This window comes from Sciurus vulgaris, assembly GCF_902686455.1.
Source record: "Sciurus vulgaris genome assembly, chromosome: 13".
In the NCBI taxonomy this organism is placed as follows: Eukaryota; Metazoa; Chordata; class Mammalia; order Rodentia; family Sciuridae; genus Sciurus; species Sciurus vulgaris.
Window position 1 is genome coordinate 47602693 of NC_136474.1, and position 121896 is coordinate 47724588.

The 121896-nt window shown below is 36.3% G+C and overlaps 2 protein-coding genes and 1 pseudogene across 6 annotated transcripts; 2 read left to right on the forward strand and 1 right to left on the reverse strand.

Annotated features, from left to right (window-relative positions):
- The first annotated feature begins 20552 nt into the window (after nt 1-20552).
- Nucleotides 20553-21055, forward strand: LOC306642536 (cytochrome c oxidase subunit 6A1, mitochondrial-like; annotated as a pseudogene). The gene has a single exon. The product of its transcript is annotated as a cytochrome c oxidase subunit 6A1, mitochondrial-like (transcript).
- A 7016-nt stretch (nt 21056-28071) lies between these two features.
- On the forward strand, nt 28072-74712 carry THOC1 (THO complex subunit 1). Of its 2 annotated transcripts, none has more exons than XM_079108341.1 (21): nt 28072-28265; nt 30364-30437; nt 30532-30592; nt 31796-31862; nt 35790-35908; nt 36497-36545; nt 37097-37192; nt 38757-38839; nt 40122-40195; nt 45109-45217; nt 46760-46891; nt 60888-60988; nt 62308-62374; nt 62573-62623; nt 62722-62792; nt 63236-63352; nt 63950-64015; nt 69840-69923; nt 72802-72949; nt 73732-73807; nt 74276-74712. In XM_079108341.1, the coding sequence occupies exons 1-21, from the start codon at nt 28212-28214 to the stop codon at nt 74569-74571; spliced, it is 1995 nt and encodes a 664-aa protein (XP_078964467.1). In that variant the 5' UTR covers nt 28072-28211; the 3' UTR covers nt 74572-74712. The 2 variants fall into 2 exon arrangements, with proteins under 2 accessions (XP_078964467.1, XP_078964468.1); XM_079108342.1 differs by having other exon boundaries at nt 63257-63352.
- Nucleotides 74713-76643: 1931 nt separating this feature from the next.
- On the reverse strand, nt 76644-121405 carry USP14 (ubiquitin specific peptidase 14). 3 transcript variants are annotated; one of them, XM_079108344.1, is made up of 16 exons: nt 121203-121405; nt 115167-115312; nt 114315-114347; nt 99727-99831; nt 98079-98182; nt 95395-95453; nt 91764-91894; nt 90586-90666; nt 90114-90199; nt 88992-89106; nt 86952-87017; nt 86719-86811; nt 85261-85389; nt 80209-80269; nt 79745-79852; nt 76644-77547 (listed from the first exon to the last, which is right to left on the reverse strand). In XM_079108344.1, exons 1-16 carry the CDS (start codon nt 121216-121218, stop codon nt 77396-77398), a joined length of 1485 nt encoding a protein of 494 aa, XP_078964470.1. In that variant the 5' UTR covers nt 121219-121405; the 3' UTR covers nt 76644-77395. The 3 variants fall into 3 exon arrangements, with proteins under 3 accessions (XP_078964470.1, XP_078964472.1, XP_078964471.1); XM_079108346.1 differs by lacking the exon at nt 121203-121405 and adding an exon at nt 118778-118880; XM_079108345.1 differs by lacking the exon at nt 114315-114347.
- Nucleotides 121406-121896: the final 491 nt, after the last annotated feature.

A 121896-nucleotide genomic window follows, 5' to 3' on the forward strand; every position in this document is an offset into this window, starting at 1 on the left:
AGTTGAAGATCTGGTATTGCAATACCCCCTGCTTCACTCTGCCTGCTAAGGATTGCTTTAGCTATTCTGGGTTTCTTATTCTTCCAGATGAATTTCATGATTGCTTGCTCTATTTCTGTAAGGTACTTCATTGGGATTTTAATTGGAATTGCATTGAATCTGTATAGCGCTTTTGGTAGCATGGTCATTTTGACAATATTAATTCTGCCTATCCAAGAACATGGGAGATCTTTCCATCTTCTAAGGTCTTCCTCAATTTCTTTCTTCAGTGTTTTGTAGTTTTCATTGTAGAGATCTTTTACCTCTTTGTTTAGATTGAGGCCCAAGTATTTTATTTTTTTTGAGGATATTGCAAATGGAGTTGTTTTCCTCATTTCCCTTTCAGATGTTTCATCGCTTGTGTATAAAAATGCTTTAGATTTATGCGTGTTGATTTTATAGCCTGCTATTTTGCTGAATTCATTGATGAGGTCTAGAAGTTTTCTGGAGGAGTTTTTCGGATACTCTAAATATAGAATCATGTCATCAGCAAATAGTGACAGCTTAAGTTCCTCTTTTCCTATTCGTATCCCTTTAATTTCTTTGGTCTGCCTAATTGCTCTGGCTAGAGTTTCGAGGACAATGTTGAACAGCAGTGGTGAAAGAGGACATCCCTGTCTTGTTCCCGTTTTTAAAGGGAATGGTTCAGTTTTTCTCCATTAAGAATGATGTTGGCCATGGGCTTAGCATAAATAGCCTTTACAATGTTCAGGTATGTTCCTACCATCCCTATTTTTTCTAGTGTTTTCAGCATGAAAGGGTGTTGTATTTTGTTGAACACTTTTTCTGCCTCAATTGAAATAACCATATGATTCTTATCCTTAAGTCTATTGACATGATGGATTACGTTTATTGATTTACAGATGTTAAACCATCCTTGCATTCCAGGGATGAACCCCACTTGATTGTGGTGCACGATTTTCTTAATGTTTTTGGATACGGATTGCCAATATTTTGTTAAGGATCTTTGCATCTATATTCATCAAGGATATTGGTCTAAGATTTTCTTTCCTTGATGTGTCTTTTCCTGGTTTGGGTATGAGGGTGATATTAGCTTCATAGAATGAGTTTGGTAGGGTACCCTCCTTTTCTATTTCCTGGAATACTTTGAGAAGTATTGGAATGAGTTCTTCTTTGAAGGTCTTGTAGAACTCAGCTGAGAATCCATCTGGTCCTGGGATTTTCTTGGATGGTAGGTTTTTAATGGCTTCTACTATTTCATTGCTTGATATTGATCTGTTTAAATTGTGTATGTCCTCCTGGTTCAGTTTGGGAGGAGCATATGTCTCTAGAAATTTGTCAGTGTCTTTGGTACTTTCTATTTTGTTGGAAAACAGATTTTCAAAGTAGCTTCTCATTATGTTATGTATCTCAGTGGTGTCTGTCGTGATATTTCCTTTTTCATCACGAATTTTAGTAATTTGAGTTTTTTCTCTCCTCTTTGTTAGTGTACTAAGGGTTTATCTATTTTGTTTACTTTTTCAAAGAATTAACTTTTTGTTTTGTCAATTTTTGAATTGTTTCTTTTGTTTCAATTTCATTGATTTCAGCTCTGATTTTAATTATTTCCTGTCTTCTAGTACTTTTGCTGTTTTTCTCTTCTTCTTTTTCTAGGGCTTTGAGCTGTAATGTTAGGTCATTTAGTTGTTGACTTTTCATTCTTTTCTGGAATGTGCTCCATGCAATGAATTTTCCTCTTAGTACCACTTTCATAGTGTCCCAGAGATTTTGATATGTTGTATCATCATTCTCATTGACCTCTAAGAATTTTTGTATCTCCTCCCTGATGTTTTCTGTTATCCATGTTTCATTCAATAGCATATTATTTAGTCTCCAGGTGTTGGAGTAATTTCTGTTTTTTATTTTGTCATTGATTTCTACTCTCAGTCCATTATGATCTGATAGAACACAAGGCAGTATCTCTATTTTTTTTTTTTTTCATTTCCTAAGGGCTGCTTTTGGACATGACATATGGTCTATTTTCAAGAAGGTTCCATGTGCTGCTGAGAAGAAAGTGAATCTGCTCGTTAATGGATGGAATATTCTATATATGTCTTTTAAGTCTAGGTTATTGATTGTGTTATTGAGTTCTATGGTTTCTTTGGTTGGTTTTCGTTTGGAAGATCTATCTAGTGGTGACAGCGGTGCATTAAAGTCACCCAGAATTATTGTGTTGTGATCTAGTTGATTCCTGAAATTGAGAAGGATTTGCTTGATGTACAGGGATGCACCGTTGTTTGGGGCATCAATATTTACTATCGTTATGTCTTCCTGATTTATGGTTCCCTTAAGCAGTATGAAATGTCCTTCTTTATCCCTTCTGACTAACTTTGGCTTGAAGTCCACTTTATCTGATATAAGGATGGAAACCTCCGCTTTTTTACTGAGTCCATGTGCATGGTAGGTTTGTTCCCATCCTTTCACCTTTCGTCTGTGGATGTCTTTTTCTGAGATGAGTCTCTTGCAGGCAGCATATTGTTGAGTCTTTCTTTTTAATCCATTCTGCCAGTCTATGTCTTTTGATCGATGAGATTAGGCCATTAACGTTCAGGGTTATTATTGAGATATGATTTGTATTCCCAGGCATTTGGGCTTATTTTTGGTTTTTATTTTGGCTTGGTTTCTCCTTTGAGTGGTTTTTCTCTAAGATAGTTCCTCCCTTTGCTGACCTGCATTGTTGTTTTTCATTTCCTTCTCATGGAATATTTTGTTGAGACCATTCTGTAGTGCAGGCTTTCTATTTGTAAATTCTTTTAACTTTTGTTTATCATGGAAGAATTTTATTTCATCTTCAAGCCTGAAGGTTAGTTTTGCTGGATATAGAATTCTTGGTTGGCAACCATGTTCTTTCAGAGCTTGAAATACGTTGTTCCAGGCCCTTCTAGCTTTTAGAGTCTGGGTTGAGTAGTCTGCTGCTATCCATATTGGTTTCCTCCTATATGTAATCTGATGCTTTTCTCTCGCGGCCTTCAAAATCCTGTCTTTATTTTGAATGTTAGGCATTTTCATTATAATGTGCCTTGGTGTGGACCTGTTGTGATTTTGTGCATTTGGTGTTCTGTAAGCCTCTTGTATTTGATTTTCCATTTCATTCTTCAGGTTTTGGAAATTTTCTGATATTATTTCATTGAATAGGTTGTTCATTCCTTTGGTTTGTATCTCTGTGCCTTCCTCAATCCCATTAATTCTTAAATTTGGTCTTTTCATGATGTCCCATAGTTCTTGGAGATTCTGTTCATGATTTCTTACCATCTTCTCTGGGCAACTTTATTCTCAAGATTAAATATTTTGTCTTCATTGTCTGAGGTTCTGTCTTCCAAGTGGTCTAGTCTTTTGATGATGCTTTCATTGAGTTTTTTATTTGGTTTATTGTTTCCCTCATTTCAAGGATTTCTGTTTGGTTGGGTTTTTTTTTGTTGTTGTTGTTGTTGTTGTTTTGAGAATCTCTATCTCTTTGTTGAAATGATCTTTTGCTTCCTGCAGTTGCTCTTTCAGCTTATTGGTATTATCATTCATTGCCTGCATTTGCTCTCTTATCTCATCCTTTGCTTCGCGAATCATCTTAATCATGTATAATCTGAAGTCCTTTTCTGACATTTCTTCTAACATACTGTCATTGGATTCTATTACTATTGAATCTAGGTTTGTTTGGATCATTTTCTTCCCTTATTTTTTCATGTTGTTCATGTATCTTCCCCTCTAGCAGTACAGATCTGGGGTATTACAGATTTTCCCCTATAGGCTTATAGTGGCTCTATAGGTTTCCTAAACCTTTTCTTTAAGGTGAGCTCAATATTAGCAGTGCCCAATTCAGACACTATGCAATGCTAGACCAAATAGACCCTATGAGGACAATAACAATATTGTCATAATAAACAGAATGAGTTCAAATATTATCTTCAGTAAAACAAACAGATTTGCAATAAGGTCTGCAGTTTCTAATGGAGGACAAAGAGGATGCAGAGGGATGTAGAATGTAGCTGTTAATGGTATACAAAAAGAATATACAGAGGTTCTAGATAATAGAAAGTGTGAGAGTGTAATTAAAAGAAATCGAATGTTAGCATGCAAAAAAAGGGAGAAAGAGACTGAGGCAACAGGTAAACAAAAGGAAAAGAGAGCAAGAGAAGTAAAGAAATAAAAACTTAAAATTTTTTCAATAAGGAGCAAAAAGAAAATCTATAGTATAACAGTCATATAGTAATGAAACCTCCCAGTCTTCAGTAGCCTGATGCATGAGAGGTACCTGACAATGAGCTTCAAGCCTCCAGCAGGTGTCTCAGGATGGGATTTGCCCCACCTAAAGATCAGAGCTACGGCTTCCAGGATTATCCAAGATGGCCATTCTGGCTTTCAAATGTGTTGGCAAATGGGGAGCTGCAGCTCAGTGTGTGGACGTGGTCAGCTGGAGGTCCTGGAGGTGGGCTGCAGTTGGTCAGGCAGGGTCCTGAAGGTTGGGTGTGTTTGAGGTGGTTGCGGGATCCTGGAGGCTGGGTACAATCAGTCAGTCTGGGGTCCTGGTGATGGGGCACAGTCAGTTGGTCTGGGGGTCCTGGCTGCAGGGAGCAGTCAGTCAATGTGAGGGCCCCAGAGGCAGGGAGTGATCAGTCAGGCTGAGGGATCCTGGAGATGGGGCTCAGTCATTCTGGCCATGGGTCCTATGTGGCCTGGCTTTCGTCTCAAAATGCAGCAGCCACGTGTAATCAAACCTGCAGGTACTGTAACAGTGAACTTCCAGGCAACAGCAGGCAGCTGGTGCTCCACTGGCGGTTCGCGATCAGCTTGCTGACTGTTGTCAGAAGATCGGAAGGTGAACCTCGTGGGTTGGGTTACGGATAGGTTTAAGGCATGTGATGGACAGGTGAGAGGCCGGCAAATGGAGGATGATAGGCGCCTAACAGTGAGCAATCTGCACTCAAAAAAGGCATATAGTCAATATGCTGGCAGACTGCAGGTGATCACAGCAGACAAATGGGGTAAACAGCAGGGGATCGATATGCAGCAAAAACTGCCTCACCAAGAAACAGATATCCTCTGCTTGAAATCAGAGTTATGGAGCGACAAGGAATGCAGCCTCCCTCTAGTCCGCCATCTTGGATCTCCCTTAGTGTTGTTTTTAAACTTAGCTTAGTTTCTCCTTTGACTGTCCTTTCCTTTAGTGAGGTTTCTCCCTTTGCTGGTTTTTTTTTTTTTTTTTTTTTTCATTTCCTCCTCATGAAATATTTTGTTGAGAATGTTCTGTAGTGCAAGCTTTCTTTTTGTGAATTCTTTTAACTTTTTTTTAATCATGGAAGGTTTTTATTTCATTCTTTAAATCTGAAGTTTAATTTTGCTGGATATAATACTTGGCATTCATTTTCTTTCAGTTTGATATATGAAATTCCAGGACGTCCTGGTGCTAAGGGCCTGGGTTGTGAAATCAGCTGAAATCCAAATTGATTTCCCCCTATATGTAATTTGATTTTTTCTCTTGCAGTCTTCAAAATTCTATCTTTATTCTGCATGTTAGTCATTCTCATTATAATGTACCTTGGTGTGGGTCTGCTGTAATTTTGTACCTTTGGGGTTCTGTAAACCCCTTGTAGTTGATTTTCCATTTCATTCTTTGGATTTGGGAAGTTTTCTGCTATTGTGTCATTGAAAAGATTGTGTATTCCTTCAGTTTGTAGCTCCATGCCTTTGTTTATTCAGATAAATCTTATATTTGTTCTTTTCCTGTTATCCCATATTTCTTGGAAGTTCTGTTCACTGTTTACCATCTTTTCTATGTAATCAACTTTATTTTCAAGAGTATTTATTTTGTCTGCATTGTCTGAGGGTCTGTCTTCCAAGTGGTCTAGTCTGGCTGGTGATCTTTTCATTGAATTTTTAATTTGGTTTATTGTTTCCTTCATTTCAAGGATTTCTGTTTGATTCCTTTTTATAATCTCTGCCTCTTTATTGAAGTGATCTTTCACTTCCTGTATTTTCTCTCCCATGCCATACTTTATTTTGAAGATCAGTCTAACTATGTATTTTCTAAACTCCTCTGACATTTCTTCTAGTATGTAGTCTATGGATTCTGTTGTTGGAACATCTTGGTTTGTTTGAGGAGCTTTGTTCCCTTGTGTATTCATGTTGTTTGTGTGTCTTCTCATCTAGAGGTATGGAGCTGAGGCAATACAGAGTCTACCCTATAGTCTTATAGTGTCCTGGAGGCTCCCAGTAACTCACCTTTAAGGGGGAGACCAATATTAACAGCACCCAATGCAAACAATATACCACCTTAAACCAAATGGCTTCGATTAAGGCATTTGTAGTTTTGTCACATTAAACAGAAATGAAGTGACCACTTATTGTCTATAATATAAACAGTAAGTTTGCTAAAAGGGTTTCCCATTTCAAATGATGGACTATGAGGGAACAGAAGTGGTGTAAGATGTGATGATTATTAGGGAGAAGGAAAGGAGATAGAGGCAAAAATTTATAGTAAGAGTGAGGGAGGAATTAATAGAGGTTCTCTATTAGTATGAAAGAAGTGAGTAAGAGAATCCAGGGAGACAAAAATATATACAGATTTTTTTAAAAAAGTAAAATTGTAAGAATACACAAAAAAACCATCATATACTATTCATCAGTTTACATCCCACTCATAATAAATTGATGCATGAAAAATACTTGAATTCAAAGATGGTAGAGGTCTGAGAAAGAGGGTAAAAAAAAAAAAGGAAAGTCTCCATGGAAAACTGAATGATTGCTTCTGTTGGCTTTCAAAAATTTTCTTAGCTTCAACCTCCACAGGTAGGCAGGGTTGTCTGAAGTTTAATGTTAGCTCCAGTCCAGTAGGTGCTGGACTAGTTGGGTGGGCTAGCAGATAGCAAGATGCCCTCGCACCCTCTTATAGTCTTCCCACCTTTTGTACCTGGGTTCTTCTGTCCCCGCACACCTCAGGACTCACTAAGCTGGGGAGAGCCCTGTTTTCTCCAGTTTCTCCAACCTGTACTCCCCTGAGGGAAAGGCCCCTAGTCTCCAACTATCCACAGGCTTGTCAGAACTAGACAGTCTACCCAAACCCAGCTGCAATCTGATGGAGCTGGGTATCAGCTTCCCCAGGCCCTGTCTTGCTGCAGTCCCAAGATCTCAATGCCCTTTCAACTTGCAGAGAGACCACCAGGCACACGCTCACATAAAGGAGGGACCCAGCAAAGAGGCAGTCAGATGGCAGCCACTACTACATGGAGCAGAAAGATCTCAGGTGCAAGCAGACCTGCAGGTACATCAGTATGCCTCCTGTATATTGACTCGAGATGACAGCAGTGGCAACAGCAAACCTTCAGGCCCTAGCACTCCAAAATGGTGGCAACCAAGTGTAACCAAACCTGTGGATACTGTGACAATGGGCTTCCAGGCAACAGTGGGCAGCAGATAATTTGATGGCAGTCTGCTGGCAGTCTGCAGTCTAATGGCAGACGGGCGTGTGGATGTTGGGTGGTGGGCGATGGGTAGGTGAAAGACCAGCGATGGGCAGGCAAGAGGCAGGCAAATGGGAAAATGGCAGATGATAGACTGTGGTCAGCAAGTGATTTGCACTCAAAAGGCAGGTGATATACTGGCAGAGGGCAGGTGATCACAGTGGACGAATGAGGGGTAAACTGCAGAGGATCAGCGGGCAGTAATGACTGCCTTGCAGACAAACAGTATTTCCTCTGCTTGCATTCTGAGTCATGAAGCAACAAGGAATGCCACTTCCCTGTAGCCTACCATCTTGGATCCCCAATTCCTTTATTTTTAAAAATCTTTTTTCCAAACTCTACACGAAGAATACAAATAACCCAATCAACAAATGTGCTAAGGAAATGAACAGACACTTCACAGAAGAAGATCTACAAGCAATCAACAAACATATGAAAAAAATGTTCACCATCTTTAGTAATAAGGGAAATGCAAATCAAAACTACACTAAGATTCCATCTCACCCCAATTAGAATGGCGATTATCAAGAACACAAGCAACAATAGGTGTTGGAGAGGATGTGGGGAAAAAGGTACACTCATACATTGATGGTGGGGCTGCAAATTAGTGCAACCACTCTGGAAAGCAGTGTGGAGATTCCTTAGAAAACTTGGAACGGACCCACCATTTGACCCAGCTATCCCACTCCTTGGCCTATACCCAAAGGACTTAAAATCAGCATACTACAGAGATACAGCCACATCAATGTTCATAGCTGCTCAATTCACAATAGCCAGACTGTGGAACCAACCTAGATGTCCTTAAATTGATGAATGGATAAAGAAACTGTGGCATATATATACAATGGAATATTACTCAGCTATAAAGAATAATAAAATTATGGCATTTGCAGGTAAATGGATGAAATTGGAGAACATCATGCTAAGTGAGATAAGCCAATCTCAAAAATCCAAAAGACAAATGATCTCACTTATAAGCGGATGATGACACATAATGGGAGGTAGGAGGGGTGCAAGAATGGAGGAACGAGGGACTCTATAAAGGGAAAAGAGGAGTGGGAGGGGTGGGGGGGAAGGAAAAAATAACAGAATGATTCAAACATCATTACCCTTTGTAAATGTATGATTATGCAAATGGTATGCTGTTACTCCATGTACAAACAGAAACAACATGTATCCCATTTGTTTACAATAAAAATAAAAAAATCTTTTTTCCTTGTGTGTGTGTGTGTGTGTGTGTGTGTGTGTGTTTGCTGTGCTAATTGGTTCATGTACATATATATATGTACATATATATATGTACATATATGTTTCTTTTTTCCTCATTTTTACCATTTTTTAAATGTACTTATTTCCTTAGCCTTGTCTTTTGAGGGTTAAGGGTTTTGTTCTTTGTTTTATTTTTGTTTGCTTCTCTTTTTTTCTCTTTTCTTCTCCTGCTAACAGTCAATTTCTCTTGTTCTCCCCCCTCTTTCCCCCGCATCTCTTGGCCACCAGAAGATGGTAGTTTTCTCCTCTTCCAGTTTCCCTGCTGTGATGTTCTGCCATACAAGAGGCCCAAAGGATGGGATCCAAAACCCATGCACTGAAATCATGAGCCACATGTTTCTTCCTTCTAACTTGTTTTCCACAGGTTTTTGTCACAGCAACACAAAGCTGATTAACATGGAGAATCGGTACCAAGAAATGGGATCATTGCCATGACTATAACTGACCGTGTGGTTCCAAAGCCTTTGGAGCCTCTTTGCAGGAAAAATTTGTCAACAGTTGGAGAAGAAGAGTACAAAAAACAGACAATTTTGTAAATGGAGCTTAATAGTGACTCTAATGATGGCTCATGGAAAGAATGCTGATAGGGATGCAAGAGTAAAGACTGTTGATGAGATTTCCACTGAAAACTCAGCAATTGGAATTAAGGTGATCCCTGTTGTGTTCTGGCACAGAATTCATCTATGTTTTGTCCACACACTTAAGCACTGTTTTGGATCTTCAATGTCCCCCCAAAGCCCATGTGTTGAAGGCTTTGTCCCCAAAGCCGTAGTGCTTAGAGATGGGGCCTTTGTCAGGTGACTGGATCAAAAGGGCTCTTATCTCATAAATGCATTATCAGGATTCATAATGGATTCACAGGTGGGGGAACATTAGGAGGTTGGGCCTAGTTGAGGGATATAAGTCACTGGGGAATGGCCTTGGGTGGGACTATTGCAATTTTATCCCAGCCTCCCTTTCTCACCTCCTCTTACTCTCTGCTTCCTGGTCACCATGGGGTAAGCAGCTTTGTTCCACTATATGCCACCTGCCAGCTTGTTCTAACTGGCCAGAGATGCAAACCAGTAGGCACAGTAAATAGAGACAATATGCAGATCCCATGACCCAGTACAGTAACCAGAGACATTAGTAAATATCATGATCCGGAACAGGAACCAGAGACATTAGCCAGATACCATGACCAGATACACTAACCAAAGACAATAACCAGATTCTGTGACCAGTATAGTAAGCAGAAACAATACCCAGATACCATGATCAGATTCAGTAGCCAGAGACAATACCTTGATATGATTGACCAGTATAGTATCAGAGACAATACCAGATACCATGACCAAGTACAATAACCAGAGATAATAGGCAGATACTGTGACCTGGTAGTTACCAGATACCATGAGACCCAGTACAATAACCTGACAATAGCCAGATATCATCACAAAGTTCCCAAAGAGAATAGCCAGATACCATCATGTGGTTCATTAGCCAGAGACATAAGCCAGATTCCATGACCAGGTATAGTAATCAGGGATATTTTCCAGACACCGTGACCAGGTACGTTCAACATAAACAGAGCCAGATACCAAGACCAGGTACCATAAACAGTGAGTGTTTATTATGTGTGTTCAGGGGTTCTTCACTGAGTGAGGGGCCACTTTTCTCTTTTCCTTCCAAATTATGGCCTGAAAACACTGATTGGTCTTAAATCCAATGAAACTTTGTTAGCGTTCTGTTCTGTGCAAGGTATCTGCCCAGGACTCCCACAGACACCAAGATAAATCTAGTGCAGTGATACCAGTCAGGATCTGCTCTGAGCCCATATGGTACCCCAAACAAAACACAGGAGACCAGTCCTACCTTTCTTGGTCACCTGACTCTGCCCTGGGTTACAGGAGGAGTGCTCAAGTCATTAGGACACAAAGAAGGGACTAGGATATCGAAAGCCAGGAACAAAATGCTACAGAGCACAGCCAGGCTCATCAGTCCCAGCTCCTCTCAAAGCTTTAGGGAGGCAGTCATACTGGGCGCTCTGAGAAAGGCAGGGGCATGCAGCATGGAGGAGGGTGTGTGTTCCAGATAGAAGAACCATATGGAGTCACAGCCCTGGCCAGGAGCCAAGCTGGAATGACTGGACCCATTTGAAAGGGCAACCAACACTATTTCAATGAGTTCAAGGTACCATGGGAAGGTGGCAAAAACCTTCTGCACAGGTAGGGGGACCAACTGGAGGTGAGCTATCCCTTCACTAAGTGGGAGGACCTGGTGCCCCAGCTCAGGCAGTGGACATTTGTGGCTATGCTTCTTGCCTGCCCTCTCTGCTCGCCTTAGGCCAATGTCACCTCTTTTCCCTTTGAGGCCTCTCCCCAACCAGCCTTTCCCCATGCATGTGGTTTGAGGGGTCCTCAAGCCTCTATGATACCAGGATCGCAGTGGGAGTAGGTAGACTAGATCCAGTCCATGAGTGCATTTCAATCCCTTTGCTTCTGCATCTGGTAGGAAGATGACATGGTACCAAGTCCAGCTAATCCAGACCACAACTTGTAACCAGATTATGACAATGAGACCCTCTCTTCTGCCTGGAGGGCTACCAGGAATACCACATGCCATAACCACTTTGTGCAGGACACTATCAGGGAACAGGAGAGTAAAGAGGATTTCTCATGGCATCGTATGATCCACTGATCAAATCCAGACCCAATGCTACCAGAGTTAAGTGGGGGTAGAACAGTATTTTTAGAATCCTCCCATCCATGACAATATTTCCTCAGAGGTGGCTGTTGACTGCAGAACGTGATCTGATCAGTGCCCTTTGCTCAAAGGAATGAGTCCTGCAGTCCTGGATATATTCATCTTTGGGCTCTGCTGTACATGGAACTCCTTGGCCTGTGTTCTCTCCCAGGAATGCAGTCCTGTGTCCTAGAGACTTCTCTAGCACAAGGTCATTGAGTATCATGTTTTGCTGAGCTTGAGCACCACTACTGTGATGCAGACTGGACCATCTTTAGGCAGGTTTGGGACTCTTCATAATTTCTCTTTCTTTTCCCCCTTTGGGATGAAGCTATTGAATATTTGCCTCATCCTCTTTCTCATTGACCTTTTGAAAGAGACTGTCCTTTTGGTGATAAAAAGTGGATCATCTGATTTGCAAGGATCTCTGCCAAGACTCCAGCCATGGAATCTCAAAGATGATGAGTCCAAGAGTTAAAATCTCCAGGCTGCTCACTCTTAGGGGGGGTCCCACACCTTTGAAGGTCATCTCTAGGAGCCTGCCAGGTCTTCCCACTGAAAAGTGGAGAAAAATCCCCATACGATCCTTGCAGAGGAAGGGAAATACCGCTTTTAAAAAAAATTATTTATTTATTTTTTAATTCTTTACAGACTGCATTTTGATTCATTGTACACAAATGGGGTACATCATTTCATTTCCATGGTTGTACACGATGTAGATTCATACCATTCGTGTAATCATACATGTACACAGGGTAATGATGTCTGTCTCATTCCACCATTTTTCATACCCCCTCCCTCTCATTTCCTTCTACATAATCTAAAGTTCCCCCATTCTTCTCTCATTCCCCACACCCCCACCTCCACTATATATAATTCTCCACTTATCAGGGAAAACATTTGGCCTTTGGTTTTTTGGGATTGGCCTATTTCACTTAACATGATATTCTCCAATTCCATCCATTTATCTGCAAATGCCATAATATTATTCTTCTTTATGGCTGAATAACATTCCATTGTGTATATATACCACAGTTTCTTTATCCATTCATCTGTTGAAGGGCATCTAGGAATGGACCCACCTTTTGACCCAGCTATCCCACTCCTCAGTTTATACCCAAAGGACTTAAAATCAGCATACTACAGTAACAGCCACATCAATGTTTATAGCAGCTCAGTTCACAATAGCTTGATTGTAGAACCAACCTAGATGCCCTTCAACAGATGAATGGAAATACCACATTTAAATCATCCAAGAGCATTCTTTCCTTCCTGTAGGAGAATCTGTTTTACCAGACTCTACCTGACTAGGTTTAATCAGACACCAACCTGGAAGAAGGAAATGCCTGGCTCCAGCCTACTTAATCCTTCCTGTCCTACTTAAGGGAGAGAGAAATGCAGAAGCCCTTTTAACAAATATGTTGACACACAGTCACTAAAAGCCCTACATGTCATCACTGCAGTGTGCCCTACCTCCCTCATCCGACTCCTCTGTGCCTCAGTCCCTTCACCAGTAAGTCCTGTCTGGCTATCCTGAGTACTGACAGGCATGGAGGGCTTGAAGAGACAGTGTCAGAACCAGACTTAGATATGGTAGGGATGGGCAAACCAGGAATTTAAAACCACTCTGATATATATAATAAAGATACTAAAGGAAAAGTAGTAAATGTGCAAGATGGATAATAGAGGTATTGATGTGGATATTCAAAGAGAAATAGAAGACATTAAAAACACTAACAGAAATGAAGAATGCCTTGGATGGGATTGCTTAGACCAGACATGAGCAGAGGAAGGAACAGGAAGCTTGAGGATATATCAAGAAAAACTTCTAAAGATGAGAAATCAAAGAGAAAAAAAATACCAGGCAAGGTGGTACATGCCTATAATCCCAGCTACTCAGGAGACAGAGGCAGGATCACAAGTCATGCTGGCAACTAAGCCAGTCACTATCTCAAAATAAAAATAAATAAAAAGGCCTGGAGATGTAGCTCAGTGGTAGAGCACACCTGGGTTGAATCCCAGTATCACAACCAATAACAACCATAAAAGAAACTTCCCTGAGATAGTAATCCACACCTAATGGGCTAAAATAAAAAACAGTGACAGCACTGAATCCTGGTGGCAAGTCAGAGAAACTACATCATTTACATACGCTGATGGGAATGTAAAACGGTAGGGCACTTGGGAAAGCAGCAGCCCTTTCTTAGAAAACTAAACATGAAGCCTCAAGAGCCCAGCAGTGGCATCCTTGGGCATTCATCCCAGAGAAATAAAAATGCAAATTCACCTAAAAACCTGTGTACAAACCAAGGTGTGGTGTCATATGCCTGTGGGCCTGGTTCTTAGGAGGCTGGGGTGGGAGGATCACTTGAGCCCAGGAGTTTGAGACCAACCTGGACAACTCAGTGGGAAACAAAATACACCTGTACACAAATGTGTATAGCAGTTTTCTTCGAAAGCACCCCAAAACTGGAAATGACCCCAGAATGCTTTAATGTGCGAGTAGTCGACATTAATTGGTTCCTCCAGACCATAGAATACTATTGATCAACAAGAAGGAAGACACTACTGATGCATGCAACATCTTGTGTAGAGAACTGTGCTGGGTAAAAAGAGCCAATTCCAAAACCCAGGTAGACTATATAGTTCCAATAATAGAACATGCTTGAAAGGACAAAAGGCTGTAAGGGGCTGGTGGGCGGAAGGCAAGAACAGTCTGGCCCTGAAGTGACAGCATGACATGCATCTTTATAATGAAACTGTGCAGTATGCTGAATGTGATGGCGGGCACATGCATCTACACATGTGATGAAACTGTACAGTACACACACACCCCAGAACACAGAATGTGGAGAAATCTGAATAAGTCCACTGGACTATTCCGAGGTCAACTTCCTGGGTGTAATTACACTGTTGTTATACAAGATGTTACTACTAGGAGAAACTAGGTGTAAGGTACACACCATCTGGTTTATTTCTTACAAATGCATGTGAGTTTACATTCATCTCAAAACAAACAGTTTTTAAGATGAACACTTTCACTATTAAATGTTGGGAAACACCTATACTTTGAGTCCAACCACAGATTTTCAGGCATAAAACTATGAGTCTCTTCCACGTTGTCTGTTTCCAAAATCTTTAGTAAGAATGAATTTGTTTTACCAATGACATTAAAATGTAGGTTAGAAGAGAGACTCTAATAGGAACACATATACACAACAAAACTGGAATTTCACATCATTGTAAAAAAATTTTTTTTTTTTTTTTTTTTTTTTTTTTGCGGTGCTGGGGATTGAACCCAGGGCCTTATGCTTGCAAGGCAAGCACTCTACCGACTGAGCTATCTCCCCAGCCCAAAAATAATTTTTTAAAAATCAATTTCACTAATATGTATTAGCAGTGAATAATCAGAAATTAACATTTTAAAATTATACCATCTACAACATTAAAAAATTATAAATATTATGGGTAAGTAGGACAAGCCATCAAAATACTTTATGGATAATGTAATGAACTATAGAAAAACTTTTGACACAATTACTTAAGGTCCATGTACTAAAACCCACATATACAAAATTTTGCACAGGGAAATGAAGACCTAGATAAATGGAGAGCTATACATGAGCATGGATGAGGTTATTAATCTCAATCCTTGTTCACACTGACATGAGTTTACTATAATCCCTATCATCATACCAGAAGTTTTCTTGTAGACACTGAAAAGCTGATTGTAAAGTCCTGCTGATTAAGAACAGGAGTCAAAATCACTTTAGAAAAGAACAAATGTGGACCACTATCACTCTCTGGTTTCAGCCTTATAACAAAACTCAGCAAATGGAGTGGGGGTTGTAGCTCAGTGGTAGAGCACTTGCCTAGCATGTGTGAGGCCCTGAGTTTGAATCTTGGCACCACATATAAATAAATAAAGGTTCATCCACAACTAAAAAAAAAAACTTTAAAAACCCTCAACAAACAATATAATATTTGTGTAAAGAATCAAATGGAACAAAAAAAAAGAAGTCAGAAATAGATACATAAAAGGACAACTGATTTTGACATAGATGTCAAGCCAATTCAATGGGGAAAGGAATTGTGTTTCCAACAAATGTCACCAGGAGAATAAGAAGAAAATGTGCCTCCCCAAAAATTATCCACAAATTTTTTTTGTTTGGGTTTGCTTTTGTTTGTTTGCTTGTTTTTTCTTTCTTTGTGGTATTGGCAATGAAATCTAGGGCCTCAGGTATACTAGGCAAGTACTATTCCACTTGGCTGCATTCCCAACACCATTATTCTCAAACTATACCTCACAACATATGCCGAATTACCATGGAGTTTATCATAGATTTACATGTACAAGTTAGATCTATAAATCTCCACCAAAGAAAATATACATGAACATCAATGTGACCTTGAGCGACTGATTTTTCATGCACAATTCAAAAAAACATGGACTATAAAAGAAAAAAAAACCTGTACTTAATCAATCTCAAAAATTGCATTTAAAAGACAATTAAGGAAAGGGAAAGCCAGGCGAAGAGTTTTTGTGAAATATGTATCAGATACAATACTTGTACCCAGAATATGAAAGGATTTCTTGCAGATCAGTAAGAAGATGACAGTTATGGATGGGACCTGGAATGTCCCTTAAAGGCTAATGTATTGATTAAAGGCTTGGTCCCCAATGCAGCAGTGTTCAGAGGTGGGGTCTTTTGGAAAGTCACTGGATCATGAGGGCTCTGATCTCATCAGTGGATTAATCCATTGGCAGACTCATAATTTGAGGGCATTACTGAGAGGTAGTGGAAACTGTAGTAGGTGGGGCCTAGTTGGGGGAAGTAAGTCACTGGGTGTGTATGCACTGGAAGGGTATATCTTGCCCCTGGCCCCTTCCTTGCTCTGTTTCCCAGCTGCCATGAGCTGAACAGCTTCTCTCTGCCACATCCTTCTGCCTTGCAATGGAGCCAAAAAACATTGACTGAATCCTCTGGAACCAAGAGCAAAAATAAATCTTTCCTCTTTATGGAAACTTCATCAGGTATTTTGTCACAATAACAAGGAGTTTACACAACAAACCAATTTTTAAAAATAGGTTAAAAAAATAAAATACATTTCCAAACCCACAGATGGCAAATAAACACATGAAAAGATGTCAACAGCATTTATCATTAGGTAAATGCAAATTCCATCTACAATGAGATGCTAAGAAAAGTATAACAGGACCTTAGAGAAGCTGCCTTGGCTAAAAGCAGTGTCTCTTCACTTAGGCCTGCAGATGCCCAGTGGCCAATTAAAAGTAGGAGAAAGCTTGGCATCCTTGTCTCTAGTGCCAATTCAACAATGAGGACAAGGTTTTAAAGAAAAAAAAAGAGAGGTTTTGTTACTTTGCTAGCAAAGGAGAATATACTATGGACTCCTACCCCAGAGGCTGTGATTCTAACTGCCAGGGGCAACAGTGGGTATTTAAGGAGGGCATACAAAGACTATATTCCAGTTGTGCCCTGGAAAGACTCAGATTTTTGTAGCCTTGAGAGATGGCTGTATTTTTAGATCCACAGGTGCCAAACTCAAAGTCTGAATTCCTTCATTCCTTGGTCAACGAACTGAAGGAGAGGGATGGAAGAAGGCCAACCTTGCTCACCTCATGGCTGTGGGGTTGTGGGGAGTGAAATGAGGAAGAGGAAGGGGTAAAAAAAAAAAACAAGTATATTTTAAAATAAGTTGCAATGGTACAGCATCAAGGGTCATATTCAAAGCATGGAATGGACTCGTTACAATGATGAGATGGACTCTCCCCAAGCAGGAACATTGTCTCATGGCAATTGAAGTGCTTCTTTCCAGGGACAGTTCAATCGCTGAATCAATTGATTCAATCAATCCATCTTCCAGGATCTCCAGGTAGACACTTTGGAGTCAAATGGAGATTGCTCCCTCAAGTGATGAGTACCTCTCTGGAGCCACCTAGCAGAACCAGAACTGAGATCAATAAGACCACCTTTGACCAAAACTGCTTGATTTTACACACCTCTCATTCCAATTCCAATTCCTCCTCTACACTTACAGTTCTGGGCAGTGCCCCAAAGACAGAGATACCCACACAAGTGCAGGGGAGGCAAGTGCAAGCCTCCGCCTGACTCAGGTCTTCTGGGACTCCTAGGGTCGTGTGCGGCAAGAGCCTGGTTGTCAGGGCGACTTCATGGAGCACTAGCTGTGCTAAATCCTGCATTTTGAGCCAGAATTGCTCAGGAGAACAGGTCCACATTCCAGGCAAAGGTATGTGTCTGTGTGAGTGTGCATGCACACAGAAAAGACTCAGACAGAGTGGTCTTTTCACCTGATGTGTGAAATGCAGGGGATGGCACCCCAGAAGATTGGGGCACGCTGCTGCATTTACTAGGCAAATCGCCTGTAGCACATATGGAGTTCAACTGCCTCAGTGTCCCACTACAGGGGATCATGAACCCACTTACCAGGCCTCAGCATGAAGAGCCAAGGCTGGGGGCCCCATGTGTGAGGATCCCTCCCTAGGTCTGCGAGCAAGGAGAATATGGGGAGCTGATGCCCAGGTCTGAGCTGGCTCAACATTTTGGGGTATTACAAGTAGGGGACATATTCCACCTACAGGGGGTGGAGGCTGGCAGGAGGACAGTTCCCAGGAAGACACAACCTGGCACCTGATGGGGCCAGTAAGCAGTAAATATTGTCCTACAGACCCTGCATGGGTGTCTGAGTTCCCTCACCCTTATGACAGGTGGCTTCTGTGTCCACTTTCATTGCGCAAGAGATCTTATCCTGTAGCAGGCAAGCCCAGGGAGGTCAAGGGCCAATGGGAGCCAGAGAGGGAGAAGGTGAGGCTTTGGCCCAATACTTCTTCCAGAACTAGCTCATTGATTGCACTTCAGGATGACAACCTATGAAAGCCCCCCAGTGACAGGTTGCTCTCTCCATCCTTCCGGCTCACTGTACAGTGCCCACCATGCAGCTCCAGGTGCACTCTGTGGCTTCCAGATGCTGAGGTGTCTCTGGACTTCACACCCTGGGAGGGAGCCCTTATGCCCACCCCTGTATCCACAGGACGGATCAGCACCTCTGTCATATGGTACCCTAGTTGTCTACTCTAACCAAGCACATGTCCTCCCAGACTAGCTGGTAGCCTAAGCCCACTGAACTAAAAATGAATGGTCTAAGTCACCTCCAGTGCATAGTTCCAGGGGGCTGCCAGTTTGCTTCCTCAGATGCTCTCCCAGGAGCCGTAGCAACATATTCTGCCCTAATCCATTAATTTATCAATCAATCATTTGATGTATGGGTATGGGCTCTGACCCTCTGGACCCCCTTTCCTCTAGTGAGAAGACTAAATTGGGTTTTCTGATTTGACTCCTCTTTGTGGCAGGAGGCCAGGTGTGTGCTGGGACAGGGAGGAGGAGGCAACCAATGGACTGGGCCCCTGTAGGCTGGTCTCCCATGTGAACCGCCTAAAGACCCTGAGGGGATCCTCCCTCCTAGAATCCTACTCAGAGCCCACCCTGAACCTTCAACAAGGCTGACTCCCTCTGTTCGCTGGACCTGCAGGTCTCTGGGAGGTGACCACCCATTCATCATCGTGCACACAACTTTCTCCTTCATTTCCACCAGGATAATCCCCTTGGCACAAATGCTGCTTTCTCTGTACCAAAATAAGGAAGAGGGACTTGAGAACCCAAAACCATTGCAAATATTTTTTTCTTCATTATTTTGCTTCCTGTTCTTTTTACCACAAAATGTTTAACAACAAATAGTGTGATTTCTATCTTAAGTATAATTTGGTTTAGGTCATCATGTAAACTTTATTTCCCTGAAATATTATATATATATATATTATATACATATATATGTAGTATGCCAATCATTAAGTTTTTATTTTCAATTTTTTTCAAATTTTATTAACAGTTTTATAGGCAAAATCTCAAAAAGCATAATATGCTTCACAAACAATAAGAAACACCATTTTAAATATTAGATTTCTTAAAAGAGGTGAATAGGTCTTAAATACCACAAGCTCATAATTACATCACAATAAACTTTTACTTTCTGTCCCATACTGAACAGTTAAGGAAAAACCCTTAGGCAAGTTAAAGTTAGCAGAGTGATTTAAGGAAGGAAAAGGGAGGAAAAAGAGAAAAAAGAAAGAACAAGTTACTTGGAGACCCCCAGGCTTTGAACAGCTTCAAAGACTCGAGCTCCCAACGGGGCAGGGCAGCATTTACAAACAAGAGCAAGTGGAGGGTGAAGACAGCTTCCCAGGTTACAGAGCCTGATTCCTAGGACTCTGCAATTGACAGGCTCAGCTGCTATCACTGGCTGAGACTCAGCTGTTACTACAGTATCCTCCTTTACCAGGCTATCAGTTAGTTTAAGAACTAACCTAGTTTGCAGTTTGTAACCCAACTACTCAGGTATGGCAGAATCCTTGGGCCAAGTCTTATTTAATGTAACATGACAAATATAATTTTAATGAATAACACATATGATCTACACAAATTATTTTAGAAGTTAATATAATTTAACATTTTGGAATCAATGCAAAATGAAATGGAAGTTGGCAATAACTGAAATAATAACATTGGTTTGAATATAATGAGCAAAATAAACACATTCGTTAAGTAAAAGTGTTGTGAAAAGCGTGAATAAGGAACTTCACAATGATAAGCAATTCTTGGACCTATATTTTAGGAAGGACCTCAGTATACATAATGATATAGAGAAAATTGAAGTCGAAGGCTGGGGATTGTAGCTCAAGGGGTGGAACATTTGCCTAGTGTGCTCAAGGCCCTGGGCTCAATTCCCAGCACCATAAGGGGAAAAAAAGGATTTTAGTTGAACATTTACAAAACTCGATATCTGTATATGACATACTTTAGAATTTAAGATATTTTAGTGTGATACTCATTTTTTTTAAAAAACCCTCATTTCAACTGGGTGAGATGGCACATACACACATATATAATCTTTCAATACAAGCTACTCTTGAGGGTAAGGCAAGAGGATCAAAAGTTCAGGACCAGCCTACACAACTTAGTGAGATCCTGTCTCAAAAAACATTCACCCAATGGGATCCAAGTCAAAATGGTGTTGGCTGCAGGGTCTGCGTTCTGTCTTTCTAGGCTGCTAGGTCGGTCCCACCCCCAGGTGGGGCGGCCCATGTCGAGTGGCGCCCATGGCGAGGAGGGCTCGGCTCACATGTGGAGAGCCCTCACTTCGTCGCCCTCCCCGGGGTGGGAGTGAGCATGCTGAATGCTTTCCTCAAGTTGCACCACGGAGAGCACAAGACCCAAGTTCATCGCCTATCCCCATCTCCACATCAGAACCAAGCCCTTTCCCTGGGGAGATGGTGACCATACTCTGTTCCATAACCCTTATGTGCACCCACTTCCAACTGGCTATGAAGATGAATAGAGAATCTGGACCATTACCCAGGCATCAGAGACCACAGCACTGGTTTGGACTATTACTCTGCAAGAAGACCAGAAAAGTGTAGGGGACCTTTTTTTAACTCACCTTACTTGTATCAAACGATGACCATTGTACTGATCTTCCATCTCTTTGTGGTAGGAGATGGCTTAAATAAATAACTTAAACTTAAAAAAAAAATTCACACAAGGTATAGTTATAGGCTGGGGTTGTAGCTCAGTGGTAGAGTGCTTGCCCAGCATGGATGAGGAGAGGCACTGTGTTCCATCCTTAGCACCACATAAAAATAAATAAAGGTATAAAAAATATTGTTATATGCCATATAAAATTAAATAGCTCAGTATGAAAGTAGTCAAGGAGAAAAAGAATTATGAACACCCATAATGGAATTAATTTCTCCAATTATTGACCCCTTAGATGATCTTGCACTTATTTGATCTTAAAATTCTTCATATACTTACTTAAGAGATCAAAGCTATGAGAATCCTAATAGTCACAGGCCACTTGATTTGATACTTATGTTCAAATAATTTTTTTGGTACCAGGGATGGAATCCAGGGTGCTTAACCACTGAGTCACATCCCTAGCCTTTTTCTATATTTTATTTAGAGACAGGGTCTCTCTGAGTTGCCTCAGGCCTCACTAAGTTACTAAGGCTGGCTTTGAACTCAGGATCCTCCTGCTTCAGCCTCTCAAGCCATTGAGATTACAGGTGTGTGCCATAGGACCTGGCTTTTTCAAATAACTTTTATCAAGTTACGGGTCAGCTAAATTCAGGCAAATATACCTCAGGAAAAAAGGTTTTGTATGGATGGCAAACTGGCATGTTTATTTTTCAATAATACAACTGCTTACCCTTTAAATCTATGTTCCAAAGGATACCATTGTCTTCTGAAGATAAGCTCTTCTACTCATACTTCATGTATTACATAACACTGAGCTTTAGACATTTATTCTTTCTAGTTGATGAATTAGCTGACACGTTGGTTTATGTTGTTGATCATTTTGCGTATAATCACAACTTAATCCTAGGAATATTTATCTTCCAACAAAATAGTATTCCTAAAAACTGCAACAAATAATTGTTCTTTTCTACCTTTTGATAGATAACTATTCAAAAGTAGCTTGTGCCGATTCACCATAGAACTATAGAAGTATTTTAAAAGTAATGTGAATAAATCTTTCTGCTTTAATTAATACCTAATAAATACCTTTATAGTTTTTTTTTTTTTTTCAGGGCCGAGAACTGAACTCAGGGACTTGCACATGCTAGGCAAGCGCTCTGCCACTGAGCTAAATGTCCAACCCCCCTAATAAATATCTGATGGAGTTATAAGACAAACTATTAACTATTGATGCAATCCATTAATGAATTGATAGTTGAAAACAGTTTGGGCTCTAATTAATCTTTCTAGGTTTTAAAAAACTATTAAAATCAAGTTGACTTAAGAAAATGGTGATGTAAACTGGAGGAAACAGTCCTGGTGAGAGGTATTCCCCAACCCCTGCACCATGTCCTCTCACTAAGGTTGGCAAATAGACCCTAACTGTGCTTACAAGCTTGTGAGCACTAGCTTAGTGAACACCCTGACTCAGCAGTTATTTTTCTTTGGGACTGTCTATTTCCTATAATAATTATCTAGATCTGATGTTAGCATGAAATATTTGTCATACAATAATCATATCTTTATTTTCCCCAGTACTGGGGATTGAATCTGGTTTGGATGTGAGGTGTCCCCCAAAAGCTCACATGTGAGACAATGCAAGAAAGTAATGATTGGGTTGGAAAAGCCTTAATCCAATCATTGAATTAATCCCCTGATGGGGATTAACTGAGTGGTAACTAAAGGCAGGTTGAGTGTGGCTAGAGGAGGTAGGTCACTCTGGCAAACGGAGTCTCTGCTTCCCTCCACCACATTCTCCCACCATGATGTTCTGCCTCACCTTGAGCCCCTAGGAAAGGAGCTGGCCTTCTATCAACTAAGACCTCTGAAACCATGAGTCCTCAAGTAAACTTTTCCTCTTCTAATAGGGTTCTTGTCAATCTTGAGTGAAATAGCTGACTAAAACAGTCTCAGACATACTAGGCAAGTGCTCCATCTGACCTACATCCCCAGCCCCTTTTAAATCTTGAGACAGGGTCTCCCTAAGTTGCACAGGCTGACCTTGAACTTGTGATATTTCTGCCTCAGTCTCTTGAGTGCTTGAGATTCTAGGTGTGTCTCACTATGCCTGGAATGATGATTCATATTTAGTATGTGCAGTAAAGGACAGGCAGGTTTCTGACCACACTGTACCTTATTAAGCATGCAGTTGAATGTGATTCATATTCATCATAAAACTACCAGCAGCATAGTAACACTACACATTTTGGGGATACTTGTGAAGTAGTATCAGTTTCAACTTTGTTTTTCACACTGTTATTCTGTCCTTCAATTTGTCTGCAGTATAACAACTGCCTTAAGGCTAGGCACAATGACCTAAGAACCAGTTAAAAACATTTCAAAACCTTTAAGATATTAATATTGGAAAACAAAACAATTCTTTGGGGCATGGGAGTGTTTTAGAACAATCAAAATGATAAAACATACTGCTATCCAAATGTAAATGTTAGGTGGATCAGTGTTTCCATCTAGTAATATCAGATAGTGAATTATTTCATGATACATCTCTACCTTTCAATCCTACCTCTTTGTCAAATGTCCTCTGCTTGAAAACAATAATGGGATGATTACTGTCACAATTCATAACCAGGTCCACTTTTTAGAATTACTAAAAAGTTACATTTACTTTTCTCCAGTGTCAGCTGGACTAGAGTAGATTATTTTAAGAAGTCACTATACATACCTCTGTCTTAACTTAGCAGAAAATAAACTCAGTTACATTCAAACTTTTTAAGTTTTCAAACTGATATTTATTTTAAATGCAAGTTCATATAGCATTGTTTCTTTTTATGAGACAGGGTCTCTCTACCATCTTAAACTTTAACTCAATGGTCAGTCTTTCATTGTGACATAATGAAATTCAAAGTGGGGCTTCATTTCAGGGGCTCATCCACTGAGCAGAGAGGAGAGTGCAGGTTCCACCAGTCAGCAAGTGCACTCACACAGCTCATAATGCTCACTCAGCATGAGCTGATGGAGAAAAGTTTGCTGAATATTAAAACTCAATAAAATGGTCTAACAGATTATGGTGTGACTTCCAAAGCAGAGAATGATCATCTGTTCTTGACATTTATTTCTTCATTTTGACCCTACTTGCTTCTGAGGCAGCCTTGAAAAGACAGCCAAAGGAAGGAAGTATATGAAAAGCTCCTTGCTCCCTTTATCACATTTAAACAAAGGCAGGAAATGAATTAATAAGATGATAAGCAACTGAGTGAACTGACAATGGAGTGACAGACGAGGGGAATTTACTCATGTTCCCAAATGTTGATATAAATGGGAACAGGGCTCACACAGAAAAGAATGGAAGGTCTCCTCACAGGACATGCTTCAGAAAGATCCCTCACTGCCCTACCAACATACTAGAGTGTCCATTCTGCCTGGAAGTCACTGCCCATTTCAGCTTGGAGAGAAGAAGAGGATTTGGGGGAGGGAGAGAGGGTGGGGAGCAAGAGGGAAGCAAATGGTGGATGGGCTGGGGCAAACCTTCACATCATCCTCTCCTTCCCTCCATGTGGCCTCCCCACACTTCGCTCTCAGAGACAAAAGCTTCACTGACCAAGGTGGAAGAGCTAGGGGTTCACAGGCAGCTCAAGGGAGACTTTTGGTGGCGGCGGCAGCATTTGGCAACCCCACAGGAACAGAGTCTGGGAGCCTCCCAGACACAGAAGCCCAGATTCTCTGCCCTGCATGTCCTCAGCAGCCACAAATAGGGAAGGATCTAGACTCAATATCGTTTGATGATGGACTCAGTTCAGGTCAGCAGAATCCTGCGAGTGCTGGATCTCTGTCCATGGTGCTGAAGGTCAGTCTTGGCTGGAGATAAATGTGTGAATACCAATAAGAGAGAAAGGCATTAATTCATTCATGAGGGCTCTGCTGCCATGACCCAAACGTCTCCCATCAAGTCTTCTTCTAACACTGCTGTAATGGCAAATTTCAACATGTGTTTCAGAGAGGACAAACCATATTGAATCCATAGCAATACAGTACCTGTCAACGATTTGATAATACCGCATAATCCAATATTGTACCTGAGCCCAACAGTAAGCTCTCAAGAAATTTGTGTTGAGGGCTAGGAATGCAGTTCAGCAAGAGTGTTTGTGTAGCATGAGTAAGACCCTGATTCCAATCCCAGCACTGCAAAAACTAAATAAACAAAAAGGAATTTGTGTTGAATAAAGAGTAAAATATCAATATAAAGTGGTGGAAAATGGCCTCTATCCCATAATGAATATAGCATAGCCATAGTTTTCATGTAAATTCCTCTTTTCCTCCACAAAATTTGAGTTCCCAAATATATACAGTGCCGTCCCTCTTCTACTTTTTATTCTTGGTTCCATTCCTTTCCCAGTGCAGGAACTCACTCACTCCCCACCCTTTTTTTTGCCAAATTTTGCCTATAAATATTTCAATCCACTTAAACTACACGAGAGAAAGGGAGTGATGACTAGGACCTAGAACCTGAACTAGCCAAATCTGTAATCCAGCATCATAATGTGGTTGACGGGTGAGCCTGGAGCAGGTTTCCTTTTACCTAGGCAACAGGAAGGATAGGGTCTAAGAGTAAAGCAGACTTAGCTGCCCCCTTGGTCCTTTTTTCCCTAGATCTTACCCTCCCAGTGGTAAATAAAACTCAAGAGTGCCCAAGGGAAAAGACGCGGAATGAAGAATACCTAAAACTGTTCTAAACCACACACCTAGAGATTCCAGTGGAAGGTCATTTCCTAACCGGCAGTCTCTAGTACACATTATCTTATCTCAAAAGCCAGCATATAAGGAAGAGGTGCTCAATAATTCTAAGTGAAAATGTTACCTGTCATTGGATGTTGGTTCTTTTTGAAAATGTTTATTACATATCTTTTAAAAACTTTTTGTTTTATTATCTTCTAAAAATGCCTATGATGATGTTGTTGTTGTTACCCATTTGTAAGAAAATAATTTATAAGCCTCTGACCAGGTCTATGGCTTGATAAAGATTCAAGAGTTAAGATTTAGGGGGCTGGGGTTGTAGCTAAGTGGTAGAGCACTTGCCTAGGACATGTGAGGCACTGGGTTCCATCCTCTGCATCACATAAAAATAAATAAATGAAATAAAGATATTGGGTCCAGTTACTTCTAAAAAATATATTTCATAAAAAAATTGAGAAAAATATAAGCTTTGGGATTTGGTCTAGACTCATTCCACTCTCAGCTTGCTCTGTGCATGTGACCTAGGGTAAACAAAGCTATTTCCTTGTTAACATATATGTACAAAATTATTGTAAGGAGTAGAAATAACACAAGAAAAAGTGCCTGGCTCATAAAAGGTACACACAAAAAATTGGTCATTACTTAAGACAGTATAACAGTATAATGAGCACAAAATTTGGCATCAAAACCTCTGGCTAGTCTCAATTTTTTTTGACAATTTCTATTAAGAACCTTCTCTAAGTTTGCTTATTTTTGTGTCAAATGGTCATAACTGCTATATTATCTAGCTTAAAATATTAGAGGATTTAATGAAGTACAGCATATTAAGTGCACTGTGAATTATAAAAATGTCTCACAATTTAAATGCTAATGTACTTTACTGTAATTTTTCATGGACATCTTTTAAAAATTCTTTCCTTATTGCAGATAATCTTATCTTGAGGGTTCAAGATCATAATTGTCTGTTATTATCTTTTCCATTTTTAATTACCTAACCAAAGACCACTGCTTTTTTTAAAAATAGCTTTTGAGTTGTTTATCATGGAAGATATACATAAAATTAAGCATTTTGGCCAAATTTAAGTGTCCAATTTAGTAGCATTAGTTATGTAACTATCATCATCCCTCTCTAGAATTTTTAAATTAACCCTGAAAATCTATACCCCTTAAACACTCCCTATTACCTGATGATTGCTACTTTTTCCTGTTTCATCTCTATGTTTTGTTGCCTCACTCATTGTGGCAGCAAAAAAAAAAAAGAAAAAAGAAAAAAAAGAGCTCATTTCTTCTCCTAACATTATATTAATGAACTATATTTCCAAAGTAAATCATCCTAATTTGGTCTCAATTTTTAAGTTTCATTTACATTTAAATTACATTACATGAGTTACAATTAAACCTCAATGATTCTTTTGACTCTAAAAAAGGCTGCAATCATCCAAGCAGTCATCATTATTCACAATACACTTAGGGACAAGACTCTGCAAAGTCATCTTTTCCTTAGCTCTCTGTATTCTTACTGGGTATCAGTGTAGAGAACAAGGTATGGTGTACACCTAGCTTTCTTCTTTAGGGAAAAGTAAGAGCAAAAAATCCTTCGCGTTTCAGTCAGCGGTTTATCCATCGTGTAACCCCGACTGTGGATTACTGCTGTTCAGCTTCTCATTGGCCAAGCCTTTCCCGGGGAATAAGTGGCAAGGGAGGAAATTGCAAAGGGATACGATTTTGCAAGGGATCCTTCTACTGGGGATGTGGTACAGCAGAGCCGATTTTCTAATCAGCTACGGGGGCTGTATTCTCTTTTTACTAGAGAACTACATGCAAATTTAATTGATTTCAGGTAAAAAATATTAATAAACACTACTTATATTGCTCTACAATCCACGCTTCCATTCGCTATTTCATCCTCTTCAACCGCCCGGTGAAGAGTGTCCGTTTTCATTTCAGAAAAGAGGAAAGAGTTCACCACGAGCTACAGGGTCCACTGAGTCAAAATCCGCGGCGTGTCATCACGCCGAACTTCAAAGACAGCGGTCCGGCAGTCCCGACCACAACCTCCCTAGCCCGGAGTTCCCCAGATAACCCACCTGCCTTGGGCTCTCAGGCAGCGTTACCTTCCTGCGCGCCATCTGAGCCACAAACAGCCGCCCTTCACCCGCTTTCAACAAACCAGGAAAACCACAAAGACTCTGGTCCCAAGTCCCCTCACCCTATGGGGTTACCCGAGAACTCGGGGTAAGCACTGTGCGGCTGATTTTTACCCCCACCTGAACTCAGGCAGCCCGGAAACGCACAAGAGCCGGCTGGCGGGAACCTCCGCTCAAAGGCCACTCTAGCCACGCTCTGAGCGGGCAATCTCGTTGCTCCCGGTTTGACGTCATCACCCGGCGCCGCAGAGCGGCGGCGGGCACGCGCAACCGAGAAGATGTCTCCGACGCCGCCGCTCTTCAGTTTGCCCGAAGCGCGGATGCGGTTTACGGTGAGCTGGCGGGGGGAGGGTGCAGTCCTGACCCGACACTGTTCTTTCCTTTCCTCTCCCTGAAATTTCTCGAATTTTGCCCTGGGGTAAAGCGAGACAGTGGGGTGTAAGCCGCGGCGTCCACTCCCGGCCCCGCCGGGGGCTGGGAGATAGGAAAAGGCGCACTACCTTCCTCTTTCGTGGGTCCAGTGCTGTCCGCCTCTGCTTATTTGGCCGCCGGTCCGTGACCCTGTTTCTGGACGCCCTAATGCCGGGTGCGGAGAGTTAACTTGCACGGTCAAGTCCGGTTTCTCTGTTCGCTTAGCCTGGCAGGTGTCTCCAGAAAGGGAGCTGCTGAAGGCGGAGGGCGGGAGTGGTTTATACCCAGTGACAGGGTTCCCGCTCCGCCTCCTAAACGACCAGGTGTTCCAGCAGCCTGTTCACCGCCCTTTGACCCTTAGTATCTCACCTTAAGAGACGGAAAAGAAGCTAAGCGGGAAAAGGCAAACATCACCTTTGGGAAACGTTACCAGCTGCTCTTTTATTCTTGCCCGGTGAAAAAAGGTAGTTTGAGCATTTCGGAAACATTTTGCGGAGCACTTTCATGTTACTTTATCCAACTGTTAGAGTAACACTAAAATGGGCTATTTTATTATCCCTGTTACATGATATAGAAGCTGAGATACCCCCAGAAGTTAAGTGACTTCTCTGATTTTATGACTTCAAATCCACTGTTCTTTTTATGTTGCCCACAACAGAAATATATGTATTAAGAACATTGTTCCAGGTCATTTGGCCATATTCGTCTCTATGGTTTACACCAACATTTCAAGGCATGATTCAATTACTCAGATATTTAACTGTGTTTTGGTTATTGTAGTGATCCCAGGTTGAAAATTATGTGAAAGAAAAAAATAACCATTGTAGTCAATAGTTTTCCCCCATGCCGTTGTGTTTTGTTTTTATGAATTATGCCCTGTTGGTGTCAACAAAATCGTTTAACTTCAGTCACGTTAACCCTGAAAAGGACCATTGAATTGAATACAGTTCAGTGCTTTTCAAGCTTCATTGGGTAATATCACCTGAAGATGTTGATCGTCATTAAGTCTGGAGTGGGGGCCAAAGCATCTGCATTTCTAACAAGCTGATGATGATAGTAAGGGAAACAACCCTTTTGTGTTACTGTTGAGGAAAAGGGAGCACTGGAAGGTAATGGGATATGCCTAAAATTACTCAGCTGGTTAGTGTAAGAGCCAGGAGAGAACATTTAAAGTAGAAATCCACCTCCCTCTGAGGTAATTCAATGACTTCCCAAATACATGTGAATTTACACAGAATGAATGACTTTGCAATATTTTTGTCTTTAACCAGTGGCTTACTGTGTATGTGAGATTGAGCCGAGTGGAGTACCTGGAGGAGGTAGGACTTTAGATGGATCTGGAAGAATGGATAGAATTTGGATGAGCAGGTGGGAAGAACAGCATGAATGTGTAAATACACTAGATGAGTTTGACAGGAAATGATGAAAAAGTGACCAGACTTTAGTGGAAGTTATGTTTTGGAAAGTAGTGGGATATAAGGTTAGATCGACTGAATAGGCTAGTATTATCAAGGATCTTGAGGGAGTTAATGAAATTTCAAAACCAAAACATGTAAATAAGGAACCACATGGAATTTAAAAAACCAAAAAGGCAGCATATGCTTATGAGTGTGATGTTTAAAAAGAGAGTAAAAAGGAACCCAGTGAGGTGGTGGACACTATAGTCCCTTACTTGGGAAGCTGATGCTGGAGGATTGCTTGAGCCCATAGGTTCTAGCCAACCTGGGCAACATAGCCAGATCCTACATCCAAAAAAAAAAAAAGTAGAAAGAAAAACAAAAGGAGGAGAAGAAGGACGGAAAACTCAGAAAGAAAAAGTCTAGTTGGAAGCTTTTACTAGATTTAAAGTCATGAGGACCCTGTATCATGAAGTGACATTTGAAATAAGGACTACTGAGAAAATGACTGGTAGGCAGTTTTCCCACATACAAACATGTCTTAGAAAAGCATAGCGTTGATGAATAATATATTTTTAATAATAAGAATCTTTCCAATTATTTGCCATTTTTATTTTTCTAGAAATCTACCAGAGAGGCCTTGAACAACAAAAATATCAAGCCATTATTATGTACCTTCAGCCAGTTACCTGGCAGGTAAGGCATTATTGTCCATGAAGAAGATCTACCTAAATATTTATACTTACCCTGCATTGTTTAAAACACCAGATGTCTTTTTTGTTTTTAATAGTGAAAATGAAAAAAAATGTACACTTGACCAAGCTTTCAGAGGTGTTCTAGAAGAAGAAATTGTAAGTATGCTTTTATTTTATTAATTGTTAAAATTTTACTGGCAAATAAAAAAAAAAAAAAAAAAAAACATGCTGTTAGAAAATTGCTTTTATTCTTAGAATGGATATTTGTACATGACTTTTTTCCCGTAGTGTGGGCTTACTGCCTTGTGAAAACTGACTTGATAGAATAAGGGTTATGTCATAATGAAGGATTTTGATACTGCTGGTGCAATTTCAGGGTTTGGTGATGAAAAAGTTGACATGCTGTCTTGGTGAGCTAGAACTAGAGTGGCTGGAGGTGGAATTGTCTCATTGCTGTATGATTAGTGGCATGTCCTGTTGTGACATGAAAGGTCTTGTCTAAGGATATTCAGCTTAGGAACTAGAATTTCATGTCCTCATTTTTCAATGGCATCCTCGTCATCAGTAAGTATACTTACATAACTAAGGCCTCTCCCTCAATAAACTAATTTAACCTAACCATGGAGAATCTGAATTTATTTGCTGTTAGTGGGGCTTCTAAATGAAATAAAAATTTTCAATAGTGTATTCTTGATCAAGCAAAGGTTGGAACCCAAAGATCTCGATTCTCTTTTAGTGTTCCAATATACTATCCCTTTTTCTCAGACAATTCTGGATCAAACGGATTCTTTCCTGTTCTTCAGACTGACTCACTTTTCCATTGTGAGACATTAGGAAAGTTACTTCCCTTTTGGAGCTTCAGTTTCATTTGTAAAAGGGAAAATACTATTCTTTCAGTGTTGTGTAAAACAATACAATGAACAGTCAGTAAATGCAGGCTATTATGATTTTATAGTACCTAAGTACTACATACTATCAAACCCTTCCTCAGACATATGTTGCACAAGTATTAATATTCCCCCAGCCCTGCTTTTGCCCTATGCCATTGAGTTCTAACCTTAGCACTTGTGTGCTAGGTTAGCTTATGGTCTTAGTCATGCTAATGTCACCATTTTCCTAAGACCATTGGTTTTGAGCGAGTTCCCTGCTTATTACTTACTTGACATTCTGCTAGAATTATTAATTCTATATATGACTTCATATTTCAAATTTTAATCTTAGAAAATATTACCTTCTATGTAGAATATTTTTGTTCTACGTTTGTGATAATGAGTTTAATGTCAGAGGGCATGTTTTTATTGTAATCAAATTAGTCTGAACTCTTGTCCCTAAATTAAATCATTTCTCCTCTTTTGGTAGATAAATCATTCATCCTGTGAAAACGTTTTAGCTATTATTTCTCTTGCTATTGGGGGAGTAACTGAAGGTAAGTATAGTTTTGTTTTGTTTTTCAAAGTTATATTGGATATGACATGTTTTTTTTGAAAACTTTCCCCCATACCTCTGTGTCTGATTTTGTTCATTTGTCAAATATTGCCTAACACCCACCATGGCCAAGATTTTGTCCCAATCAAATTAATCCACACTTGTTTTTCATCCCTTCAGTGCACATTTTGGCACTTTCTTTATTCTCCATTTGTTTCATTCATTCAGTAAATATTTATTGAGCATCTACTATGTGCCTGGTAGTAATTTAGGACTTGGAGACTCAGTGATTCACCACATATTCCCCACCTATGTGGAACTAGTGAGTAATGGAGGAAACGTGTGAATATCTTACTGTGATGTAAGTACTGTGGTTATTGGGAATGAAGTGTGGTTGGAGGAAATAAAGTAAAAGTGATTTAAATTTCAGATTATTTTTCCTTTTTTTTTTTTTTTTTTTTTTTTTTGTGGTGCTACTGGGGATTGAACCCAGTGCCTTATGCTTGCCCTACCTCTGAATTACACCTCAGTCCTTTTTATTTTATCTTGAGACAAGGTCTTTCTAAGTTTCCCAGGCTGTCCTCAAACTTGGAATTCTCCTGCCTCAGTCTCCTGAGTAGCTGGGATTTTAGGCATGCACCACGAAGCCCAGCTAAATTGTACAATCTAAAGGAATCAGGAAAGGTTTTAGAAAGGAAACTAACATGAGAGCAGAAATATGAGACAGTGAGTTAATCAGAAACAGAAAAGGGCCAGGTTCAACATGGGTAGAGAACTGTGTGGAGCAGGAGGGGTGAGAGGATAGTGAGAATGATAAGGAAAAAAGCAGGAGTGGCAAATTAAGGTCATTCATAAAGGACTTTATATGCCATACTGAAGAGCAGCTGGAGAAGAATAATTGGATTGAGAGAGACTGCTGACAGAAGAGTATTAAAATGGGCCAGGGAATAGTATAGGATAGTTTCAAGAAATCTTAAATAAGTTAGGCCTGGTGGCACATACCTGTAAACCTAGCAGCTCAGGAGGCTGAGGCAGGAGGATGGCAAGTTCAAAGCCAACCTCAGCAACTCAGAAAGACCTTATCTCTAAATAAAATATAAAAAAGGGTTGGGGATGCCAATCTGTAGTTAAACACCCCTGGCTTCAATCTCTGGTACACCCAAAAAAAGAAACCTTAAATAAACAAAGTACATAGTAAGCACACAGGGCCTAACACATAAAAGGTGCTAATAATTATTAACATAATAGTTAAATATATTCAGAGAGAAATGAAAACTATTAGTATTCTTTAACCAGTTTGGCTAAAATATTCATTTGATATATTCAGATAATACATGTGAAAACTAGGTTTGAACCTAGAAAGCATTATATATATATATATATATATATATATATATATATATATATATACCATGTAGTATTTTAATTCCTATTTTTACAAAAACTGGAACATGCAAGGTAAAAGTGGCCTTCCAGTGTTGGAGCAAGCTATTTTGTGAACTTCAAGTTTGTAAGTTTTGACTTTACCTGTCAGACTTTTATACAAGCTGCATAAAATTCATTCATTCATTAGGCATACTTAAGTGAGTTCCACAGTGCAGTGTTCCTTGCCTATTTTTTGTCAAAACAGTTTATAGTGTGTGCTTATTCATTAACTTATAGCATTGCCCTTATGAAACTGGTGTTGCTTTTACACTTGAAGTTGTAAAAGGTACTTAGAAACTTAATTGGGAAAGGTGAGGATTTATGAATTTAAACTATGAAGTCTTAAATGCATTTTTATTTTATTTGAGCAGGACATTTTCTTCTTGAAAGAGGATTATTTATGTGACCTATTTTAAGATTGTCTATAAATAAATTTAATTCAATTCAGTGGATATTTTTTGAGCTTCTTCAGTATCAGACACTTGCTAGTTCAAACTTACAAAATGCCTACCTTTTAAAAGCTAGGTCTATTGCAAAGGTTATTAGGATATGCTATGGGAGATTTATGTACAGTGTGCTTCAGAAGCATAGATGAGGTGGTCTGCTTAAAGATATCAGGGAGTCTTTTAGATGCTTTGAAAGGTAGAGTCAAAATTTGCTATGTAATAAAGAGAAGGAAGACTGTTTAGGCAAAAAAAATTGTAAGCAAAATCATGGTAATGTGAACATTTGGAAATGAGAGACGAGTATGTGTGGATGTGTGGCCAGTGTTAAGATAATGAGAGAAATTGGTGTGGAAACTGGCATACAGGCTATTAAAGTTCTCAGAGATCATATAACCCAGTGGTTCCTGTTCTTGCCAGCTCATCAGAATCACTATGAGCCATTCTCTATTTTTAAATGAAATTCCCAGGCCCTTGTTTAGTTCTGTTGACTCATATTTTTTGACAATAGAATACAGGTAATTTTCCTAAATTCTATAATTATTGCATGTGTTACAGACTACACTGTAACAAAAGGAAGAGAATATGCCTCTTGGATCTACAGGCAGTAGAGTATCACAGAATCTAAGTTTCATGAAGGACTTTAATGTCATCTTATCTCTGGCCCAGCCTGCCTGCCTGCTATAACTTTCCTGATAGGTGGTTTCCCAGGCTCTCCTAGACCATGCCCATTGATGGTGTCCTGTTAGACAGTTCTTATTATTTCAACCCTTGTGATGAGTTGAAATATGCTGCCTTAGCCACCCACTGTTTCTAGGCAGTATTCTCACATTGCATTCTTGATGCCTTACCAGTGCAGAGTAGAGCTGGAAATACTACTTCCTTTTTCTGGATATATTCTATCAATGCAGTATTTGGGGATTACTGTGCCCCTTTGACTTTTTTTTCCCCCTTATACCATAGGTAAGTGTACATTTTTAAAACACAGCATTAGTACCATTACCTTTAAAATAGAAAAAAAGAATGAGTAGGGATAGAAAAGTATTTTTAGCTAGTCTAAATTATCTTTAAGAAAAGTCTTTAGGTTTGGGGATATAGCTCAGTTGGGAGAGTGCTTGCCTCACATGCACAAGGCCCTGGATTCAATCCCCAGCACCACAAAAAAAAGAAAAAAGAAAAAAAAGAAAAGTCTTTATTATATTGCTCTTTAGTAATAGTGTCTTTAGAGACAAACTAACTTTATTTTAATCATTCTTTTCCCTGAAACAATACTGTTATTTTAAATGTTAAATCATAGTTGAAATCAAATCAAACTTTTTCGTCTTTTTTTGAAGATAATCTTTTTAAATCAAAGATAATTTGGTAACGTTAGAAAACATTCAGAAATGAGATAAAGGGGAAATCCTAGTCCTAATTCTTCTACTTTTAAAAATTACCATTCATTTTGGTATGTGGTTATAGTTTTTCTGGCTTTTAAAGACATTTATTGTTATGATACACATACAATTTTGAATCCTACCTTTTTCACTTAACATTATATCAAGCATTTTTCCAAGTTATCGTAGTCATCATAACCCTTGTTTTTAATTGCATATATTCTCTCAAATAGCTTAGTGGTGAAGAGAACAGACTGTGGAGCCAGACTGCCTGGGTTCGTATCCCAGCTCTACCATTTATTGGCTCTGTGATCCTGCGCAAGTTATTTGACTTTTTTGTGTCTTGATTTTCCCATTCAATAAAATGAAGATAATGTGATTTATCTCATAGGGTTATAAAAATTAAATGTATATTTAAAGCTCTTAGTGTGCCTGACATATAGTAAATGCTCTAGATGTTATTGAAAAAAAAAAAAATCACCTTTTTAAATTGAGTGTACATATCAAAAAATTACTTCAGTATGTCTATTTTGGACTTTAGGTTGCTTCTGTTTCTTGTCCCTATAAGACTTTGATGTGAGTTACAAAGTGTACCTTTTAGGATATACATCAGAATTATTTTTTCTTGGTTATTTTACTTGAAAGTTTTTTAAACTTTTAAATTCGTTTGTGCTCCGCTTGAAGGTATTTGTACTGCATCTACACCTTTTGTATTGCTGGGAGATGTTTTGGATTGTCTTCCTTTGGATCAATGTGACACAATATTCACTTTTGTGGAAAAAAATGTTGCTACATGGAAATCAGTAAGTGCCTTAGTTTCTTTTCCTCTTAACATTATCTCTGAATAGATCCCACGTTCTGAGAACAGTTGTGTTTTTTTGCTTGTTTTTTTTTTTTTAATACTGTTTTTGAATGTTGATAGACCTTTATTTTATTTTTATGTGGTACTGAGAATCGAACCCAGTGCCTCACACATGCTAGGCAAGTACTCTACCCACTGAACCACAATTCCAGCCCCTTTTGCTTATATTTCTAATATTGCTGATTGCCCCAAAGTTTGTCCCTATGAAAGAATTATATACTGTGCTCTCTTGGGAAAGCCAAGTAAGAACCATGTGGAGAAAAATTTGAGTGCAAAACTTGATTGAGTAGTAAAAATTAACTTGAAGATACATACTTTCAGATGGTTATAGCAGATACTCAGAGTTGTGTTATCTTACATATCTGAAAATATTTTTATTTCTTTGAAAATGCTATTAGCTTGACAAAAGTGAAAGAACAGCAGATTCTTAGCGCATTAGTGTTCTTTAATATTTCACTTCCTGTGACTTATTATTGAAAGGGGTGTGACAGCTTCTGAAGAATAATAATAATTTCTGTGTTAATTCCAGAGTACATTTTATTCTGCTGGGAAGAATTATTTATTGCGGATGTGCAATGGTAAGTAATTCAGTGAAAAAATTATTATTTTTTAAAATGGAAGTGGTTGAATTACATACCAGTGATAACATCAGTTTCTTTTGTTGTTGCTATGTTGCTATTTTTTAATTGGTTCATTATAATTATATATAATAGTGTGAATTTTTGCATATTCATACATTCATATGTTTGCATTATAATTATACATAACAGTGGAACATGTTACATATTCATAATTTGGTCAGTTTTGTTCCCCAGTTGTCCTTCATTGATAACATTTTAAAGATAGACATTAGTATCTTCATTTTTAGGAAGCAATCTGATTTATTAAAACTGATCATTAATTTTAAGCTCTCTTCTGCGTGCAAACTATGAAAGTAAGAAAAATGTTGTAAAATTGTATTATCCATGCTATATTTGTTTTGTTGCTGATAGTAGTTTTTGTGACAATGATTTCTTCCCCCATTTTGAAAACCATTTCTTTAGGAAAACACTCATAACAAACTCATTAAGAAAGTTAGATATTGTTGTAAGACACGTTCTGTGTAACATTCATTTCTCTGTATTATTAGATCTTCTAAGAAGACTATCTAAATCTCAGAATACAGTCTTTTGTGGACGAATTCAACTGTTTTTGGCCAGGCTTTTCCCTCTATCTGAAAAATCAGGTAAGTTTTTATACAGTAAATAACTTCTTTGCAGGAAATTTTCTACTTTTTACTGGATTGAATTCTACAATAATAATAAAAATGGTTTAAAATATTGAAAAATAGTATAGAAATTTGTTACTGTATTTTCTTTTACTTGTACATAGTTATACCAGTCCTAAATATGTAAGTTATCCTGAAACAAAATCATTGATTCTTCAAGTTCAAAGCTTATTAATGTGCAGATGAATCACACTGAAATATGTAGATATGTATGATTGTGGGTTTTTTTTTTTTTGGTACTAGGGAACCTTAGGGTGCTTTACCAGTGAACTACATCTCCCGTCCTTTTCTTTTCTTAGAGATAGGGTCTATCTAGCTGAGTTACTGAAGCTGGCTTCAAACTAGCGATCCTCCTGTCTTAGCCTCCGGAGTTGCTGGACTTACAGGCGTGTGCCACTGCTCCTCGCTCTCCTTTATTCTTGTGAAATGGTTCTGGTTGATATCAGATTCTAGGTTAGCACTAGATGTAAGATTTCATCTCATGGGAAATAATCTTTATCTTATCCCCTGTCTTCCATTGTTCTATAGACAAATCAGATATCTAACTTTTTTGCAGTAATCTAGATTTTTTTCTCTGTTCTTTTTTTTTTTTTTTTTTTTTTTTTTTTTTTTTTTTTTTTTTTTTTAGAGTGGAAAATGCAGCTTTATTAAAGAAAAGTAAAAGCAGACTTCTCCCGGGTGGAAGAAAGGGTCTCTGTTCTTAAATTTTTCTTTTTCTGTGGTTTTCTTCAGTTTTACTCTGATGTATCTATGTCGTCTTTATCCTGCTTGGGATTTGTGGGCATCTTAAATCTGTAGATTAGTGTCTTTTATCCTGTTTATAAAAATTTTAGCCAATGTTGCTTCAGATGTTGTGTATGCCTCTTTCCCTGTGTTCTTTTTTGGATTTCCAATTAAATATCCATTATACTGCCTCACCAAATTCCCTGTGAACCCTAAAGAAATCTCTAAGACGTGAATTTTAGATAGCCAGCTTTGGCAACCCATGCCTATGGTCCCAGACTGAGGTGGGAGGATCACTTGGGCTCAGAAGTTCAGGACTAGCCTGGGTGCCATAGTAAGACACTGTCTTAAAAAAAAAAAACAAGAAAGAGAAAAGAATTTTAGAAAGTATGTATGTGAAATCAGGTGTGGTTTTTATTTCTGACTTGATCTTTTGTTTATACTTTTAGTATTTTATATGTTTGGGGATTTTGGTTTTAGTTTTTTTTTTTTTTTTTTTTGGTACCAGGGATTGAACTCGGTGGCACTCGACTACTGAGTCACATCCCAGCCCTATTTTGTATTTTATTGAGAGACAGGGTCTCACTGATTCACTTAGCACCTCGCTTTTGCCGAGGCTGACTTTGAAGTCATGATCCTCCTGCCTCAGCCTCTTAAGCCCCTGGGATTACAGGCATGCACCACTGCTCCTGGCTGTACTGCCCAGTTACTTCTCAGAATTTAACATGAGTTATATTCTAACACAAGTTTAGTTGTCAATGGATTTACTTTGAAAAATCTTTAAAATTTTTTTTAATAGGTCTTAACTTGCAGAGTCAGTTTAATCTGGAAAATGTCACTGTTTTCAATACCAACGAGCAAGAAAGCACTCTGGGTCAAAAGGTGAGACCGATATAAAACCTCAGAGAACATCTCTGTAAGTTTGTTTTTCAAATAATTCATATGACTGAGCCTTTAAGTCATCAAAAATTTGAAAACTTTTATTTCTAATTTGTAGAAGTAATACGTATTTGTGTAAAAAAAATTCAAACTATTTAAAATAGAAAGTATAGCTAATTATAATTTAAGGTAGGTTATGGAATATCTATTTTTCTATTGGAGTGGTTTTGTACAGTAGCTATACTTAATAGTAGTAATCTAAAGTTGATTATAGAGTATCTAAGCTATACTTTCTGTTTCAAACATAATTTGAATTTTTTTACACCAAATACATATTATTTCTGAAGCCATTCTTAATATTCTCCGTCTAACCTTTTAGGACTTTTTGTATGTATATACAAATTTATGGGGTTTTTTTCCCCAAATTAGATTATATAGTATATACTGCTCTTAAATTCATTTTCTTTTTTTGATGTGTTTAAGCATGAGTACATTTAAATGGTTCATGATAAGTCTTTAAATGAATATATCATTATCCCACATTGTTAGACATTTAGATAATCTCAAATATTATAAAAAACTATTAACAGCATTACAGTGAATAGTATTGTATATATTATTGCTAAATTATGCAGGTGTCTCATTTAAGTAAAATTGCTAGGTCAAAATATATATACATTTCAAATTTTTATAGCTATTGCCCAGTTACTTCTCAAAAGGATTGGGCCAATTTTATACTGCCATCAGTGGCAGATAGAGAATGCCTTCCTGTTTTCCCAACCACACAACACTGGGAATTTTCAATTTTTCAAAATCTTTGCTTACTTGCTATAAATATCTGAAAAAAAGTCTTCATTTATTTGATTAATATTACATTTGAATAATTTTACTGTATGTTGATAGGAATTTATTTTTCTTCTAAGATTGCTTCTTCACAAAACTTGTCCATTTCACTGTAGAATTGTTTTTATCAATTTATGTATTTCCAAAACATTTAGCCATGAACCATTTGATTCCAGAATCTGTTGACCTGTGTTGAGAAGAAAACTGATTTAAATCTTTTCACTATGTCTTCATGCCTATGTTATGTCATTATCATGGTGCTCTTTAGATTTTGGATTCCTGTCACATAGAATTCCTATTTTCTTGGAGATTATGTGTCCAAATGTTACTGTAACCAGAATTCTCTAGTACTGATTGTCAATATGTACGTGACCTATTATTCTAGCATTACCTTCTGCCTGATAACTACTTGATGACAGGCTGTCCATTTTTTAAAATTTAGCACACTGAGGATAGAGAAGAAGGGATGGATGTAGAAGAAGGTGAAATGGGAGATGATGAAGCTCCAACAACATGGTGAGTTTTTAAGCACATTTCTCGATTTGCAAAAGATAATCCCTTAATGATTTACCAAGTACTAGAGTGAGGATATAAATGCTTATAGATTTATTTTATATGTAATGTTCATATAGATGGCTTAAATCCTAAATCAGTAATGGGCTGTGTTGATGGACCTTGGAATTGTGTGCAGGTAGTACGTCATTTACATAGCCTACTTCATGCATATTTGCAGCATTTGAAAAGTCAACCGAGGGCAACCTTTGGAGCTTCTCTTCTTCCATTAAACTTGAAGACCTGGTACCTGGGGGTATTGCACTGACATTTAATGAAATGGAAGAAACAATGACCTCTTCTCTTCCGTCTCTTATTACTATGTCTTTTCTCTTCCTCTACATCCTTGAGCCTTCCTTCCAAATAATTTCTTCACTGTGCTAGTTAGAAGCAGCGAGGAAGAGAAAAAGGAAGCTATGAAGAAAAGCTTACTTTCACTCTTCCAGGTATCTGAGGCAATGAAAGTTATCAGTAGTTGTAAAGAATTGGAAGAATTTGCATTATCATCACCCAGATGATGAAGAGGGAATTGCTGTATCTGCACAGGAAGATGTAGTCCTGCCATGCCAGATTTCAAATTCATACAAACCCCCATCAGCAGCATCTAGAAGTAGTATAGTTCCAGGCTTGACTACAATACTTCCCATCTTCCTTGAGCAAGTTACTTCACCTCCCGACAGCCTAATTTCAGTATCTTTAAAATATAGTAATGCCACCTACTCACTATAGTTGTTGAGAGTATTAAATAAGCTTATGATCAGAAAAGGCCTGCTAAGGCACTTGGTTGTTGTAATTACTGTAGTTGCTGACATTACATAGAGTGGAAAGTATAAAGCACTCTGAACCATGTCTATTTGGTGTCTTGTAGCTAGCTATTAACTACAGTTATTAACTATACAGTTATAGTTTTTCTTGTTGATGTTGTTTTGTGAGGCACAGGGATTGAACCCAGGGATGCTCTACTACTGAGCTTCATCCCCAGCCCTTTTCTGAGCAAGGGTCTTGCTAAGTTGCCAAGGCTGACTTCAAACTTACAGTCCTTCTGCCTCAGTCTCTAGATTATTGGGATTCACATGTGCACCACCACACCCAGCAGTTATAGTAGTTTTTTAGAAACCTGCTTGTTCATGTGCATTATGGATAGGGTGGCCAGGGTGGTCAACTGTAAGATAATGGGTCACCTGAAGGGTAAACAGGGCCCCAAGACAAAGCTAATTGGATGCTGCCTAGACCTATGGAGACAATTCAACTCTAATGTTAAGGTCATAAATTAGTCCCACTGCAAAAGAATCCCTTATAAGAGTATCCAGCACTTAGCTTCCCATCTGTCTATTGCAATCACTATTTTTTGAATGGAGCAACAAGTGTATGGGAAATTACTTAGGGGGTATATCAATATATGGTATTAAACACTATGATTTACAAAGCAGAACATGAGGTCCATTTCATATTTGACTCAAATAGACATCAATAAAAATTTTTGTATTAAAATTCCAACATGTAAAGTCCTATAAAATAGATGAACAGTTTTGTTTTGTTTTAAACCAAGTTTTATATTTTGGTAAAATAGCTATGCCTTTTTTGCCCTTTCTTTTTCTTTCCTTTTTTTTTTCCCCTCTTTCTGAGGCAGGGGTCTCCCTGTGTTGCCCAGGCTACTCCTAGGCTCCTGATCCTCCTGCCTCAGCTTCCTCAGCAGTTGAAACTACAGTTGCACTTGACTGTGCCCAGCTCTAGACATGCAATTTTAGGTAGTAACTGCTGCTTCTAATTTGTTACTGTTTGCTCATGTAATAGCTACATATTCTTGGTGTGGATAAGAAAATCCGAAAGTTTTTGTGGAATGGTAAAGGTGAAACATAAATTGCAGTGGGTTGAGGAATGAATGAAAAGTGATGTAGTAGCAGCATAGAGTCTAGACAACTTTTTAAAGAAATTTATTTATCCATGAAAGAGAAAGGAAAAGCATCTAACAGGAATATAGCCATGAAGCAGGGGGTGGTTAACAAAATATACTAGCATCTCAGTTATGAAAATTTCCTAATATATTTACATATATTAGGAATATATACTAATATATATTAGTATATTTGTGTGCTAATATGCTGACATATTAATACTACCTTAAAATTGATTCTGGGCTGGAGTTACAGATTGGTAGGAGAACACTTGTCTAGCATGCGTAAGGGTCTGAGTTGGATCACCAGCACCACAAAAAATGAAATAGATTCTGTGGGACTTCAAACACATATCAGGCCAATTAAAGACAATGGGAGAAATCAGAAGTCTTTACAGGCAGATTAACAGCTTGAAATAAGGTTGTTATTGATATCAAGCATTAAATTAGATGTGAACTTCTGGCAATTTGAATGACAAAAATGGTTATGTGAGTCTCTCTGTAAGAGGTTGCCTGCCATTTTTCTTGAAACAAATTTTCCTGATATTTCAAGATGTATTTTTATATTCAGTCTTAATCTCTGAGTAACCTCTGTGTATATATACAGAGATATAATCTTTAAAAGCAGTTTCATTTCAAAAATATTCATGTATGCAAATATTGCTTCTTGGTATTTCTTGGATACAAGTAATTTGTATAATGCTTTTTTCATTTTCCGATTTCCTTTCGTGTTTTGGAAATTGTTTTTCTGTGTCTCTTGTATCCATAGAAAACCTGGAGGTATAATCTTATTCTTGTAAATCAGTTAAGTGCGTGAACTTTGTGATCAGTTTTCTTGCAGACCAGGGCTTTTTTTTTTTATATTGTAGATGGGAAAAATACCTTTATTTGATTTATTTATCTTTATAGTGGTGGTGGTCAGGATCAAACCCAGGGCCTCATACATGCCAGGCCAGTGCTCTAGCACTGAGCCACAACCTCAGCCTCTTGTTCAGTTACTTCTGGGTTCACGGCTTTGTTACATGTAGTCGAAGTTGTCAGAGATGTGAATGCACTTTATCAAATGTGCTTCTATATGTTTTACTAAAATATTTTTTATTCTATCTGGAGTTTCTTATATATCTTTTCAAACTTTTGTAGAAAACTAATTTTAGACTTGTAGTTTTATACGTTTCTATTCTAACCCCCTTATTTATATAGAAAAAAACGAAAGCACTTTTTAGACTTTCAAACATTAACCCTTACCCCACCCCTCAAAAATGTGTTAATAAGTATGTGGTAAAAATTATGCTACCCTTTCTTTTTTTTTTTTTTTTTTTGATATTGGGTTTGAACCCAGGGATGTTCAACCACTAAGCTACATCTCTGGTGTTTGTTTATAATTCATTTAGAGACAGAGTCTCAGTGAGTTACTTTAGGGCCTTGCTAAGTTGCTGGGGCTGGCTTTAAACTCACAATCATTCTGCCTGAACCGCCGGGATTATAGGTATGTGCCATTGTGCCTGGCATCTGATATATTTTAGCATAATCCTTTAAAAGCTTTATAATACTTCCCCTCATATGCCTCAGCATCCAAAAACATAATATTAAATGTATCCTTTCCAAAGATGAAAAATAGTGGATGAATTTACTTCCTTTTACTGGTCAGGATCGAGAAGGCAGTTCTTAACATAATGATTCTCTTGTAGATGACTATTGTAGATGACTAAACCAACTTTGTTCCCATATAAAATTATAATCTTACTTATATTATAGTACATAGCTGTACATACAGATAATTAATTTTTGGAATTAATTAATTTTGGAATTGTTGGAAATTTTTGTGACTATTTGAGAATATGAAATAGATGATAATTCCTCAACCATTATAGATGATTATTACCTCAAATCATTTTTTATATGACTAATACTAAAAAAATTTCATTGATTATTTTGAATGATGCAGAGGATTTACTAAAAACAATTTCTTGGGTTAAAAAGTCTGAAAATTTTGCTTCAACATTAGAAATTAAAATATTAATCAGTTATAAATTTTAAATTAAAAGAATTTCTTTCACCACCAAAGATTTGTAACAGCCATATGAGAAGTTGACTTAGTAATGTCATAAAGTCACTAGAAAAGGGCTTATTTTTATTTTACTATCTTGATTTGTATCTTATGTGTTTGACTCATACTAGGACTTATTAATTTAGTGTCCTAAGATATAATGCCTGTAGTGTTAACATAGGTTCAAAGTAATTAACAATTGGTTTAAACAATGTAGAAATTCATTTCTTTTCCATGTCTAAATCCAGGCAGTCCAGGGCTTGGAGGCTAGTACTTAAGTTGTCTAGAGACCCAAGTTTCTTTTAATTTCTTATTCTACCATACTTTGGTGTTTGCCCCTTTTCATATAGTACAGTCTCGTTTGAGTCAGAAGGAAGGAGAAAAGGCAAATGATCAAATGTGGTTCAAAAGTTGCCCATGTGACTCCTACTCCCAACTGATTTTACATGGCCACACGTAGCAGCAAGAGAGGTCAAAAAACATATTCTTCTGAATACCCATGTGTTCAGCCAAAATTCAGAGGCTCCACCAGTATAAATAAAAAGGGTTTATTGGGGTCTCTGAGTCTTCTCAAATTGTAAGTATATATAAATCAGGTATGGTGATGCATGCCTGTATTCCTGTCTACTCATGAAGCTCAAGCAAGAGTGCTGCAAGATCAAGGACAACCTCAGCAACTTAATGAGACCCTCCCTCAGTATACAAAATAAAAAGAACTGCAGATGTAGTTCAGTGGTAGAGCTCCCTGGGTTCAGTTCCCAATAACCGTCCCCCCACAAAAGTCTATAAAATTATTTGTGAATGTGCACTTTTCTGAGGAAAGAGGTCATGGCTTTCATGAGTTTCTGCATAGAGTTTGTGATCCAAGGAGAGTTAAAAACATTTACCTATTTGTAAAATAATTTTAATGATTTAATGTAATGTTTATTTTATTAGCTCCATTCCAATTGATTACAACCTGTATAGAAAATTCTGGTCACTTCAGGATTACTTTAGGAACCCAGTGCAGTGCTATGAGAAGATTTCATGGAAAACTTTTCTGAAGGTGAGTTGCTAGTCATAGACTATCAAAAACCCATTATTTTATAGCTAATGGCAGAGCTAAATCTTATTCTTGTTTGGCATACTTTTGATTAGAGAATTCTGCCTGATACTTTTATGCCTATTTTATAATGTACAGAAGCTAAATTGTAAATTAACATTTAAATTGCTGATTTTGTGGAGTTTTAAAAGTGACTTGAAAATATAAAAGTTGGTAATGAAAACTTTGAGAATTTATTGTATAGTGATTATTGTCAACATAAATAACAAATTGTTGATTTCTTTTTCAGAATACATTTAGTGTTTGCACAAAATTATTTTAGCTATCCTATTTTAAAAAGAGTCTTTAAACTATGACCTGGGGCCAAATCAGCCTACAGCCATAGAAACAAAGGTTTATTGGAATGCAGCCATGACCATTCATTTATCTCTGGTGGTTTTTGTGCTGTACGGTCAAAGTTGAGTAGCTGCACCTAACAGTATAATGGGCCACATAGCCTGACGTAAATACTGTTCAGTCCTTTACAGAAAAAGTTTATCAAACTTGTTTGAGAATAATTATCTATATTTCTTCATCCTTTTTTTCTTTGTCTTTGTCTTTTTTTTTTTTTTTTTTAAGCTAAAGATTTGTTGTCCTTTTTGGTTCTAATCACAATCCGAGATAAGTGGGTAACTCATACAAGTAGCACGGTGTGTGTTGTTATTTTTAATAGTTTTTTAAAAATAGTTTTCATTTTTTATGCAATTTAGAGGGGACAATACCATCCAAATTCAGATTGTTTGTTAGCAAGAAATTGTTAAGGAATTTTCTTCTAGCTAGACAGATTGTTACCTCATTTTTGTTTGGTCACAGTCTTAGCACAGGAAATGCTTGAAAGTTTCCATAGCTGGTTAAACAATTAATTTTACTGGTAAATTTCTGTATACAGTCAACCCTTAATATCAGTAGGTTCACATCTGTGAATTCAACCAATGATAGATTGAAATACTTTGGGGAAAAAAATAGCACTTGTAATGAACACCACATACAGACTTCTTTTTTTTTTTTTCCTTATCATCATTACCTGAACAATATAGTATAATGAGTGTTTTCATCACATTTACATTGTATTAGGCATTATAAGAAGTGTAGACATGATTTAAAGTATACAGGAAGTATGCATAGGTTATGTGCAAATAGTTCACCATTTTAAGTAGCTGGAACATCCTGAGATTCTGGAAATAGGGCAGGAGTGAGGTCCTGGAATCAGTCCCCCATGAGTGGATACCAAGAGACTCCTATATTCTCAAAGCATCTTTTCCCTCAAACTGTAAGAAATCGTATTTCTTCCAGAAGAGAAGTTTCTTTGCTACTTTGACAACACAGTGAAATCTCATAAAGAGTTTTTATCACCATTTTGCTCTTGTAATTTTTCTTGGAGATTGTGCCTAACATTATACATATATGGTTTACAGGAAATAAATTTAAGTATTCGCTACGGAAAAGCACTAAACAAATTTTTGATAACAATGACCAAAAAAACTAACTGATATTTTTACTTTTCAGTATTCTGAAGAAGTTTTAGCTGTTTTTAAGAGTTATAAATTAGATGATACTCAGGCCTCCCGGAAAAAGATGGAAGAATTGAAAACAGGAGGAGAGCATGTGTATTTTGCAAAATTTTTAACAAGTGAAAAGGTATAAATCTTTTCTTTTTCACTGTGAATAATTATAAGTGTTCTTTTTTCTTTCTTTCCTCCCCACCTCCTTCTAGCTGTTAGTCTTTTTAAGTTCCATAGGGATGTTTCTCACTTTACTTTCAGTTAAAGCTGACAAATGTTAGTTTTAAAGTCTCATTTCTGCCTTGAACATGTAGGACTAATTGATTTCAAAGATAAAAGAGGTTCTCCATTAAGTTCGTTTTGTAGACTTATTTTAGAATAAATGAAGCTTAAATACTTTTAAGTGTATGCATTTTAAACCTTAAATTAGAATTTAATATGCATTTATAAAAATAGTATTTTATAATTAGTTTGTCATTTAGGTACAAATAAGGGGTCTTAAAGTTTCCTGCTAATCTGTTTATATTTCTTAATGAGTAATTTCGTTCAAATACCATGCTAAGGAATTGTATATCTTTTTCTAGTCAAAATGGCACAATGAGTTTATGTTTCAACTCGCTCCCTTTGCTCCAAACACATAACAATGACAGGTAAAATCTAAAAAGAGAATGCCGAAAGACAAAGCAGGGCTTCCAGAAACAAGATAAAAGTCTTCATGGACCATAGCTCAAGTAACGAGTGAAACCGAACACTTAGCCTGTTGGACTGTATCCAGAGCAGATGGTGGCACCAGGAGTTTCACTACAAACAGAGATCAGATTTGCTCCATGTGGGAACAGGAACCAGAGCAAGATTCACTCCTGGAAGCTGGGGGCTGGGGTAGAATTTTATCTACTTTTGAAAAGAAATTAAGAAAAAATATTAGCAATCTTCTGCCAAGGCCTATGGTCTTATAAGAAGTTATGGTCCTAAAGATAACAAAGACACAACTTTGTGTCCATCTGTTTGCCTGGTGACTGGATATATGAAACCTCCTGAAATTCCATGACATAACTGCTCCAAAAAGTCATCATTAAAACTATTTCCAGATTTCGTCCCTGGAGCGTTAGTAGAAGCAAATGCAAAGCCACTAGACAGGAGAGGGTGCACACAGAGGGGAAAGAAGGGAAAATAAGTGAACAGAAAAAAACTGCTCATTTAAAACTGATTGATTAAAATTTCAAAATGTGTAAAGAATCCAGTGAAAGATCACCAGCAAAATCACCTGTTGGGATATGCATATATTTATTCCAAATGAAATATACAACCTGACCAAGACTTAATAAATGTTTTGGATACTCAGATACAACTGATTTTCTTGCTCATTTGAAAAGAACAAGAAATTGGGAAACAGAAGCAGGCAGAAATACAGTGGGACAATTGAAGATGACACCTAATTGGGAGCCCCGGAAATGAAAAATGTAATCAAAGCACAACACACAGAATTTAACTAGAAACTGGACATAGATGAAGAGCGAACTAGTGAATTGAAAATACTGATGTTCTTATCCAGAGTATAGCACAGTGAGACAGGTTTCGTTTTTTTAAGTGAAAGAGCAGTTAAAAACCTTGGAACAGAGTGAGAAATTCCCCATAAGTTTTCCAAAGAACAAAATGGAGGGAATGGCATAGAAACTGTATTGAAAAGAATTGAAGGAAGTCCCAAGTCCCCAGATTAAGAGCGTGCTACAGTTAATCCAGCAGAAGAAAGAAAGATAAATCCATACTCCTGTACACCATGTTGTAACTGAGAGGAAATATTTTATAAAAACTGCCACCAAAAGAAAAAAAGATTTACTGGGAAGGAACAGTTATTTGATGGTAGCAGATTTCTAAGTTTTATCAACCACCAATATTAGAAGACAGTGGAGACATATTTAAGTGCTGAGAAAAAACAAAAAATAGCTATGATTCTAGAATTTTATACCCACCTAAATGCACTTAACACTGAATGAGAGAAAGACATTTTTATTCAAAGACTGGGAAAACTTACCACCCAGAGATCCTCGTTTTTAAAGTACTACTAAAAGATGCCCTTTGGGAAGAAGGAAATTGAACACATAAGAAATAAGCGGGGGGGCTGAGGAGATAGCTCAGTCAGTAGAGTGCTTGCTTTGCAAGCACAAGGCCCTGGGTTCAATCCCCAGCACCACAAAAATAATAATAATAATAATAATAAGTGGGATACAGAAAAGAATGGTGAGCACAAAAATTGAAAAATGTGACAGTAAATTTACTCTTAAAACTTTTAGTATAAAAACATAATGTGATTTTTAAAATTAATGTGGAACTTAATAATATAGGAAGGGAAAGCAGAAATGTTTAGTGATTAAAATCCTTGTAATCTTCAGGAGGAGGAAAGGAATGCTGAATAACTTTAGACTTTGAACATTTGTTAAAAGGGTAACCACCCAAAGAAAAACAACCAGTAGTTCTCAAACAGCAGAGAGATTAAAAATAGGGCACTGAGGAGTATAGATTTATCTTATAAATTCACAGATGGTCCTAAGGGAGGACAAAAGGAGCAGAAGCTAGTATAGAAGTAAGTCCAACTTATATCAATAAGAAATTTAAACTGATTTATTTACCTAATAGAACAGATGATAAGGTTGAATTTTAAACTCCAGCTCTGAAAAAAATAAAATTTTGCAAGTCATAAATACACACACAAGCTGGGCTTGGTGGTGCTCGCCTGTAATCCCAGCGGCTAGGGAGACTGAGGCAGGAGGATCATGAGTTCAAAGCCAGCCTCAGCAATAGCAAGGCGCTAATCAACTCATGAGACCCTGTCTCTAAATAAAATACAGAATAGGGCTGGGGATGTGTGTGGCTCAGTGGCAGAGTGCCCGTAAGTTCAATCCCTGGTAACCGCCCCCTGCCAAAATAAAAAATAAATTTTAAAAAAATACACAGCCTGGTGCAATGGTGCAAGCCTATAATCCCAGCAGCTCAGGAGGCTGAGGCAAGAGGATCATGAGTTTGAAGCCAGCCTCATCCATTTAGTGAAGCCCTAAGCAACTTAGACCTTGTCTCAAAAGAAAAATTATAAAAAAGGACTGGGGATGTGGCTTTAGTGGTTAAGTGCCCTTGGTTTATTCCCTGGTACAAACACACAAACTCCAGCTTCATTTATTAATTTAATGAAACAAATCTATAAATTCTTTGGTTAAATTAAGAACTCAGAACTTATTTTACCTTCTATAGAAGAGGAAAAGAAAACCCCAGCTCTTCTCCTTGCTTAACAAAGAACCTTCTCAAAGAAACTTACCTTTCAGAAAGCTGAGGTATCGGGCTGGGGATACAGTTCAGCACAGTAGAGTACTCGCCTAGAATGTGTGAGATTCTGGGTTCAGTCTCCACTGAAAGAAATGGGGGTGGGGTGCTAAGGCATCAGAGGATTACCTGTAGCATTAAATAATATCAGAGCAAAAAAATTATAAAACAGCCAAGAATTAATGTACATAAGAGTTACAAGTTACATTTCTTAGGACATGCAGTTGTTACAGATAACATTTCTAAGAACATTTTAATAGTAGAAAACAGCAGAGTTAAACATTTTCAGAGACATCTCCATATTCGATTGATGCTTTTGTCATTCTGTGAGACCTGACTTTCAAATAGTTGTCCTTTTCAAAAACTTTGTAAGGCAGACTGTCACCAGCAATTAAGAAAGCATGACCTTTCAAGGTTCAGCACTAGAGTTCCATTAGTTAATACCATGAGGTAGGGAAAAAAGTAACTTTGAGAAACTTTAAACTTAAAATATGAAGGGAAAGAAAAGTGCAGAGACTTGTACTAAAGAGACTATGAGGCATATAGTTTGGTTGTAGTTTGGCATTGCAAGATTAGATCTTTCATTGCTTTCATAGAACTTATGACCCCATCTCATAGGGATGTTACTACTCAAAAGCATTGTTTTGTTTACATGGGTGCAGTCAAGCTTTTCATGGGAGAGTTAGGAGATGATTCATGGCAAGGATGATACATTTTTGGTTGGAAACAGGCCAGTAATTCATCTGCATCAATTGGTGGGACTTCTCACAGCTATGATGAAAATGATTTGGCTTGATTTCTCTAATACAGTGTTATCTAGCACATCACTGTTGTGCTTCGGGTGGTCACTAGGGAAGTAACAGAAACCTTATTGCCTTACTCTTAGTATGTCTTGAGGAGAGAAACCAAATCTGCTGTTTATTTTAGATTTCATCTAATTGTCATATGATATGTAGGCAATCTGTCCACCATTTTAATTGAATTAGTCTAAATTCTAGGGTTAGTTTATTTTTCATCCTAATTAAATTTCACTAATTAAATTAATTATTTTTCATTCAAATTAAATGTTTTACTATCTTTGCTGAATCCAAATGAAGGACTTCACAAACTTTACCCTTTGAAATCTTCTAAAAAATTTTTGCTAATAATTGTGTCAGTTTTAGCATCTGGGAATATTTCTTCCCACCCTGAAAAGGTATATAGAATTACTAAAACCTCTTCCTATGATTGACAGTTTTTTATTTAAGTAAAATAGACCCTAAGTGGTCCTTGAGGCAAACCACATAAGCTATCCTCTTTAATTGTGACACTTTGACTCTGAGGGCCTGACAAAACAGCTTCTTAAATATCATTAAATTTGTTAGAAATTTTAGAGCATAATCATCATTCTTAATTATTTTTAGAATCTCTCATACAAGCAAGATATAAGAGTAAATTAGCAGCAGCCATCTGGGAAAGACTGAACACAAGGTCCAAAAGATCCCTTGCCATATAGCCTCTGAGTTTGGAGCCTAATTTGGGAAAAAGATAAGAAAGAAAGCCCAAAAGTCTTGGCAGAGGAGACTGGTTGTTTGATAAATTAAAGATAACAGCAAAGGTAGAATAAAAAATAGTCCAAACTTGACATATTTCTTATTAGTTACAGTAATAGAAACTTACAGTAGCCATGTCAGTGTTATTAAAAATTTTAGCTCCTCTAGAAATAAGAACTCATCATTTTTTCAACAGTTACATAGTAATGATTTACACAAAAGGAGAATGAAGTTGATGTATTCATAAAAGTTAAAAGATCCCTGACAAGCTGGATCGTGGGCATGGTGGCACATGCCTATAATTGCCTCAGCTTAGGAGGCTGAGGCAGGAGGATTGCAAGTTCAAGGCCAGCCTCAGCAACGTCAGAAAATCCTGTTGATACATAGGGCTGGTGGTATAACTCAGTGGTAAAGCCCCGGTTGGTATTAAACCTTAGTACTTTAAAAAAAAAAAAAAAAAAAAGGTCTTTGGTAAGAAAATGTTCTGTGCATAGTATAACTGCTTATGCTGAGTTCTGGACACAGTGTACTGAGGGCAAAAAATACATTTAATGAGCTTTGAGAAGGGGCTACATAGCCCAGAAACAAAAAATTTTTTTCTGAGATAATCCAGCTCTCTCCTCTATTATACACAGGTGTTTATTAATTTTAAATATGCTTTGATGTCTGTTTTAATAGATGAAATAATGTTTAATAGCAGTTAAAGCTACAAATTCTTTTTTAAAAGAATTCTGTCAAGTACATATAATATGGATACATTAACAGATTTCCTCACCTTAATTCGGCTATTATGAAGAACAATTGTGTTTATATATGGTCAGAGACATTTAGATTAAAAATTCATATTCATCATAGCTATTAAGTGGTTTTTGTATTTCTATATCTGAATTTTAATTTCTTTAGGATTGCAGATTATTTTTGTGGGGGTAGGAGGTACTGGGGATTGAACCCAGGGATGTTTTACCACTGAGCTACTTCCCTAGTCTTTTTTTTTTTTTTTTTTTTTTCCTTGAGACTGGATCTCACTAAGTTGCTGAGGCTGACCTCAAACTTAATATCCTCCTGCCTTCGCCTCCCAAGTAGCTGGGATTTATAGGCATGTAAATTTTTGTTGTTTATTTTACTGAGAAATATTATAGTCCTAAATCTCCTTTAAAGTATTAGTACAGAAGGTTTCTTAAAACCTTTGTGACTTTGTTTCCTTTTATTAAAGAAAAAGGAGACATGATAGCTTCTACCCTCAGTGGACTTCTTTTTCTCTTCATCAGAGACAACAGTTGAATAAGATGTGAGGAATGTACCCATTACCAGTTGAAAATCATTTTATAGTCTAGTCCTCTACACTCTAATTTAGTATCCAATTCATTTTTGAAAGTTAAAAGTTTTAATTATAACTCTCCTCTGTTTTTTTGGTTTTGTTTGGTTTTGGTACTGGAATTGACCCCAGAGGGGTTTAACCACTGAGCTACATCCCTTTTTATTTTTAACTTTGGGATCGGGCCTTGCTAAGTTGCTGAGACAGGTCTCTAACTTGCAATCCTCCTGCTTCAGCCTCCCCAAACACCTGGATTACGGACATGCACCACTGTGCCTCACATAGTTCTCTTTTGTAAACATGACTGTCTAACCTGTTTTTTTCCTTCTGATCTGAAAAGATAATGGGCACATTCAAAGCATTTGGAGTTTGTGGTTGATTTCTTGTCTGAGGCGATTTTTAACCTCTCTATCCAGGATTACAGAAGTACTTAGTGATGCTTTTAAGCAGTTTAAAAAGGAAATTCAGTACATTTGAGTTTTATACCTTTCTGGAAATTTCTCATACATAACACATGTTGTCATTTACCTAGATGCTCATGCACCAGATTGCCATATTTGTCTTCCAGTAGGTATTTTCCTTTTTAGTGAGTTTTATATCTTAGAAACTCATCTCTTCCTAGTTCATTTTGCAGTACATAGCTAAGCTAATTTCACTGGTTTGCACTAAAAAGCAAGAGAAACATACTTAAGAACCTTAAAATTTATGTGGAAAATAACATGCACCCTGTGATAATTTGCATCCACAAAGAATATAGACCTAAAAAGTTATTCAAAAATTGAAATGTCAGTTTAGAAAGAGACATGCCAAGCTGAAAAAAAAGCTACATAAATACCAAAGAAGATTTTATAGCAAAAAGCATAAATAAATTAAAAAGCTACATAATAAAGGATTGCATGACCAAGAAGATACAGTGAATTTATTACACTTTAAAAATATGTCCTGAAAGCATATTAAGCAAAAAGTTGTAAAAGTATGTGAAGTTGACATTCACAATTTTAGTATCCATCACAAACTGATGGGTCAGGGATACTAAAAATTAGTTATGTATATGGAAGACTTGAACAATAAAAGTAATAAGCTTGATGTGGAAACCAATACAAAGCATGTATCTATTGAATTTTCACCAAATTTGACTATGGACTAGGTCATAAAGGAAGTCTTAGCAAATTTTAAAGATTACATATCACACAGAACACATTCTCTGGCCACAGTATAACTTAAATTAGAACTTAGAGTTATAAAAAAAAGTTTAAAAAGAGGCAAATATGGAAACAAAACTGCATTCCCTAGGAGTTAACTCATAATATAAATTCCAAATGTTATAAATGTTTATCAAAATTATAAGTACAGAAAAGTATTATATATTAGATATGAGGATTATAAATAAAGAGACATGTAAAAGGGAAATTATTTCAGGAAGGACTAACAAATCAAGTATTCAACTCAAGCTAGAGAACAGACAATAAACCTCAAGAAAATAGAACTATAAATAATAAGAGCATATAAATTAATGATAGAACAAAGAAACTATAAACATCACAAAAATCAAATAGAAAACAAATGAATACTCATTAAAGAGTAATTGTAAAAATGACAGTTTGGGCGGTGTTTTGTTTCGTTTTATTTTATTTTGTTTTTGGTACCTAGGAATGAACCCAGGAGCACTTAACCACTGAGCCACATCCCCATCCCTTTGTATTTTATGTAGAGATAGAATCTTGCTGAGTTGCTTAGGGCCTCACTAAGTTGTGGAGGCTGACTTTGAACTCACAATCCTCCTGCCTCAGTCTCCTGAGCCACTAGGATTATAGGTGTGTGCCACCATGCCTGGCTAAAATGGCACCTTTTGAATGATAGCAGGCCTAGAAGTTTTTAGGCACATATTATCAGCACATCAAAGAATAAATAATTCTTATTATAAATTAAAGTTCCATAAATTTGAAAAAGAAGACAAATGACATGGTTTATTTTATGATTTTAACTTTTAAACCAAGTCCCAATAAGGAAAATGTACATGTCAACACATTTTTTATAGAAATGAAAAAGAAATGTTTTTAAAACTCAAGTGAAATAGCTGGGGTTTTGTGTTTTGTTTAAATAGAGGCAACTGCAAAAGGTTTATCCTTGGAATATAAATTTTGGTTTAGCATTAGAAAGATTACTGTGATACCAAATTAATAAAAGATTAAAGATTTTAAAGAACCATATGATCATCTTAGTTAAAAGCCAAGAAAATTGAATAAAATCTAACATGACACCACTCAGAAGTGGAAAGGATAAAATTCTCCTAAGTTGATAATGAAATTGATTAAAAACCTGTGGCAAATTCATACATAATGATGAACATTTTTTAAATGTTTCCATTAAATTCAAGAACGAGATGGATATTTACTAATTGTATTTCTGTTCAGCACTTTATACTGGAGGACCTAACCATTTTAATAAGAAAAATCAAGAAAGAAAGAAAAGTTGTAAGGATTGGAAAGAAAAATCAAACTGTCCCTATGTGAAGACGATGTAGTTGTCTACAGAGAAATTCAAGAGAACCAACAACCTGTAATAACTAATGGGATTTCGTCAAGGTTACCAGAGAAACATCAGTAATATTCCTATAAGCCAGTAATCAGTTACAACAACGTTACTCAAAAGAGCAGTGAAAACAAATACCTAAAAGTTATCTTCATAGAGGAAGTAAGAAAGATGGAGAGATACTACTACATTTGTATATAGAAGTGCCACTTCTCCCTAATTTATCCGTAAATTCAGTGTATTTTGGATCAGTACCCAGATGTTTTTCCAAGGGAATTCAGAAAGTTGAGTTTTCATGGAAAAGCAAAGTCCAAGAGTTAGAAAAAGTTGAATAAGATGGGAACACCTGCTCTGTCATATTAAGGCCCATAAAGCAATAGTTAATTTAAGACAATAAGGTAGTTATTCAGAGATAATTAAGAAGATATAAAGAAGAAAACAGAAAACTAGAGCAGTAGAAAGCCCAAATTATAGAAAAACTTGTTACACAAAAAAGATTGCATTATAAATGAATGAAGAAAGGATGAATAATGTTGCTTGGCAACTCCTTATGCATAAGGAAAAATTCAGTCCATGACTCAGTTCGTGCACAAAGACCCATTCCAGGTTAATTGATGACTGAATGAGAAAAATAAAACTCAAATATTAGAAAATATGAAACGTGTAAGTTGAGAGTAGGGAAATATTTCTTGAGGACAAATTATAAGGGAGAAGATTGATTTAATATTGAGGAGTATAAAATGCCATACAGAGAGCAGAGAGCCAGACTAAGGGGAGAAATTTGCCACTTAAATAACTGAAAAAGATTAGTATTCAAAATAGTCCATTAACAAACAGAAGACAACCAAATGGAAAACTGGAAAGGTATGAATAAGCAATTTATAGGTGTAAAAATTTGAATAACTAATAAGCTTATGAGATGCTAAACTTCTCCAGTATAAAATAAGATAACCATTTCAAACTTACCAAATTGGGAAAAATAAAAACAGCCTAACAATCAGTGCTGTTGGCAGAGTTATGGGAAAATGAGATCTTTCATACACAGTTGGTTGAAGTATAAATTTAGTCAGACGCTTGCATAACAATTTTATAACTAGTCATGTTAAAATTTTGTTCCTAGTTATGGCCACTGGAGAATCACACACATATACAAATAAAACTCACTACCATTATAGGTAAATGATATGTTTGTAACTGAAAGTTTGGAAGCAACCTAAATGTTCATAAGCAGGAGACTGGGTGATAAATTTATACATTTCAGTGCTATCAAGCACAGAATGGATGAACTAGAACCTTGGTTGGCAAATATGACATATTGGTAAATAAGTCATTGGAACATGACTTTGCTCATCATTTACATATTGTGCTTTTGCACTGTGAGATGAGTAGTTGTAACAGAGACCATATAGTCCACAAAGCCTAAAACATTTACTACTTGAACTTTTTAAAAATATTTTTAAGTTGTAGATGTACACAATATCTTTATTTACTTATTTTTATGTAGTGGTGAGGATTGAACCCAATGCCTCGCACGATCTTTAACAGAAAAAAAAATGCTAATCCCTGAACCTAGAGCTAAATTGATGCGATTAAATTTCATGAACCTAGTATTGTGGAAATAGCAAATTGTAGAATCACGGATGTAGTATAGAATTTGAAAACATGCAAAATACATTTATATATTATTTATAGATGCAAACATCTGTATACATAGTGTTAAATATACGTAAGAATCCAAACCACCAAAAAATGATGGTAGTGGTTACTGTAGTAGAGGTAGGGAGAGAAATATTAAGCAGGGAGGTTATAGAGTTTCAACAGTTTCTATAATCTCTTAAACTAATGAGCAATGAGTAAAATGTTAAGATTCGATATCTAACTGGGTAGTGGTACAAAACTATTGAATTACTTAACTATATCTTTTATTGAACATTTGAAATATTTGAAACATTTACAACATTTTATAATTTAAAAATAGTGAATTCAGATGATGCATTAATAACAGTAAGATTTTATTAAGAAAATGCTCTAAATATTTTTCTAGCACAGATTTTTGAAGTAATTTGTGTTAAATTGATAGAAATGGGAGACTTCATACTTTGCCTTAATTTAACTAGGAATTTGTTTACATGTAAAATTGACAAACTGTTAGAATGACCAAAACTAATAGTATGAGCCTTTTTAGGCTTAGGATAATATCAGAAAGGCCGAGACCTGAGCTAAGACATGCAATAAAAGCTAAAGATAGTAAAAGGCCCTTTGTTCAAGAAACAGACATTTACAAAGAAATATTTGATCTATGACATGATGTGAATGGTGTAATTTAAAAGAAAATCAAAGAAAATAGAACTTTCAAAATATGTGTTTTAAACAAAAATAAGAGTTGGGTTGACTATGGTCAGTTTTAGTCTCAGCTCTTTCACCTACTCACTAACCTGCATAAGTTCTTTTTATCTTCTCTAGGTCTGGTTTCTTTTAAGTATAATGTGAAGCAATTAGCATGAATAATCACCACCCTTCTGACCTGATTTAGTGTCTTTTTGGCTACTTTTTAAAACTATTTTTTAGTTGTAGATGGACACAATGCTTTTATTTTATTTATTTATTTTTATGTGGTGCTGAGGAGCGAACTCAGTGCCTCACACATGCTAGGTGGGCGCATTCCCACTGAGCCACAATGCCAGCCCCCTCTTTGACTTTTTTTAATCCATTGTTTCCATAAAGAAAAAGTATCTTCCAACATAAAAGATAAATGTGGTAAGGGGACTTCAAGACAAAGATAGATGAACAGTAAAACTTTGGTTCGTCTCAAGCCAACGAGTTCGCATCTTCCCTCCCAACTGTTGAACTGCTTAGGTTCTTCAAAAGGGCCAGTCTCTTCCTTGGCTTGGCATCTTTTTCTTCCTTCCTCTTGTTTCTTTCTTCCCACATACACTCCAGCTTTAGGTTTGCTGCCACTGTTTGTTGTTAAGATTCTGTCTCCTCCAGGAAGCCTTCCTAGGATGCCTGTCACTGAATTAGCACTGGAGGAGAACAGGCTTTGTGAGCAGAATTGATGTTTTATTTTGTTCATGAAATCTGATCAAGTGTCAGTTGAACATTCAAGTAGAGATGTAGCTTGTTGAGTATACAAATCTGGAAGGGGATCTAGGTTGAGAGTATAGATTTGGGAATTACCAGATTTTAAGTGGTAATTAAAGCTATAGAGTACGTGAGATCAGCCAGGGAGGAGAGTGTAGGTTAGAAAGAGAAGAAAGAAAGCATTAAACCAAAGCCTAAAGAAAACCAGCATTTAATGGAGAAGGAAGGGAGGAGAGTAGAGAAGACGACGACGACTGAACAGTAGCCAGTGAGAGTAGAGAAAAAATAGAAAATCATGAACTCATGAAAGCCAAGCATATTGAGTAGAATGAGGACTGTAAGTGAAATAAATCATTGGTGATCTCGAGTGATAGGATTAAAAGAGTTGCCTTGCAAAACAGGAGAGAGAATAGCCTTATAGAATAAAGACTCATGAGGAGAGATAAGATTTTTAAGTTGGAGACAACAGAGCAGCAGCACCATCTGCACAGTGCACCATGTGATGTCTTCTCTTCTCTTAGGCTCCTCCCCTTAGGGTTAATATAGGGAAGGTGACCCACAATTGGTTTATCCAGGTTTGCCGTGTGCTCAATAGATGTCACTAAAGAACTGTGAGAATCCCAGCGGCTCAGGAGGCTGAGGCGGGAGGATTAGGAGTTCAAAGCCAGCCTCGGCAAAAGCGAGTCACTAAGCAACTCAGTGAGATCCTGTCTCTAAATAAAATACAAAATAGGGCTGGGATGTGGCTTAATGGTCGAGTGCCCCTGAGTTCAATCCCCAGTATCCCACCCCCCACAAAAAAAAAAATAAACTGTGGGACAGGAGTGTTGAAGAAGTTGGCAGGAAATGGTGAAGAAAGAAATCAAGGCATTTCAGTGCACTAACACCTCATAGCCAAATCTGGCCATTGATTGTTTTCCTTTCTTTCTTTTTATATATATTTAAATGTTTACATTTTTTGGCCTAGAAAGCATAAAAATAGTTACTATTTAGCCCTTTAGGAAAAGTTATCTACACTAAAACAGGGTTATAATAAAAATGGACTGGGTGGCTGGCATTGTGGCTCAGTGGTAGAACACTTGCCTAACACATGTGAGGCACTGGGTTCAATCCTCAGCACCACATAAAAATAAATAAAGGTAGTTTTTTAAAAAAAGGATGAGACTTAGAGATAGAGACTAGCTCAATGGACTTAAGGTCTCAATAAGGTCCAGATATTAGATATATTGTGAACAACTGAGTATTAGACATAGGAAGGATAGGAGGGTGTAATGAGATGGGATTCTGAGATCAAGATTTTAGAGCTGGGGCAGCTGTGAGTGATCACCAAGTCTAACTTGTGACCACACAGTGAATAGCCAAAGCAGAGGGGATGTGGCCTATCAGTGAACTTGAGGGTTGAGGTCCAGGAACTGAGAACCAGTCTTGAAAGAGTAAGGTCACCCAGGATTTGAAAGAAAGGAAAGGTGATGGCATGCCATTCACATTTGCCTATTTGGGATAGGAGAGTCAATATAAGCAGCAGAAACAAATTCAGTTCCTAAAAGTGAGGGAAAGCTGATTAGAAGGCCAATTGTACATTGTTGGTAAGACATGGGGTTACTGAGTAAAGTGGCTAGTATGCGGTGGGCTGTGTTCATAGATGGTTATTCACTTACAAGGCTTCCCATTGTTGTTGTGGTCCATAAAGGCAGAATTGACACAAGTTTGTAGATAGTCTTCAGCTTTCCCTCAGTGCTGTATGAACATAATCAGAACAACTTTCCTTACCACTGGAGATAATTTTTGCAGTAGAACCAGCTAGATGGCAGGGTTATTGAAGAAGAGTTTCCTCATTAATGACCTCCAAGTCCTTTCTGGTCCACATTCTGCGATAATGCAAGTATGAAGTAATTTTGTCTAAAAATCTAAAGTCCATTTAATTCGCAGATGATTCTCACCTCTGATTCCTTGTTTATGATTGAGCACTGCCTGTGATACAGGCACTTGGTAGGGCTGCAAAAATGAGTGGTATCCCTTGATGTTATGCTGTTTACCCATATGGACCTCTCCTTTAGCCATTATTATGTGTGCAGCCACTCCTTTACTTTTTTATATTTCTCCCATATTTTATCCTGATGTCTGGGCCACCAATAGAATATTGTTAATTCACTAGCATGAGTCTCAGCATGAATAAAACCTTGACTGCTGTGTCTTGGGCTTATGCAGTAACACATCACACAAACTGAGTTCACAAGAAATATTTTTAATTAAATTGGAATCTTCCATTTCTGTAGTCACAAAGCCTATACTTTTAGGAAAAACTTGATTTTAATGTGTTGTTTTGTGTGTGTGTGTGTGTGTGCTTGTTTTTTGAGTAGTTGATGGATTTACAACTGAGTGACAGTAACTTTCGACGACACATCCTGTTGCAGTATCTCATTTTATTCCAGTATCTCAAGGGACAGGTCAAATTCAAAAGGTAAGTTAATAAGGGTAGTAAAGGATTTATAAAATAGCAGCATAGAAAAGAAGTTGCTTAGAGTACTTTTCATATGTGTTGTCCCCTATGCATAAGAGCTATATCCCTTAAACATGTCTATTGTAGCTGATGTACAACCAGTTGGGAGCTTTTATATGTAGAATATTTTGAAGAATAGGTATTAAATATATCTGCTGTTTTTGTGAATCTCTTCTGCTGAGCTCCCTGACTTCCCAGGAGGCTTTAGAGGCTGGAGGTCTCTACTCTAGACTTCCATGTCCCAAGCTAATTTGTAATCTAAGCCCTAATACCTCTCTCACAAGATATGGAGCTGCCTAGGGCATTAGATCTGAAAGAAACAAAGAATCTTGAAGCAAAGAGGAGTTCCAGTTTCTTTGGGGTTTCACAAAATATCAGGATCTCTTCTGTCTAAATTCCTTCAGGGCAGACATTTGTTCTTGTTCTGTCTGTAACTGAAGTGGAACCCACTGTTGACACTATTCGTTAAGTACATAAAGCGGTATGTTATTCATTGCATAAAGGACATGACTTACCACTTGCTGGCCTTAATTCAGCTCTTTGAGAATTGTAATGTTAAGCTCACACATGATAAACACTCAAAAATATTTCTTACCCTTTTATTTTGGAGGTTTGGTAGAGTAGTAGAAAGATCAAGGATTTGGGGTCAGGTCTAGGTTTTAATTTAAGCCTCATGGCCTTGTGCAAATCACTGAGCCACTGTGATCTCTGTTCAATAGATACAAGTGATAGTTCTGAGGATTCATTCAGCGAATAATGTATGGATAGTGCTCAGATCCTGGCACACAGCACTCAATCTATTTCTTGGATGGCTATAGTACCTAGTACATAGTAAGAGCTCAGTTAATGGCAGTTGTTAACAATTTGCGTTTGCCTAAAGTCTTTACCTGGGTTTTATGTCTCTTATTCATCTTATTTTGACTGAATGGCATGCCTACATGAATATCCATCATGTGTAGGATTACATTGTATCGCCTCAGGTTTTCATCTCACATTAAACTTATGAAACATTTATTACTTTGTAATCAGATCTGTTAATTGAATGTTTTATTCTCCCTTGTATACCTTCATGCCTTCAATTCTAGCACTCTTATCCTGAAGAGGAAGTGTAAGAAGGTTCTCATTTGTGACTGTTCTTATCTTGATAATTTTTGACATTATTTACAGTATGATTAAATTATAAGTTACCTGCAATGTGTTGTTTTGAGACCATAAACAGACTAAAATTGGATGTATACATTGCTATAACTCAAGTATGCTTTTATTGTTTTGTTCCCTAGTTCAAATTATGTTTTAACTGATGAGCAATCACTCTGGATTGAAGATACTACAAAATCAGTCTATCAAGTAAGTCCAACACGCAAAAAACTCATGATTGAAAAAAATGGAAATTTAGAATTTTCTTTGTTTCAGCCCCAAATAGGAAAATAAGGATAAAGTTAAGCTCAGGTACAAGACCACAAACACTTCTTGGTTCTCTGCCTACAAACCACTTCTCTGATGCAGAAAGTTATTGAAAGCTTAGTATATTCTTTCTAATCACAGCTACTATCTGAAAACCCCCCCGATGGAGAAAGATTTTCAAAGATGGTAGAGGTATGTGTTTTATATTTATGTAGGTTTTTTTTTTTTTGGTACCAAATACGATTTCAAATGATCCTATTACACAAATATAATTTCCTCATTTTTCCCAGCATATTTTAAACACTGAAGAAAATTGGAACTCATGGAAAAATGAAGGCTGCCCAAGTTTTGTGAAAGAAAGGTAAATAAATATATATACTCATCCCAAGTATTAGGAGGAAAGCATTTGCTAGAATTGTTGTATATCATGTATGGGTAGGTGTATATGTATTTTATTTAAAAATTTAAGTTCAACTCTACAGGAATATAACCTTTTTTGCTTTATTAAGTTCTCAGAACAAATTGATCTGTATTAAGTATGAAAATGTGCTGCATATAGCTCCTTATAATTTGTCCTGTTATGTGACATTTTTGTCTTACGTCTGATGAGTGTGTGTTCTATCATAATACAAATTTTTATTTTGTTTTATTTCATTTTGTGGGGGCAGGGTTGGGGACCTTGAAATTGAATACAGAGCCTTGTGCATGCTAGGCACTCTACTCCTGAGGCAAACCCCCAATCCTAAATTTTCTTTTACAATGAAGACTTCCATTTGTACTATCCATTTGTAATTCCAAAAATAGTATATGTTTTCTTCATCACAGAACATCAGATACCAAGCCTATGAGAGTGGTACGGAAGAGAACAGCCCCAGAGGACTTCCTAGGGAAAGGACCCAATAAGAAAATTCTGATGGGAAAGTAGGTTAATTTGTTTGCACATATAGAGTATTCTTGGTTATTTTTATATTTTGAAAATATTACTATAAGAACTCTCCAATTTGTCACATCCAAATATAACATGAATTTGTGTTTGGTACATATGTAGATGACTAAAGCAAACCAGACCCTGTCATTCTGTAGAATAGCCATTATGTGTGGGTTCACATACTAGCTAAGCCTTCATTTTGTCTCCAACTTCTAATCCTTGGGTCTAGGCCAGCCATTCCTTCCGTGTCACAGAAAATAGAACTATTTAGATTAATATATCTCATTTCTAGTTGTTGCAAAGAATTCTAATCCTTGAGTTCTGTTACCTTCTAGTTAACTATACATTGCTGTCATTGTGCTTAAATATTTTCAGAAAAAAACCACAAATGATTATATGATCATCATTAAATATGTTAAGTACATATTTAAAATTTACTAAATACCAAAATTTCTGAAGGAGAAAAATGAGAAAATTCATGCTGTCACCACCTGGAATATCCACTGCTTACACTGCGTTGTTTTTCTGCTTAGTTTTAAGGCATATGAGGATGGCATCCATTTAAAAAAAATTGTGTGTTTGTGTTGTAGTGAGGAGTTAACAAGGCTTTGGAATCTCTGTCCTGATAATATGGAAGCCTGTAAGTCAGAGACAAGGTAAGTTAAACATTTTTAAAGTGTTACACTTTTTTGAAATGTGTAGAATGGAGGCTTTTCTCAACTATGATCAGAGATCAGAAGAAATTGAAGTTTGTTGTGTGGTTGACTTTTGGAACAGAATATGGCTTCCTGCTATAAAACACCTGGAAATGCTGATAAAATAATTTTAAGGATCGCAGAAAATAAAAATTCACAGAAGACATTGGAGAGTAACTAAGCCTATAAACTGATGTGGTTGCATCGAGCTGGGGAGCAGTGCAATGATTTCCAGTTTTAGAAATCAGGGAACTTGGATTGTCACAAAGGACTGAGAAGGTGAGGCCTTAGGCCTACACAAATCTGTAAGCAAGTCTTCTGGAGTAAAGCTAAGAAGTATATGCCATCAGGAAAAGAAGAGTGGAGTAAGGGGAAAAGCATGCTCATTGGCACAGGAAACTGAAGCTCGTCTGTTTCTACTGGGGTGTGTATGAAAAGGAAAGGTATTCTCTGAGAAATAAAAATGACAGGCCTGCTCTCGTATAGTCTTAAAGTTTACACAATAGCAAAAAGGAATCCCTCAGTTTAGACACTGAGCTAAATAAACTATCTGGAGATCATAACATTCAGAAATACCAGTCCACATGAGATTCCCATGGATAGAAGTCTAAAGATAAGTTCACCATTCAAATTTATAAACATTCAAGGAAGCAATTCACCATGAGTAAGAATAGACACATAGAAAAAGCAACATGAATTAGCCACTTCCAATTTTTAAAAAAATAAAAACAGATAAAAACTGTAAAATAAGTATATTCCAGATAATTAAGGACAAGTAAGTAGGAAGTTAAAACAAAAGAAAGGAGCATGACACTATGAAAAAAGACCAGGCAAATTTGAAAAAGCAAGGAGTATGTATGAAGTAAGAAAATACTAGTTTAGAACAACTGACCTAGTAGGTCTATTAATCCAGATAATGACTGAGAATAGGCATGAATTCTTAGTTCAAGATGAATAGGATTAAGAAGGATAAACTGAATGAATCTCTCAGTGCATGAAAATAAGTTCATCAGAGAAAAAAAAAATTAGAAAACCTATAAAAGAGCAAAATTAATATCTGGCTTCAAGAACACAAGATAATCAAAAGACAGTGGGATGAGAGCTTTAGAGTGTTGTGACAAAGTATTGGCCCAGAATTCTATAACAAGCTAAACAATTGTATTAAGTTGAGTAATTGAGAACTAGTTATTTTCAGAATATTATCATTGTTCCTGCTAAAACAAAAAAACTATCAAAGAACCAGCATATGGTGCACATCTGTAATCATAGCAGCTTGGGAGGCTGAGCAGAATGATCTCAAGTTCAAAGCCAACCTCAGCAACTTAGTGAGACACTGTCTCAAAAAAAAAAAAAGAAAAGAAAAAGAAAAGAAAAGGGCTGAGCATGTGACTCAGTGGTTAAGTGCCCCTGGGTTCAATTCCTGATTCCAAGAAAAAAAAAAGCTATCATAAGGAAATTAAACCAACAAAGGAGGAAGAAGTCAGAAAAAGGATTACTGTGCAAAGTCAATGATACCCCATGAAGAAATCTTTTAAAGAATTCACTGTATAAAATAGTAATAATTAATAACTTGGGATTAAGAAGGATTGGGCATGTAGCTCAGTGGGAGAGTGCCTCTGGGTTCAGTCCTCAGTACCACAAACACACAAAAAAGGTGGAATTAAAGTACTTGATAAAGGTGATATGTAAGATAGTAAGGAGGAATCGGAATTACAGAATGTTATAAATGAAGATAAGAGATAATAACTAGACTAAGTTGGCATCTTATTAAGTATATAAAAGAAAATATATAATTTCTAAACAAAATTGAGAGGCAGAAAGATAAATATTGTAATAGTACAAAAGTAACAGCACAAAACAATATAGTTTAAGTAAATTCAAATTAACAAAAGTAAAACTTTCTAAATCCATCTATATAAGAAAAACCTTAAGGATATGGAAAGGTTGAAATTAAAAGAATAAAAGGTATAAGAGGCAAAGTTAGATTAATATCAGAAGAGTATTAAAGGCTGAAAGCATTATTTAAAATACAGCCATTATACAAAAATAAAAGGAAAAAATAACAAATATACAGACATTCTGAAAGTGGTCTCAAAAATTTGACAGAATTTAGAATGAGAAATTGACTAGTCTATTCTCTAATAGAGGAATTTTGACATGCAGTAAATAATAAGTCTGATAGATAAAACAGTATAATACATTGAGGATTTAAGAAGATAATTAACAGGTATGGTCTTACAGAAACCAGAGATTAAAATCAAACATGAATAATAAAAGATTACAAAAATTCCTAGAATTTTTTTTAAACACACTTCCAAATAACCCCTGAATCAAAGGAGCCATGTGCAGCGGCTCACAGCTTTTTCCCAGCTGCTCAGGAGGCTGATGCAGGAAAATGACTTGAGGCCAGCCTGGGCAATATAGTGAGACCCTGTCTCCAAGGGAAGGTAAGTGGGAGCGGGACAGTTATAATGAAAATTAGAAAACAACTAAATGATAATGAAAATACTCTATGTTCAGACATTGGGATCTAACAATGAAACATAAGAGGAAATTTAGAGCCTTAAATCATGGGGTTTTTTGTTTTTGTTTTTTGGTCCAGGGATCAAATCCAGGACTGCTTAACCACTGAGCCACACGCCCAGCCCTTTTTATATTATATCTAGAGACAGGGTCTTGCTAAGTCACTTAGGGCTTCACTAAGCTGCTGAGGCTGGCTTTGAACTAGTGATCCTCCTGCGCTGCTGGGATTACAGTCATGCACCACCACACCTGGCATGTTCATGGTTTTAAAAATAATAATCTGAAAATGAACTGAGTTAAGCAAGAATCCAGCACTGGGAGTCACTTAGTAGAACAGAGTAAATTCAAATTAGAATGTAAAATGATTAGTAAGATAGCAAATAGATCAACAAAACCAAAAGATATTTTTAAGGCTGGGGAAATAAACTTCCAGCAAGATTGATGAATGTAATTAGATTCCTGCCAAATCTACAAGAATAAGTCAACCCATTAGAAGAAGTAAAGGAATAGATAGCATCAGAAGTAGCAACCTTAATAAACCTCTGAAAGGATTTCCAACTTACTAGTAACTGGAGTTACTAGTATACTTCAAAAGCACAACAAGCAATTTCATAGCCAAGAGATTCAGTGACTTTAAATACCAAAATTTTCTAAAAATTGTAGATAAAAAAAAATTTACCATTTTTGCCAGTGGGAATCTAAAATGGTAACCACCACTTGGAAAGCCAACTAGCAGTATCTGAAAGTTAAAGTGCACACCCTAAGACTTAGCTGTTCCAGTGCTAGGTATATTGGTAACTGTCTTCAACTTCACATTGAGAATCATTGGTTACTTGTGAAGTTAATTTAGTGATTTCCACCATTTTTTTAATGAAAGAGAAAACATACTTTTGTGAAACACTAACTTTATTCTTATATGATACACATCCTGTGTATACATGTGTATTGGGTGATGACATTAAATGAATTTCCTACTGTGGATTGCAGTGGAAATTTGAAAGCCTTGGTGCCTGAAGAAAACTAGTTTATCCACATGCAGAGACATGTACAAGAATGTTTGCACAGAATTGTTGAGAAAGTGAGAAAACAAGTTAAAACCCACCAGTAGGACAAGGGTAGCTTATGGCGTCTTCATAAAGTGGAATATTGTGTATCTAGCATCATAAAATTGATGAGTGAGAACTATCTTGACTCAGGCATACTTTAGAAAAATTAAGGTGTTTAAGAACACAAGCAGGGTTCCATCATTTGAAAGTTTAAGAAGACTCAAAATATATGAGTTATTTCATTTTATTTTAAAGCACAAGAATGATTACAACAAATTCTGAATACTGGATACCTCTGGGGTGAGAGAACAAGATTATGGAGGAAGTACAGGAAACCTCAACTGTATTTGTAATATTTAAAAAATCTGAAGCAAATATTTATGGCAAAAGTCTGGGTTATAGATACAGACATGTTTGTTACACTAGTCTTGACTGTTCTTTCTCAACAAGACTGCTAAAGCCCAAGAAGTAAAATCAGCAGTCAATAAATGGGATAGTATCAAACTAAAAACCTTCACAGTAAAGGAAACAGTTAAAAGCCTCAAGAGAGAGCATACAGAATGAGAGAAAATCTCTGCCACCTGCACCTCAGATAGAGCATTAATCTCCAGGATATATAAAGAACTCGAAAACTTAGACCAAAAAAACAAATAAACCAATCAATAAATGGGCATAGAAACTGAACTGGCACTTCACTGCAGAAGAAATATGAATGATCAACAAATATATGAAAAAATGTTCAACATTTCTAGCAATTAAAGAAAAGCAAATTAAAACTACACTGAGTTTCCATCTCCAGTTAAAATGGCAGTTATCAAAAATACAAGTAACAGCAAATGTTGGTGAGGATGTGGGGTAAAGGTTCATTCATATCTTGCTGGTAGGACTGCAAATTGGTGCAACCACTTTGGAAAGCAGTATGGAGATTCCTGAGAAAACCTAGAGTGGAACCACCATTTGACCCAGCTATCCCACTCCTCAGTATATACCCAAAGGACTTAAAATCATCATGCTACAGTGATGCAGCCTCATCAATGTTTATAGCAGCTCAATTCACAATAGCTGAACTATGGAACCAATCTAGATGCCCTTCAACAGATGAATGGATAAAGAAATTGTGGTATATACACACAGTGAAATATTACTCAGCCATAAAAAACAGTGACTTTATGACTTTTGCTGGTAAATAGATGGAACTGGAGACTCTCATGCTAAGTGAAATGCTAAGTGGTTTGCCCCAAACCAAAGGCCAAATGTTTTCTCTGATATGTGGATGCTAACACACAACAAGGAGGAGAGGGAGCAAAAATAGAAGTTCATTGGATTAATTAGACAAAGGGAAATGAAGGGAAGGTGGGGGAAGATGGGACTAGCAAAGACAGAATGATTGGTCATAACTTTCCTGTGTTCATATATGAATACATGACTAGAGAGACTCCTCATCATGTACAAGAAGAATGGGTTCCTAACTAGAATAAGTTATATTCCATGTATGTATGATATGTCAAAATACACTACAGTCATGTATATCTATAAAGAACAAAATTTTTAAAGAGTAAGGGTAAACCCCCAAGAAACTTTATAGAACTGTGATGTTTGTTGATTAGGAAGCATGTTATTGTCATGAAATACCAGCCATAAGGTTTGATTCTTGAGCTTTCTTTAAAGAGCCCTATTTTTAGTTTTAATCAAAGATGTAGAACATTTGCTGTGATCTTAGGTTTCTTTGCTTGACTCTACCAGAATTTTATTTCTAAAAACAAACTCAAGAAAGACAATTAAAAATCATCATGCCACAATAGTAACTTAAAATAAGAGCTCACACTCTTGAGATCCAGTTTTGGTTCAATCCTGGTTTAAAGAAAAAATTATCAGTGAATGAGGACATGATGGGAAAATGTGGTATTTACTACAAAAATTTAAATGCTAACCCCTGTCCACCCTCAGAATAGCACCATATTAATGTTAGTGTATAATATAATCTATATTTTATCATTTATAATGTGTAGTAATATAAAACATTGTATAGTTATCAGATTCTCTTTTTTGTCCCCTTTGAGAGTTTAATTTTGAGTCTTTTTTGCCTCCTTAAAAATCTGAGTCCCTAAGTTTAAGTTCCTAACTATAACATAAGGGCACTGTTAGAATCTTTTATTGCCACCATTTTATGAGTATTATTAATGCATGGTCCTCATTCATTACTTTGTAATTCCCAGGGAATATATGCCAACTTTGGAGGAGTTCTTTGAAGAAGCCATTGAACAAGCAGACCCTGAAAATATGGTTGAAAATGAATATAAGTAAGTAATGATTTTCATCAGCTAATTTTAATTTCCTACAGTATTTTTCTTTTTTTTTAGGAATTATATGTATACTAGGGAGCCTTATTAATCTATAGAGTAGTACTATTCCTCTTAGGTGAATTTATGTGCCAATTTCACAGTACTACACATCCTTATTTTAAGGATTATTCTATGTATGGGTGGGGGCGTCCTGGGCATTGAACCCAGAACCTCACACATACTAAGCAAATGCTCTACCACTGAGCTATCCTCCAGCCAAGGATTATTCCTGTTGACTATCAAACATGATTTGGAATTACCTTTGTTTCAAAATGTAAGAAATCTACCCCCCCCCCATCCCACATGCCCCTCCAGCTGTCACCTCTGTTCTCTGTTCCAGCACCTGATATTATTCTTGCCTTCGCGGCCTGACCTTCTGTTCTCTGGTCAGCCCACTCCAACAGGGCTGTCTTCCCAGTCACACCACTAAAGTAGCTCGCATCAAGGTCACCTCTCTCAGCAGCATTTGCCATTTGACCTGTCCGTGTATGGATGTTCCTTTCTTGGGGTATCCAGGAAACTACTCTCCTACTTCTGTCTCACTGCCCCTCCACCTCAGTCTCCATTGCTGGCTCTTCCATTGCTTAACTCAGATTTTGGAATAACTTCAGGTCCACGGTCTCGGGATTGTAGAGTTGTGATTTAAAGGCCAGGGTCCTCTTGTCGAGGCCCTTGTTCCCATGCCCTGCATCCCTGACTTGCTTGAGCAACTAGGGTACATTTAATAGCCTTTATCCTCCTTTCCTCATCAGTTAAGTAGTACTCATTTCACAGGTTTATTCTGAGAATTAGGTATTTCACTTTGAACTGTGTACTTGGTACTCAAAATGGCACTCACAATTCATAATTGTTGTGACCTTGTGATGATTGTTGTTACTGTGACTACTTAACCGGTCGTGCATCAGTGATCTTTCAAATAAATTCACAACTCCAGTCTCATGCTTAAGATCTTAAACACTGAGCACCTATTCCATACTCCTTCCTGGCCTTTAGGCCTCCTCGGTCTGCCTCAGATCTGCCTCTCTAGCTATATCTTTGTTCTTTTTTTTCCCCTCAGCTTTTAACCACACCAGCCCTGTCTCTTTGCCTCTGAGTATTTTCCCTTTGGACTTTGCATATACCATCCTGCCCTCGTGAACCTCTTTTCCTCAGTGCCTGCTCGCAGATGCGCTCCTCCCCAAGAGTCCACTGTCGGCATTCCCATGTTTAGTTTACAGCATGTAACCACTCTCAAATTCTCATTCTCATGGGGTTTTTTTTCATCCTTACCACTATCTAAAATTGTCCCACACCTTGTGTGTTTATGAATAATGGTGCTTGCCAACCCATTCCTCATTACTGTGTGCCAGGTACTAAGTACCTGCCTCACATGGTTTTTCAGTTAAGTAAACTAAGGCTCTGAGGTAAAATTTTTTTATTGAGAAGTTCTCAGCTAGTAAATGGCAGAGCTAAGGAAGTCATTCTGGTGTCCGGTTCCTGCTCTTCTCTGCAGTGTTATTCCACCCAGGTGCTCAGGATACACATGGTGAATGACCTGCCTCCACAACTCACGAGTGCCTGGCTCAATAAGAATTTGTTGATTAAAAGAATATCTATTTACATAGGATGAAGTAGATAGTGGTAGTTCTCTAGAATTGGTTTAAGAACTTGAATGGCTATAGATCTGTGGGAAATGAAACTTTTGTGTATAATTGACAGGGAATTTTGAAAGTGCTTAAAAGAATCAAATGGCTAAAACAGGTGTGTCAGAAAGGAAGGCAAAGCTTCATGGTTGGTGTTAACTTGGGAAGAGTGCACCATCTAGGGATAGTTTTGCAGGTCTTCAGTGGTACAAGAACATCCCAAAGGGAATTTAGGTTCATTTATAAAATATGACCAAATAAACGAGATTGCTAATCTGTGAAGTTAGGAGATGGGGGAGGGAAGACTTCCAAAAACTCAAATGGAATAAACTTGTGCTTTCGAGTTTTCTGCAGCTTTGCCTTTTTCTGGAGTATTTACTTTAGAATTTCTTAGAGGTTTCTGGTTACCTCATTGTGAACCATTTACTGCTACATACCATTGGGAAGTGGTTCATGATTCTTATCCAGTAGCTAACATAGTAAGCAATGACATATTTCTCTTTTTTAGAATTGAGCTATTTTTATTCATTGAGGTGGGCAATATGTGAATTGGAAGTTTAGTTGTTACATAAATAGAAAACCAAATCCAGCTTGAGTATCCTTTATCCAAATGTTTGAGACCTTCTAGAAGTGCTTCAGGTTTCAGAGTTTTTCAGAATTGGAGTAGGCCATACCAGTCGAACATTGAGGCACTTGAAAAAGTTTCAGATTTGTGGGCATTTCATATTTTTGGATGAGGGATGCTCAACCTGTACTAAATTAACAATCAAAACTCAGTGTTGATTTTAGAAAGTATTCTAAACTTGCATCTGTAGGTGACTTTGCAAGTATGGATAGCACCTCAATTGAACATCGGTACCTATTATAAATTTACTTTTTTTCCAAATAACTTAGGGATAATTCCCATCCTACCTATAACCTCGCCAGGACTGGGGACCCAATATGTCACTCATAGACTTGTTAAAAATTAAGTAAAATATATGTAAACTTTGAAAATGTGTTTGCTGCACATGAGCCTGCCTCTCCAGATGGTTAGTTTCTGTTACTTTTATGTGGACTGCATACTGAAAGGTCTTTTAGATACAGGACTACAATGAAAAGAATGGTACTTTGAGCATTTACTTAATAGTTCTGCCACATGAAATTTTACTCTCAAGTAGAAGGGAATACAGAAATAGAACTATAAATTATAGGAATGACATCTCTTTTTATAGAGCTGTGAACAATTCAAATTATGGTTGGAGAGCCCTGAGACTATTAGCACGGAGAAGCCCTCACTTTTTCCAGCCAACCAACCAGCAGTTTAAAAGCTTGCCAGAATATCTTGAAAACATGGTAATAAAGCTAGCCAAGGAATTACCAGTAAGTAACATAGATTATTTTCTTTTCATACCTTAGTTGACATTATCTTCCTTTAAAACTACCTGAATTTATTATGTGATTTAAAAAGTGATCCACAAACCACTGTTTAATTTAGAATGAAATAAAAATGTATTTGAGTATACATGTTTACTGGAAATACATAAACTGATAAAGTAACTAATTTACTGTGTAGCATGTAAAGCAAGTTTGCAGTACTTTGAGCAAACTACTATTCACCTGTAAACTCAGAAATGAACTTTTCCTGTTTACCAGTGTATTCTCTTTTATTCAAGACAGGGTCTAAGGAGTGGCAGTAGGGAACTTAGAACTTAGCCTATTTTTCTAATCTGTTCTATCTTCTGTATAATTTTCTAATGGATTATTGTAATAAATGTGGTTATAATGATACTGTGTGCCTAAAATCTAATAAAATTACTCAAAGACAATTGTTGTTTCACCGTCGTCCCTTAGACCACACTTACTAAACCTCAGGTATTTGCAAATCAGCTTACCATGCTTTGTACCACCTCCCTTCTGCCCACGTTGAAAAAAGGGTCCGGGGATCCCTTTCCAACTGTCAGATTTTCGCCCAAGTTCACTCCTCCTGCAGGGGAGGAATGTCCCACTAAGCTTCTTACCCGACATTCACATTTAATGCTCTCAGGAGTGAGGCTTTGAAGCCCAGTACTCAGATTCTCACAACCACTCTTACCCAGAGCATCTGCAGCTGTCTTACTTCAGAAGTTGGCATTCTTTTAAATGTTCTTCTTTCTCATTTTTAGCCACCTTCTGAAGAAATAAAAACAGGTGAGGATGAAGATGAGGAAGATAATGATGCTTTACTGAAGGAAAATGAAAGTAAGAATTGAATTTTCTTGGCTATTTTACAAAATTGGAAAAGATTGGGGTTCTTGGTTGAGAGGTACGTTATTTGATTTGATCTACTTCTCAACTTCTACCAAGTTAGCTCTGCTTCTGACTTTAGTAAGGAATTTAAAACATCATTTAATTTTATGCAATAAAATTTGGAGGCAATATTTTTAAGACAAAATACCATACCTCTATTAAGAACTGAAGGAAAGCAGTTCATTTCAGAGATCATCATCATCATTACAATAGAGGAAACAGTTTTAGATTTAATTATTGATCAAATGATCATGATTGTAATGGATATTCAACCCATGGGAAATATAAAAAATTATTTCAAAATAAAGCTTACTAAACATAGTAACTCAGTGGCCCCTAAGCTTTCCAGTTCTTTTGTATACTTAGGATTGCACATGTCATTGTACTTTGTACATAGTTTATATTTTCTATGTTTTCTAGGTCCTGATGTTCGGCGAGATAAACCCGTAACAGGGGAACAAATAGAAGTATTTGCCAACAAGTTGGGTGAACAATGGAAGATTCTGGCTCCCTACTTGGAAATGAAAGACTCGGAAATTAGGCAGATTGAGTGTGATAGTGAAGACATGAAGATGAGAGCTAAGCAGCTCCTAGTTGCCTGGCAAGATCAAGAGGGAATACATGCAACACCTGATAATCTGATTAATGCACTGAACAAGTCTGGATTAAGTGACCTTGCAGAAAGTCTAACTAATGACAATGAGACAAATAGTTAGCTTCTTTCTTTTTTTTTTTTTTTTTTTTATTAAAACTGTGATAAGATTTTGTTACCAAGCAGCATTTGATAAGAGGTCCACTGGTTTTGGTAAACAATAAACATTTTTATAACAGTTGTACAGTTGGCTGGTGCTCCGATATCAATAGCACACACATTGGCTCAGGGTTTGAAGGAGGGGAAGGATGGGAGGATGGAAGGGTGGGCTGAGAAAATGGCCAAAATGCAAGATCACAAACTATATTTTGTTAAGGTAAATATAATGAAAATTAGTTTCCTGCATGCTGCTAGAAGTTATTATAAAATTTAGTTATTCTGAAATCCCAGGATGACAATTTCAAAAACCTCCTATTTTCATTTATTCATATTTTGGAGCAGAGGATCAGCAAACAGTGGTCTACTCACCAGGTGTTACAATTGCAATTTAACTGGTGTCCAGCCATGCTCACTTCTTGTGCCTATGGCACCTGTCACACTACAACAGCACAGTAGTTGCAACAGACAGCTTCTGGCCTGCAAAGCCTACAGTATTTACTTTCTGGTCTATTAGAGAAAATGCTAGCAAGTCCCAACTTTAAAAGAAATGAAGTCTAAAACCTTACTTTTTTAGCTTTCATTTGACCTCTATATTATCTGAAGGATTATTGTGAAGTTCAAATGAGATGTATGTGAAAGCACTATGTAGTAGTGGCTAAAGATGGCACTATTTTTACTAATCCCACATAAGCATCTCAAAGGCTCTAAAATCAGGTCGTCATTGTTGATCCTAAAGAAGGGCTACTGAGAGCAAATTACTGGACATTCTATTGCTTGAGCCTCCATTAGTCAAGCAGTGACCTAGCACAGCTCCAATGTGGAAATGGCCTCAGTGTTAGTGGCATAGCAAGTAAGGCACATTCAGGAAACAAGATTTTTTTTTAAACACTCCCTCTCAAAGACCTTCTATGCAAGGCAGAATTCTAAAATAGCCTTACTAGTTAAAACATAGTACTTTAAGAATACTTTTGGAATAATGCTTTTTTAGATCAAATAAAATGCAACCAAGCTTTTTATAGTGACAAGGACATATTAGTTTTTGAAATTCTAATACAGTCTATACAAGGCAAATCTACCTCGCCAGGTCTAATAGCTTCAGCATCCATCCAGCAGGTCAGAAATTTTAATTGCTAAATTTTTTTCTTTCCAAAACTGTTCTGACCAAATGAGACAGTGAATAAAAAAGACACAGGCATCATACAAACACAAATCATTACAATTAGGATCCGCACCCTTCTTGTTCTTTACCACCCCTCCCCCAGCCAAAGTAAAAAGTATTGATTGCCAATAATCAAAAGAGTTTAGGTGAGGAAACTATTTACAAATGAGTATCCCTGAAATGCTTATTTTGTCCCCTAGTATTAGGTTACATCACATTGCTCAGATTTAAGAGAAAAATGGCCATTATTCTCTAGGAACCTTAATGGTTACCAATGTTCTGCCCTGCAGAGCATCAAAACAACATAGGAAAAATGAGATGTCATGATAATCCCCAAATTTCATTATAAATTTCTGACTCAAAATCAGACAATTACGTTCATATTTTATCATTTCCTTAAGATTCCTGAAACTAATTAGACTTAAAATTTAAGAAACTGATCATCTTCCAACACCCCCGTACTCTTGGTGTTTCCTACCATTGACTTTAAGTTTTGAGATGGACATTAAGACTTTGGGAATTAACGAGAGTTAAAAAACAAACGAGCCAACGAATGAATCTGGTGACATCATTGCATTTGGCATCCAAAAAAATCCATTACTTTTACAACTTTGTATTGGTTTTTAAAGGGAATATGGGCAAAGTCTTATTTGGTTTTGGTAGTTCTGGGAACTGAACCCAGGGCTGTACACATGCTAGATAAGTGTTCTACCACTGAACTACATCCTCAGCCCAAGAAAAGCATTTTAAATGATGCTTAAACAGCACAAGAATATTAACCATTTTCAGAAATTGTATAATATTAACCATTTGAATCTTTAGCCAAACTCCAACACTCAAAGACAAAAGACTTGAGGTCAAAAGCTGTTAATCCCTCCTTTTTTTTTTTTTTTTTTTTTTTTTTTTTTATTAAATATCCTTATTTTCTAAAAATAAGCAACCAGAGCTTGTCAACATTTTTTTAAGGTTGATTACTACAAAACCATTGCAAAGTTAAATGTACAAACCAGAGTACATCAGAGAGAGACACAATAATAAAGGTATAATCAAATGTACTATTATTGATCACAATTTATTTTAAAGTTATGAAAAGCCAGCAACAGTCAGGCTGGACAAATACTTGATTGCACCCATGTTTCCATGGGACGTGGACAGCAGCACTGTTACACAATGAGAGCAACACTTCCTTTTCCACCTTCCTGGGAAAATGTTTGTTAGATAAGGCAAAGGATGGGCAGCTACTGAATGGCAATATGAACCATGCAAGAACAACAAAGAATAGTAACAGGTGTGCGATAAACTGCTCAATCTTGGGCTGAGAAGGCAAGAAAAATCGCAGAAGGTAATGGGTGAAAGGCATTTCAACTAATTATTTTTTAATCAATGCAAGAAATAACTTTTAAATAATGTCTTCCAGCCACCTTTATACAGGGCAGCACAATCCAAAGGTAATTTTCTTTTCTGTAATTTTAGGTTGATGCACAAGTTGTCTCTTTCCGCCCTCTCTTGTTCCACATGAGGGGGAAACAGATAAAACCACCTAAATGTCTTCCTCTAAAGCTCTGGATTATAGAAATGATGAACAAAAAACATTTATTTCACACCTAGGCATAAATAGCTAAATTGGAGATTACTGTTCACTTTCCTCTTCCATTATTTCAACTCTGCGAGGCCCGTAAAGTAAAACATAAGCAATATGCCAGTCTCCACCACCAGAAAGCCGCAAGATATCTTCTGGTGTTACGATGCTGACTTTATCATCATCAAACTTAATCCATTCATCTGAATAACAAGAAAAAAAAAAAAAATCATAGCCAATTCTTTTCAGCATTCCACTGCAAAAACAATACTAATTTCATGCACGCACAGTACTCCCACCCGCCCACCAACACCTCTCCAAGTGCCCAAGGACCACACAGGGATTCCATGACATCAAAACTATGTTAATATTACCACTAAAGCATTATTTCCCTTTTTCACCCTCATTCTCTCAAGTGTACTTTGGAGTCTCCAGACACCACATGACGTGTGATAGTGCAACAGACTGAATGTAGAAACAGATGAGAATCCAGCTGTCTTCCATTAAGCCAGATAAGGAACAGACAAAAAAATGTAAATAACATTTCTAATTCTTTTGTTTTGAAAAATGTCATTTTTACCATGTTATTTCTATTTACATAAAATGAAAATTTTATGTAATAAAATTTTTACATAAAGTTTATTACTTTAAATGCCTCAGCTTTAATTGCTAATGTTAAAAATACTAGGAGGTATAAACCTCATAAAAGTCCAGAGAGCAAGTCTGTGCAGCTACAGGTGTGCCGGGCACTACAGCCCCAGTTCCTGGACCCCAACCAGCATTGGCGCTGACATCTTGCCTCGGCCAGGCCCCAAAGGCAACAAGAAAGTGACTGCCCGGAAGGTCCCACCAGAGGGGAATTTACCTGACGCTGCTGGCAAAAACTCAGGCCCCAAGATGATTTGCAGGGGCTTCAAGTGTTCCAAGAACTGCCTGTGCACCCTCAATCTGCTCTACACAAGTCAGTTTCTGGAGGTTGGTTGGAACAATACAGCAAGTGCTCAAAATGGCAGAGAAATTTAAACTGCTGTGGGTTCCAAAGTTTTAACCCAAATGACACCTGTCTGGCTAGCTGTGTTCAAAGCAGCCACCAGTGTTCACTGTGTGCTCCACTTATAGGAGAATATGCTAGAGAAGTTTTAAGATTTGTGGGTGGCATTGGCCTGTTTTACAGAGATCCTGGGGGTTTGGCTGACCTATAGATAGAGGAACCAGAAAGATTCTTCAGCTAATCCTAGTACATTCCTTTGATAAGGAAACAAGGAAAATCTTTCATATTCTGATTCTATTCTCTAAATTTAAGTTAAGCTAGTTTGCCCATTTAACAAAAGAAACAGTATCTGGAAAATTACATTATCAACAGTGGAATTATGTACTTCTATTCTTATGATTCTGTAGATTTTTTTTTTTTTTTCCATTGCTGAGCAAAGACTGAAATCTGTGGTCTCCTCTGGCCCTCAGTGATACCTATAATCCGCACTCAATGTCTGGCACTGTCCACTGTGGCCTTCCCTAGCATTTTTACCTGCAGAAAACATTGTATGGCATTACTGGGTTGATCATATTGTGAAACTAAATATACATCTCACTGGAATAATTGTATGTAGCACTGTGCTGTGTAGACAGTTCCTATTGGAAGAAGTTGAACTTCATTAAAGCCAGAGAGTAAGAGATACTACTATGTTCAGTTCAATAAGGGAAATCTAAATTCCCAATATTTTTTTGTCTTTTTAGGAAAGATGTGTTGTGGTGAAGAGTGTTAGTATAAAAGTGATAACTGAGTTCTAGTAGTCTTTTATGATGACACCAATGTATTCCAGAACTAGTATGTCTTTAGGGAACTGTGCTTTTAGTTTTTGACTTTTACATGTAAGTGCAAATGAGAAGTGGTCTCATGAAATGTTTAATGCAGATTGTTTACCTTAAGCTTTCAAAAATGGAATGAGTTTGAATAATTCAGAACATAAATCTATATAATCTTGATATTCTTTTTTAATAATTCTGAAGTCCAAAAGACTGCATTTTAAAACAAGTTACTATTGATGCATTGGCCCATGTAGCAAGATGATATCTGATTATCTTAAAAACTGTTAAAATAACTTTTTCATGAACTCTCTCAGTATTGTAACATCAACTTGTCAAATTGAAGCATATAAGCGTGATATTTCCCATAATTTGAACTTGAAATGGTATTGTAGTCCTGTATATTATGTTAAAAATTTAAAGATGAAGACCTTAAAAAAAAAAAAAAAAAAGGTCCAGGGCCTCTATAGTTACAAATGTAAAGAAGTTCTGAGACTGCCCCCCCAAAAAAACACTCAAAAAAGAACCCCACAGTGTTATAAAACTTATAATAAACAAAGCAGTATTTAACAGTTGAAGAAACAACAGCCTCTTTACCTTGTTTCCTTTTCACCCATGACACATAATGACCTGAAGAACTAGACCTTCCCTGGTGCGTTAGCACTGCTTGTAAGTCATAGTATCCACAATTATTGGAGCCAATATCTAAAAAGAGATGAATCCAGTATTATCAAGCAATGAACAGACATGTGCTTTCTCAAACAAGGTTATAATCAATAATAACTCAAGTTCAGATTAGAGAAGTATTAGAAACCAATAAATATACTGTCCAGAGTTGAGACTTCATAAGTGATGTTTTAAAAAGTATATACACCCGCAAGTATACACTAAAAAAATGATTTTACTGTCATACGAAGGCAAATTATTCTTTAAGAAACTTGACTTTAAAAAAAGCAGTATCTGAACAAACAGATATGTAACAAGACAAATAAAACCTTAACACACACACACACACACACACACACACACACACACACCCCTAAAAGGAAAATTTCACTTACCATCAGCAAATGAAAAGGGTTCATACTTAACTTCTTTATGAGGACTACTCTTCTTATCACCCTGGGGATGGAAAATGTTTCAGATGAAATCATGATATTGGAAAGCTTATACTCTTGTTCATTATTAAATTACATACATATTTACTGTCTAACAATGCAAAACACTTAAGACAAAATGATGGTCTACCTTACAAATTACATATATAACTAACTACAGTTCATATACAGCTGTTAAAACCAGGTCTTATTATTAACAATATATAATCTTGTTAAAATACAATAACAGACTCCCTGAATTTCTGACCAATGGTTAGCCACTAATGCTAGAACATTCCAGTGAATACAGCAGTGAAGTTAAACATTGTTCTAGGGCAGAAAAGGAAAACTCAATTCTGTAATTTCCCCAAAACAGTATCAAACTATATGGAAGGGGAGGTGGGAGAGAAGTACCTGAAGAAAAAAAACAAGCAAAATCAAATTACTGCAACTTTTAGAAGTCTACTAAACCATGGCCACCTTCCACTTTAGGTCAAATGAACTTAAATATTTACTGATCAAAGAGTTACTGACATTAAGAGATTATGACATTAAGACATTATGATTCCTACATAAACAAGCTGCTTTAGTAGGAACTCACTGCCTCAACTCATTTTAGTGTATGATATGAAAGAAATTAAACCATCTTTCCAGGCCTAGGTGACAAAGTTCTTGAACACTATAATGGTAATGAAGACAGTTCCAGCAATTTAAAGACAGCTAGGGTATCTGGAACTCAAGGGATCCCACAACCAAAAATGGCAATTATGTCAATCAATCCTTTTTCATAGCAAATACCAACCAAGAATAATCTCTAAAGAAGCTATACAAAGAATACATTCAAAACCACTGTACATAAAATGTAATTCTAAAATTAAGTAACCCAAAATAAAAAAGAAAAAGAGCAAAAAACACAAAACAGATTTAAATCCTAACATCAACAGAGGCAATAATTGCATGAAATGTAAATGGCCTAACTATACCCATAGAATTTAACAGAATCTAAATCACCTGGGTTCTCTTAACACAGTGGAAAAACTAGAATCAACAAGACATAATAGGAAAATGACTGAGACATTTCTAAATAATCTATGATCAAAGACTAAGACTTGAGATAATTTTTTTAAACACAAGAAATATAATTTAAATGAAAATACAATATCTTGAAATTTGTGGGACACAGTGAAACACTCTTAAAAGAGGTTTATAGTACAAAGTGGGTGTATTATATAAGATGCAAAGTCTAAAATTAATAATCTAGGCTACCATCTAAAAACTGTAAAAAAAGAAGAAAAAAAAAAAAACCAAAGTAAGGTGAAAAGAAACGAGCTGGAAAAAAAAATCGGATTAAAAACAGAAAAATCAGCAAAACAGCCAGCTTTTTCAAAGATCAATGAAATTAGCAATGCTCAATTGGGCGAAAAAATTACACAAACTGCTAATATTAGGAATGAAACAGGTGAGATCACTGCACTTCCTGCAGAAATGAAAAGCACGTTAAGAAACTAGGGCCAGGTGTGGTGGTGCAAACCTGTAATCCCAGCTCCTTGGGAGACCAAGGCAGGATGATCAAGTTCAAAACCAGCCTGGGCAACTTAGTGAGACCCTCCCTGTCACAAAATGAAAAATAAGAGGGCTAGAATGTAGCTCAGTGGTAGAGTTCCTCGGGGTTCAACTCCCAATATCAACAACAACAACAACAACAACAAAAAAAAAAAAAAAAAAAAAAAACCAGGAAAAACTTTATAGACAGATTTAATAAGCTGAATGAATGAAACTGATCAATTCTGCAAAAATAAAAACTACCAAAACAAACCAATATACATCACTTGCCTAACCCCACAACTTTATAAAGGAAATTACATCTGTAATTTATAAACCCCTGAAAAAAGAAATATCCAGACTTTAACAATTATACCAAATTAACACAAATTCTACACACCTCTTTCAAAAACTAAGTGGAAGGGGAAAACTAGATAAGTAAGTCAGCAAAGTTGAGGCTAAAAGCTCAATATACAACAATTGTTTATATTTCTATATACCAGCTAGGCACATTTGACAAAGAAATCAAGAAAGTAAGCCAAGCACAAGTGGTATACGTTATTATCTCAGCTACTCAGGAGACTGAGACAAGAGCCCAGGAATTTAAGACCTGCCTAGGCAACATAGATGAAGGAAGGACAGAGGAGGAGTGGCTACTTACAAAGCATCAAAAAGAACACAATATTTGGGGATAAATTTAACCAAAGATATGTAAGACTTGTACAGTGAAAATTAAACAACAATTTTGAAAAAAATTAAGACCTATTATATAGAAAAAACATATCAAATACTATATTGAGATGGCAATATTCTTAAATTCACAGAATATGATCCCTACCTGAATTCCAACTGCCTTTTTTCTTTTTAAAGAAACGAAAAATAAGTGACTATAGATTCACTTAAAAATAAAAGGGACTCAAAATAGCTAAAACAGCCAGGCACAGAGGAACATACCGGTAATCTCAGTGACTAAGGAGGATCTGGCAGGAGGATCACAAGTTCAAAACGAGCCTCAGCAAAAGCAAGGCCCTAAGCAACTTAGTGAGACCCTGTCTCCAAATAAAATACAAAAAGGTCTGCGGATATGGCTGAGTGGTTAAGTGCCCCTGCTTCAATCCCTGGTACCAAAAAAAAAAAAAAAAAAACCTCAAACAATTTTCAAAAAGATCAAATTTTGAAGGTTCACACTTCACTTATTAGAAAACTCCAGTAGTTAGGCTGGAGATATAACTCAGTGGCAAAGCACTTGCCTGAGGCCCTGGGTTCATGAAGGGAGGAAGGAAGGGAGGGAGGAAGGAAGGGAGGGAGGGAGGAAAGAAGGGAGATAGAAGGAAGAGAAGAAATGAGAGGAAGGAGAACTACAGTAGTCAAGACACTGGTGCTGGCGTTAAGGACAGACATATAGAACAATGAAATAAAACTGAGAGTCCAGAAATAAACTCAGACATCTATGTTCAACCAATTCTCTACAAAGGTGCTAAGATCATTCAATGGAGAAAGACTAATAAAAAGGTGCTGAGATGATGAGACATGCAGAAGAATGAATCTGAACATCACACCATATCACAGTCAACCCAGAATGGACCAAATACCGAATGGAAGAAATAAAATTAAAAGACACCTTAGCAAATAAACACATGAAGATATATTCAATATCACCAGCCACTAGGGAAATGCAAAGAAAACACAAGATATAACCACAAAGCCATCCATTGGCTAGAATAAAAACAGTGACACCACCAAACAATGCATCTGAATATGGAAAAATTGGATCAGTCTCATTGTTAATGGGAATATAAGTGGGATAGCCACTACAGAGACAGTTTCTTGAAAAACTACATGTGTAACTACCATGCAATCCAGCAACTGCACTCCTGGACTTTCCTTCCAGGGAAAGAAAACCTATGTTCACACTAAAATCTATAATGAACATTTGTTAACAGCTTTCTTCATAATAGGCAAAAACTGGAAACCCTGACATCCTTCAATAGGTAAATAGTTAAGCAAACTATGCTTTTACCACATCAAGAAATATTACTTGGCAGAAAAAAAAGTACTAATACACACAACAACTTGTTTTGATCTCCAGAGAACTGTACTGAGAAAAATCAATCCCAAAGATTACATTTAAAAATGGAGAAGTTTTGACTTCATTCATACCACCTTGTTTTGTTTTTGTTTTTGTGGACGTGGGATTGAACCCAAGGGCACTTTACCACTGAGCTATGTCCTCAGTTTTGTTTTTTTGTTTTTTGAGACAGGATCTCACTAAGTTTTTCAGGCTGGCCTCAAAAATTTACAATCCTCCTGCCTCAGCCTACCAAGTTACTGGGATTATAGGACTGCACCGATATACACCACAATGCCTGCCTACACTACTTTCTTAAAATGACAAAATTACAGAAGTAGAGGTTAGTGGTTGCTAGGAATTAAGGAGGGAGGAAGACAGAGGGAAAGTAAGTCTGTGACTACAGAGAACAATTATGAGAGATCTCTGTGGCAACAAAAACTACACATCACTGACAATAACCTGGCTGTGATACTGTATTACAGATGTGCCAAGATGTTACCACTGGGGCAAAGTGGGTAAAAATGCCTCGAGATTCTCTGTTATTTCGTCTTTCTTCTAACTGAATGGGATTCTACATTATATATAATGTCTCAAATTTTTAAAAAATGCTTTCAACACACACATAACAAATAGTAAACTACAGAATTTAAAACTTGAAATACTTCTAGTTACCAGAAAATTTTTAATTCTGAAGAACATCCCCAGCACCAAAAAAAAAACAAAAAAATTATGAAGAACAAAATTCAACATTCAGCCATAGCTTAACTCAACCTAAAATAATATAACTGATAAAATACAAAGCTGTTACCACTGTGATTTTAGCATTTCCAGGCATACCAGTAGCATCTACTTAAAAATGACTTTGTTGTGTACCTCTAATTTCATCTAAAATTTTTTTTAAAAAAAGATATTTCTTCATCTTACAAGGAAAATAATTACACAGAAAATTCTAAGATTTTATGTGAAGTGCCATGAGATAAATAGGAAAGAAGCTGCACATTATAAGGGAAAAGAAATATTAAGCTTATTCTACCCCCAAAGGACTGGTTTACCAGAGGTAGGGTTCCCATTTTTTATATTTTTTGTTAATTTTACACTTAAAACTTCAAAGGCTTGCGATGGGCTTTGCGGCGCCATGGTAGAGCACTGGCCTTGAATGTGTGAGGCACTGGGTTCGATTCTGAGCATCGAATATAAATAATTAAACAAAGGTCCATCAATAACTAATAAAAATACATTTTAAAAAAAACTTCAAAGGCTTACACCAGTACATGTAGGATGTACACATCTCAACTGAAAAGCAGGCTCATCCATTTTTACTATAGGTTAATAGAACAAATAACTGCTGAGCAAGGATTTAAGATTAAAATAGTAACATTAGAAAGTCAGCAATAAGAACCTACTGTATTTGGCTGTTGATTCACTTTTTTATCTTCTAGATCCTTGAATTTTGATCGAAAAGAGATCATTTTCTCCTGAAGTTCTGGTGTACACAGTTCATATACATCCAACATAAGAGGAAATTTAACATCCTACATACCAACCCAAAAAAAAAAAAAAAAAAAAGTTAAAAGACATAGATTGTTCTTTTAAGTATCTATCATGTTTTTAAAGTCATGTTTTCATAATTTAAATAAAACTGCAAATGAAATCTGTGAAAATTATACAGAACACTCTGCAATTGGATAAGACCTCTTAGAACTTCTCAAGAATCACCTGCTTCTAACTTTAAGGTAAGAACTTTCCAAATGTTTTACCATGAAATATGCCTGTTCACAAAACTGACCACAGAAGAGGTACTAAAATTTATTATGACAGAAGCAGCAATTCACGATTAATTACTGGACTTGTTGCTGTGAAAATAATGGATCCCCAACACTGGAGTTAAATCACAACTTTTTTTTTTTTTTTTTTTGAAAAACAATTTTACCTAGAAACAATACTAATCGAGTTTAACAACTTACATTAAAATGTACTGAGGTAAACACTAGTAGATACTTAACCTGTATTTGACCTCTTATAACACTAAGACTATTAAGAAGCTGTGCTATGAATTTCAGCTCAAAAGGATAGAACTGTCTACCTCTCAGAAGGATCAGAAATTCTGTGGACTTGTAGTACAGCCACAGTTCAGCAGTTTAATCATAGCGCTGGCTCCTAAGGCATGGGATTATCATTTAAATATTCTTTCAGCACTAGTGATTTAGCTCTCTTTTTACCTGGAGGAAAGAAACCACCTAGAACATAATGCAGTGTGCTTTACTGTCTCCTTTATTATTCCCATCTCAAACCTGAACTGGTATCTCTGAAGAGAAAGATCTGGCCTAAGGCAGTGTTTCTGGGGAGCAGAGGAGAGCCATCAGAATTATCTGTGAATATTCTGACAAATACAATACCCCAAGCCTCACCCAAAACTTAATTAGATGTCTGGGGCTAGAGGGAGAAGCCAGACATTTGTATAATTAAAAATAAAAAGGATAGGAGCTGGACACCATGGCGCATGACTGTAATCCCAGCAGTTTGGGAGGCTGAGGCAGGAGGATTACAAATTCAAAGTCAGCCTCAGCAAACTTAGTGATATCCTGTCTCAAAATAAAAAGAAAAAGGGCTAGGGATGTGGCTCAACTGGTGAGAGCCCCTGGGTTCAATCCCTGGGACCAAAAAAAAAAATAAAAAGGACAACAAATAATTCCAATATACATTCTTGTGTTTAGAACCACATGACTAATGTTGATGACTTCCCTAACTATTAAAAAAAAAAAAAGCTTAACTATTCCTAAAGGAATAAATACACCTATTATAAGTTAGAGGTTACCTTCAAAGAATTTTGTTTTATAACAAAACTAAAGTTCACTACTAACCTTAAGAACTTTGGCATTCACAGATTCCTTCTCTTTATAAAAAAATCGAACCATCTGAATAGTTAAGTAAGCAGGTAGTCGGCTGATCTTAGACTAAGGAGAAAAAATAGAAAGAAATCCTTTATACCTGAATACAAGTTTTTAATTCTTTGGTGGTAGAAACAAAGATTGGGTAAAACTGAAAACCTTTCAAAGAAATGAAATTCAATTTCACAAGGAAATGTACAACTTACAGATTTGATATACAAAGCATTTCTTTGCAATGTCGGAGACTGTTTGGTGATTTCTTCCTGAAGTCGCTATAAACAAAAAAAAGTTTTAAAATGATTTCTATCTGCAACACAGAATCACATTTCAAATTCTTTTTTTAAAAATAGCAGTTAATAGAGAACATACAGCACATCAATGGATTTATACCATTAGAAAAAACAATTTGATAGAAGATTTTTAGATATTAGTCAGTTTTTGTAAGGCATCAAGTAATTTATACAGTTCAGAACTCCTGAGTATAAATGTTTGAAGTTTTGAACTTATGACCCAAATATTACTCAGGTTCAAAACAGTTATATTCTATTTTATATAACAAAGCCTTTTATCATTCCTCTATTTATGGAATATCAAAAAACTCAGAAAAAATAAGACAATGTAGGAAACACTTGTTCTTTATGCTTTATGTACAAAAACCTTCCAACATCAATCATGTATTTTTAAATCTGAGAAGCCATAACACAGAAAACCTCTGTTCATCTAAAGGACATGAGGAAGCCTTTAGCCACTATGCATATCTCAACCAGCACTTCTGCAACTATGTAACTGTAGGCAAGATACTAAAGGTGATATCAGAATCTACATTACAGAGCTGCTGTTAGAAGTACACAAGTTAGTGTACATGAAAAACCTGGGAAACTTTTTGCCTTACTGTATATTCAATAAAGATCAGCTATTACTTCCAATGTTATATATTAAAAACTTAGGAATAATTCATAATAAAATTTAGTACTACTAAACAAAAAAGAAATCTGAATTAAAATAACTTATACTTAAGCTTGTTACATTTATTCATGATTTTTTAAAGTCTGATTTTTAAAAATTACTAATCACTTTAAAAAAGAAATCACTGTAGAACAGTTTTGTTTTGGTTTTGTTTTGTTTTTAACATTTAATCAAGCTTATTTGGCAACAAAGAAGAAAAACAGAGCAAAATTATAAACCACTTTGTACAGTTCATTGTTATTTTGTGGCCTTTATTATTTAAGTAAAAAAAAATTACTCAAGAAAAAACAAAACAAATAATGACAGAAACCTTAAAAACTATAAAGAAAATAAATACACCTCAGGAATACATGTTTTTCAAGAAAGTATAGCTGGCATGATGATATCCATCAGTCATGCTAACCTATTATCACCAACCAACCTTCCTCTAGAACTTCCAAGTATATTTTTCTATAATTGTACAAAATTAACAAGAAAATGTTATCCTGAAGAGTCTGCCAAAGCATTCCATTCTGAACTCTCTAATTAACACTTGTATTTCATTATTTGATGCCTTGGACTTGTACATGATTTATGTGACCACATCAGTAGCGCTTTTGTCTACAAAATGAAATCCTCAGGTTTCATTTTTTAATATACCGTTGATTCTTGTTATCCACATTGCTTATGTTTACACTGTCACCATAAGCATTAAATTAGTGAATACTGAATCACTGTCCCGAGCAAAAACAAGGTTAGGTTCCTGAAAGCCTCTGGTCACAACCTTTCCATCAATCAGTCAATATATAACCTTGCTTTACATATGTGTTTAAAGACACTTTGTTTCATACATAGTGTCAATTCATTAACATTGAACTTAAAGTCAACAGCACCATAACTCATGTGCAAATGAAGCTTGTCTAACACATGTATTTCCTCAGGTATATCACAGCCTTCCCACATTGAGGACATAGACAGCACTTTGGCACTATGCTTAGAGATCATTTTAAACACTGAAAACGCCAACAAAAGGCACACATAAAAAAAAAAAAAAAAAAAGTACTAAAATTACTTCAAAAAAAGGGACACTTGCACATAGTATACAAAGTGAAAGGAGAAGACAGAGTATTATCCTGTTTGACCTCCGCTGGGATTGGATATGTCAGGCAACTGAAAATCTGTGCTGTTGCATAATGTGTCTGCATATCATCATTAAGCACAATGAACTTTGTCTTTGGGGTTACAAATAAATTTTAGTAAGCAGGCATTCAAGAATGAGAATTGATGTTGATTGTCCTTACCAATTTAAGTCCTGTAAAAAGATACTTGACTTCCTGATTAATAAAACAGCTAAGCTGAAGTTGATTTTCCTTTCCTTTGGTGACTTCTTCTTCTTCGGATTCTGTACATTTCATGCTTTGCAAAAAATAAGATAAGGAATGCCAACAGGTATTTGATTTGTTTTAATCTTGAATATACTTAATTATTCTAATGCTATTAAATTAATAATCATTCACTGGCATTTAAAATATATTGGAAGCTGGGGTTGTGACTCAGTGGTAGAGCGCTTGCCTAGCATCTGTGAGGCACTGGGTTCAATTCTCAGCACAGCATATAAATAAAAAAAATAAAGAAAAAAAGGTCCATCAACAACTAAAAAATAATATATTTTAAAAAAATAAAATATATTGGTCTCCCATACTTCAGAATGTTCATATGCCTACTCTATAACAAGTAATGGACATATTAAAGATAAACTGCAATAAACTCTCGACAAATATGTTGGCATTTATTGTGATCTTAAAATGGCCTTAATAACCCAAAGACAAATCAAAAAATCTTTTCTAAGTTTCTACCCAGAAACTAGAAAATGATCCTTTCCTGAATTCATGTTTTATAAATTGGATCCATCTTGTTTATATAATGTAAATGAAACGCTTAATTTCATTAAAATTCTCTATGAGATAATGACATAGCCTCTAGTAAAAATATTCAAGATGTTCTTAGGGAAAAAATCCTGTCATTACAGTAAATATGTTTATCTAAACTTCAAGATAACTCCAATGTATACATTTTTATTAATGCCCAATTTCCATTATTATAATTTTTTTTAGGCATGAAAACCTCTGAAGAGTATTTTTAATGCTATCAACCAACCATGCTATTATGTCAATTTGCCTTTTTTTAAAAAAGTAGGATTACAAAATATATTCTCATAAGATATTAACCATGGACTATTAGTAAATTTAAACTAAATACTTAAAAAAATATGGAACACTTCAAAGTTGCATGTTATTCTTATGTAGGGTTCATGCTAATCATCTCTGTATGGTTCCAATTTTAGTATAGCTACCCAAGCAAACACACCAATTTTTACTTTTTCTTAAGTTATAGTCTATACAAATCTTGGCTCATAAGGATACGTCGTTTCAAATTCAACACCGAAGAATTGATCGATTAAACTTTTCTTTTTAGAAGGTGTCACTGCTGATGCAGATGAAGAATCTGTCTGCAAAATTTAAAATGAAATTAAAATTCCAGTTTTACTTTATATAGATATTAATTTGTATTTTTCCTTCTACACAATCCAGGTTTTTATATGTATTTAAGATTTTTTTTTAATGTAGTCCCTTTCTATAAAATCCATCTGATTCAAAAATATTACCAAAAGATTACAGATGCTCAACAACATTAATAGAGTAAGCTTAATAAATAATGCACTAAATTAAATATCAGATTCAATCTATCAAATTCCAACCACAAGTTGACCATCTAAAACATTCAAATACTTATCTACCTATTAAGAGGAATTTATTTCAATCTTTTGGCGGGATTAAAAAAACCAACATTGAATGGTATAATGAAAGTCTATAATCACAAATGTATTTCAATTACCTCTTTAACAGAATCATCTTCTATGGCTTCCAATTTTTGTTGTAATACTCGCATCATTTGTATCCAACATTCATTAGCATCCTGTAATTTAAAGAAACAATGCGGTAATTCCAGCAGTGACAGTTGCTGGTTTATAAAATCCTTCCAAAATAATTACTATTTCCAAAGGGAAAAAGTGATTTCTTTAAAAGTATTCAACCAAATTTGTAAGATCTTAAAAAAAAAAAAAAAAAATGAATACCAGAATAGTTATTCATTCAGCTAATATTCATTGAGCTCCTAATTGTACTATTATAGATATCTGACATACATAGTGAAAAAAAAATTGAAGTCCCAGTGGCAAACACAGATATACAAAACATAAATTTGTGGAGTTGTGGCTCAGTGTAGAGTGCTTGCCTAGCATGCATTAGGCACTGGGTTCAATTCTCAGCACCACATATAAATAAATAAAATAAAGGTCCATTGACAACTAAAAAAATATTTTTTAAATATATATATATATATATATATAAATTCAAGTATAAATAAGGTCTATGAAGGGGAAAAAGGTAGTATGGGAGCAGAAAGTGATCATTGGAAGGGAAGGATGTTATTTCAATAAGATAGTCAAGGTAAGCTATGGAGCCATGAGACCTAAGGGGGCCAGCCACATACTTACCTATTAGCAAAGGGAACAAGAGCAAAGGCACTACTGGAAGAGAAGGGTTTAAAGGAAGGCCAAGGAAGTCAATGTGGCTGGAAAGAGGTGAGCAAGAAAAAGGTGTAGTACTGACAAGCTCAGAGAGGCAGCAGGGAGCTAGTATGATTTAGGACTGGGGCAGAAAATCACTACTGGGTACTAAACAAGTGCCTGGCAGAAATCTATTTATCCTTTTTGTGTTTGTGCTGGGGATAGAATTTAGGGCCTTACCTATGCTATGTACACTCTCTGCCACTGACCTAAATCCCCAGTCCTACTTACATTTTTAAAAGGACACTGGGTGCTATATGGAAAAACACTGCTAAGGAGCAAAAAGAATAGACAATGTAAGAGTAAACAGGCTACTGCCCTACAGTAGGCAAGAGAATACTGTGGTATAAACAAGAGCAGACATATTACTTAATATATTTGGAAATATAAATAAGTATAGGAAACCCAAGTTTATACTTAATGAAAAAAATCTTGCCCTAATTACCTGTTGAAGATATTGTCCTTGTTCACCCTTCTCCGCAAACTGTGGGAAAGCCATGTGCAAAAATTGCAGTAGAATAATAGGTGGAATACTAGAAGAAGTTTTATCCATGGAATCAAACAAATCTCTAAGGGCTTAAAAACAAAGAAACATTGCCTTAGAATAATAATGATATATTTAATACATGCTACTATAAATTCTTAATTCTTAAATAAGAAAACCCTGCTTAACTATATTTAAGTATATCTATTCTTTCACAATTGTTGCACTACTAATAATTTTAAAAAAATACTAATTTTTAAATCTTAAAGATTCACCAGCCTATAAACAACTTCTGAGTCCTGTTGCTGTCTTTCTTCTTGTCAGACTTTGTCTTCCCCAAACAAGGCAGGGTGTATTAACTCAATACAGAGAACACATAACCTCTGTCCAGGGATCAAACAAGCATATCATCAGGTTCTGCCATTCTGCCCTTAGGTCATGAGATCACCACGTCCAACCAAATTACCTTCCTTTAAACACACAGTTGGTTCCCATCTACTGAACTCCTGAACACTGAAATATGACTCCTTACACACTTCTTATCAAACAGCTAAAAACCAAAATTACTTGCCATCCTCAAAACCTTTCCCCACTAATCCTCACCTACCAGTCTTAAATCTTAGTCTTGAAATCAGCTATGCTCTCAAAGTTCAGAATCTCCTCTGCTGTCTTCATAGCTATCACACATTACCTTTTCTAGAAAAACTCTAACCTATTTTATCATGTATTGCTTTATTAACACCTAAGATGTAAAATGTCATCCGTCATTATTATAGAGACAACAACAAATACGATGCCATCAGCACCAAGCAGGGCTCTTGAATAAAAAAATTAAGCCAGATGTTTAAAAAAAAATTAAATTAAAATATATTAAGGAGGCAGGCATGGTAGGACATGCCTGTAATCCCAGCAACTCAGGAGGCTGAGGCAGAGGACCATAAGTTCAAGATCAGACTCAACAACTTAGCAAAACTCTGTCTCAAAATAAAAACTAAAAAGGGCGTGGTAAAGTGTCCCTGGGTGGTTCAATTCCCAGTACCACCACCTAAAAAGAAAAGAAGAAGAAACACAATACAGATTAAAAGACTAATAAGATATGACAACAAAACTTCCAAGACCAGATGAGATTGGGCACGTTCAGGGTGGTACGGCAGTAAATGACAACAGTAATTAAATGCAACGTGTAATCCTAAATTGGATCTTGACACTGAAAAACACTATAATGGAAAACAGTAAGACAAGTGGCAAAGTCCAAATGAAGTCTGTATTTTTAAAAAAGTCAGGGAGATAGCTCAGGGGTAGAGTGCTTGCCTCGCAAGCACAAGGCCCTGAGTTCGATCCCCAGTACCACAAAAAAAACAAAACAAAATAAAAAAATCAAACAGTAAGTAGTGTTAAACTACCAGACTTTGAAAATGGATGACTATCTTATAGTCATAAATAATGCCCTTATTCTTAGGAAATACATAGTAAACATTCAAGAATCAAAGACATAAAGTTGGGCTGGGGTTGTGGCTTAGTGGTAGAGCACTTCCCTCACATGTGTAGGGCACTGGGTTCAATCCTCAGCACTACATAAATAAATACAATAAATAAAAATAAAGCTATTGTATCCATCTACAACTAAAAAAATTATTAAAAAAAGACATGCCTGGCACCTTATTCTAAAATGAGTCAGAAGAAAACTGCAAGCATTATAGAGAAATGAGAAACCAGATGTGACAAAAAGTGATAAATTCACATAACCTTTCTGTACATTTAAATTTCAAAATAAAGTTTAAAAGTCAAGAAGCAAAAATGTTTGGAAGGCAGGACTGCAAGTTCGAGGCTAATCTTGGCAACTTAGCAAGAGCCTAATTTTAAAAAGGGTTGGTATCTGGGAGTATAGCTCAGTGGTCAAGCACCCTAGGTTCAATTGCTAGTATCAGAGAGAGAAGTTTAAAAAAAAAGAAAAAATGTAAAACAATAGTACTTTCACCCACCAATACTATAAACCTCCTATATGATGCAGGACAAGTTGCTGAAATTCTGAATCACTTAGATACACAAAAAGAAAAAAAAAAAAAAAAAATCAAATGAACTAGATAAAAATAATCAACCTTCTCGCTGAAAACTCCGACAAATAAAACAAATATACTAACAGAAGAAAATTCAAATTAAAATTTAACTCAAAATGATGCCCAAAAAAAAAAAAAAAAAAAACCTACTGTTTATAATACTAAAAATTAATGGTTGATAACAATGAGATAACACCTTGCACCCCTAGGATGGCTAAAGTAAAAAAGAATGCTAAATGTTCACCAGGATGTGGAAAAATCAAACCCTCATACACCACTACAGGGCATATAAAATGCCACAGCTCCTTTGGGAACAGTCTGGCAGTTTCCTCAAAAGGTTAAATATAAAGTTACCATATGACCCAAAAATTCCACCTAGATATATACACAGGAGAAATGAAAACATACATTCACACAAATATTAGCACACGAATGTTAACAGTATTCAGGAGTCAAAAGTGGACAATTCAAATATTCATGGATGATGAATAAATGAAATGTAACATGTCCATAAAACAGAAACTTATTTAGCAATAAAAAGAATGAAGTACTGATATACGCTACAATGTGGATGAACCTTGACAACATTATATGAAGTAAAGGAAACCAATCACAAAAGACCACACTGCTATAGTCTATAAATCTATTTAAAGCAAATGTCCAGAATAGGCAAATCTATAAGACTAAAAGCAGATTAGAGGAAGAAGATTACTTAATGTTATGAAATTGCATTATAGAGGGGTTTGTTTGTTTTGAATAAAAACGTTTTAAAATTAACTGTGGTGACATTCAACACTGTGAATATATTAGATAATGAATAGTACACTTCAATGGGTGAATGTATAGTATGTGAATTACATTTCAATAAAGGTGTTGGGGGGGGGAAGTATGGCTGCAAAAACCCTATCAATCTATTCCAATGATTTAAGAGAGTACTCAACTGTAAAAACGTCCAAAATTCTTCTCATATAAAAAAGTTATTTCTATCCTTTAAGAATTTCTAGGGCTGTATAACTCCATGGTAGAGCTCATGCTCATCAGCACACATGAAGCCCTTGTGTGCACCTCCAAAAAGATAAAATTAAAAATTAAAATTTTTCTTTTCTACTTCTATTCATAAACATCACTTCTTTACACTAACAACCACTAAGACTTTTATAATGATTACATCAACCATGTTAAAACTTATTTCTGGCTATCCCCAAAGTCATTCCCAAACATGTATGTATTTAATAGAACCTGAAACCAAAATTATAATTTCAAAAAATCCAAGATTATTTTTCCAAAAAAATACATCACTGGTTTATAATTTGTATAACAAGTTTCAAATTATTTAATGTGAATATAAAAGTACTTCAAATTTAAATGAAGTGATATACAAAATATTTTGTAAACTGAAAAGGTAGTTAAAAAATACGTGAATAATATTTATTGAATATTTATACTAATATTTATAATTTATATATATTTTATATTCTTAAGCTATATGTATTTTATATATTTATAAATATTTATGATAAATTTATCATACTGACCTGCAGTAATATACTGCGCTGAAGCCATTTCCCCTGAAGCTCTCAAGGCACCTGCATACCTAGGAATGTTAAGCCAGAATTAAATAGGATTAAACTCATCCTGAAACTCAAATGAGAAGAAATCAGTTAAAAGAAGGGATGACACCCTCAACTATTTCTCAAGAGTAATTTTTTCTTGTCTTGCTCATTTAAGCATTTTATGGTTTTAAAAAAAGGCACTGTATGGTTTTAAAAAATACACACCTACATTCAGCACTAACTTCCTGTGGAATATTAAATATGTCACTTAAGTTTCAAGTCAATTTGCTTATTTATAAAGTGAAGAGGTCTATTAAAGGAATTCTAAATTCACTTTTTAGATTTATGATGCCAAGTTAATTTACAATAGCTCAACAGTCCAATAATCATCCAAAGGAAATAAACCAGTCATTACCCATAAAGTATCTTAGAACAAAGGATCAGAAATTATCATTTGTAACAAACACTGAGGGAGGAGAGCAATCACACATTCACTGTGACGAAAACTATGCTTATGTACTACACACCCACTACAGAAGCTAAAAGGAAAAAAGATTATCACCCAACACTGACAATAACTGACAAACAGAACTACCAATACAATCAATAATGTGAACCTCAAAAACTTTCTGCTGAAACAAGTCAGATTCAAAAAAGAAAAAAAAAGTACATCCAATATGATTTCATTTATTTTAAGTTCCAGAATGTGCAGACTAAAATGAAATCAAAAGTTGCTAAAGTTGAGCAGAAAGGATGAGCGTTCACTGAGAAAAAGCGTAAACTTTATGACCGAAATGTTCTACTTTGATAGGAAAACAGATTATAGAGTAAATGTAAAATGCAAAGGGGAAAAAACTGATCAAACTAAGTACTTAAGGTATGTACATTTCACCAGATGTAAGTTATACTCAATTTTTAAAAAACTATACTCTATGCTTACATAAATAGAATGAAAGAGATCACAGAAAATACTGTTAAACTATATCCAACTGAAGAGTTTTGTTTTTCTTTTCTTTACATCTTTTGAAACTGCCACGACCAAAAAAAAAAAGTTCTTAAAGAACCAAATAGGAAAAAAAAAGAATACTTCCAAATTTCAGAAAAATGAAAGCAGGATTCACAACCAGAGAGAGGAGAGAGGGTAGAGGGTAGAAGAGGGAGAAAGAGAGGGAAGAGAGGACAAAGAACAACAACATCAACAACCAACACCACAGCAAGAGGTGTGTGCCGCTGTCAGTTATTTTACTCTGGTGGTTCATAAGTATTTTTCCACTATTTCCATGTGCTCATGCTTACTAACAAAATATGTATCAGTTTTGATTCTTACTCTTTTCTGTTTGTAGTTTTTAGGGCTTTTTTTTTTTTTTTTTTTTTTTTTAATCTATAGTACTGGGGATTGAACTCAGGGGTACTCAGCCACTAAGCCACATCCCCAGCCCTTTTTTGTATTTTATTTAGAGACAGGGTCTCACTGAGTTGCTTAGTGCCTTACCTTTGCTGAGGCTGACTTTGAACTCATGATCCTCCTGCCTCAGCCTCCCCGGCCACTGGGATTACAGGCTTGTGCCACTGCATGTGGCTTTAGGGCTATTTTTGTTTTTCAAACTTTTCTAAGCAAAGTTCTTAGAAAAGTTCCAAGTTTGCGTTTCTTTTATCTTAATGCTCAGTGGGCACTTTTAGTCTGACGACTCTTGTCCTAAACTCTGGGACATTTATAGTCATTATTCCTATAGATAAAGTCTCTCCTCTATCAGCTACTTCTTATATTATAAACATTAGCATTTCTAGAACTATGTTTCATGTCTAATTTTTTTCTCCACATTTGAAAAAAAAAATTATGTATCATGCCCTGGAGAAAGTCTCAACATTTCTGCAGATTTGTATGTCAGTTTTGTTTTGTTCTTTTCACTGCTTATTTCTCATGATAATAAGTACTGGAATAGATGTGGAGAAATTAGAACCCTCTTACATTGCTAGTGAGAATGTACAATGCTAAAGCTATTTAAGAAAACAGTTTGACAGTTCCTCAAAATATTAAACAGAGTTAACACATGTCTGAGCAGTCCATTCCCAGGTATATAACCAAGAGAAATGAAAACAATTTGTCCACACAAAAATTTATAAATATCTGTTTATAGCAATATTACTCACAATAGCCCAGAAGTGGACACAATCCAAATGCCCATCAACAGAACAAAAGGGTAAAATTTTATAAATGCAGACAATGCAATATTTAAAAAGGAATGACATGTTGCTATATCCTATGAATAAACCTTGAAATTATTATGCTAAGTGAAAAGAAGTCTTCTTCACAAGAAGACCACACAGTATATGACTCCATTTACATATAAGAAATGCCCAGAATGGGCAAATTTATAAGACAGAAAGTGAATCAATGGTCACCTCGGACTAGAAGTAGCTGGAAGGATATAGGAAGCAACTGGCAAAGAGCTACAGGTTTCCTTTTGGAGGCACAGATTCTAAAATTAGACTGGTGAGCTGCACAACCTTATAAATATAATAAAAACCACTGAACACTTGAAAAAAGAATGACTGGTATGATAAATGAATATCTCAATAAAGATGCTAAAAATCAAAACACTACTATCCACCCAAACATGAACCTTCCTCACCCAAAACTTGAAACCATTTCTCTTTAGTCTTACCTTTTAAGGGCATCTTTGAGTTCAGGCACAGATCGAATACATTGAACTGTAGCATTCATGTAACAAGTGTTACCAAGATTTGTCAACCCACATGGTAATTCCATCTGATTTTAAAAAAAGATTAATTCATATTTATAAAATGACATGGCATATACATATATATATCACTAAAGTTCACACATCAAACCAAGTACCATTTACCAGGCCCTAACAACTTATACTGCACTTTCACTCAGTAAAAAGATTTTATTTGCATCATGCTAATTCTGCTTTAGTTCCTTCTTGAGAGTAAAAACTACCATGAGTCCTACCTCCTTTGTAAGCTTATGAAAAAAACAGGAAAGCAACATATGCAGAGAAACACTTAAAAAACACCCAAAAAACAAAATGAACCAAAAAGAATGACACCATAAATGGTGCATGTTAAAAAAAATATTGACACATGTCTTGGCCAGTTTTAAACTGATTATGAATTTGCATTCACGATATGGGCTGGGTTGTAGCTCAGTGGTAGAGCACAAAAAGCAAGCAAAGTCCTGGGTTTAATTCCTACCACTGCAAAAGAAAAAAACCTTCAGGGTAATTGGATAACTTAACACAGAGTATTTGAAGAATTTAAAGACCCTGGCATTTAAAGTACTCTTTGCTTCTGTTTTATCAATAACAGTAAACATTACTTAAACAGTGCTATCTGCCAGACATTTATTGCAGATATTAATTTACTTTATATAAAAACTTTATGTATATCCTACAAAAACTCATCTGTAAAATAAAAAGTTATGGCCCGTAAAATCTAATAGTTTTGAAGTTTATAAGCATCAGTCCTATCTTATGAACTTTATTTTTAAAGCTAAATGGAAGTAAACCCTAAATAAATTCACTTGCAAGTTAGAGAAGCAATAACAATCAAAGTGTATTGACTGTATTAAAAATAATAATAATCATATGATTGACTATAAGCTAATTTCAAAATACAAACATTCTTCTTTACTGCTAAAAACACATCTTGAGGGGCTGGAGTTGTGGCTCAGTGGTTGAGCACTTGCTTGGCATGTGTGAGGCCCTGGGTTCCATACTCAGCACTATAGATAAACAAATAAAAAAGTTCCATTGACAATTAAAAAAATACTTAAGAAAAATGCATCTTGATAATAATGATTAAAATGTTTAGAGGTTACTTTCTGAAAGACATCTTAATAATTATCTTTAAAAAAGTAGTGAACAGTCAGGCACAGTGGTGCAGGCCTGTAATCCCAGCAACTCAGGAGGCTGAGACAGAAGGATCAGGAGTTCAAAGCCAGACTCAGCAAAAGCAAGGCACTAAGCAATGCAGTGAGATCCTGTCTCTAAATAAAATACGAAATAGAGCTGGGGATGTGGCTTAGTGACTGAGTGCTCCTGAGTTTAATCCTTGGTACCCTCTGCAAAAAAAAAAAAAAAAAAAAAAAAAAAAAAAGCGGGGGGTGAACACATCCAAAATGTGGTTGTCTGGCTGGGGCTGTACCTCAGTGGCAGAGCGCTTTCCTAGCATGTGGGAGGAACTAGGTTGGATCCACAGCACCACATACAAATAAATAAAGGCATGCTGTCTATCTACAACTACAAATTTAAAATTTTTAAAAATTAAAAAATTGCAGTTATGTCTTACAGCAGAGGCTAACTGTTCTTCTGTCATGTCTTCTACGAAGACAGTTTTAGCTGAAGGTTCTTCTGGAAGAGCGTCTGCTGACCCCATCATTAGTAGAGTCATTCCCTGTTTTAAAAAAAAAAAATTTAATTTCATGAGAATCTGGAAAAGTTAATATTTATGTCCAATAAAAAGAAACAAAAGAAAACATATTACATGATTCTATTTATTGACTAAAAAAATGGTGAAGTTAAGAAAGTAAATTTGTGGTTACCTAGGGTTGGAGGTAAGAAGAAGTGACTAAATGAACCTGAGTTTCTTTCTGGGGTAATGGTAATATTCTAAAATTAGACTGTAGTGAAAATCACAAAACCTTTGTAAGTAAACTACTAAAAATGATTGAATTAAAAAATTAAAGAGTACTGGGGCAGTTTCTTCACACCAGGGGTCACTGTCTATCTGTAAAGGAACACGAAGAAACTTTTAAGAGTAATATAACTACTAAATCATGATTGTGGGGTGGTTACCCAACGGTATAAAATCACCCAAACTCATCAAAATTTTCCCTGGTAACAGATAACTTTTACCCTGTATCAATTATACCTGAATAAAACAGAGAAAAAAAAATGTTGCCATAAAATACTGTTAATGTGTACAGTACTGGAAAGGAAGGAATTTCTCAAATGATCATTAACATTTAGTAGCATCATTTCTCCCCATAACAAATAAACTAAAAATAGTAAGATATTTTCTATGAATGTCTATTGTGTAACTATACAATCACTTACATATGACTACAAATATTTTCAGAGCACCAAAATCTCCATTATTAGGAAACATTAAATAGAATAAATCAGTTCAAACTATTCAATTTTATAATTTTACACATAAAGTGAAAACACTGAATATATGAAATTAGAAAAACAATGAAGACACTGTCATCCTAAATCTTGTAATCTTCATATGTGAAAATAAAACCTTATTGTCTTACTCAATATCTTAAATAGAGGACATGAATACAGGAGAAAGAAGAAAGGTAGGGCCAAGAAATAAAGGTTTGAAAAAAAGAAAAAAAAAAAAAAAAGCAGGGAAGGATGGGCTGAATTTGTAGCTCAGTGGTACAGCATTTGCCTTAGTGCAGAGCACCCAGCGAGGCACTGGGTTCAATTCTCAGCACCACATACAAATAAATGAATAAAATAAAGGTCCATGAAAAACTAAAAAAAAAAAAAAATTTAAAAGCAGGGAAGGACATAAGAAACAGATATTTTTTAAAAAATCCAAATGAGGATTAAAATTAGAGAATTACTAAAATCAACCACTCATAGTCTTAAGAACACTTATATTGGGTTGAATACATTGTAGCTCAATGATAGAGTGCTTGCCTAACATGCGTGAGGCACTGGGTTCAATTCTTAGCACTGCTTATAAATGAATGAACAAAACAAAGGTCCACTGACAACTAAACAAAAATTTTTTAAAAACACTATATCGAATCCAATAAACCTTGACGTATTACCTTTTCGTTGTTTTGTTTTTTGTTTTTTAATTTATTTTTATTGTAAACAAATAGGATACATCTTGTTTCTCTGCTTACACATGAAGTAGAGGCGTACCATTTGTGTAATCATACATTTACCTAGGATAATAGTTTTTGATTCATTCTGTTATTTTTCCCTTCCCCCCCACCCCTCCCACCCCTCTTTTCCCTCTATACAGTCCCTCCTTCCTCCATTCCTGCCCCCTCCTGCCCCCCATTATGTGTCATCATCGCTTATCAGTCATATTACCTTTTTACTTAGATTTTTTTATAATACCCAAGCAGTACTAAGCCATCATTAAAGAATCTTTTTCCAAAAACAACTATCTCAGGAATCAAATATTTAAAGAATATACACCAGCAATATCGAGTTAGAAAACACTGAGAAAAGAAAAACACCAACAAACCATCTCAGAGTAAACAAAACAAAAAATATGTTGATACTTCAATAAAAAATAAATTATAAAGCTTCACTTAGGCATGTTTAAAAAATAAAGGAAATCTAAATTGAAGGACATAACAGATTGTGAATGGATAAATTTAAAACTTAAAGTTGTGATTATAAATTATTACATAAATTTAAAGCTATTCCTTTTAAAACTTAATAAAATGATACATGGGGCAAATTTATATTCATTGACAATAGCTAGGGAATTTCTGAAAAAGAATAAAAATTTTAAACAATGCCATTTGAAACTACAAGGGGACTAGATTATACAAAGGATGTTGAAGAAAACTGGATAATAAAGAAAAGAAATACTATCAGTTTTCCAAATAATAAAAACAGTGAAAGAATCAAAAAGAAAAGCATTCAGTACTGGAAGATTTTTTTAATTAACAATATATATATTTTTAATTTATTAACTACATAAATCTTGAAAAATTCTGTAAAGCATCATCATGGTCAAAACTGAAAAGAAGCCAGGCTCAGTGGTGCACACCTATGATCCCAGTGGCTCAGGAGGCTGAGGCAAGAGGATCATGAATTTGAATCCAGCCTCAGCAATTTAGCAAGGCCTTAGGCAAATTAGTGAGACCTCATCTCAAAATAAATAAAAAAAGGACTGGAGATGTGACTCAGTGATTAAATGTCCCTGGGTTTAATTCCCAGGGCCACCCACCCCCCCCAAAAAAGGACAAAACTAGAAAAAAATTATACCACAATGGTAGTATACCACATACCATCCAAAAAACTAAGAGAAGGCAAACCAACAATTACAAAAATGAGCAAAGGACAATATAAAAATGGGCCTGTAATCCCAGGCACTTGGGAGCCAGAGGCAGGAAGATCACAAGTTCAAGGCCAATTTGGGTAACCTGGACACCATCTCAAAAAAAAAAAAAAAAAAAAAAAATAGGGAAAAGAGGATATAGGCAGTAAAAGAGAAACAAAACAGGCTTAAAATTAGTAAACTAGGTAAGCTTTTCCCTGAAGAAGCTAGAAGAAAACAAATTGAAACCAAAATAGAAAAGAAGAAAATAAAACAGGAAGAAAAAATAAAATCAGTAAGGTAACAAATGACCCAGGCACTGTCAAACATGCCTATCATCCCAGCAACTCAGGAGGCTGAGGCAGCAGTAGTCCAAGTTCAATGTCCAAGTTGCCTCAGCAACTTAGTGAAACTCTGTTTAATCTGTGGGAAAAAAAGAAGAAAAAAAAAAAAAAGATACAGAAACCATATACCTACAAAGATGAAGATTCCCAGTAGTTTATTAATCAGTCAAAAGAACTATCTACATATGAACAGATAAACAAAAAAGGAACAATCATATACTTACAATGGAACTAAATCTCAACATTATGCTAAGTGAATATAGTAAGACACCAAAGAATATATCTTTTATAATTCCATTCATATGAAAGTCTACAACAGGCAAAAACTACCCAATAGGAACATAAGTGTAACTCGAGATTCAAAAGAAGAGACAGAAAAAAAAATTTTTTTTTAACAAATAGCCTGAAGGACTTAAAATCAGTGTGACACAGCTACATCAATATTTATAGCAGCTCAATTCACAACAGCCAGAATGTGGAACCAAGCTAGATGCCCTTCAATAGATTAATGGATAAAGAAACGGTGGCATATATACACAATGGAAAATTATTCAGGATAAAGAAGAATAAAATCATGGCATTTGCAGGGAAATGAATGAAGTTGGAGAATATCAGGCTAAGTGAAATAAGCCAATACCAAAAAACCAAAGGCCAAATGATTTCTATGATAAGTCGATGATGATACGTAACGGAGGGGGGGAGACAACAATGGAGGAAGGATGGATTAGTATAGAGAAAAATAAGGGGTGGGGAAGGGTGGGGAAGGGGTGGAGGGAAGAAAAGAAAACAGAATGAGACAAACATTACCCTATGTACATGTATGATTATGCAAACGGTGTGACTCTACTTCCTGTACAACAGGATAAATAAAAATTGTACCCCATTTGTGTACAATGAATCAAAATTTTTAAAAAAATAGTTACAGTCTTCCAGATTTAATAAAAACTAAGCCCATAAATCCAGAAGTTCAAACAGAACAAACAAAAAGAAAACCCCACTGCGGCTGGGAATGTAGCTCAGTGGTAAAGTGCTTACCTAGCTGTATGAGGCCCTGGGTTTGAGCCCCAGTACCACAAATAAACACAGATTTAAAAAAAAAAAATAAAGAGGAGAAAGGAAGGAAGGGAGGGAGGGAGGGAAAAAAAGAACAAAAGAAAACAAAACCCCACCAAAGAACATCAAGATTAAACTACTGAAAATCAGTAAAGAAAAAAACTCAAAAGAACAGGTAGAGCGATCCAAGATGGCGGACTAGAGGGTGACTGCATCTCCAGTCACTCCAGAACCCAGGATTCAAGAAGGGGAAGCATTGAGAGACTCGGACTAAAATAGAGCCACGGGGTGAGTCTCCCCCACCCGGTGAAGCTCGGCCTGGTCGGCAGGCCCGGATAGGGGCGGCTTATCAGAGTAGGCCAGGGCAGCTAGAGTCTTCCCCAAGCAGCCCTGCGCACTCCAGCAGTGGGCTCCTCCCACACGGCCAGCTTCTCGGAGCAGGCCCCGCAGTGAGAGCCTATCCACACAGAGCCAGCTCCAAGCCCTAGAACCAGTAGTGGGCTAGGGGCAGCTTTTTTCAGAAGCACTGCATTATCAAGTTACTCCAAGACTTCAGGCTACTGAAGGCTGGGAGGTGATACACTGGAAATCTACAGGGACACTATAAGCCAATAGAGGAAATCTGCAATATCTCAGAGTCCCACTGACATCTGACCAATATGAGAAAACAAGGGAAGAAAATGTCCCAACCAAACCTAGATACTATATCAATAAAACCAAACGACAGCACAGCAGAAGAAACGTCAGAAAGGGAGTTCAGAATGTACATAATTAAAACAATCAGGGAAGCAAACGAGGAGATGAAAGAGCAAATGCAGGCATTGAAGGAGGAGATGAAAGAGCAAATGCAGGCATTAAATGATCGCACCAATCAACAGTTAAAAGAGCAAATACAGGAAGCAAGAGATCATTTCAATAAAGAGTTAGAGATACTAAAAAAAAAAAAAAAAAAAAAAAAACCAGAAATCCTTGAAATGAAGGAAACAATAAACCAAGTTAAAAACTCCATAGAAAGCATGACCAATAGGATAGAACACCTGGAAGACAGAACCTCAGACATTGAAGACAAAATATTTAATCTTGAAAACAAAGTTGACCAGAGAAGATGGTAAGAAATCATGAACAGAATCTACAAGAACTATGGGATATCATGAAAAGGCCAAATTTAAGAATTATTGGGATTGAGGAAGGCTTAGAGAAACAAACCAAAGGAATGAACAATCTATTCAATGAAATAATATCAGAAAATTTCCCAAATCTGAAGAATGAAATGGAAAACCAAGTACAAGAGGCTTATAGGACTCCAAATATACAAAATTACAACAGACCCACACCAAGGCACATTATTATGAAAATACCTAACAGAAAATAAAGAGAATTTTAAAGGCCGCGAGAGAAAAGAATCAAATTACATTCAGGAGGAAACCAAAAAGAATATCAGCAGATTTTTCAATCCAGACCCTAAAAGCTAGAAGAGCCTGGAACAACATTTACCAAGCCCTGAAAGAAAACGGATGCCAACCAAGAATCTTATACCCAGCAAAACTTACTTTCACATTTGACGACGAAATAAGATCCTTCCATGATAAACAAAAGCTAAAGGAATTTACAAAAAGAAAGCCGGCATTAAGAACATTCTCAGGAAATATTCCATGAGGAAGAGATGAAAAACAACGATGCAAATCAGCAACAGGAGAAACTAGCCTAAAGGAACAGCCAAATAAAGGAGAAACTAAATCATGTCAAAAAACAAAAATGAGTCAAATGACTGGGAATACAAATCATATCACAATAATAACCCTGAATGTTAATGGCCTGAACTCAATCAAAAGACATAGACTGGAATATTGGATTAAAAAGAAAAATCCAACAATATGCTGCCTGCAAGAGACTCATCTCATAGAAAGAGATACCCACAGACTAAAGGTGAAAGGATGGGAAAAAACATACCATGCACACAGACACAGCAAAAAAGCTGGAGTATCCATCCTCATTTCAGATAATGTGGACTTCAAGCCAAAACTAGTCAGAAGGGATAAAGAAGGACATTACATACTGCTTAAGGGAAGCATAAATCAGCAAGACATAACAATCATAAACATCTATGCCCCGAACATTGGCTCATCCATGTACGTCAAACAAATCCTTCTCAATTCCAGAAATCAAACAGACCACAACACAATAATACTAGGCGATTTCAACACACCTCTCTCACCACTGGGTAGATCTTCCAAACAAAAATTGAATAAAGAAAGCACAGATCTCAATAACACAATCAACAATTTAGACTTAACTGACTTATATAGAATATACCATCCAACAAAGAACGAATACACTTTCTTCTCAGCAGCACATGGATCCTTCTCTAAAGCAGACTGTATTTTATGCCACAAAGCTACTGTTAGCAAATACAAGAAGATAGAGATACTACCTTGTACTCTATCAGATCATAATGGATTGAAATTAGAAATAAATGACAGAATAAAAAACAGAAACTTCTCCAATACCTGGAGATTAAATAACACACTATTATATGATGAATGGATAACAGAAGACATCAGGAGGGAAATTAAAAAATTCTTAGAAGTAAACGAGAACAAAGACACATCATATCAAAATCTCTGGGACACTATGAAAGCAGTACTTAAAGGAAGATTTATTTCATGGGGCACATTCAACAAAAGAAGTAGAAATCAACAAATAAACGACTTAATACTACAGCTCAAAGCCCTAGAAAAAGAAGAGCAGAGCAACACCAAAAGTAGTAGAAGACAGGAAATAGTTAAAGATCAGAGCCAAAATCAATGAAATTGAAACAAAAGAAACAATTGGAAAAATTAACAAAATAAATAGTTGGTTCTTTGAAAATATAAACAAAATTGATAAACCTTTAGCCACACTAACAAAGAGAAAGAGGGAGAAAACTCAAATTACTAAAATTCGGAATGAACAAAGAAATATCACAACAGACACAAGTGAAACACAAAACATAATTAGAAGCTATTTTGAAAATCTATACTCCAACAGAACAGAAAACCGCGAAGACAACAACAAGTTTCTAGAGACATATGGATTACCTAAACTGAACCAGGAGGACATACACAACTTATATAAATCAATTTCAAGCAATGAAATAGAAGAGGTCATCAAAAGCCTACCAACAAAGAAAAGTCTGGGACCAGATGGGTTCTCAGCTGAGTTCTACAAAACCTTTAAAGAAGAGCTCATTCCAATACTCCTCAAAGTATTCCGTGAAATAGAAGAGGAGGGAACCTTCCCAAACTCATTCTATGAAGCCAATATCACCGTGATACTTAAACCAGACAGAGACACATCGAGGAAAGAAAATTTCAGACCAATACCCTTAATGAACATCGACACAAAAATTCTCAACAAAATTTTAGCAAATCGCATACAAAAACATATTAAAAAGATAGTGCACCATGATCAAGTGGGTTTTATCCCAGGGATGCAAGGTTGGTTCAACATCCGGAAATCAATAAATGTCATTCACCATATTAACAGACTTAAAGTTAAAAATCACATGATTATTTCAATAGATGCAGAAAAAACATTCGATAAAATACAGCATCCCTTCATGCTCAAAACACTAGGAAAAAATCGGGGTACTGGGAACATTCCTTAACATTGTAAAGGCCATCTAAGCTAAGCCCATGGCCAATATCATTCTAAATGGTAAAAAACTGAAAGCATTCACTCTAAAAACTGGAACAAGGCAGGGATTCCCTCTTTCACCACTTCTATTCAACATCGTCCTTGAGATCTAGCCAGAGCAATTAGACAAACCAAAGAACTTAAAGGGATACGAATTCAAAAAGAACTCAAACTATCCCTGTTCGCTGATGACATGATTATATATTTAGAGGAACCTGGAAATTCCACCAGAAAACTCTTAGAACACATAAGTGAATTCAGTAAAGTAGCAGGTTACAAGATCAATGCTCATAAATCCAATGCTTTTTTATACATAAGTGATGAATCTTCAGAAAGAGAAATTAGGAAAACTACCCCATTCTCAATAGCCTCGAAAAAAATAAAATACTTGGGAATCAATCTCACAAAAGAGGTGAAAGACCTCTACAATGAGAACTACAGAACACTAAAGAAAGAAAGTAAAGAAAACCTTAGAAGATGGAAAGATCTCCCATGTTCTTGGATAGGCAGAATTAATATTGTCAAAATGGCCATACTACCAAAAGTGCTATATAGATTCAATGCAATTCCAATTAAAGTCCCAATGATGTACCTTACACAAATAGAGCAAGCAATCATGAAATTCATCTGGAAGAATGAGAAACCCAGAATAGCTAAAGCAATCCTCAGTAGAAAGAGTGAAGCAGGGGGTATCGCAATACCAGATCTTCAACTAAAAACTAAAACTAAAAACTAAAGGACAAATGATCTCACTGATAAGCGGATGAGGACATATAATGGGGGGTAGGAGGAGTTAGCGTTAGGGTTAGGGTTAGGTTTAGGGTTAGGGATAAGGAAGGTGGTAAGAATGGAGGAAGGAAGGACTGTATAGAGGGAAAAGAGGGGTGGGAGGGGTTGGGGGAAGGGAAAAAAAATAACAGAATGAATCAAACAACATTGCCCTCTGTAAATTTATGATTACACAAATGGTATGCCTTGACTCCATGTACAAATAGAGAAACATGTATCCCATTTGTTTAAATAAAAAAAAAAAAAGAACAGGTAGAAAAAGATATTACATGCAGAGGGAAAAAAGAGACATGACAGCAACTATATAAGTCAGAAAACAATGGAGAGACTTCATTAGACATGGAGAGAAAAATTTTAATCTAGAAGTCTATACCTACCAAAACATTCACGTATCTGCCCCACAAGAAACATAAAAGAAGTTCTTCAGACAACAGCAGATGGTATCAGACAGAAAACAGACTTACACGAAGGAATAAGGAGCAGCAAAAATATGGGCACTCTACATTTCAATTCCTTTAAAAGATAACTGAGTAATGCAAATATAACAGCAATATACAGTTATTTCACTACATAATAGTCACACAGATTTTCAGCCAAAACCCGCTTTATAGCTTTTCATCCTGTAATCTTCACAGGCTGTAATTTTGTTTGTCAGTCTTCTAAGGTCAACAAAGCCGCAACATAGCCACCAGTGGCATATGGGTACACATTTGTCTTCTCCTGCACGAGGAGCTTTGAAACTAGAATTCTCTGTGCACCGAGTAATGTCAGAATCGTTCTGAAAGCTGACCTGCATGGTTTGTTTAGAGGCTGCAGTAGTATCAGTAAATCTATCTTCTTACATGAGTGGCACTGAGGACAGCATGTCAGAAAACAAAACCAATGATAGTGTCATAGAATCCTTAGACACAGAAGTCTAAATTTTATAAGTTCATACTGTATTAAAGTTTCTCAAGTGTAATAGTTTGACTATAACACACAAATCAATAATACCCAATGTGTTAACTTTTTCTTCAGAAAAATATTCACAAAGTGTCATGATGAAATGATGTGCATTAATTTGGACTACTCAACTTTAATACATTCACAAGTATTCCACACATCCTAATCTTGCATCAAAGAAAGTTAGGTAATAAATGATTTTTAAAGTAATACCAGCACAATAAAAAAAAAAAAAAAAAAGACATAATGGTCACAACTCATTTTACAAAAAAATTTGGCAGAAAATCTGATTATGCAGTAAAACAGAGTAGTGGTTGATATAAACTGTATGAAAGCAACAGCACAAGGAACAGGAACAGGGAAATAGAAGTATAGTGTTGTAAGGGTCTTATTCCTGAAGTCATTTGCTATTTGAAGCTACACACACACACACACACACACACACACACACTCTCTCTCTCTCTCTCTTCTCTCTCTCTCTCTCTCTCTCTCTCACCTTTACAGCAACAATTTGAAGATACTGTTTAAGAACTCTTAATATCAAGAATAAGCCAACTTTTCCCAGTAGGGCTACATAATACATATTTTAGACTTTGTGAGTCACACAGTTGCATATTCTTATGGTTTTTCCCAATTGTTTAAAATTCAAAAAACCATTCTTAACTTTTAGAACTTACAAAAATAGGCTATAAGCCAGATCTGGACTACAATTCACATAATATGATGAATCTTCCTCCACTCTGAAGAAATTAAAAGACTCCAAAGAGCTTCTGTTATATGGATTTTATCTATCAATATTTACCACATTAAAATTAAACCTGAGAAATTTTAATAAATGTTTATTCATTTAAATATGATCTATCCATTTAATGTTAACATAAAGAACATGTTTACAAAAAAAAAAATCCTATTTCCCAAAACAAAAAAATTAGTGAAGAATGCCACTCTTACATTTTTTAAAAACCTCTTAATGCCTATTTTAGGGAAAGACAGTGGATTTTCATGTATGCTTCTGCATTCAATCTGCTGCAATATCACACCAAAAAATCTATTGTATATTCAAAAATAATGAACAAGGCAAATAAAATATTAACATCATTACACAAATAGTTTTGACCTCAAGAGTCTAAGGTACTGCCTGGATGTGCCAACACACACACTGAGAATTGCTAGCCTACAGTAAACATTAAAACTCTGAAGGAAGAAAGGAAAATAGGAAATAACTGCTAATGAGCACAAGGTTTATTTTAGGAATGTGAATGTTTTAAAACTAGTGTTGATGGTTACACAACTTGATGAAGACAGTACAGAACACTAAAGGGAACCCTTTAAAAAGGAATGAATTGTATGATCTGTGAATTATATCTCAATAAAATTATAAAAACAAACAAACAGCAAGCCAGGCATGGTGGCGCATGCCTATAATCCTAGCAACTCGGGAGGGTGAAGCAGCAGGATCACAAGTTCAAACCCAGCCTCAGCAACTTAGTGAGGCCTTAAGCGACTCAGCAAGACCCTGTCTCTAATAAAATATAAAAAAGGGCTGGGATGTAGTTTAGTGGTTAAGTGCCCCTGGGTTCAATCCCTAGAACAAAAAAAAAAAAACACCAAATAACAAGATGGTGGCTGTAAACCCCATATCAATAATGATATTGAACATAAGTGTTATTAAACAACACTTATGTTGTTATTAAACAACAATAATGATACTGAACAGACCATTAAAAGCAAAAGATTCTCAGACTGGATAAAAAAGCAAGACCCAACTAGATGCTATCTTTTTAAAATTCACTTTAAATATAAAGAAATGGATTAAAAGCAACAAGAAAAATGAAAATAATTTAAAACAATATTTGGTGGTCATTATAAACAAGACAAAATAAATCTCAGAAAAAGAAATTTACCAGAGATAAAGAACATTTCATAATTAAATAAGATCAATTCATGAAGATACAATAGTCCTATAAATATGTATATCTAATAACAAAATATCGAAATCTATGAAGCAAAAAGTGACAAAAAAGGAGAAATAATCAAATCCACAATTATAGACGGAGATTTTAATGCACTTGCTAAGCAAGTAGACAAAACAAGTAGATAAAAGAAAGCAATAATATAGAGGACTTGAACACTATAAACCATTTAGACCTAACTGAGGTTTATAGAACATTTTATCTGAGAAAAGCAGAAAACATAGTTTTCAAGTGCATATGAAACATTCAACCAATAAGTAGACATAAACAAGTAACAACAAACTTTAGAAGACTGTAATATTATTGGGCATGTTATCTGACCACAACAGAATCAAATTAGGTATCAATAACACATATCTAGGAAAGGCTTCAAATGACTGGAAATTAACCTGATTCTAAACAACCCAAGGGACAAAAAGGAAATCGTAAGGTAAATCAGAAAATGTTCTTAGCTACATGACACTAAAAATACAATATAAAATTTATATATATAAATATATTTTTATATATTTATATATATTTTATATATTATATAATATTATATATGTTTTATATATATATAAAAACTTGTATATGCAGCTAGAAGAGAAATTAATAAATTTAAGTGTTAGGAAAAAATAGTTTTAAAGTAGATATCAATAAAATAGAAACTGAGTAATAACATAAAATCAACAATGTCAAGAACTGGAAAGGTTTACTGATAAATCCTTAGCACTGATCAAAATACAACACGCAAAAACATCTAATTTACAGGCATGATGGAACAAGCCTGTAATCTCACTCACTTACTTGGGAAGCTAAGCAGGAGAATCACAAGTTTAAAGTCAGTCAGGGTATTTTTTTTGTCTCAAAACAAATATAATGGCTGGGAATATAGCTCAGTAGCAACATAACAAGAGTCCACCTTCAAAAAAATGTTTTAAATAAACTACCATGTGTTGAGTTTTGGTATTCCATGAAAGAATATCTATAATTTTATCTGAAAAGAGACTTCATTTTCCACATGAGGCATAAACTAAAGCAACATATCAAAACAGACTGAATACAGAAAACATGGAATTTAGCTGTGTATAAAGCCAGTCAAAAATTGCCTGGCATGGTGGCACAAACCTATAATCCCAGCAACTCAGAACTCTGAGGCAGGAGAATCACAAGTTCATGGCTAGTCTCAACAACTCGCCCCTGTCTCAAAATGAAAATAAAACAGATAGGAGTGTAGTTCAGTGATAGGGTGCCCCTAGGTTAAACCCCCAAAATGCCCCTCTAGCACACACACATGCACGCACACAAAAGATTTGCAAATGTTTATAACAATGTCAGTTCTTTCACTAAATTTTTTATTTGAAAAATACTTTTTTAAATATGAAGTTAATAATGAATGGATTTGTTAATTTAATTTTACATGTATGTATTCATTTATTTATTTATGATACTGTAGATTGAAATCAAGGCCTTATAGATTGAAGCACACATTCTACCACTGAGCTATGTCCACAGCCCATTATTTTTTAATGAATATTTTTAAATTTCTCATCTTTAACATCTAATATGATATAGATGAATGGATGTATACAAAACTCTCTGGGGTCAATTATAATTTTTAAGTATGCAATGGGGTCTTGAGACCAAAACATCTGAGGACTGCACATCCCCAAAATGCAAAGGTTTACCAGTTAAAAACTGTTGGGCGCAATGGCACACACCTGTAATACCAGCTACTCAAGAGGCTGAGGCAGCAGGATCATTTGAGACCAGGAGTTTAAGGAGCTTGCCTGGCAGGCATCAGGCCCTGGGATAGGCCCCAGTGCTGAAGGGGTTGTGGGGATAATCAGTGAGACTAACCAAATTACCAAAAGAAAAATCGTATGATCATTTTAACCAGAAGCAGCAAAAGTGCTTAATTCCGTGGCCATTCATAATTTTAAATCTTGTGAAGTAGGAAAAGATAAGATGTCCACTCCCATCACTTTCTATTCAATACTAATGTATTAGAAGTCCTAGGAAGAAGTTAGGAAATAAAAAATTAGAAGCCATATGATTATCAATTATATGTTACTAATGCTTTTAAAAAGAAGTCATAAAGATTAGAAAGGAAAAAGTAAAACTCACTTTCAGATAATATGCCTATGTACACAGAAAACACCAAATCTAAATCCAAAAAACTACTGGAACTATTAAATGAATTAATTATATAATCACAGGATCAAAATAAACTTAGGAAAATCAATGTTTTTTACATTCCAGTCATAAACACTGGAAAAAACATTTTAAAAAATATCATTCAATTGCAAAGAAACATTGTTCTAAGAATCTAACAAAAACCATAAAAGATTCTATACCAAAAATCTACAACCCTACTAAGACTAAATAAAAACCTAAATAAATAAAGAAGTATTCCATGATTATGAATTTATTTACTTATTCATTCATTTACTTATTTTTTGGTACTAGGGACTGAACCCAGAGGTACTTTACCACTGAGTTACATACCCAGCCCTTTTTATTTACTTTGAGACAAGGTCAACCTAAATTCTTCAAGACCTGGCTAAATTACTGAAGCTGGTCTTGAACTTTCAATCCTCCTACCTAAGCCTCCCAAGTTGCTGGATTACAGGTGTGTCACCACACGTAACTATTTAAAGATTTTAATACTCAACATTAAGATATTCATTCTCCCAAAATTGAGTATAGATTTTATGAAGCCTCAAACAAAAAACTAGTAGTCAATTTGTAGAAATTAACATACTTACTCTAAAATTATACGTAAATGTATAAAAGCTAAAATATTCTTGAAAAAGGAGAAAAAGATGGAAATTTTTAAGACTTTTATTATAAAGCTTTAATAATCAAGACCATGTGGTAGTAGTATAACTTTAATCAACTGGATCAAGGAAACAAGAATCCAAAATTAGACCAACAACTGATTTTCAGAAAAAACTAACAAAAGTCAATGGAAAAAGGAAAGTGTTTTCAAAAAAGGGTGCTGGAATTAATGGATATACATAATTTTAAAAGTTATTTGGAATTAATTTTGGTGTAATAATTATGTTACTGCATTGTAGTATGTGTTCTTAATACTTACATTTTTTATTTTGATGTTTCCCCAATCATCATCCTGTTTCAAAGACAAACAAAAAAAATTTAACCATCTCTGCACAAGTACTAAGTTTTAAAAGCTACCTCAAAATGAAATTTATTCTGCATATGGATTCTATTCAAAATTACTTCAATCAAAAAAATATTTGAAGCCAGACACAGTGGTGCATGCTTGTAATCCCAGCAGCTCAGGAGGCTGAGGCAGGAGGATCACAAACTCAACGTCATCCTCAGCACTTAGCAAGGCCCTAGGCAATTCAGCAAGACACTGTCTCTAAACAAGAAAATAAATGACTGGAGATGTGGCTCGGTGCTAAAGTGCCCCTGGGTTCAATCTCTTGCACCACCCTTCCAAAATTGATTTTAAAGCACATAGTCTAAAAGCCAGGAAGTCTAATGATTGCTTAAATTGCTTACAGTAACACAATATAAGACAGTACTTGGCAGCACCAAGTACTAAAAACACGTTTAAGTACACTTAGCAAGTACTAAATATTTGATGACAAATGACAGATCCTGATGCTTTGCAAGTTTAGAACCAGAAGAGCTAATTAATAACTAAGTTATATGACAAGAATATGAAGAGCTGTTTATAAAATAAGGCCTAAGTAACTAAGGTGACTATATAATTTATCATTGAAACCAGGAGGCTCTTGAAAACACAAGTGCTATTAAAACTTATACCAGGCCAGAGCTTTAAACCCACAGGACTACATATTCTCAGTGAGTTAAAAAGTATTTTAAATGATATATTAACACTAAAGAGATTTCCAAGTGTTAATTATTTTCATTAATTATGTAATGATAGTTTATTATGAAAATCTCAACTAAATTTTACCTTCAAGGTTCCTCCTTTCACCATAACTTTCTGTCTGGCCGGCTGGACTCCAGTCAATGCAAAAAGCTGAGCCTTGAATACCATTGGAGGTTCATCAGTATTCAATTCTACACCTTCAAATTTCTCCTTTCCCCATTTTACAGTAACTGTAAATAAAACAAAACATATTTATTTTTCATTTATAAGATTTCAGATTTAAACCGGGTGCAGTGACACCCTCCTATAATCCCAGCAGCTCAGGAGGCTGAGGCAGGATTGCTAGTTCTAATCCTGCCTCAGCATTTAAGCAAGGCCCTATGCAACTCAGCAGGACCCTGCCTCTGCCTCTAAATAAGTATTTTTAAAAGGCTGGGAACAGGTCTGGGGATGTGGTTCAGTGGTTAGTTAGACCCATGAGTTCAATCCCCAGTAACAAAAAAAAAGGTTTCAAATTTAGAAAACCCTTTGGGATCACCTATGGGGCTAGTTCTTGAAAGTCAAACTATGCCCTTTCATCTTTTTATGCTCATAATATCTACCTAATCAAGAAAGATATGCATGCAGTATAACATGAATAAAGTTTTACTGGCTCTAATTTAACTTCTCATTCATTATGTAAATAAAGAACAAGAGACTTAAATTGACTTATTGACTCGTATCACAAAATTGGTAAATACACAAGTATTTCCAGGCACAGTGGCACATGCCTGTAATCGCGGCTGCTTGACTGGCTAAGACAGAAAGATCCCAAGTTCAAGGCCTGCAGGAAACTTTGGGAGAGCTTGTCCCAAAATAAAAAATAAGGGCTGAGGACATAGCTCAGTGCTAGAGCACCCCCAGGTTCAATTTTTGGTTCTGCAGCAACAACTACAAGAAATATCCACGTCTTTTAAATCCTACTCCAGCAACCTCTGCAGACTGAAGTGGATCTCTCTTCACACACAAACTGAACAATTTTCCAGAATACAAAGGTTCACAGACTTCATGAAGTGTTTACGCAAAGAATCATTTGAATCAATACATACTGTTGGAACAAAAGCAAAGAAAGATTAGACAGTTTAACAGGAGAAAAAAAATCTTGGGGAAATAAAGTACACTGAGAACAGGCCACCAATTATAGGTATTGTTCCTGAGCAAGCAATGCTCAAATATTAAGAAGAACCTACAAATATACTTAAATCACTAAAAAATATATAAAAATTCCATATCACAGCCAATTAGGATGGCTATTATTGGTGGATTTTTTTTAAACTTTTTTTTTTAAACTTAACAAGTGCTAGTGAGGATATGAAAAAATTGTAACCCATATACACTACTGATGGAAGTGTGAAATGGCAGACTCTGTGGGAAACAATAGGGCATTTCTTAAAAAAAAAAAAAAAAAAAAAAAATCAAACTCAGAATTAAGATATTCAACTACCCAGAAGTATTGAAAGCAGGGACTCAAAACAGGTAACTGTACACTCATGTTCATAGCAGCATTATTCACAACAACCCACTCTGGAATGGTATTCAACCTTATGAAATTTTTACATATACTACAACATGGATGAAACTTGGAAACACTGTGTTAAGTGAAATAAGCCAGTCAAAAAGACAAATACTATGTGGCTCCACATATATGAGGTACCCATAGTAGTCAAATTCATAAAGACAAGAAGAGAATATCCACTGACATCAACTACAGTAAGAAGAAACGGGAACATTTATTTAATGGGTACAGAGTTTACTGTTAGAATAAAGTTTTGGAGAGAGATGGTAATGATGGTGGTTGTGCAAAAATGTGAATGTTCTTAGTGACGCAAAACTATGCATATAAAAAATGGTTAAGATAGTTGCTGGGCACTGTGGCTGATGCCTATAGTCTTGCGAACTTAGGAAGCTGACACAGAAGGGCAACAGCCAGACCTGTCTCAAAAAAATAAAAAAGTTAAGATAGTAAATTTCGTTACATATATTTTAATACAATAAAAATATCTTGATCAGTCTCATAAAACAGCTAATTTTAAAATAAGTAATAAACAAGGACACACATTGATTCCATTAAAAATTTTATATCTTAAAAAAATGGAGAATCTCAAAACTAACAATTGTCTGATTTCCAACATGTGAAATCAGAAATTAAAAACATGATTCCAGTTCTATTAACTTGATGATAGTCAAACCGAACAACTAATAATAATTATATAATATAAATCACAAAATATATTATTATATATTATAAAGGCTATAGGACACAGAGGAATGCTTCATGAGCAAGAAAGGATTTCTTACAGGAACTGCTAACTTTTAGAATTATGACCATCAACTTTTTTTTTTTTTTTTTTGGTACTGGGGACTGAACCCAGGGGTGCTTAACCACCAAGCCACATCTCCAGTTCTTTTTTTCTATTTTTTATTTTGAGATATGGTCTCACTAAGTCACTTAGGGCCTCACTAATTTGCTGAGGCTGACCTTGATCTTCCTGCCTCAGCCTCCCAAGTCTCCGGAATTACAGACGTGTGCCACCACACCTAGATGACTATCAGAAAAAAATTTGGAGTTAACCAGAGAATAAAACAGTATTCCTACAAGACAAGATAACCATTCAACAGCATAAAGCAATATGGTGCTTTCCAAAATGTAAAACAATCCCAAGTGAAGGGAAAACAGCAGATTAAACTGGAAGCTGGCTAAGCTCAAGTGAGGAAGATATGTAAATCATACTAAAACATACATGTGAGCTCTATGTTGTAGACAATGTGTAATTCCTGAAAGACTTTCATAAAGGCCATCTTGGTCTGGTTTGCATATTACTAAATTACCTTAGTAGCAGCAGGGAAAATGGATTTGGAGGTGGTATAACCATAATCACTAAGATAAAATAGAATTATGACAACAGGGGACTGGAGATGTAGCTCAGAGGTAGAGAGCCTGCTTAGGATGTTCAAGGCCCTGGGTTTGTTTCCCAATGACCGAAAAAATTTTTAAAAGAAACATAGGTGCAGCGGCACATGCCTGTAATCCCAAGATACTTGGGAGGCTGAGGTAAAAGGATTTCAAGGTTGAAGTCAGACCAGATAATTTAGCAAGACTCTGTCTTTAAAAAAAAAAAAAAGGGCTGGGGATGTAGCTTGGTGGTGGAACACTTGCCTAGCATGCATGAGGCTCTGGGTTCAATCCACAGCACCCCAAGCTAAAGATAATATAGGACTAAATCAAAATAAGATTAGAAGGTTGGAGTTGTGGCTCGGTGGTACAGCACTTACCTAGCGTTATGTGAGGCACTGGGTTTGAGTCTCAGCACCACAGAAAAACAAAAATAAAAGTTCATCTACAACCAAAAAAATATATTAAAAAATAATATTAATATTAGAAACTGCCAGGCCTAGTGGCACACACCTGCATCCCAGCTACTTGGGAGCCTGAGGCTGAGGATTTAGGTCAATGATAGAATGCTGGCCTAGTGTGCACAAGACTTGAATTGAGACAGACCAACCAGAGGAACATATCTAAAATTTATTTAGCTGTGTCACCAGCCATGAGTGGCCTTCTTAAACTCTTTACTTATCCATAAAAGGGAAACCATACCAATAACACAGGATTATGCTGAAGATTTAAACAGGGCAACAAATAGAAAACCCCAACTCACATCACAGAGTACTGTGGCACACGCCTATAATCCCAGCAGCTCACGAGGCTGAAGCAAGAGTATCATAAGAAGCCAGCCTCAGCAACTTAGGGGGGCCCTAAGCAACTTAGTGAGACCCCATATCTAATAAAATTTAAAAAAAGAAAAAAAAAAAAAAAAAAGGCCTGGGGATGTGGCTCAGTGGTTGAACACCTCTGGGTTCAATCCCTAGCGTAAAAACAAACAAAAAACAAAAAATAAAAACCCAGCTCATGTTGGGTGTTCAATAATCTTTATTGTACTTATCCTTAACCATTTAAGAATCTAGATAGTAAAACTTAAGGAATGGTACTTAAAACGTTCTCTTCATTTTAATATAAGACTTTTTGCTGACCTTGAAAATACAGACTCTCAACAAGGAGATGTCAGTGGAAGGGACTTTAGAAATCTACTTCAGTACCTACATGTTGAAGATGAGAAAAAGATCTAATTAAATATTTAAGACAGAACTAAAATTTTTTTTTTCAGTTTGTAACATTTTTTTCACTTTTTTCATTTTGATTCATTGTACACAAATGGGGTACAACTATCGTTTCTCTGGCTATACACAAGAACTGAATTTTTAAGTTAGAAACTATGGTGGCTGGCATGGATGTGGGGAAAAAGGCACACTTTTACATCACTGGTAGAGTTGAAAATAGGTGCAGCCACTCTGGAAAGCAGTATGGAGAATCCTCAGAAAACTTGGAATGGACCCACCTTTTGACCCAGTTATCCCACTCCTCCATTTATACCCAAAGGACTTAAAATTAGCATACTACAGTAACACAGCCATATCAGTGTTTATAGCAGCTCAACTCACAATAGCTAGATTGTGGAACCAACTTCAACAGATGAATGGATAAAGAAAATGTGGTATATATACACAAAGGAATATTATTCAGCCATAAAGAATATTATGGCATTTGCAAATAAATGGATGGAACTGGAGAATATCAAGCTAAGAGAAATAAGCCAATCCCAAAAAAACCAAAGGCTGAATGTTTTCCCTGATAAGTGGAGGATGATATATAATGGGGATGGGGAGTGAGAGAAGAATGGAGGAACTTTAGATTATGTAGAAGGAAATGAGAGGGAGGAGGGGTATGAAAAATCATGGAATGAGACATCATTACCCTCTGTACATGTATGATTACACAGATGGTATGAATCTTCATCATGGTACAACCATAGAAACAAAATGATGTACCCCATTTGTGTACAATGAATCAAAATGCAGTCTGTAAAAAATAATTTTTTAAAAAAGAAACTATGGTGGCATTTTTTGCAGGAATAAAGAGAAAGATTGCTTTTGTTGTATGTCTATGAACCTACTCATGTGTAATAGGTAGCCTTCTTTAATCAACCATTACTTAATTAATGACCCCTCAATTTAATATTGCACATCCCATCTCAAGATAGGATATTTCAAGCTGTGGCTTTAGAACAGGGTTGGGCAATCATTATTAAAGCATTGGATTCAAAATTCTAGACCATCAAGAATCCACCTACGGATTAAATAAGATTAAATAGTACTCTTTTGATTCACTGAAAATCCTGAATCTTAAAGGAATTATGACACAGTCAAGTCAGGGTCAGTTAATGAATCACATATCCATGGCTAATTAGGTCCACTATACACATGTTAGGTGCCATTTTGAAAACGACTGGAAAACAGTAGGTCCATTAAGTAAAAATGTGATTCCTGGTCAATACATTAGACAGCTATCAAGTAAAGGATCCCTGTCAAATGCCAATCGAAAACTCTGGCGAATATTTACATTCATCTACCTCTCAAAGCGAACACCAGACTTCGGTTACAGAAGTCCAATACAATGTATGATGAAATGAAAACGAAGAAGTAAATACAGAGGTTTTCAATCTGGCACCGAATAGAACTGAAATGGGTATAAAGGGGCGGCTGGGGCAAAAGGCAGCAAGGAGTGAGCAAAGACAGCTATCAACCTCAAGGAGAATGAAGGCTACCCTTACATCCCAAGTCCCTCCATCCCTACCCTCTTTCCCCGCTTCCTTCCACAGCTGCCACCAAGAAGCCCACAGGAATAACACTGCACCTGCAACCCAGTCCCCGGCACCCCAGGACACACCCTCACCTTCCCAGCACACCAGCTCAGCGACAAACTATTCTGCAAAGTCATGACTCGGAGAAGCTTCCCATCTCTACTCCCGCTCCCATCCCACCCAGCAGGCCGCTCCCACGCGTGGCAAATCGCCGGCGCCAACAGGGAGGGGAAGGTGCTAGGGTCGTCCCGCTCAGCAGCCACCTCGCGCACCCCACCCTGGCGCTCCCCCAGTCCGTGCCCCGCGCCGCCTCTGCAGGCAAGGCCTACGTGGAGGCCTAAGCGTCCGCCACGAGAGTGCGATAGGAGGCGAGGAGGCAGCTCACCCGAGTACAGCGGCATGGTGGGGGTGCACGGGGAGGTGATGGCGTAGGAGGGCTGGGCCTGGCAAGGACCGTGCAGGGAAAGGGACCAGAAGAAGCTTGTGAAGGCGGCGGAGGTGGAGGCGCGGTGGTGGTGGCGGCTTGGGTGCGACGAGTCTCATTCAAACCGGCCACTGGCGATGACGCAGCAGCACGCAGTTCGCCCACAGAGTGACTGCAGGAGGAGACGCGGCAGGGAGGGCAGGGCGGGGCCTGGAGGGTGGCTAGAGGGGGGGTGGGCGGGAGACGGACGGGTGGAGCGAGGCAGGGGCGGGGCCGTGGGCAGCCGGCTGGAGCCGCCAAGGCAGGTACGCGCCTGCGCACTGAACGCACCCCACCCGTTCGTCTGACCTCGTGCTCCAGGCGCGGCCCCGCCCGCCCGGCTAGTTGAATGGGAATCTGGAGTATTCCTGGCTGTCTTTTTTTAAAAAGTGACTTTTCCCTATTTTCAAAAACAGAGGGTCATTATAACCAGAGCTCTTTTGTTGTTGTTCACGTACCGAGCTGAAGAGCTGGTAGTGGCGAGGCCTTGCTCTCCGGATCTTTTTTATTAAGGGGGCTAAAATGTATTGAGCGTTGTGATTAAGTACATAAAATTAGTGATTATACAATCAGACTTATTTTAAATCCTATCTCTTACTAGCTGTAGGACTCTGAG

What these genes read in the sequence shown, in the direction of transcription:
- USP14 (XM_079108344.1), bottom strand. An exon ending in TGAAAGGAGGAACCTTGAAG is followed by an intron (nt 114,348 to 115,166) that starts GTAAAATTTAGT and finishes TCTTTGAAACAG; the next exon opens with GATGATGATTGGGGAAACAT. An exon ending in AAGAACAGTTAGCCTCTGCT is followed by an intron (nt 98,183 to 99,726) that starts GTAAGACATAAC and finishes TTTTAAAATCAG; the next exon opens with ATGGAATTACCATGTGGGTT.
- THOC1 (XM_079108341.1), top strand. Translation starts at nt 28,212, where the DNA reads ATGTCTCCGACGCCGCCGCTCTTCAGTTTGCCCGAAGCGCGGATGCGG. An exon ending in TTCAGCCAGTTACCTGGCAG is followed by an intron (nt 30,438 to 30,531) that starts GTAAGGCATTAT and finishes TGTTTTTAATAG; the next exon opens with TGAAAATGAAAAAAAATGTA. An exon ending in CTACAAAATCAGTCTATCAA is followed by an intron (nt 62,375 to 62,572) that starts GTAAGTCCAACA and finishes TTCTAATCACAG; the next exon opens with CTACTATCTGAAAACCCCCC.